Raw genomic sequence first — 144179 nt, 5'->3', positions numbered from 1 at the left:
GCCGTATGTGAGGATTGGAACAATGCAACTGTCAAATACTTTGCGTTTCAGGGCCAAAGGTAAATTACTCTTGAAGATGTACTTAAGGGCCATTAGATAATTTTATGAACACTTAAATTTTGTTCGTACTATTATCAATATTTCTAAGCGTTAGGAACTTGGATTTAACATTAGTATGCATTGATATATATTTCACATATACCTACAGAGTATAAGCAAAATTGCAACAACTATAAATTAAAGAACGATTATGTAAAGGGCAAAAATTTTGGTATTGACAAAAGCATTTTTGAACTAAAATATAGTTTTCAAATCGAATATTAGGTTCACGAACAATACGCCTTTAAAGTGTACGAAGCGAAAATACTTCTAAGGGTACCTGTTAATCATTTCCGAAGAATAATTCTGTATACATAAACGTGCCAGGTCATCGTGTTACAGGACTATTAATTATAATGTTTCATTATTATACCATGTATATGAAATATACTAAGGTATACTAAGTTTAGTCACAAGTTGGTAACGCTTAAAAATATTGATATCTACTATGAACAAAATTTTTGTATAGGTGTTCATAAAATCACCTAATTAGTCCATTTCCGGTTGTCAGTCGTTTGTCTGTTCGTCTGTCATCACGATTACTCAAAAACGAAAAGAGATATCAAGCTGAACTTTTTATATCGTGCTTGGGACGTAAAAAGTGAGGTCGAGTTCGTAAATGAGCAACATAGGTCAATTGGGTCTTGGGTCCATAGGAACCATTTTGTAAACCGTTAGAGATAGAACAAAAGTTTAAATTAAGAAACATTTTTTCGTAAACATCACTGTTTACCCGTGAGAGCGCAAAGTATACGCAAATTGTATAGTATGTATTATATGGGAATGTCAGTTATATATGTGTGACATGTATGTATGTGTAATGTGATAGAGTCCTCAACACTGTCAATGCATGGTATTTGAACAATTACCTCAGTCAATTGTTTGTTTTCACTTGTTTTTCGTTTAAAAAAATTAAATTAGCTTTTTTTTACATGAATGGCAAATAAAAAAAACTACCGCACGTGAAAGTCATATTAATTATTCATAGGTGAAAGTCCATAAATAAAAGCGATTAACACAATGAATAACAATGTATCTTAATAGTCAATATATTTTCGAATAAAAAAACTGTTGCTAAACCTTATAGTGAATTGAAAACTAATTGAAGTTATTAATATGATAATTAAATACTTTATTTTACGATTACTAATTGATTTATTATGTTTATCAATACATTATGTCTTATTATATTTATTATTTCTTGTGTTTAATTGTTTTCTACAAAGGTCCAAGTAATATAAAAATTACATGATGTATAATTAATAAAAAAATTTTCCTTTTTACGGGCCTTCAATCTTTTAATGGTTGAATTAAACACATATCTGCAGCTTATATAATGAAATGACAAACGTATTTATCGTAAAAACTAGCATATCTCGAGAGTCGAATAAAAAAGAAAATATACAGAATTATAACGTCAAACACCCGTTAGTGTATAGCTTCTAAGTTGTTGGGAGAAAACGGTTTTTATATCCTATATATATGAAAGATATATCAAGGCAAAATAATTCTACTCCCAAGTTTGTAACGCTGAGAAATATTGGCGATACGAACGAAATTATGGTATAGTTGTTCATAAAATTTATATAATTAGTGTGTCACCACGATAACTCAAAAACGAAAAGAGATACCAAGCTGAAATTTTTACAGCGTGTTCAAGACGTAAAAAGTGAGTTTGAGTTCGTTAATAATCCAAAACAATCAATACAGTCAATAGGGTCGAAGGTCCTGCAAGAGATAGAACATGAGTTTAAATATGCAAAATGTTCCCTATAAAGAGATAAACAACTTTTTGGAAACATTTCTTCGTAAACATCTTCGTTTTGCCGTGTGGCCGCAAATTGGTCTAGAATATAGTTTTGCATTTTCTCCAAAACTGTACAAGGTAGAAGGTTGATTTGTAGGTAAAGCTTCAAATGATTAGTCTTTCGATTATAATTTCATACCAAACCAGTCAGATAATATATAAGGGCGGTAATAATATGTTTTTTTCTTTTTTAATTATCTTATTTATAAAACAACACAATCCCTGGTTTATGACACTGTCTACAAAGGGTATTTCAACAATTAATTTAGTCAATTGCTTATTTTCACTTGTTTTTTTTTCTTTTAATTATGATTTTCTCTTTATCAATTTTTCTCAGGCTCCACGAGATAGCTACCTTGACCATATGATATTTTAATTTAAATCCAAAATTTTCAGCGAGTTGTTAAACTTTTTAAGATCAGTCAATAAATTTCTTTATTGATTGTGATATATTAGGCTAGTGCACTAAGGCACTTTTCATGGCTTTGCCAGGTGCATTTTTATACCATGTATATATGAAATATATCAAGGTATACTAAGTTTTGTGTCAAGTTTGTAGCGCTTAAAAATAATGATGCTACGCACAAAATTTTGGTATAGGTGTTCATAAAATCACCTAATTAGTCCATTTCCGGTTGCTTTTCTGTCCGTAAACACGATAACTAAAAATCGAAAGACATATCATGTTGAAATTTTTATAGCGTGCTCAGGACGTAATAAATGAGGTTGAGATCGTAAATGAGCAACATTTACAATTGGATTTTGGATCCATATTTCCCATCTAGTAAACCGTTAGAGAAAGAGCAAAAATATAAATGTACCTAATAAATGCTCCTTATAAAAAGATAAACAACTTTTATTTGAAACATTTGTTCGTAAACACCACTGTTTACCCGTGAAGGCGCAAGTTAAGCTAGAACATTACATAGTATGTATTATATAGGAATATTCGTTATGAGTGTGTGACACTACATTTGTGTTATACATGACTGTGGCTATCTAAGAATCTTTTTTTAATTACATAATGTAATACAAAAACAATAGTGTAATTTGTCTATACATGATATTTTTACAATTAACTAAGTCAATTGTTTGTTTTCAGTTGTTTTAAATAAAAAACATACAAATTTCATAAAGTAAATATAATGTATTTAAAAAATTTAAGATGAAATTTACTAAGGTACTAAAAAATTCTCAAATATGTACAGGTATTTCTGGTGATTTATAATGGTAAGAATATAAAAATTTGAAGAGATGGTTTTTTTTCATCGGATCGGTAGGGATCGCAAAGGTCCTTTCAAAAGATGATCTAAAAATATGTTTTACTCCTGTTGGAAATATATCGGCGCTTATAAATATGACTTTACTATTTTAATATACAAATTGTAGTTGTACAATTCTCGAAATACCTACAGTTAATTCAAATCAATTTTCGATGTAAACAAAGACTTGCATGAATTTTGGTAGAGTAGAAACATCTGTCTTGATAGGCTGGAAACAATTTTATATTCCCAAAGAGAATACTGACAGCCCTGAAAAGCAGTCGATATTTCGATGTCCTGTTATGTGTGTACTTGTTTCCACATGGAATGGCGAAAAATATAACAAGCCCTGTGCCGCTGAAATGTTCCATACGACATTTTTCTTCTAATTACATAGTATGTGACGCTCCAACATATTTAGAGATCTCTAATCGCTCCTCTCAATATTCATCTAAAATTTCACTATATACATCATTTAATATATTTCTAGTTTTATCTGACGTTGAATTGGAGTCTTCGATAGTTTCTTGGTGTATGATTGGATGTGTACCATCGCCATATTTTAATACACGATTTTTAATAATATCATTTGATACTGATTTCAAATCATATGCCCAACCAATTTTCGCAAAACAATCTATTAAAAATGTTGTTGTATTTATACGACCATGTCCCAATTCAGAAGCTTTATAATCCCATGGGAATGTGTGATGATAATTATGCCAACCCTCACCACTTGCTATTATTGATGTTATTAAGTGTTCTGTTGGTTTTTTCATCCTAAAAAAAGTAAGAAAGTGAGTTAACAATACTTTTGAATACTTCAGTATATAGGATGTTTCAGAATGCTTAAAATCAGTAAAACAATTTAAAATTGATATTTTGCATTTTTTAGATTTATAAAATGAAATGCAAAACATTTATGTCCGACGTATGCCGTCTTTCATTTATTGTGTTATACACTTATTTATATATTAAATATAATTCCAATTAAAGACGTTCCCAATAAATCACGTTTTCTTAGGACCATTTTTAAATCGTATATATGCATTCTCATGAATGCCCTTTATAAGCAAGTAAAGTTGTTAAATTTTGCGTTTTTAACATACAAATCCTATATTGAAGTTTTTTTAAAGGTATACTTTATTATGTAAAACGGTAATTTTCTTAGGGTTAATTTGGAAACATAATATTTATTAGTTAAAAAGCATGACAAATATTTTCCTATGAAGAAAATTATAAGAAGCAGCACTAGTTTTTCCATAAAATGCAGTATCTGCTTGACCGAACTTTGCTCCTTTTTTTTTGGTAAAACGTTTTCTAAAACTAAAACCTAGCTAGATCGATTTTCGCCCCTTTTTTTATGGAAATCGCTTGAGCCATTTCCGAAATTCCAAATATATATACAAGAATTGCTTGTTTAAATATATAAGATTTAAAGGGATGAAATGAATGGCATTTGTGTTACGAAAATAAAAAATTTTTCTATAAGTGATTTTCTCAAAATCTTTAAGTATCAATATTTCAAAAACTATGGTATACTTCGAAAATTTTACTATTTATTTTCGTCAAATTTTCCCCAGTTCTAACGAAATTCACCATCAAAATTTGAAACGTAAGCCTTAAATATTTGCATACACTTATTTTTTTGGGAATGTCCTTAAGATAATCGTAACTTAATAAAATAGCTTCATCAAGCCTGTACGCCGGAATTATCCAAGGTAGGGGTTCAAAGTATTGTTCACCAAGTCGATATAAGTTATGTTTTGAGACGACGCAAGGTTGAAAAGAAGCGTTCATTCGTCGCTGTCACAGACAAAACTACCAGAACGAAAAGCATTTAGTAGACATTCGGAAACGCATCTTTATTGATAATATAGAGTGTTCCGAATGAATTTTTGGCACCCCGTTCGGCAACGCGTTTTCGCCATAGGTAAATTGCCGTCTACCCAGATGCCACGGGAATCATTGTGCAAAATTGAATATTCTAGTTTAAAAAGTCGAGCAAAAGTTTTCATCAAAATTTTTCATTTGATTGAGAAAGAGGTAAGCTAAATTTGATAAAATATTGCAATGATTCAAACTGAATCAGTCTGTATATTCGAGCGTTGAGTCTGTTATGACGCGAACATTGGCTTTCTTCTATGACGTATTCATCGCAGATATCGCTCATGGTATTGAAAATTTTCCTGGATTGTCTTTCCCAACGTTTTCTCTTCTTTCCAGCAAAATATGTTTTGTAGCATTAGTTAGTTCGATAGCCTCACCAAGAACCAGGTTTTCTGTTTGAAGTACTCGACTCAAAAACAAAGTCAAAGAATGTACCGAGCTCAAAATATGCATCGATATTTGATTCGTCAGTGGAAATGAGTCTCATAAATTTACAGGACTATATTGTTCGTGCAAAATTTATGTGGATAGATTCTCAATGGGAGCCCATATGCACGGGCTTAAGCTTCACGTTAGTCTAATGTACTGAATAATTTCATGGCAAACCTGATCTCATTACAAATTTTCACTCATTAAGATCGTATATTGGAAAATATTTTAAAAAAAATTTGAAATAAATATTTTCAATGAAAGCATACGCATGCGTTGCATATTTTATCACCTCGATCTGATAATATTAAAAGTTTGAAAATGGTAGTCGAAGTTTTACAATAGAAAAAAATTTGTTCTGCTACAAATTCGTTTGTGATTTTTGGAATCTATATGTTTTGAACTTATTTTTTTGTCTGTTTGACCTTTTCTCAAAATATATTTAGTCCGATTGAATTGAAACTTGGTAAATGATTCTGCCAACTTAATCTTCATAATTAGTAAGATGTTTTTATGTCAGAATAATGCCACTGATTAACTTACTTGTCATATGGACGAGTACCCCATATATGTCCAGCACTATTAATTAGCCACGTAGCATTTAATGTTACAGCATACTTCCATAGTCCAGCTATAAGAAATCCATTCAATAAGGTTTCATTCCAAAAATACCATGGAATTAATGTTGGCAACACAATACACAGTAAAACCATTAAAATTGCATAGTACCTATTAGAAAATTTTTGTGTATTTCATACGAAGAGTTTTAAAAAGTGTTCGATTTTTACCTCTTTTGAAATTGAATTATTGGATCTTTCTTTAAATCTGATATATCGATTAATTTTCCTTCTTCAATGACATCAGGATGCTTTTCACACATCATCCAGCCCACATGTGAAAAGAAAAATCCACGATTTGCATTATGTGGATCAGCAGACGTATCACTAAATTTATGGTGGATACGATGATCACGAACCCAAACTATTACTGGAGCCTATAAAATTTATAAGTATGAGATTTTTATTTTCTTTCTGTCATTCATTGTATGAGTAATTCCCTACGAAACTCTTACTTATAATTCAAAAAATCATTAATCCTCTCGCTAAGAGACTTCTAATTACGAGGTTGAAATAAGAATAGTAAAAAATATAAAATCAGGTGGTTTAAAGTAAAGTCTCTATAATTGACTTTAGTTTCAGGTAGTACGAGCATCTATAGGCAATTTTAGACTTAGGAAATTATTTGTACCTTATTTTCAACTTTGATGGTGAATTTTGTTATAACTTCATGAATGTAAACGAAAAATTAGAATACAATTTTTCGATATCTGCCTTGGTTTTCGAAATATCGAAAACTAAATAATTAAACAAAATTTTCAATTTTCAATATTTTTAATATTACTCTAAATATGGAAAAATTTTATTATTACTTTTCGTCTTATATTGTCAATCATTTATTAAAGGTTTTACTTTTATTTAAATAGTTTCTTTTTCTCAAATTGCAACGACTAGCTTTGGAGAAATCTATGAAAACATATCATGCATCTACCGTTTTACCATAAGACCATAAATATGCCTATTTTTGATGTCATTTATTTATTTAAATAATCGGGCAAACCACCGGGGGGGGGGTGACTTTTTTCTACACCCTCATATCAACAGTTTGCAGCCGATCCCATAAAAATCGCAGATGTACTTTTAAATTCCCAGTTTTTGAGCAAGATTTGTTTTTAATACTTCAATTAAAGAGATTATCATAAGAAAATTACCGAAGAAGTTATTGAATGGGAATAGAAGAGTCGTGATTTTATTGTATTAAGCCAGAATAAATGCCTAAATGGATTTTTTTACTTATAAGTCGATATTTCGATTTTGTTTTATTGATAACTCAGTTGAAATTCTCAAAAAATTAAACAACTTACTTGAAATGCAATTGTTTGGCAAATTATCAATATAACTTGTAAGGGCCATTTAGCTTTGTATGCTCTATGTGACCATAAACGATGTGCACCACCAGTTATACCAAATGTTCCCACTTGATATAAGAATAGAGCTATAAAAGTAATCATAAATATTATTAATAATTAATTATTAAAAAATTGTGTATTTAGAAGAGAAATTATTAATAAATTTCCAGAACATTATAAAAAAAAGGAAATGTTGATCACTTACCAAAAATCGTTGTCCAAATTTTTGCTGATGTAAATATTAAATATGTGGCATAGATTGCTGCTATATGTAATGAGCTAAATAAAATAATGGGCATCCAAAGTAATTTGATTGGATGGTTAGATTTATGTGTAGATTCCTCATTTTTAGAATTTTCGATTTTATTCGTAACTTCATTGGAATAAGTTTTTTCACTTGTAATATTTGGTGTCATTATTATTGATAATTAATTGCTATTAAGAAATTTCAATTATTTATATTATTTTTTTAATTGAATTAAAAATTGATTGTACATTAGTTATTATTGCAGTTTATAGTCTGAGAAATCCATTTTATTATCCAGTATAAAATTGGATATTATTTTATTCGTTATAAATAATCAAGGCTTCAGTTTATTTATTGAACTGAAGTTTTACAAACAAAGGATATTGTAATTCAGGAATACTTGGCCTTACTATGTTTTGAGGAGGAATTTTACAGTAAAATTCTTTTGTCTCCGTTTGGATAAAAATAATTTTCGAGCATAATTTTGACTCAAAAAATATAAAAATCGGATCATTTTATAGATTGAGCGAATAATGTTATTCGAGGGTGATTGATACATAAGGGTGATTGATACGTGATCGTTTGAAAAATTTGTTATTAATTATTAAAAAATTATTAAGAAATTGGATAAGAAGTCGCCATAATTTATACATAGCCTATGCATTAACTTAAGAATATCAAAATAAATTATTTATTAAAAATATATTCAAGGTATATTTGATTATTTTCACTATTATATTAGCGGTTGTAACTTCTCGATACCAGTAGTGCCACCTCGTGCGCAGCGGCAGTGTTAGGTTACTATTCTAAAATAAATGGAAAGTTACAAAAAAAAAAAGGAAAGGCTAAATGCAAATAAGAATTACTTTGGGAAATCAAAACTGCCTAAACAATTTTCGTTTTCATCACGATCTATTGATAAGGTCAGTAAAGAGTTTTAAGATAGATAAATAAAAGCTTATTTTTTAAGTGTTATTTATTTATGAATGTTTTATAATTAAGGTATAGTTAAAAGGTAAAAAATAATTACTATTGCAGGATTATTTTTTAAATAAAAAAAAAATATTTTTATGATCAATTAATTTATATATTGTGCGGTTTTATCCATAATATTAACAATAGATAAGTATATGTTTTACAACAGTTTTAAATTTTAAATTATGATGAAAGTACAAAACTATAAAATAATAAAAAAAAAGAAAAAATATCCAGTGGCGGATTTATGATTTTGAAGGGTCTTGATCACAAGATTCGTATCATCTTTTCGATAAAAATGATTCTGAAAGTTGTAAAATCTAAGTTAATCTTAGTTTCTCAAAGAATGGATTACGTTTCGCGGTGGTAGCTTATACTTAATAGTACAGTAAATAAAGGTATTTTATCTACTTAAAAAAAAATTAATGGCTGGAATTTTTAGTGACTGTTTGGGAACACCCTCTTTCGATACAGGGATGAGTTATACAGTCAAGTTCTGTTAAATAGTTTTTTTGAATTTTGAATATCTTACGAATGGTAACCAAATCAAGATTCTAATGGTAGATCGTAGGTCATTAAGGTCAACGACAATGGCCTGTCAAAGGTCGAATGTGAGAGGTAGTTTTCGTTTATTGATAAATACTGAATAACTGACATGTTCATTTAGAATTATTGATAAGTTTGAAGTCTAATAGAATGAAAAAACATGTCTTAAAAAAAATTCAAATATAGAACTTGACTGTACGTGCGATAGCAACAAAGATAACTAATAAAAACCAACTCACCGCTGTATTGACAGGGGATTGTATCTTCCATCACCACCACGAATACGAAAACTCGGTTTTTGACAGAGGGCATGCCCCCAAACACCCCCTAAAAATTTCAAGTATTATTTTTAAGTAAAAATTATTTTCGGGTCTTTCTTTACTGTAGTATAACCCTATTAATGAATATAGAATAATTAATGTATGAAAGATTTAGGTCATATACCTACACTCACTGTCAGAAAAAGTGCCACAGTTAAAACATTCTAAGCGTACGCATCATATGCTATGTTATAATAGTAACACTTAGAATGTTTTAAAACGAGCCTTTTTTGTGACATTGAGTATACCTTTAATAAATATTTGATATGCATTAACCTTTGTACTTTTTATTTAAAGATGTTGAGCTTAAAATATCTCCAATGTACATTGAATCATTCGGTGAATCCTCGGCATAAAGTGAGTGCTATTTACTGTTCAGAAATTTTATGATTTTAGGATAATTTATCAGAATGCAGGTAGATTGAAGATGATTGTTAGTGTAGTTTTGATTTAGAATAAACTCTCATGACTGTCTTACATTATATTAATTTGATTAATGGTAAATAAGCTATTGTAGCATATTCCAGTTTTAAACATGTAAACATTATTTTGAGGAGGTAAAGTAGTAAATAAGCGAAATGATATATCTTTATTCTTGATCTAACAACATGATTTACCATTGATACATGTTAATAATATGGTAGGTATGCATTAAATACAATTTTATCTTTTTTATTTTATCATTCCGAATTAAAGCTTGTATAAACTTTCCTACAAACCAAAATAAAAAAATCGTTCTTAAACTAGTTCACCTGTTTCTGCAGTTTAAACATGGGGTTTATATTTTTCTTTTTTGTAAGTTAAAAAAGTCTTTAAACAAAATAAATTTCTGAAAAATTATTAGTGCATCTTATTATACCATGCATATACATATGTAATATGCAAGGTATACTAAGAGTAGTCCCAAGTTTGTGACGCTTAAAAATATTGATGCTACGAACAAAATTTTGGTATAGGTGTTCACAAAATCACCTAATTAGTCGATTTTCGGTTGTCCGTCCGCCCGTCTGTCAACTCAATAACTCAGGTCGTAAAAAGTGAGGTCAAGTTCGTAAATGAGCAACATAGGTCAATTGGGTCTTGGATTTGTAGGACCTATCTTGTAAACCGTAAGAGATAGAACAAAAGTTTAAATGTAAAAAATATTCCTTATAAAAAAGTAGCCAACTTTCCTTTAAAACATTTTTTCGTAAACATCACTGTTTACCCGTGAGGGCGAAATTAGGCGTAAATTGTATAGTATGTATTATATGGGAATAACAGTTATGTATGTGTGACATGTATGTATGTGTAATGCGATTGAGTAATCAACACTGTCCATGCATGGTATTTAAACAATTAACTCGTTCAATTGTTTTTTTTCACTTGTTTACCAATGTTTTTCAATTTGAGCGTTCCTTTAGTTTTTTTCGGGAGTGTAGATAATATAAATGACTTAAAATTGCTACCGTATTGGGAAAGAGGATGTTTTTATGATGCGAGATGTCGTATTTAAATACTTGCAAAAATATTAATTATACAATGTGAATATTAATTACAATCATAAAATTGCGTCATTGAAATAATATTATTTAAATTTTGTTTGTTAAGCTGTGTTTACAGTATGCGACTTGTAGTAATCAAAACAAAATGTAAATGTTATTCTGTATTTAGGATGATTTATTTTAATGGACTCTAGCATTTTTCTTCGAAGGGGTGCATTTAACAAAAAATGGTTTCGTACATAAGTTAAATTTTAATTGCTTAGGCTAAAACCAAATTCAACATCAAAATTTTGCAGTTATTCAATTTTACGAAATGATAGATATAATTTTATGATGGTGCACAACAATTCTTGTGTTTAGGCCCATTTTCGCTCAAATCATTCCACATGAATCGAATAAAACTTTTTTGCAGATAATCGCGGTAGGCATTGTAGACATATCTATAGTTTCAGCATGTATAACAATTCCTCTCAAAATATTGTATCCTCTGAAGAACTGAACCTGATGTTTAGGAATGTACCCTAGCTAATCTATAATAAATGCCGGTGATTTTATCTTTATCATCATTTATTAGGTTACACTGCATCGGATAGATGACACTATGGTGGCGATCATTTTTTCATTTTAATGACTTTATTTCTCATGCATCCTGATGGGCTAACGAATGCAAACCTCAAATTCTAACAAAGAAAAAGGTCTTGAAATCTCTTAGGAATAATTTTACTCCTGAGAGTTTTTACACTTTTAGAAAGCTTCAGACCCTATTTAAAGAGGAAAAATGAAATTTCTGGAAGATTTTTTTTTTGATGCAAGTCTTTTCAAGAATACGCTTATCAAAGAGATCTAGATTAAGGTTAAAGTGTATAGAAGGGTAATTAATCCACATCTTCTGTCTCCTGTATATAAAAACTGGCCCCTTCCCTTCCAATAAAACCTAACTCGGGATTTTGCTCCAATCCCTGTAGAAATCACGTTGACCTAGAACGACCATACATTGGATTGTCCGTTTGACACCTACGAGTTGGGGGAGTCTTGTCTGGCCGAGAGGATTCGCCCCTTATGCATTCATCTGTTTCAAAATAATATTATACTTATAATGATCGGACCAATCCTTGAATATAATAAAGATCCTATATCGAAGTTATCGAAGAACATAATTCTACCGTTCTCACGAGGTTTTGTAAGAAATCGTCTACCCTTGATAACCTTTCTATACACTTGACCGGTCCTGGTTTGTTACTTTATAGACGTGAAAGGAGCGTTGGACAATGTTGACATTAACATCCTCATCAACATATTCACGTCTTTGTCTGTGCTCCTTCCAAATTAACATCATTATTATTTACAATTTTCTAAAAGTTCGTTCACTGATTGTTAAGTACCAAAATCATTGTAAATTGTAAATCAACCTCTTTTTCAGCTCCTGCAATACGCAACTGATTTTGTCCTGTATTCGTCCTCCAAATCCCTACAAACAGCTGTAGATAATGTTTCAAACGCTCCGTCCACATAACAAAATCATTTATTGCCAATCAATTTGGAAATATCTGCTCCAAAAAAAGTTCAGCCATTGTTTTCACTAGACACTGAAACAATATTGAATCTATCCCTTCTCTCAATTCATTCGTTTCCTGCAAAACGTCTGTAAAATTCCTAGAAGTAATTTTTGATGCGACAAATTGCACTTGTGTTGCTTACAAACTTTGCACATTCTGAGTCAAGAACGTAGCAACGTCAAGGTTTTTGTTACAAAAATATTTTATTATGATTATGTTTAATAGACAAAATATTGTGAAAAATACATTGTATTTCATACGAACGTAGCTAATGAACATGGGTTTGTAGTCCATTAGAAGATAAACAACAAGGTCTTAAACATTTTTGGTCTGTATGTTTAAAACTTTGAATATTTTAAAAATTTAATTTAAATATTAAACAAACGTATTTTGAATTGAAAAAAAAGAAATGAAAAGCAAGAAATTATATGCAGAAAAGTACCCAACAATCAAACTTTATTTAAGACTACAACCATTCTAAATGTAATGAGTTACGTTAGTGTTATGTTTGCAGTTACATTTAAGCTACACAGAGGTCAATGATAGTAGCGTTACGTTGCGTGAATAGCTAAGAACAGAGGTTGAAGTATTATACCGATTGTAAGCCTACCCGCTAGCCATATAAAATATATGAATTAAGAAGAGTTTTTATGGACGCTCTAATTAGACGAACAAACTAAGCACTAAAAATGATCAAAGTTCGAAAAATTAGAGCAGTAAGTCGTATTTCAATGCGGTTTTCGGCATTCGACTTATTAGAGCGCCAGGAAATTTTGTGACCTAATTTGATTTAAAGAAATTAAAAATATACAATTAGCATGATTACAATGCATTTTATAATTGCATTTTAAATTGACCGTAAATGTTAAATTCACAATTCGGTTAATAGTGATGAAAATGATTTCAAACTTGTTACTTGTTATTTGAGGTTTTTGGGGTCTCTGAACACGAATATTGCGATAGAATCGGTTTCCGAGATACTTGAGGACCAGAGTGAATGGTATTCTCGTCGTCCCCGTGAATTAATGTTATTATTACGTCTATTTTATCATAACTTTATACATGCTTCTTAATTATGAATTTCCATATTATAAGAAAGGTGCACATTCAAACAATACATCGATTAGTATGTTTCAAAAACATAAAATTTCCTTGTTGTAAGCATAAAATTGTTTTGAAGTTTGTACAGTTTCTTTTGGCTGGCAACAACAATACAATAAACAAACAATAAAAATGGCTGGCAACGTTTACCAAATACACTAGCACGTCATTAAATTAAAAATATTTTACTCTCTACTAATTTTTCTGACAATGCAGTTTAATCAATGAAAATAAAAAGTTGATTGTGAAATTACATGTGAAATGACATTTTGAATTTAGTAGAATTTTACTTTTTTAAAGCGAGTGTGCAAAGAACCATTTTTGAGAACATTTAGGAGGGGCAGCTGCTTTTCTTGCTCCTCTGTCGACGCCTATGACTTTTTGTTTGTCAAGTGTTAATAAACAATTTATTTATTATAGATCTAAAGCTTTTAAAAAAACATATGTTAGCAATCTTTGGTACATTGTTGGTATAAAAGTTGCCTATCTTTAAATATAAAATTTTGTTTATATTATTTGTTTCAGCAAATCCCCAATACAGCCATTAGCCAAAGAGAATACAATAATATATAAACAAACAAATAATAAGTAAACAATTCAAAAAAATGTGTAATAAAAAATCTGGTTTTTCAAAACAGATAACAAATCTCAAACAAACAAAAAACAGAATAAATAAATGAATAAATTTTCAGTTATAGAAAAATAAAAGATACATTTATTTTACAATATTATCATATGTGAAGGAGAGAAAATTCGTCATCGGAACTCGTTGAGACTTCATATAGAAGAAATATCACGTAAAAAGCATAGACTAGAGGTTACCGGACGGTTAAAAATAGAGTGGGCTACGCAAAAATTTAAAAACAAAAGCAAAAGATAAGTAAGAAAGGAAGCGGGTGGCACCGCTGCATTAAATTTGAGTTTGAACTTGTTAAGGAATTTTGAGTTTAGACTTGAAATTCCAGAGAGGATTTTAAACTTATTTAGGTATAGAAAATGGGGAATCTAATAAGGATCAACGTCCATACGAGCTAAGGAGCTTAGGAATGGGCAGGCGAATATGATGTGATTTAAATAACAATAATAGTAGCCACATCGACCCCTGGTGTCGGGGAAAATATGTCTTCGATGTATATGAGCGGATAAGGAGTTGTGGCCCGTTCTAAAGTGACTGATCATAGTGATGTTTGACCTGCCATCATCCAATTTAAGGAACCATGCTTCGATTGCTGTAATCAGCTGTAGCGTGCCATAAAATCATATCGTTATATCTCTAAGATAGGGTGCTTCCGCAATTTTGCTTTACTTCCTTGCTTTACTCTCACAAGCCATGTGACAAGCTGACAAGCGCGTTATGCTTACTATTCTGTACCACTTCGCGTTATGTCTAATACCTACATAACGCATTTTGTGCGCCATAAAAGGTTGATCATATCGTACTTAGATAGGGCGCTCGCGCTCACATGTTTTTAAACATAACTGAATATTCTAGCATCATATTTATTAACCGCTTGTGTACTAGAGGCGAAAAAGTGCGCACAGCGGCTTTTGAAAGCTGCATAAGTGCATACATTCAACACAATTTCAAAGCAAAATTCTATATACACTTATTAGATAAGCAACTCATGGTTCTATTTTTTTATTTATTGTAAAGGACATTAGTAAAATTATTTAGAATTAATTTAGTAGAAATGTTTATTAAGATATTTGAATATTTGAGATCCATAAAAGACGAACAACTTTCAAATTTAAACTTGGCCTCTATCTCTAACCAATAATGAAAAAGTGTTAAAAGACCAAGTTAAGGCAGGTCAATCTCATTTTGTTAACTTGGTACATCTTCCTTTGCTTAGCAACTTTTATTTAAAGCTTTTACTTGTAAATTATTATTTTTTTACACTGAGTTACAGCTCAGTTTTAAGTAAGATAGGAAATCTTAGGTATATTTCCATTACAACTGAAAAGAAAACTGGAAATCGAATTACAACAACTTGAAAGCAAATAATACTACATGATCTGTTTTTTGTTTTATTAAATCTTTGTTTGTGATTGTTATTTTCATTTTGATTGTTAATAAATCTATAATAACGAGCCTATAAAGAAAATAAAAATGCTAAGTGGTAAAAACATAAGACTTAGACAATTAGATTTAGCACTTGATGGGTCTGCAGTCGTTGGCGTTGCTTCACCAGGAGTAGATTCAGCTGGATTATCTGTTGAAGTCGTGGGAATAATCACAGTTTTAGTGAACCAATCTTTTAATTCTTCATTATGATTTTCATGCCACTTTAAGTTATTTTCTGCAATTTTTATTGCATTATCCATCAGAAATTCACGATATTCCAAGTTGCCAATTGCGTCCTTAAACTGAAATTAGATTTTAAATATTTATATCATTCTCTGAATAAAAGAAGTTTGAATTTTAAAGGTATGTGTTATAGAGACTCTAAATACTAAATAATAAAAAATTTTGTACGTAAACTCTAAGGGATTGAAAGAATTTTTAATTTAGCGGCAAAAAGAACGCGTAAATTAATGAATACCAGATGTTGTGTCGTAATAAGAAGATAATTTAAAAAAGTATATGAGATGACTTTGTATTTTCGATGGACACGTAGTACCCTTCGAAATACCATTAAATGACAAACATCACGAAATAAATTAAAGTGATTTGGCTGTTTGAGCAAGTAAGGTGAATGTTTTTTATGCGGTAAATAATAGTTCAAATCACTTGAACACAATAAACACATTTTTGGGGTCTCTTGCACAATCGGTGATTGAGCTTCAAAAAAATTTTCATCATGAAGAAAATTTATCACAGATTCTGTTTATGCAAAAAAACTTTACGTTACGGCACTTTTCCAAAAGAAAACATAAAAAAAACTTTGATTTTTGACGCTTTTACGATATTTTTAGATCAATTTTTTACATTTACGTCATACAAATTGATTAGTTTACGATATTTTTAAAGAATTTTCTTACATTTACGTCATACAAATCGCCTTGTTGACTAGTTGACTAGTCACATGACAGCCGAACTACTTTAAGAACGTTTTAGAGTAATTAAATGCAATTTTTCCGATTTTCATGCACCGTTAGTTCTATTTAATCACTCTCACAGTCATTATTATGTAATAATAAAATAAACAAAAAATATTTAATGCTTGTACACTCACAAATATACAAATCTTATATATCATTACTCTATCAAGTTTTTTTCTGCTCTATCTTTATCTTCCTTATTCCTTTATCTAATTCCATGATTCACCCCTCATTTTCAAGCTTATTAATGTGTAGGTTTGACGAAGAATCTACTCACGGTCTCAAAATGTACCGCTTAGGAAAAAACGCGCTAGACAAATAATTTGAATGAAAAAATATCATCATAAATTTAAAAAAATTTAAATAATTGTTTGGCAAACATGTTAGTTTTTACAGAAGCTCTCCTAATAATCTAGACGTATAATTATTATTTTTAATACATGTTCTCCTAATATTAATTTAAGCACTTTTTACCTTTCTTTATCTTTTAGTTTAGTTTATCAGAAATTCAAATATTAAAATTAGGTACTAACCCTTTGAACTTGTTCCGGTTTTATCAAATGCTCAGCGAATTTTTCCATTATTGTCACTAAACTTGTATCATGGAAGGTTCTAAAAATATTAGGATTCAATTAATACCTTGTATATATAAATTCAATGTAAGAAAAAACTGATATTGATATTATTGAATATATTCTGAGATAGGCTTGGTTATTTTAGCATCAACACAAAACTTTGGAACACGTCCAACTCTGAAGTCGAGAAAACGACTTCATACTAAATTGTTTAACACGTTTATATTATGTTCGCCTCTATGTATGTATGTATGTATGTACCTCTGTGTCACAAAAAATGCATCGGATTACATATAATACGATATGTAATCCGTGCATTTTTTGTGACACTGAGATATGTTTGTATGTTTGTTTGTAACTCTCTAATATCATACACATGCATATAACATCATCAGTTATATACATTTATTATACTACCGATAACCACACTATACATATATACTTAGAATAAGCAACAAGCGTGTTTTTTACTTTTTTAAACTATATACCTATCTATTTTAAATAATGTTCTTGCAGGAAAAATTTCAAAACGGTCAAGTTGTATGAGATAATTTTTATTCAGGATCAGGTTTGTCTCCAAAACTTCTAGATCTAGGTAAATTGACAGATCAATTTCGGAGGGTAAGGGAATTTGATTGGATTGAATCCACCAGTTCTTTAAGCACTAGTTTCTGTTATGGTTTTAATAAGGCTGTTGGTTCACTACTTACTCTCGAATTTTATCAATATTTTGTTCAAGGAAGTCGAGTGCAACGCTAACACCTATTGGTAAATTTGTTACAATGCCTTCAAATCCTGCTGTAAGATCACTTTCCTCTATTTTAGGTTCTAATAACATGGACAAGTAACTGAAAATAAAAATACAATGTTAAATGAAACATGCTTGCAATCACCAATAACTTTTGTGTTTCTTTTTTAAGTAAGTTAAAAATTACATAGGCTCTAGGGATTTCCGGTGGTTTGCTATTTTTTTCACTTCTTCTTATATGAAATAAACTTTTGTGTAGATACTAGATTAGATCCTAGCTCGAAAAATAGGTTGGAACTCTCAAATATAAATTCATTAGTGTTGAAATTCAGAGAAGTTTTAAATAAAATTTACCACATATACTTGACAAATTCAAACAGTAAGTTATATGGTAATTAAGTCACAATTGACGAAGTTATTCAATTTGTTTATATTGTAGAAATATGCATTTTTTTTATTCGGTTGTTAAACAAATTAATTCTTATTTTTCAGTCTGGTTTCAATTCCATTTCATAGTTTCACTCTTCGACAAGAGAAAGTACTTTGTAAAATTGAAATCGAAGGCCTATTTTCATAAACAATTCCGCTTTGATGCCACTTATTGAGAATATCAAGGCGCATAATTTCTGAGATTGTTTACTCTATCAATTAATTATTGCTTAAGTAATTAACTGGTTTTGATTCAACAGCCACCTTTTTGTAGGTTTTTAAGAATATAAAAATTTTGCATTTAACTTTTTGCGATATAAACGATAGATCAGCCGCTGTATTAGTTTTTCGGCCGGATCCGCTGCGAATCCGTCATTTTGTTTATGCAACTTTTATTTGGATGCACTACCTCGGATATCAATATTTTACCTATACTTGACCTGATACAAGTACTTTTAATCAACTAGGATTTAACTGGCTAACTCAATATCTTATTTCTTCATTTGATTGGCCTAAAGGGCGAGACAGACTATTAGGCAAGAGTCTATATTCATCAAATTCTCGGCCTTTTATCGAATACGATTTAGAATTAAGTTAAATAACTAATCCTTATGCAATTTTTCCGATAATTTCAGTTATGTATTGACATGCATTTCGGGTTAGGCTAGAAATATATTTTTGGATCGATTCTAGCAATGGCGTGAGTAGCGTCTCCGGCTGAGACTCCCGATCCGCTTTTTGGGGTGAGGGGCTCGCCTTAACACGCGCACAAGCTAGCTCACTCATTTGTCGAAACTATTTTTGCAAATTTCTTTTTTTTTTTTTTTTTTTTAATGTTGTTGTACTTTTGAATTTCGAAATTATGTGATAACAGTAATATATACTTCTCTAATATTTTTGGATCCGATGAGCAGCCCAAACCAAATGCAACATTATTTCGTTCAATTTCATTCGAATTATCTAAATATTTCTTCTCATATAATTTTTGCCATACTGTTTCGTTTCCGTTTTTAATACCATTACAATAAATAACACCTTGTAAATCAATTGGAATATCTTCAGCTTCTTTATTTTGTGATATGTTATTAATCAAGATATTTTCTGAATGTTCAATACAATCTTTGTTGTCCACATTACATAAGTTTAGTAAGATTTTTGTTCGTCCTAAATTTATGAGATGATCATCCGTTTCTTCAAAATTTTTTATTAATTTTTTATACATTGCCTCTGATATAGTTTGTATATGAACCTGAAAATAAATAATATGTTAGATACTTCCCTGCACTGTTTTCCGTACGATAAACTGCTAATTTCCTCATTGCGTGCGACAAATTTACTTGTTTCACTCAAATTACGTTTAGCGAATGAAAAGAAAGTTTGTCCGTAATCATTAGTTACTAGCTATCTTGCCAACTAACGCAAAAATTGTGCTTGAAACTCGTATAAATTACACACTCGAGCGATAAAAGCATTCACTTAGTTCTTAGTTCTAAGTACTCGTTCTTGTATAGGTAATTGAAATTGACGAACTTGTTGCAGCAATATTTATTAATATAAAATTCAAAATATCTTTAAAATTATAAATAAAATATATCGATATTTCTAGAAATTTTAATATACGATAAAATGTTGTACCTATGAATCCAAAATGTCTTTAATCATTGAAGGCTGATTATCAATAATGTGGTTTGCAAAGTGAAAAAAATACTTATCAAAAAGTAATGCAACTAAAAAATTTTATTTTTTGGGAATTTTTCCAATTTTGCGAGGAGTTGCAATGAAAAAATTGAAATTTTTCGACTTTTCCCGTAAGTTTCAAGCAAGTTAGCGTCGATTGCATCTTTCTAGCATGTCTAGAAGTCCCTTAGAATTGGTATTTATCAGTGAGTCAGCTTCACTTGGGGCTTTATATTATGATGATAATGAAATGACCGATATATTTTTTAAGATATTTGAATTCGTGTAAATTTATTTATCTTATCTTTTACCTTATAATACGTGTCATAATCTGATTGCATTGCATTGATATGGACCCTTTGCAATGCTGAGACAGCTGCAGTCCACGGTATGAGATCGGTTTCCAATTCTAAATATTTTGTTAAACTTAACGCTACATCAAAACCCAATTCACCAGCCTCAGCTAAATGTAATGAATCGTCAATTAACTGTGCTCTTGTTGCCGGTTGAATTTTGTCATATTCTGGACTATTTAAAAACTCGGTGATTGATTGCCAATTTACCAAATCGTAGTTGACACGATAGTATCCTAAATAAATCAAATTATTCGATAATATTATTAAAAAGAGTTGAAATTTTTATTTAATTCTTAAATTGAACAAAGTGTGTGTTTTAGATTCGTATTTTTTATTTGAAAGAGTCATACCTTTTTTCATTTTAAGTATCCCTTTTTTTTTAATTTTTAGAAGGAAATAATATCTGGAATATAATAATTGGACATAACTTTTGGTAATTTAATTCTCGTCTTAATCTTAATCTTTAAATTGTGGCCAATGATTAAAAAAATACCTTACTAATTTCGAATAAATCAGAATAATCGATTAGTAGCAATTGTTATGTAAAAAAATGTATGTTATATCTAAATTGGATTCAAAAAATTCCCTACCACTATGGGCATAGACTATTATAATCAAAAGGTAATATAAAAATCTCGAACTTTCAACTTTGGTAATGGTATTTATCCTATTAATATTATAATCGTGAAAGTTTGTGAGGATGTCTGAATATTTTTTACTCTTTCACACAAAAACTACTGAACGAATTTGGAACACAGATAGAATTTTGGCCAAATAAATATTTTTACAAGTTTAGTATGTTTTACACTATAATTGTAATTCTAGGTATAATTAAGTACCTACCTGTTTGTTCTGGATTAAGTATATACCAATTCTTTGGATCAACTGCTTTATCGTCTTCATTCCTTGAACTTGTACTAATTGACATTTCCTTTTCATGCATAAAATGTGTTGGTGATAGATTTGTAAAATCTAGATTTGATTTGGTCACAATACGGATTGGAATTGACCATAATTTCTCTTTGACATCTTCTTGTAAAAATAAAAACGGTTTCTAAAAGCATTATTACTACAATTGTATGTATTTTATAAGTGATCAAATAAGTGTTATAAAAAAGTGATCAAATAAGTATTATACATCGAGCTGAAATTTTTACAGCGTACTCAGGACGTAAAAAGTGATTTCAAGTTCGTAAATGAGCATCATAGATCAATTGGGTCTTGGGTGCGTAGGACCTATCTTGTAAACGGTTAGAGATAGAACAAAAGTTTAAAAATGTTCCTTATCAGAAATTAAACAACTCTTGTTTGAAACATTTTTTCGTAAACATCACTGTTTACCCGTGAGGGCGCCAATTAGGCGGAAATTTTATAATATGTACTATGCTTGATTATCAGTTATGTATGTGTCACATGTTTGTATGTGTAATGTGATAAAGAAATCAACACTGACTATGCATGGAATTCAACAATTAACTCAGTCAATTGTTTGTTTTCACTTGTTTTTAATTGTATTTTTTAAATAGAATTTCTTAATATACAATTTTATTTCGTGTATCGTGATATTTATTTCAATAACTGTATTTTATGGTTGTTTCAGGCCGTTTTGCATTTATTTCAAATTAAAATTTTATAAATCTAATTTGATCATCTTATGTACTTGCTTATTAATCATCAAGTAGAAGAAACAATAGGTAACAACTTACTTGTTTTAATTCATATTGATTTTCAGAATATCTTCTAACAATACTGACTACAGGAAATCCAGTGTTTTTAATCCATGTACTACCAATTTTAGCTATATCAACATTTTCTGGAGATACAGTTTGTAAATATTTCCATAATTTTTCGTTATTTGTTACATCTTCGCTTCTGTAAATTTGCAAAACAACCTTTTTAAGAGATAAATATTGTTAAGATTGGAGTAATACGAAAAGCAGAAACTTTGTTTTTACACGACTGACCAACGAAAAAAAGAAGTTTAATATGTTTTGGGTTCAGGTATATGGATGTCACTGTCTTTTTGCGACCATAACTGTTAAATGACTGAACAGATTCGGAAGAATGACATCTCGTTGGAATCCTTAGACTATTGTAAATTTTTTGAAAAAAATTCATTATATTAAAAAGTGTTCCACAGAAAGATACTCCGACTGAAATTGTAATTTTTTTACCGTTTTATAGTATGCGAGTAAATGAGCGACCATTCGATTTGTATATACAGTTGTGTTATTTAAGTTTTGTTTATTTTTATTTTTATTTATATCACAAATTTTGACGATTTGACGACATTTTCACATATAGTGAGAATGGTTTAAATATTTAAACAATCCGCGAATGGGCAAAATTATGCTTGTCTAGAAATATTAGGGTTTCTGGTTTCTCGACATTTTTCATTTCTTGAGGCACGAGAATTCTCGACCTGAATTTTTCGAGTTTATCGAGTATCTCGATTTTGAAATTTATAATTAAACTTTTTTTTAGATGAGCTCAATTTAATCAAATGGTAAATTTTTAGTTACCATAAATTGCCCTTATTAATTAACAAATCAACAATAAACAATAAATTAACAAACTGTACTCGGCTGGGTTTTTTTTTTTAAAAGCAAGGAATAGAGAGAGTACTATTTAAAATTTTTAGTTCCCTATCAATTACCAAATGTACAACAGTCGTTAGTTAAATAAACAAATACTTAATTAGTAAAATTAAATAAACAAAATTACTAGCACATAGATATTTAGATAACTATAAAAGCTTGATTATCTAAACAAAATTTTGCTGCCAACTTAAACTAAAAAAGCCTTTCCTTTATATTTATAAACTGTTATGCTAATAAAATCATATTCTTTCGTTTAAACAAATGATAATTGACTTTTTTTAATTTGAGCATAGTAGGCCAACCAAAATTCTACCAGTAACCCGTAAAATAATAAACAAAGAAATCAAATTTTAATTCAAAGCTTTTCCTTATATAATTGGCTTTCAAAAATACAAGAGCATTAACATCATCATCTGAATAAGGGTTTCTTATTTTAATGACAATGTTTCTCGACAACTAGGAAATAGACTAATTCTCCGTCGATGTTGGCTCAATAGTCACTACAGCTTTGTAAATTTTTTCAAGAGTAGGCGATTCTTCAAATCACTGAAATTCTTTTTTTATTAAATTTCTAGTAATGTGAGTGGGACTGGTTTTGTCTGTATAGTTTTAGCTGTCTGAATGGTCTTTTTAGTTTAAGTTCAAATAATTCATTGTCATGTTTGAAGTCCTCTTCATAATCTTGGTTTGCGATATCGGAAACTTCGGAATTGATTTCTCGAGTTCTCGAGTCATTGAATTCTTTTTTCCGCCTCGACTAAAGATAAATTTATCGAAAATTCTCGAGCAGAAACCCTTAGAAATATCTTGACGTTAGTCGTACTATTTTCTCGCCAAGCACGGATTTTTATAATGGGTTCGAACACTGCGTCGTGTTTGTTAACCACAAAAAAATTAATTATGAAAATTTCAACTTTTCCTAGCAGCTATATTTGAATGAAATATAATTTAAATTTAATTAATTAATAAAAGAACAAAAATTTCAAATACTCACAATTCTTTCAGATATGTATGCAATCCTTTCTTAAAATTTTCTTCACCTATGATATAACTAATCATACGTAATATTGAACCACCTTTAAATAAAAATTATTGAAAATTTCAATATCTATGTTCAATGAACGAGCGAGAGCGATAGACACCCATCAATTTTTGCAAATGTCTAATTTTTTTTTAAAATCTAGGTTTCTTTTCTTGTAAAAAATACAGAACAGGAGTTTTCCGGTTTCGGAACGATCCAAGTGAACTTCTGCACGCGATTTTATCTCAACATTGTTTTCTTTGGTGAAGTTTTCTTGAATATCTCTGCTTCTATTGATCGGATTGAGACGAATAAAAAAACCGCTGTAACATCATATTTTCAACTTTCTCTGATACCTTTTCGAAAAATGAAGAAATTCAGTTGAAATTCTGAAAAAGACGAAAGCCTGATACATAACCTCAATTTTGAGAAAAACAAATTTTTCTGAAAAATTTCAACAGCTCGTACAATTCAAGCAAGTCATCGGTTTTTTTTTGCAATGTTTCGGCTCATAATCAGGTTTTGAAAAAAAAAATCGTTAGCTCTATCCGAAAGTACATAAAAAAACTGCAATTAAAAAAGAAATAAAAGTCCGATGATTTTCCTGAATTGTACGAGCTGTCGAAATTTTTCCGAAAAATTCGTTTTTCTCAAAATTGAGTATATGTACCAGGCTAATTTACCACCCTTTTTTATGATAATCTTTTTTAGAATTTCAACTAAATTCCTTCATTTTTCGAAAAGTTATCAGAGAAAGTTGAAAAAATGATGTTACAGCAGTTTTCTTGAGAATTTGAAGATATTTTATTATGTCCAGGATTCGATAGCAAGCAATGTCGATTCAGAATTCAGAAATTTTTCATAAACTATTATTTTTTTTATTGGTCTCAATCCGATCAATAGAAGCAGAGATATCCAAGAAAACGTCACTGCGGATCGTTCCGGAACCGGAAATCTCCCTACCCGTATTTTTTACAACAAAAAAAAACCTAATAAAAAAATTCGATATTTGCAAAAATTTATCGAATTCTTAATCAAAATCCGGCAGATTTATGTAACTAGGTACCATAAGAAACCGAAAAAGATTAATCATACAATTTTACCTTTTTGATATACAATTAAATCAGCGGACCAAAAGTCAGGATTGTCAACGTGAAGATCAATAGGGTGTGTCTTATCTGTTACATCATATAACATAATCTTTTGTTGGACATTAACCACAAACTGGTCCATCATTCTCCATTCTGGAAAAATCTAAAGGCATGAAGGAAGTAATGAAAAATGTATAAATGATATTGACTTAACTTATGACGTTCATACGGGAAAAATTAATTTCGCTTTATAGTAAGAAATTACTGAATCGATTTAACTTTCCTTTGAAAAAATCTCATTATATAGGGTGCCCGTGACTCGATGGACATAGTTTAAGAGATTATTTAGACAGTTTTTGGTCGAAAATGCCTTGTATACTATTGTACAAATACCAAATCCCAATAGTTAAGAATTTATGTGCATTATATGTCCCCAAAGTTAATAGTAAAAAAGAATAAACTTAATAGTAAGTTAATCTGGTAGTCCATGTAATTGTCTTATCTGTTGTTATGTTGACATTTGAATGATTATGTTCGTGTTTTTTATTTTTAAGTTTTAATCTTATGTACGTTTACTAATAACGATTATACGGATATTCACTTTATTTACGAATATTGTGGCGGAAATGAAAGGGCGTCAGTACGAGAATATCCGATGCGGTTTACTGATCGAAGAATTTCTAATAAACAAGTGTTCTTAAATGTACATCGTCATTTGGTAGAAAAAGATAATTTTTCTAAAGCTAATGCAGAACATCCCATAGCAAGAACTTTCTGACGAAGGAGCTGTTCTTAATATGATCGAAAATAGTCCCTTTAGTAGGGTTAGAAGAAAAATTTTTAATCGATAAAACATTAAACTGCTTTACTCAATAATGTCTTTGAATAGTGCCTATAACTCCTTAACTATTGGGTTTAAGACAAACGCTTTTAAGCTATGGCCACCGAGTCACGGGACACCTTGTATTTTAGTGAGTATCCCGCAAACGTAAGTGTTTTTCAAATGTATAAATTTCAAATCTTGTAAATTTTTTACCGTCAATATTTTAATTTCATGACATTCGTAACGCACGCTTTGGCATAATAAAATGATATGGTAAATAATTACCTTATTAACAATAAAATATTCCATGTATGTAGCAAAACCCTCACTTAACCAAATGAAATCCCACCATTCTGGTGTTACCAAATTTCCAAACCATTGATGTGAAATTTCGTGTGATATTACACGGGCCACATCCTGTTTTGATACAACTGTATTTTTCTCTGGATTGTATATTAATTTAGAGGTTCTAAAAATATTCGTTTTTGTCATATGTATTACTGTATAGCCATTAAATTAAGGCATTTCGGAAATGGAAACGGAGATTTAGAGGTAATGTGACGTAGGTAATTGTGAGGTAGTGTAAATACAATGACTTACGATGCCTCACTAAAAAATTTACGGCGACTTACTAATAGACGGTCACGTTGGTCTCATTGTATTACCATGCGTTGTAAAATATGTTATTGTATTTACTTCCATTAATAGATCACACTAATTTCCATTCTATATAGGCCACGTCACTGACTCAATTTGCAAAGGGACTTATTTCAACAAAATAATTTTTTTACTGTCAGAAAATTGAATGGGGCAGTTTATTAGACCTATTTAATAGGCCAGAATTTAGACTGCAGACCTAAATTCGACTAGTAGAAACGGAAATATCGACCATTTAGCGTTTGACCGTCTCAATTGTTTATTATTGGTGGTTTTCTGTCGTCGAATTCATCAAAATAAAAAAATTAAATTAATAGTTCCCGTCCTATACTTACTTGTATGCAATCAATCCCCAATTTTCCATTGCACCCGCAGCAAATTCAGGCACGGCTAAATGATCTAATTTGGGTAATTTATATTCAATATTTGTATATTTTTCCATAAAATCTAAACTTTTCTGTGCGTGATCTAAACTAAATTTTGTATACTTTTGTAAAAATTCTGGTACGTAAATTGTTTGGCGCACACCATTTTTTGGAGTTATATTGTAATTAATTAATGCAAATGCAATTAAAAATGTTGATAGTTTAACGTTAGTGGTATCAAATATTGTAATTTTTCGATCACTATAAAATAATTTGTTCTGTTATAAAATTATTAGTTACCTATTGAATTGTGGTTAGATGTTGGCACATTAAAAAAAAGCCTGAAAACTAGAAAACTTTTCCTGGTTTTCAAAAATAGATAGGCATGGCTCCCAGGGGTTTATTTCGTAGACAATGCGGATTCTAATAGCACAAGCGAAACGTAGATTGAACTAACATTAAATTTAGTATTCATAATTTTTGATAAAATCAAAAATTATGAAATGGTAGAATGTTGGAAAATCTTTCTTATCGGATGCCTAAGTCATACAAAGAACAGACCGTTAAAGATTCAGGTCTCTGCGATCAGTGGTTTAGTCCGTGCGTTGATCCGTCAGTCGGTCAATCATTCAGGACAAAGCATTTAATTTGTAGAGATCGGAACCTTTCGCTGGCAGGAAATAATCTGAGGAGGGGGAATAATCTTCCGACTGATTTATCATCGTCTAGCCTTAATCGCTAATGGTAGAAATTTGAAATTTCGGGATTATATTAATTTATACTGCAGGTGTCATTTAAGAAAGGTCTTGCCTATAATGTGCTTAATAAAGCCAAATTTGAACATTTTGTAGAGGATCTTTCAGGCTGCATTCTTCATAAAAGGGGAATGGTCTTCCATTAGTAATGTGGAGGGGGCATTTTCGGGTGAGAGGTGTTATGTTTTTATACATGAATATAATATAATTTTGGATGTTTCTACATCAGGCATAATTTTATGTGCGAACATTTAACCACAAATGTAAATTGAAAATTACCTATCTTCATCAGCTTGCCGAGTTTCAATAAATGGCATATTTGATAAAGCCACATAATTTTTGTGATGATTCATTGTCAATTTAAATGTTGCTTTAATACCAGGCTCGTCGAAGCATGGAAATGCTTTTCGAGCAGCATTTGCTGAAAACTGGGTAGCTGTAACATAACTTTTAAAAGAAAATATAACGTATTTTTTAATTAAACAATTTATCATTAATAGCGGACAATTATGCATGATTAGCAGACCCATATTTGAAAGTACGTAATTGACTGAGGTAAATGTTGAAATATCTAGTATAAACAGTGTATTTCAACATTTGAGTAACATTTCAGTAATACCTTGCATTTTTAACACCCGAACCAAAAAAAGGGGTCTAATAAGTTTGACCGCTATGTGTATGGGTATGTGTCTGTCTATCTGTGTCTTTCTGTCTGTGGTCTCGTAGCGACTGAAACTGTGAAGCGATTTTGATTTTTTTCGGGGCGTTTAATAGGGAATTTAATGGAGAGTGTTATTAGCTATGTTTAAAGTGCGAGTTTAGGGTTCCGTACACTAAAAGTTGTCGGGTTTTTTTTTTAAATTATGTAAATTATAAAAATTGACACTATTTTGATTTTCGGTATTAGGTAAAGATATTTTCTAGAAGTAGTTAATCATCGAGAACGAGATGCGAGTAAAAACAAATTTTATTTGTTTTTTTGAAATCTACACGCTTTGAAACGTTCGGGGTTTGTTACCTACTTTGCTACTTTCTACCTTTTATGGTTTTGAAGAAAATGAAAACTAAAGTTTTGTCCCAAATTACCGCTTTTATACGAGAATGCATGTTATTTACGAAAAAATGTTTCAAACAACAGTTGTTTAATTTTTCATAAGGAACATTTTTTGCATTTCAATTTTTCTTCTTTCTCTTACGGTTCGCGAGCTCAAAATTAATTTTTACGTCAAGAACATATAGGTAATAATTATGTGATATTATTTTTATATTTTTCACAGAACCCGAGGAAAACGCGACCATAGGTTTCAAATATTACCAAATTCAAGAAGGAAAAAATTGGATGGAAATGAAAAATGATCCAAATTCAAGTAGAAAATAACTTTGAACTAAATAAATAGTTCTACTAATTGGAAGTATTATTTGTTACTTTAAATAGTTTTGGTGATACTTGCAATTAAATATTTTTTGGCCAAAAAAGTCAAGATTTTATGGTAGGCTAACGATAAAGATTTAAAGTTTTTGCCTATTGAGCTCCATTCATCAAACTCTATATATCACTAAAAGTTCACGTTGTTTTCAGAAAGGGGGAAGGGAAAACCCAAATTGATTGTACTATAACGGCCTCGAAAATTAGAAATATATATAAAATTAGAAATGGAATTACAGTAGGTACGTGATCCAATTGTATGTCCTTGAAATTTTATTTCCAGCGCGGCCAAATAATTTAAATTAATTTGCTTAATTAAATTATATAATTAATTTAAAAATGAAATTATTAAATTTATTTTTACGTCATATTCTACAGTTTCGTTTTTTTTTTTTTACAGGATATCTGGACAAATTTTTTAGGCATCACTAGCCTCATCAAACAAACTTATGTATACAGCGTGTTCAATTAAATCGGCTCCACGAGAAAACTTGTTTATTATATTTATGAAAAAAGTTGTTACCGATCGAAAGTCCTGCATGTCCTAGAGCGCACTGTAAAATAATATGATATCAATTTTTGGCATCAATTAGAATCAACTGTTCTCAGTGAATATTTTCGATATTGTGAAAAATAAAGGTACTCCTAGGGAAAATTTAAATTTTCCTAAAAACCTTGTATACGGATTCTAGGTCATGCAGGACTTTTTATCGAGAATACATTTTTTAACACGCTTTTAGCATTAGCATAGTATGTAATCTATATTCCACACACTTGTCAAGGGCTTATTACAATACAATAATTTAATAAATTTGTCCGATTATCTTTATCAAAATATTCTGGATTTCCGATTGACTAAAAACCCTTGATGATGGAAGCGCAGATAACGTTCTATAATATTAATAAACAATAGTTAAAAAACTAAAAAACACGCTTTTGTAACAAGCTGAAAATAATTTCTACAAATTCAAAAAGAGGTGAGTGAGGAAAAATACATTTTATCGTAAAAAAGCGAGGGGTACTTTTTAAGATATTTGATAATGACTTTACTTTTACCAATATTTGTAAAAAAACTATTTACAATATATACACTCTAATTCCACGATATAGCGATTTTTTTCTTATACACTCTATTTTTTTAACTCATAGAAATTATTTCTATTTTTTAGATAATTACAAAAGCGCATTTTTAAAATTTTCTAAACTATTATTTATTTCATAAAACAAATATTTAAAATAGGTATATAGTTGATCACACATACAACCCCACTTGTTTAAAGTGCAACTGTTAAAACAAAAAATAAGAAAAAAAAACAAGTTGTGAGTATGGTACTGACTCAATTGGACGCACTGTATACGGTTTGCTCATTCAAGTTACAATATAGTCAATGCAGATATTCATTAATGTATGAATGCTATACATATACTGAACTGAATGGGATAAAGTGTGTCACTTTGTGCTCTTGGCGTCAAGTCACTTTTCGTAGCATACCCACGACTGCACTAAAGTTTTTCTTATGCATTTTTATATAAATTATAAGTAAATTTTCGAAGGCAATTGGCTCTAAATTGTTATAAACATCATTAAATAAGATTTTGTTATTACTAGACCTATTCTTATTTTATGGAAAATTGACATTTTTGAGTAGCCTAGATTTTATGATTATAACTTATGGTTCAATATGGAAAAATTCGTAATAGTGGTCAGGCTAACAATTTTAACATGTCATTTTAGTAGTGAGCAGTCGTATTTCATACGTAAGTTCAAAATAACCTATAATTTAGGATAACTTAAGGAAGAGGTGCTATCTGATCATCCCAAGCAGGGACGTGCTCGTTAAGAGCCATGTCCTTAAATTTACCTTAGGATCAAGAGAACATATGTATCCAATGCCGTTATTTGATCATGCCTGTAAGACTAATTAAGTCTTAAAGTATTACAGGATCGAAATATATGCTGATTTCTTATTTTTTTTTGTATTACAATTTATTTTTGGTAAAATGTACGACTTTGACTTGTTTTAGTAAAAATAATCTTTATACATAAAAATTACGTGTCACGTTGTTTGCCCGCTATGGATTCCTATACTACTGAACCGATTTTAAATTTGATTTGCACGCCGTGTGCAATTTGATCAAATTTGAAAGGTAGGATAGCTGACATCTCAATTTATAGTCGCAATATTATTTTATTGCAAATTATTATATTTTATTGCAAATTATTTGGCTATTATTTGACATTCACAATTATCTGTAAGCTTCAAACGATTCTAACAGATGGGGATATCTGTTGACTGGATTGAGTAAATATTCAATAGATGGCGCTATGTTAAAAATACAAACGTTTCAAATAAGCTAAAATTACTGTTCCTCTACAATGCGTGGCCGGGTCTGCTAGTTTATTATAAAAATCAACATTTAAAAAAATCAAATCTTAACAAATTATTATGCTAGAAAGTTGTTAATATTTATTTTTTCATGTATTGCATGATTTTAAATTTGTTTGAAAAAAAACTACTGCCTCCTTCCCTCTGGACGGTTTGCCCTGTGGATATTATGACTTCTTTTAAATTTTCTTTATTACCTACTTATTACTAAAGTGAAAGATCAATGTCGTTAGCCTGTTTACTATTTACAAATTTCGATATATTAACATATTTCAGATTTAAACATTGTTTTCACTAGCCAAAATTGTTTCTCAAGAAATCAGCTAAATTTATGTGTTTTCGAAACATTAAACTCTAATCTATGTTCTAGTAACTTGAAAATGACTTATTTTAAAGAAAAATAGTAAGCAAAAAATAAAAAAATAATTAAGTATTTCTAATAAATGATGTTTATAAAATCTTATTTAATGATGTTTAGATAAGATTTAAAAAAAAAAAAACATAATTTGTTGTTAATAAAACTTGGCTGACACTAAAAAGAAGTTGGAAATCACTATTAATCGTCCGCTATGTAATTAAAAAAAAAAATTTATTTACTCATCATCTGAATCGGTGTATCGACTGCGATAATATCCTTCCCAAAATTTACTAATAACTCCTTGATATTTAATATTAATAATATAATCATTATTTTCTTTTAATTTTGTATCTGTTAACGTTAAAGTTAAAAATTGATTGATTTGATTATAATCTTTTTTAAATTTTAATTTTGTTCCCTCTACGTTCGTTATTGATATATCATCATCATTATATTTTAATTTTCTTGCATGTAATATAATTTCATTGTTATCTTCTTTGGTATTTGTTATTACAATTTTAATATTTCCATCAAATGTAAAATTACGATTTTCATTATGTTTTTCATTTAAATATGATGTTAATTGTAAATCGTATGATTGTGGTATTATATGTTTAGGTAAACGAAAAGTTGTATTATCAAAGTCTTCGCGATGAATGTAATGTCCATAATTACAGTCAAAGATTGTTAGTAATATAATTAATTTTAATAAATAAAACGAAATCATTTCACGTGTTTTCACCTAAAAAATAATAATTATTGGTAATGTGTATAATAATTTAAAAAAAAACACACCTAACGGATTCATTACAGTGTACCACCAATCGAGTTACAACAGGGGAATTGATAAAGCATCAATATTTCCATTTAAATAATATTTCGACTTTAAAAAAACTCGTGAGCAGCAAAGCTACATCACTGAGGTTATATTTTACCTCTCATCAGATTTTTATTAATAACTAAATGCTATTTATTGATATGGGCTTTTTGCCTTGTCAAGTTTTTGAGCACATATAATATTTACATATAACGACCGGAAGTGGATCGTGAAGTCAATTTTCAGATAAAATTTCAACCTTCCAGCTTAATTTAGGGTAGTTTTGTAGGTGTGCAAAATCTTCGCAAAAATCCTTAATTTTCTAACATAATATGAGGTGAGGGGTCTGGCACTCTAGCTGGATTTTGAGTAGCTTTAAAGGCGAGCAAATCTTTTCTTTATAAAGAATTCAAATCAAACGAACCGACACTTTAATAATAATGTTAAATAATTGTTTAAATAATACTGTTCTACCTAGTGAAAAATCCCATTTATCAAATTTTATCTCATTTGAATATTATAGTGCATTGATATATGTCGGAAAATTAGGGAGTCTCGAGAAAACTTTGCATACCTACAAAACTCTATATAGTAGGTCTAATAAGAAAAAATTCAGAAGATACAGGATTTTAAGTATCAATTTTGCTTGGAATGCGATTAGTTTGGTCGAAATAGGTCGTATGGGAATTATTTAACTCATTGACCAGAAGGAGAAACAAGATTTCGAGTGATTATAACAAATTTGTTGTAACATAATATAATTTAAGTTCACTCTAAACTTTATTTAAAATTTAGGGACTTCCCACCAAAGCGGCAAATTTTTGAGTAAAATATTCCAAAGTTAAAAAGCATTTGTAAGTAACTATTGCATAAGTTATTGAAATGTTTTTTATTCATTTATCCAGTAAGCGCCTGAATTTGTTCATTTCTTAATGTGCATATTTAATATGTTTAAATAATTTTTAATGTTTATGTGTCTGAAATGGACTTGGAGTGGTTATGTTTTTCGCGCGTACCTTGTATGTGTGTATATTTGTAAACTTTTTATTTTCTCGTTTTTTCCAAACGGGTATCAAAATAAAGGAAATTAAAGGGGGAAATGTATCTAAGTTATGTTTAAATTTACATTGGTATAAAAGTTATATTATAGTATAATAAATTAGAGGGTTTTTTTTGTGCTAGGACACGAAAAAGTCTAAAATAAAATAGATAATAAAATAAAAATTCCACTGTGTTAAATAAAAACTGAAAAGTTCAGAATTTTACATAGCGACTTTAACAGTCGATTCTAAACTTGTTTCTTTCTTTTCAGATTTTATTTAACATAGTTGGGTTTTTTATTTTTTATTTTATTTGTGAATTAGTAATGAATCGAAAATCTTATTAAAGATCGAATAGTACCCTTACCTTTTCAACTAACAGAAAATTTTTCAAAGAGATATTATATTTAAAATAAAGGCATTTTGTTCTCTTGGAAGTTTCCTTTGACAGAATGAGTAAAAAATGAGCTGACATCAGAAGAAGCAAAGAGACGACGGGCACAGTTGGTTTCCAAATTCAATCCAAATTAAAATAAGATTCATTTTTAATATCTTTACGAGAGGAACAAAAGTCCCAATGGTTGCAACTTCCAATACTTCTATTTCTATCGAAATATTTACTTCTATCGAAATTCTATTTAAACGCGACGAATTTTGTTCCTCTTGTAAAAGTCATCAAAACTGAATATGATGAAAAAATAATTCTCTTTGCTTACAAAATTTATTACAAAGAATGTTTTATTATAAGTGAAAGACAAATTTTATATTAATGTACCATTAAATACAAAAGGTTTATGTAACTGATTAATGATACTATGAAGTTAAAAATATTTGTGCTGTGTGGCGCTTATTTCGGTTATGCACTATAGCGATACACATCTACCATTTAAAAAAAAATACATCTGAGGTGATCGAATATTTATTTACTTACCAGTAAGATTAAAGTTAAGTAAATAAAATTATTATAAAATATTATTTACAAAGTACAATAAATTTTAAAATATTAATGATGCATTACTTTTAAACACTTTTTATCACATTAACAAATTAAAACTAAGCGTAAAAAATATTGTAAAATATCAAAATAACAACAATTTTTATCTCATATATTTATTAATATATATTATGTGAATATGTATTACAGCAGCTAGTCGGAGTAAAGAATACCAAAAGTAGTGAGTGAGTTTATATCACTCATTCTAATAAATCGAGTAACAAAAAAAATGTTTTTTGTTGATTTTTGAAAGACTCTATCGAGAAGAAAACAAAATTTTCAAGCTGGATATTTCTTGTTAAAAGAGAAAAAAAAGAAAATTTTTTGGGCATTAAGCTCGAAGGAAGGGATAGCAAAAAATAAAAATTTTCTAAATTTTTTCGATTTTTCAAAATTTTCCAATTTTTAAAGTTTTCTGGACTTATCTATACTTTAACAAGTGTTCGACTCTGTGATATGGACGAATGAAAATTCTTATTTTTTATAATCGATATCTGGCGAACTAAAGATCGTACCTAGAACGGAATGTGGGTTTTGGCAATTCTTCATAATCAATCTTCTTAAAGTGCATTTTGGTATTTTGGTATATACAAGTTATTTTATTGATAGGAATAAGTAAAAAAAAGACTTTTTCTGCTGTTTAGAAAAATCTGCCTCAACTTGGATGTTATGAAAATTACAAATACAGGGTACAAATGTTGGGGGTTTTAATCAGTTTTTTACAAATTACAAAAAAACTATGCATCAAATAAAAAAAATTCAAATAAAAGTTTAAGCTGATTTAATTGCCATTTTTGTTTTTTTTTTTTTGTTTTTTTTTTTGTTGTTGGACTTTTTAGCTTCAAAATCGACTGAGATATGACAATTTTAAAATGGAATTTTTTCTGCTCATTCAGTCAAATGAAAAATGATCCATCTTGTAAGCCGTTAGAGATAGAACAAAAGTTATTCCTTATAAAAAAAAACAACTTTTGTCAAATCATTCTTTCGTAAACATTACTGTCTACGCGTGAGGGCGTCACTTAGGGAAAAACTTCGGTCTCCTTAAATAAAAATAAAAAAAAATTTTGGTGTTTATTTTCTCCAAAACTATAAACGATACAGAAATGCAAATTTTCAGGTAACTTTAACTTTTAACTCTGCTTTAAAATAAATTATATTTAGCAAAAATGTAAATTCAAATCAATTAATTTGTACTATTATGCCGGTTTTCCACTAAACGGACAAACAAAAACAAAACTGAAACTGCAACAAAAACAAAACTCAAACTGTAATAGCCATTGGCTAATACATCGCCAGTCTAAAAAAAGTTTTTAAAAAAGTGCAGTTTTGTTTTTTTCAACTAGAATTTTATTTTTGTTTTTGTTTGCCCGTTTAGTGAAAAAACACTAGGTTGGAATTAGGTTGGAAAACACACTTTGAAGTTCCCAAGGTTGGCCTCGGTAAAATAAATTAATAATAGGTGCTTAGAGAAGAAAATGTTTGTAAGAGAAACTTCAATTTTTTAATCACTAAAATTGATGACGCTGTTCATTGGATAAATATTAAATGTTGAAGAGAGCTTTTTCCGAGCTCGCGTCAACCGTTCGGCAATCTATTGTCCCGTGATTAGAGATTTACCCACGCGTTCTGAACTTGCGACAGATATTTCGACCGTTAAATATTTTTAACTTAAATGTTTAATGTAAATCATAACCTTTACATAATTTTATATAAACTTATTTGCGAATTTCCGAAGAAAATGGAGCTATTGCTTTTGTACTGATGATGGAATTTTGAAAAAATTTCTTCAAATCTTCATCGATCCTTCTTAATAGATGTCAAAGATGGCCATCGCTCTCTAGCGGTCGCAATTTAATTCCGATTTGAATAAAATTTGGTTTCAAGAAAGGTTTTGGTATTTGAAAGGCAAAGTTTGTTAATGAGAAAAATCAACAGATAAACAAGAGGTGAGGAAGGGGTTGGGGTGCGCAAAGTACAAAATTATAAATTTTTTCAAAAGAAAAAATATTTTTGTATTTTTTGACTTAAGGAAAAAGTACTCTTGTGATTTATTCTCTAGACGCTTAGTTTTCCAAATAAAAAATCTTGGGAAACTAAAAATGCAATCTCCTTCCCTCTGAGGGAATTCGCTTTGTTAACTCAGCTCCTGCACTATACGAATTTTTTATGAATGCACTATCTAATTAAAAACAGCTTCATTACCATAATTGGTAATCAAGTTTTCACCATATTTGTATTCAAGTTTTTTAATTTACTAATACTAATATTATATTAAACTAACGAAAGGGCTTGAAAAAAATATACTTAAAACAACTGTAGATAGGTTGGAAAATTGGAAATGCTCATAATTCGATGAAGATAGACAAAGTTAAAATTATATATAATTTTCAACCACATATATTTATTATTTATGTTTTAAATCAAGCGTGAGCAAAATGCTCATAACACGAATACTGACCGATTAAAAACAGCATTTATATTCTCGAATTAAAAGCATATAGATAATGAGAAATAAATACGTTTGGCTCAAAATAGAATTGTACTGTAAATGTTAAAACCTCCCTTTACGGTTTCATCATACTCAGTCACCATTACTTCCGATTTTACGTTATCTGGATAGTTATTAGTTTATTTTCTATATCGATAATACCTTTAAAAAAATAATAAATAGATAACAAACACAATAGTATCAAGAAATAATTTCGGTACTACATAACTGATCATTTTTATAACTTGTCCAGAGGCGGATTGAGTAATTTTGCGCTCACAGGCAGTTAAAAAAATTGAAGCCCTCAGTAAAAAAAGTACATCAATCATGACTTTTTTTAGTTCTAAATTAATTTTATGTTCGTTTACAAAAACTTCTAAGCGCGCGTCCCTCTGAAACCTCGCGCATTCTTACCTTTATGGATAATCTGCCTCTGAACTTGCGGTAAAAATAGGTTTTAAAGGTAGGTATTTAAAAATAGGTTTTAAGGTCGTAAAAGGTAAGTTAATTTTTCCATAAACAACTCAAATGTTTTTGCAAACTTTACCATAAATGTTTCACTATAAATTTAAAACTCCTGGTACATATTTTATAATATAGAAAAATAAAGGTAGCGTTAAAGTTTGTATTTGTATTGCTTTTTGGTACTTTTCAGCCCTATTCCCGCTCTTTTATGAAGATATTTTATGTTTTCAAAAACATGAAAAGACAGAAATCCTATAAAGTGCTTCATAATAAGAAACATAAAATGGGGGTTGCTTGGAGATTCCACAAGTTTATTTTATATGAGTAATTACATTTTTTTAGGAACGTATGAGTACGAGCATACAGTGTGATCATTTCAAAAGAATCTACTCTTAATAACTCTTGAATTGATTAGATTATTGTTTTGAGTGAAAACACGTCGATTTAGATATCGAGGGGGAAGTTCAAAACGGTGTCTAGAAAATTTTAAGTTTCACTTCTTCGCCTCCACTTTGAAATTTCTAATTGCACCCCCTACCTTGTAATACATCATTTGAAAAGGCATATAATTCCCTCTTCACCATGATAAAAAAAATGAAATCGATCCAAAAGTTCTCAAGATAGACAACACAGAAGATGAAAGGTATCCACTTTTAATAACTCTTGACATGCTGTGATTATTGATTTGAATGAAAACACGTCGATTTAGGATTTGACGGGATAGTTCAAAAATGAACCCTACAAAATAATCAGGTTTCATTTCTTCACACCTACCCACCCCAACAATAATCACATCAGGTCATTAGTTATTAAGGTCATAAGTAAATCATAAGTCGTAAGTAGATACTTTTGAAATGATCACACTGTATAATCTAAATCCGGTACTGATATTGAATAGCTGTATAAATGGGCAAATAACGTTATCTCTTGCTAATAAATTGTTGGCATTCATTTCATTTATAAAAAATTTAATTTTTTTTAATCAGCTTCATATTTTGACCTTTTAACACTGTAATATGTATAAAAAGGACCTCGTGGTTCAGCTCCATCTCTAAAGTAGTATTTCTCGCATCAGTTAATGTTCTTTATTGTTAGATGCTTTTTTTGAAGTGGGATTTTTTTCTTTTCATGTTTTTGAAATCATGAAATTTCTATATGAAAGGACTGAAAGGACGGCTGGAGATACCACCAAAATACACATTTGTAACTTCACTAAATTCACATATAAATATTTCACCATCCAATTCCTTTTATAGTAAGTGTGCAGGTGTGCATATCCTTAAAAACCACGAACCAAAATTACTTCTGGCATAAAAGAAGGAAGAAGGGATTGGGAAGTTGTTACTCCTAAAAGGCATTCATTCTTTACACAATAACGCCACATACCTACCGATTTTCAACCACCAAGCTCAATTTGAAGTGATTCTACATGAGTGACCATAAAAGTATCAAAAAAAAAAAAAAACGCTATTTTACCTAGAGAATGTTTTACAAAATGTTGTAATGAGCGCTGCACCAGCTTGTATAACATCGATTCATCTTCCCGCATTACAAAAAAACAGGGGTGAGTATAATGAACTCAAAACACAATTTAAGTGTTCGCCTGTAACTTTTTGCCTGTAAATCAATTATGAAACAAATCGATTTTTTAATTTAAAAATGAATATACGAACGCTTTTCATCTATTTACGCAATGCATTTGCAATTCAACTATAAAAACGATCGCTTAGATATTGAACGAGAGACGCCTCAATATCGATCGGACACAAGCTATTGAACTGAGTCTCGCCCACTAGTGCACGTGCAATGCTATCTTTACCAACTCCAAAATATTCCAAACTATTTAGTTACAAATCGAAAATTTTTTGTTGACTACCAATTTTAAGCTATAAGGCCTACCTAAGGTTGCTAACTTTGAGTATCTTTTTCAATTCAACTACCTCGCAAGGAGAATTTACCAACTTAAAAATTAAAAATTCTAGAAAAAATTTAAAAATCTATAAAAAATTAAAAATTTTAATAAAATTCTGTGAAAATGCTTATTACTATGCCTCATAATATTATGTTTCTTTGTTTTTTATCAACGTTTTTATTGCTCTTTCATTAATTAAACAATTACCGAAAAACTGTTCTAAATTTTTCAATCAAAATATTAGGTGAAGGATCTAGTTTTGGTTCAGGGTGACCGAACCCGACAAAAAGACACCACGGTGGATTGCGCAGAAAAAAAGGAAGATCAGATCTACAAGCTTTTAAGCAAGATTTGCTGAAAACTATCAACTTAATTTATATCTACCACCTAGACAGATTTTCGGCTGGCAACACTGGACTAGAACCATCTCTACTAAAGGCTTCTCTTAATCGAATTTCCAATTTTTAACATTTTTTAAAAGATTTTTGCAATAAAACTGATGTGTTAGAAAGAAATGTATATCATTTTTGGATTCAGTATCATAAAAAGATAATTTACTAAAAATTACCCCAATAGCCAGAGCAAAAAAATTAGGTTCATAATGCAATTGACTGTAGAAATTTTTATCGTGTTGGAATAGGTTTATGGGTATTACAAAATGGTACGACAAAAATAGTAGGGATCATTTTTATACCATGTATATATGAAATATACATAGTAAATTAAGTTTAGTCCCAAGTTTGTAATGCTTAAAAATATTGATGCTACGAAAACAATTTTGGTATAGGTGTTCAAAGAATCATCTAATTAGTTCATTTTTGGTTTGCCGTCCGTCCGTCTGTGAACACGATAACTCAAAAACGATAAAATATATCAAGCTGAAATTTTACAGCGCACTCAGGACGTAAAAAGTGAGGTCGAGTTCGTAAATGAGCAACATAGGTCAATTGGGTCCTGTGTCCGTAGGATTTATCTTGTTAGCCGTTAGAGATAGAACAAAAGTTTAAATATAAAAAATGTTCCTTCTCAAAAAATAAACAACTTGAGTTCGAAATATTTTTTTGTAAACATCACTGTTTACTCACGAGAGCACACATTAGATGCAAATTTTATAGTGTATAAAATTTTTTAATAAGGGATTATCAGTTATGTATGTGACATGCATATGTGTATTAATGTGATAGAGTAATCAATCTCTAACTCTGTCTATACATGGTATTTCAACAACTAACTCAGTCAATTGTTTGTTTTCACTTCTCGAATAGAGAATTACATTTGTTATCTTAATATATATATTTCTTGTGTGTGTCTGTATGTGACTGAACTCCTCCTAGACGGCTGGACCGATTTCGATGAAATTTTTTGTGTGAGTTCAAGGGGATTGGAGAATGGTTTAGATTTACCATTCGGTCCACTACAACTGTTTTTGAGGGCTCCGTACCAAAAAAATGAAATTTCATTAAATGGTGGGAGCGCATATAAATCATATCACATTATGTATACTATGTGTACTATGTATTTTTAATAGTATTCAGGTATTGTCAATAGGCATTTATTAGAGCCATATGCGAGCGCAGCGAGCTCTACTATCAAAGGTCAGGCCACTCCAATAAATAGGAGTTAAATTGGGGTTTAGCGGGATGGGTTTAGCGGACAGGCTAAACGTAGTATAGGTATTCATGAATTGGAGTTACGTTTTTACGGGACAACGTCCGTCGGGGCCGCTAGTAATTTTATATAAAATTATAATGCATATATTCATTGCTAATTATCTAGTTAACGAATCACGGTACATTAAAATTTGTGATAAACAAATTTGTAGATCATGAAATTTCCAATAAGGTTCATTCAAAACTTAAAGTTATGAAATAATGCGCCACTTTTTAAATAAAAATTAATATTTTAGCCCCTTTTTTTTCAATAAATTAATTTGCATCAATATTGAATTCGGTCATCCCCTTCTCTACCTTCTCCTTCTCATTAATATAATTATGATTTGTTATTATTGTTATTGTTATTATTAACATTATTGCCACATATAACTTAGGAGGTGGAAGTTTTATCCAGCTATAGGTCTTAAACTATAAATGTTACGGAAAAAAGTTTTGAGAGAAATTTATTGGAAATTTTATGTTCCACAAATTTGGTTATAACCATTTTTAATGTACCATGAACCGTTAACTATAAATTTAGCAATAACCATATTAAGAAAAGTTTGGAGCGCTATAATTAAAAAACTATGCATTATACAGAAGAAAGTTTGAAATAAAAGTTATTTTTGACGAAACTGATTCTCACAATTTTTATCGTACGATTCCCGGTTTACGAAGAATTTCATAAATTTGTGTTTTTCAAGATGGCGACTGAAGCTTACGCTACCCCGTCCTGCCAATTTGGGTTTACAGTCAGGGAATACTCCTGAACATATCCCAACCAAAAAAAAAAAAATAATTTCTCCTGTAAATTGCAGAAAAAAATTACCGGGATTTTGGTCTAAAATATAATAATAATATGCAGATAATAAAAGAAATTTTTTTTCAATCATTGTGACCATGTTATTACACAAACACCAAGTAAATTGTAATTTAAGAAAAGCGGTCTAGATGCGAACCGAAAGGTCCACACGACTAACTTCCCAGTGGAAAGGATAAAAAAATATCATATGCTTTAATATTAATAATTATTTTTGTAAAAAATTTTTTTTTCCTTTTTTTTCCGTGGACCTCCCAGCGGGCGCTTCGTTCCCTACATCCCCCAGGGGCTTCGGCCCTTGCAAACCCAGCGTGGGCTTCGCTCCCTGCACCCCCCATGACGTTAGCTCTATATAAATGATAATAGTGACAATTATACAATTTTTCATTCGGTACAAAAAAAGGCTTGACCGATTTTTCTCAAAATCTAATCAGGTCTAAGTTACATAATTATGCGTTAAATGAAACTGCTTCCATGTCAATATCATCATTTGTTCTCGAGATATGCGAGACGAAAATTGCATCCGAACATACATACATACATACATATGCACAGACGGACATCCTTTTAAAAACCATACTATTCGATTCTAAAGGCCTTGAAACGTGGACATATGTCTACATTTTTTGGGAAGTTAAAAATTTAGAAAATAAGGAGTGAAATATTGGAAGAGTGGAAATCATAAGCTCTGATCGAGCATATTCATTAGCCTTAAATTACGATTTACATTGGAAAATAAATTTTAGTAACTTATTCAAATACAATTATTTTATTTATTAAATAATAAAATTACGTTACATTCTTTAACTATTTACATCATTCTTTACATTAATAGCAAACATTTTAATTTGACAAAATTATTATTTACATTAACAAATATCTTAATTTCTTCATTTGAATTTATAATTAAATGAATTTGTAATGGATAAATAATTACATAAGTAGATATTATGGACTAATTATTGCTTGTTAAATAAATATGTTACAATTAAACCGAAACCTAACAACGTTAAATTCATTAAAACGGTTTCACAGCCATCACCTTGATATTTGTTAGTTTCGAACCATTCATTAATTTCATCTAAATATTGGTTATTCCAATCAATGCGTTGTTGAACTTTATCGGTAGCACGTTTAATTTCTCTTCGTATTCTCGAATTTTCTTCTACTTTATCTTTGTCAAGATTCTTATCAAAGTTATTCAACTGAAAATAAGATAAATTAACATTAAAACAGGTATAATTATAAGCGTTAATGTTCGTTTATTCTTCAATTTAATACAGGTCCTAGGTGAAATTAGCCTATTACATATCGGAGCTTAATTCATACCGACTCGTGGTTATATTGATTGATGAAACCGGTGGTTGTCAATTCATAAACTTAATGATGAATCAGTAATCTAGATAAAAATTGCAGTTGAATATGGCATTTAAATGTAAAAAATAAAGACATCAAAAACTCAAATAAGTTTGTTATTCGAGGTATTTTGACATTTTTATTTAGCTGTTGGAATACCATACTGATATTGGACCCAAAAAAATTCCCTGAATTTACTAAGGCTGATAATTTGAGAATTGGTTATAGTGTTGTTCTGTGATCAGTTGAATGATAGAACAGGAGTCAAATATATGGTATCGAAACGGTTAAGTTTTACGTGGTACTAAAATGAATTTACTAAAGCTGAAAATGTAATACACATTGTATATAACAATTTTCAGCTTTAATAAATTCATTTAAATACCACGGAAATCATAAATGAATCTTATTTATTTATTGTTAATAAATTAGGGCTGACTGACCAGCCCTGTTCTATCACCTAACTGACTGACAATCATAACTGTTATTTATATGCAATATGCAATCTGTATTACAATTTTCAGCTTTACTAAATTCATTTAAATATCACGTAAAACTTAACCGTTTCGAAAGCATATATCCAGAACCCTATTCGATCGTTCGCTTGACTGACCGCAGTATGTGTGTGTACACAACTACATACTACTTTAGTAAATTCAATTGTTTTTTGCCCTGGCTCCTCCATTATATTTTTCGAAACGTTTTTATAATTTAATAAAACTAAAATCATTTTAATGATTCGATCAATTATTGAGACTAATAGTAACATTACAAAGTTGCTGATCAATGGAATAGAGAGACTCGGATCGCATAGGACTTTGTTGAGTATCTAATAAACATTGAAATTGTAACTTACCGATTTCAAATGATCGTCAGAAGAACATTTATTTCCAAGGGCTTGTACTATTGATATGGCTTTGTCTTCACCGACAACTCTGTGAAAGAAAATTAGAAAAGTAATGATAATGCTGGAGAAAGATTAATTCACATCAATATTCTTAATTCGTAATTATGGCTTTATAAACAATTATCCCATAATATTCTCCAAAAATCCAAAAATGGATATCCATCAAATTTTTTTAATGCTAAAAAGGTATTCCTTGAGATCTAAAATCAAATATGTGTAATGCACACATACTCGAGAATGGGTTCTAGGTACTTATTTTAGGTGTCTCTTTGTATCATAGATAGTTTTGTCTAAAGGGGTTAATAGTATGGGTATTCGGGATGAATTCCAAAACGTCCTTATTTGTAGATTCATGAATCAGAAACTTTGCATATCGTTTAATGTTTTTACCTTATCTGTTGGGTTGAAAAATTGTTTCAAACAAAAGTTGTCGAATAAAAAATGTTTCTCTTAAAAAATGTTTAATTTAGAGCAGAGCGTCTTTAACATTCAGTTAGAGATAGAAATAACTATTTTTCGAAACTTTTTCTTGAAAACGGAACAAATTTTAAAAAATTTTTATAAACACATATTTGGATAGATGTTTATTTTACTAAAAAAAATTTTTTGGCATACTCTGATTATCATATTATTAGCCTTCTAAATATTTTTAAAAACCAACTTCACTTTTTTGGCCGTGCAGTAAGAATTCTTCAAATGAAGTGACACAAAAATTTAGTCAACATCCTTAATCCGCATACTAAATAGAAGAATACTAAATAGGGAATATTAGTTTATACACAATTTTTTCATCATATACAGGGTGTCCCGTGACTCGATGGTTATAGCTTAAGAGTGTATTCTTTGAACAATTTTAAATCGAAAGTGCCTTACAGAGTTTTGTCCAAAACCTAATAGTTAAGGAATTATGGGTACTATCGAACTACACATAAAAAAGACATCGTTGAGTAAAGTAGTTAAATGTTTCATTAGTTAAAAATTTTCATACATATCCGTTTTTATTCAACTTTTTAGCAACAAAACTGGTTGAGATATGCCACTTTTTACGACAAGTACTTTTTTTAATATCAATATACTATTATTGTAGGTTATTAGTACTTGTCGTAATAAGTGGCATATTTCAGCGAATTTTAATGTAAGATTCATTTGAATTAAAAACGAAAATGTGTAGAATTATATCAGATATAGCAAGTGCATAGAAATTTTTAATAAATAATTACTCTACTCAACAATGTCTTTATTTCATTGGTTAAATTTAATTTTGTCCAAAGCTCCTTAACAATTGGGTTTTGGTCAGAAATATATAAGGCACTTTGGACTTATAATTTTCTAAAGAATACGCTCTTAAGCTATGACCATCGAGTCACCGGTCATCCTGTATGTAACAATATAATTTGAATTTTTTAATAAATGGGAAGGAATTACGTGATAAATGATCAAACTGATCTCGATAATGTGTATAGCTAGTTAATTTGTAAAATAAAATACGCATAAGGGTTTAAGAAAATGGAAAATTAATGTTGCTTACTCTTTAATATGTGTATAATGTTTTGGATAAATATCTAATACTTTTTCCAATCCTTTTTGACTACCATCAATCAAGCCAAGGAATATCTCGGTAATGTGATTTTTGAGTGGAAACTCTTCTTCCATGAGTTCATCCAATAAGCTAAAAAAATTTAATAATAGATTAAAAAATTAGTAGCGCAAGAACTGCGAAAGCGAATATCCTCTTCATTAAATTTAAGAATAAAATTTAAACAAGTTTTCACATCTTGACTACGTTTGTCCCAAATATCTTTGCGTCAAAAGGTTGTGTGCTAATTTTAATTAAATTTCTATAAATTTCTTAATGTTTTAGAATGTAGGTAGAAATGCTTTAGTATGATATATTCAACTGAATAAAGCTATTTAAATGAAGCTTTTAAAAACAAGTTTACATCGACAAAAAAAATTTTCATTACTTGTCGTTTGCATAAATTTGTCAATACACACATATGGGACATCACTAGACAAGCTAAAACTGGGCAAGCGTTAAAGGTTTTAAAAATCAGAAAGGATAAGTGTGTCTGTATGCTTAAATGGTTACTTACGTATCTAATAATTTTTCATCATTCATACAACCCAATCCTAAAGCTAAATTTTTCTTTTCAGCTTCACCTTTATCAACATCATCCTTATAGAGTTTCTCGATATCTTTGTATCGTTTTGTCAATAATTTGTAAAACTCTTCATCAGCTTGTCTTGTACCACCACAATATATTGCTGCTTGATCATCTGGGACAATTTTTTTTCCGCTATCAATATGAGTTTTCAATGCTTCACTGGTTGCATTTCGACAATCGTCCAAATCGATATCACATGCACGTTTCAACAATAATAATCTGTTTAATTTTTCTATATGAGTTGTCTTCTCAGTGGCAGCTTCTTTTATTTTTGGATATACAGACTTCAATAATGTTTTTTGATAAGCCTACAATTTGAAAATTATTTACATACAATTTATTTAAATCGTTTACGTTTAAAATTTATGGATTGAAATTAATATATAGTGTCTTCTTGAAGGGGAAACAATTTTTATCAATCTGGATTTTCCTAGTTAAATTTTTTGTATTAAATATCTTAAACTAGCTATCTATACATTTATTGGGAAATTTCTAATTTAAAGTGTTCGGCTAATGTTTTCTAGTTATGCATTAGAGTGAGGTTTTAATGGAACTGTGTGTACCTTTGAAATTAACATCTAGTGATTTTTTATATTTTAAACGTATCCTTCTTGTAAAGTTCTCTTTTCTAGCAAATTTATCACTTTCATATGTGTGTCGTATTTAAGACTTCGTCATATATTCGTTATTTAGTGCAATACTGATTTAAAGTTTGGTACAGTCATACAGGGTGATGGGTCACATTTCTAAAGATACTTAATCGAAATTTGCATTTCAAACTAAGCCTACTACAAATTGACAAATAGGACCCATTCTTAATATTTTGCTAAGCGTTAGGGATATCGAATAAAATTAATAAAATAGGTCGTTAAGATTATTTTTCATAACATTCCATAGCACTCTAGTTATAAAACTAAACAAGCCGTGGATAGGGTCTGGTGCAACCCTTGAGGTCCACACGAATAACTTCCCAACATAATAAATAGTTTAAGAAAATAAAAACTCGACCGAATCGAAAGGACTTGCTCGACCGAATATTTTGAAATTCTTTTCGGATCATATTGTCGTTAATACGCTACGCTCGACACGATATCAATAAGGAAAAAAAGACTCGCCTAACTCGAAACGATTCGACCCCATATTATGGAATTCTTATCGAATCATATTTTCGTTAATTCTCTTCAACCGACTCTTCAACGAAGTCGATATCATTTTTTGTTCGCGCTATATCGATCAGGAAAAAATTTAAAAATAAATGATCCGACTCGACGGAATGTTATGAAATTCTTTACGGGTCATATTTCTGTTAAACACCTTCGATCAACACTTCAACGAAGTAGATATCTTTTTTTGTTTTCACGATATCGACGAAAAATAAACGTGCGTACGTACGTACGTTCACCCAAAAACACACACACACACACACACATACACATACACATATCTCGTCTCAAAATCGGTGTTAAAGCCTTTTAGTAACTATGAAACGTAAAGATATGTTGAAAATTTCGATTTCGTACCCATGACAATAACTGCCTGTACTGGGAAGTTAGAATAAACTTGTATCAATTTTGAGGATGAGCCAAATAAATGAAAAAATAAAAATACGATTTTTGTCTTTGTAAATCGGTATATGGGTATAAAAAAATGTTTTTTTTCCAATAATTTTTTTCAATATCTCTAACGCTAAGCAAAATATCAAGAATCTGACCTATTTGTCAATATGTAGTCTGTATGCCTTCTTCTTAAATGCGAAAAAAATGAAATCAACACTTTTAGGAGAGTAATATACTGGGAAACTTATGATGCAGATAACCTTACCTTATAGTCCTTTTCTGAATTCGATCCGGAATATTGTACATCTAAAGTCTTAAGATTATTCACAGCCGCATACCATGGTACATAATCATCTACACTTTGTAATAATTCAGCCAATTTTAAAGTATAATTGTATGGTAATAATCCAATACGAGAAAATGTAAAAGTGTCATCAATAAGTTGAGATAAGGTCACAGGTTTCAAATTTTTCACATTTTCTGTTTTGTTAGTGTATTCGATAATTTTTTCCCAATTTTCCTTATCATAATTAACGCGATAGTAACCTTTAAAAATAAATGAAAAAGTAATATTATATATACATGAAAAAATATATTTTGCGATTATTTTACCTGTTTGTAGATTATTTACTAATATAAAGTCTTCTTCTTTCTCAACTTCAATATGCCGTGATTTAGATGTTAAGAAATGTTTTGGTTGCGTATTTACTTCTTTTAAATCTTTTAATTCGCTTTGTAATAAGTAATTAATTGGAATTAAAAACACTGTGTTAGTGTCATGAGTTGAATCAGTGAAAAATCGTTTCTGTTCCAATTGAACAGTTTTTCCATTCTTTGTAACAGTTACAATTGGGTAACCAGCTTGTAAAGACCATGAGTTACCAATATCATGAACACTTAATCGTCCCAAATTTGATGCAGCTTCTGGGTTTTCAAGTAAATATTTTTCGTGTTCTGTTTGTAAAGCATCCCATAATTTTTCTGGTGTTACTGTAGATAATTTACTATAAAATAGATTTTGTCATTCAGCATAAACGTATGAACTAATTTAATGTTATCGTTAATTACTTACCTTGTTTGTAAATAAGTATTCAAACCTTTTTGGAAAACTGTTTTTGACAAAATGTGCTCCAACATAAACAGAACTGATCCAGCTAAAATGAAAAGTTTTTGTTAGATTTTTTTTTGAACCAGCATTAATATATTTATTCAATGAATACAATTTGTTGAGTCTGACCTTTAGCATAAATAACGGTATCGAACAAATTATTAACATCTTCTGGAGCTTCAGCAAAGGATGTCATAGGTCGTGTTGTATTTAAACTATCAGAAATGAATGCATTTTGACGTTCATGGATCGCAAAATGTTCGAGTAATCGCCAACCAGAATTTTCTTTATTTTCATCAGTTAATTTCAGAATAGTCTAAATAAATATATATAAAAACAAGTCAGTATTCTGAATATGAATTTTATTGCAAATCTAACAGGCAATATAATTTTACCCCTGTTTAATCGAAAAAAATGTCATAACTTTGGCTATTTTTTTAAAAATCGCACTACATATTTTATACAATTTTTGGATTATCCATAATTTGTCTTTCCAAATTAAAAAATTTGTATAGGATAAGGCAAAAGTTTCGAAACCTTACCTCTTCTGCAGCTACATATTCAACGTAAGTGGCAAAACCTTCATTTAGCCAAATATATTTCCACCATGTCGGTGTAACCAAGTCGCCAAACCATTGGTGAGCAAATTCATGAGCAATTGTTAAGTAAATTTTTTGTTTATTCCAAGATGTTGCTGTTTCTTTATCCCATAATAATTGCAACTCTCTAAAATAAAAAATAAAAACCTAATTTAAATAGACTATGACGATTAAAACTAATTTAAAATATTGGAGAAAATTTATAAATGTTGCTTTTTAAAGTCTTTTTGAATAGTTGCGGTGCAGAGTCCACCATTAAAATACATTTGAATTTTTACTTCGATAAGATAAAAAATAAAATAAAAATTTTAATAAGAATTATATTTTTAAAACTAGATATTTCGAAAGGCTTTTCTTTATACCTAACTTTATTTTTTAAATCATAATAGGAGCGAGAAGAAACAAGTGGTGTTTAAAACTTTTTTTTTTATATAAATTATATAGATTTGACACAATATCAAAATTAAAAAAAAAAAAAAAACATAAAAACTAAGTTTTAATCCAACTACTTTTCTTTGATTTAAAAAAAAATGTTTTTCGCCACCACGAGTTGGCCTGCAAAATTTTAGCTCAATTGAATCAGAGTAACATGATTTTAAATTGATCCAAAGTGGCAAGCAGACAGGCAGACACGTAGGCACTACGAGTTAACAAAAATGGGTGTAAAAATTGACTTTTTTAATTTATATTTGAAAAACATTACTATCTGTATGAACACATAAATTGAGATAAACGTATTCGACAATTCTATATGATTGTGTAAAATTCAAACAAGTTTTCGATAACTAAATAAGTTTACCTATATGTAACTAAGCCCCAATTTTCCATAGCACCAGCTGCAAAATCTGGTATACCAACTTGATCTAATTTATCCATGTAATCTGCATAACTTAAATCACCATTTAAAAATTTGTTAATTTCCCTTAGTACCAATTGGCCGAATTGTAAACTTCGTTGACCAAGTTTAATAAATTTGTTTTGTGAGTAGATATTCATTTCAGGGTCCTTAGCATCTTTTTTTTTTAATTTGTCCGATTCAAAATCAGATACGACAAATGCTACCAAGTATGTTGACATTGCAGATTTCGTCGTTTTAAAAGTTGTTACTTTCCAATCTTTATCATCTTTATCACTAAAAAAAAATTTACAAGTAAGTTTTGGAATAAAATTGACAGGGAAAAAACTTACTCAACTGAAGATGCTATTGGACTGTTTGAAATAACTGTATTGTAAGCTTTAGGAGCCTTAATAACCACATCAAAAGTTGCTTTTATACCCAATTCATCATAGCAGGGGAATGCTCTCCGAGCTCCCGATGATTCAAATTGAGTTGTACCAATTACACTAAAAATATTAATAAATTTTATTTGGAAATACTGTCAATTCACAAATTTTTTGAATTTAATTTTCTCTTCTCTAAATCTCTAAGTTAAAAATCAAGGGAAAATAACTCATATTTAGCAAAATTATAAATTTCAATCAATGAAATTGTTACATTTAGCTCGAAAACACACATTGAACACCCAAGGTTGGTCTCTCTAAAATACCTATGTTATACTCTCATACCTATGTTATTTTAGAGAGGCCAAACTAAGGTCTCCAAAGTGTGTTTTGGAGCTTAGTGGTACAATTTCATTGATTGAAATTTATAATTTTGCTAAATTGAGTTATTTTCCCTTGGTTTTTAACTTAGAGATTCTTTTAAGTCTCGTGTTTTTAACTTAGAGATTCTTTTAAGTCTCGTGTTCTCAGTTGATAAAGTGCAGTAAATTTTATTTTCTACAACTTTATTAATTATATGATTTCAATTTTATTAACAACAAGTGAAATTTAAAAAATTAAAAAGGTTCCCGACAAATGCGGTTTTTTTACTGCAGTTTTATCCAAACTGAACCGATTTGAAACATAGCTAAGAACACTCTCCATTAAATTACCTTATAAGCAAAAATATCAAAATCGTTAAACATACACACACACACACATACAAATAGTGTTTTAACTAATAACACCCTTCTTTTTGTGCGGGGGTTAAAAATCTAGGGATTTTTTTAAATTAAATACGATAGTTAACAAAAATATATTTCGTCTATGGTATCTTCATCGTAATGGTCATTACGTGATCCCCAAAATAATTAATTTTTAATAAAAATAATACTTACATTTCTACTCCTTCGTCATTTGTATAAGTACTTTTATAGAATCCTTTAAGATCAGGATGATTTAAGAAACCCGTATATGTTATCGTTAAAAGATATTCTGAGCCTTTTTTCAACTTAGTTTTTGATGAAATAATAAGTTTTTCAACCTCTTCATCTACTTTGTGCGTCACTTCCATTTCTTTTGCATCTGTTTCACGTTTTTTATCTTCTATTTTTATGGTGCTAATAGTTAAATTTCTAGCATTCAATTCAATGGTATCTGTTTCGTATTGTGCTACTAGAGAAATTTCAACAGTGCCATCAAAAGTTAAATATTTGTCAGCATCTGCTTTGGGCGCATCTTTTATTAAGTATGGTTTTAGAGTGATTTTATAATTGGTAGGACGTGTACTTTTTGATAATTCATAATTTAATGCCACAGCACCATCTTTGGTTAATTCATTTGTAACGATAGTTTTTACAGCATCATTCGTTTCAATTTGTGATCTTGGCTGCGGTGGAATTCGTATCGCTATACTAATTGTAATTAGACCTAATAAAACGATGGCTTTATTTAGCCAATCGTATGTATTTTTATTCATTCTGAAAAAAATAAATCATAATTTCTTAATAATTTTTCTACAAATGAGAAATACAAAGTCAAAATCCTGCAATTTTGGAATAAGTAGTGGAGGGTAACATGTTTCAATAACGTTCATTAAAAAATTTTCGATGAAAAGCAGAGAACCCAATAGACCGTGGGAAATAGTTCTTGTTTAAAAGATTAATACATACTCGAAACTTTGTTAGTGGCTGCGTTTTCAAATGAGCACCATAACGTTATATTTAAGTTAATTGAGAAAACTCGGCATGGAATTTGTTGGACACCATGACCACTTGATAACATTAATAATTATTAAACAATAAAATATTTTATCCGGCAATAATATTGCACCGAATCTTGATTCGTACCTCGAATATATTTAAGTACTTTTGTGTTTGAGTACATACATAGTTAACAAGTGGTCATAGTGTTCGAAAATTTCCCTTCCGCGTTTATTCAGATCGATATCTTCAATATGACGTCATTATGCTCATTTGAAAACGCAGGATTTTCGAAAAAAGTAGTTGACAGAAAGTTTGATAGACTTGCAAAAAATAATCTACTCACAATTAAGTTTCAAGTATGTATTAATTATTTAACAAAACATCTTTTCTGTCTCACGGTCTATATGTTTTTTGATAGAAATGTGCGTGTCTTATTGTGATCATAATTGATACCAAATGCTACTTTTTCATGCAGGAGTGCCATTTTTTCGTATCTTGGTAGTTTGTTAGTATCTTGGCAGTTTAGCCGTATCATCATAATTAATTCAAAATTTCTTGGGTAAAGCAACCATTTGTTTTTGGCCTATCTTTTTGGATATATCTTTGACCTTGCGGAGTCCTTGTTTATCAAGTGCTAAAAATGGATTTTTTCTGAGAAGTTCCATTTTAAAAAACAATCTTTTGGCAAGCTTGGAAAATAAAATTAAATGCCCCCGCCTCTTCCGGATATAAGAAGATCCAGATTTTACAGATTTTTGAAATTCTAATCTTTTTCCGATAAAATTAGCTGGAAACAAATTAATAACGTAATGAAACTATATAGATGTTATAAATATTTCCACAAGCGGTGCTAAGAACAGTTAATGCTACACGCAATCAAAACTTACGTTTCAAATATTACAGGATAAAGAGTATTAAATTATTCAAAAGATATTTTAAAATTTTAAAGGTAAAATCTACGGAAAAAAAATTTATAAAAATAATGATTATGTATTTTTTTTTTTATCAATTTAATTGTCCTAAATTATTATCGATAATTAAAACATTTTACTTGAAAGATAGTAATATATTATTTTTTCAATTAATTTATGAAGTGTTTTTCATACAAATAATTCATATGAAAAATTTGTATGTATTGGGATTAATCATATTATCAATATTTAACTTTTTTTGTATTGATTAATTTTAAAAAAAATCTATTGTTTTCAATTATTAAAACTAAGTAATTTTATCTACAGAATTTATTGATTACAATTTTTATGTACTAACGTTCAAAATTGATATGATTTAAAACTCAAATTATTCTTATGTATTGAGCAACTTTTTAAATTAAGTACTTACCTAATATGATAAGTATTATTGATTAGAGACTAAAGGTCAATCAGTCCTTGTAACTGACGGTACGATATTTATGTTTATAAGTACTCAAACGTATAAGATAATTAAAAATTATACGAAATACTACTCAATTATAGGCTAAAAACTCTTGAGCAGGAGAGCTGCAGCAGTATGGTCATATTTCCTCCTCATAAGATCTTATTATTAAATGCTATTAGTGAAATGGGATTTCTTTCTATTCGTGTTTTCGAAAGCATAAAGTATTTACAAAAAAGGATTACTACTAAAAAACACTTGGCGGAAATAATCCTCTCACTTAGTTTGGAGAGGCTGTGGGGTTGCGTAAGTTTTTAAAAACTACAAAAAAATATGATATTACGTCATATAAAAGGAGGCCGAGCTTGAAATTGGACACCCTAAAAAGACTTTTTTAAGATTATCTCAACTCGTATTTAATCTTTGAACCGTCTAGTCCTCAAACTTATTTCGTCTATCACCCACTTTGAGAATCAATTATTTTTCAGCGTCCCCGAAGCATGTGAAATCAATCTTATGTTATATCAGCGTTATCGCCTACTAGAAAAGAGTCCAAAGTGACTGGAACTCCTTTCAAAGTCCCTTAGCTTTTATATTGGTTTTCAACTATCTATTGCAACCAACAGGTGTGTCAAGCCTTAAAAAGCCTTAAAAAAGCGGAAAAAATGTTCGCCCCAGAAATTCTCTAACCCCCGAAATAAAATCGAGTTGACTATTAAACAACTATATATATGATAATTTTTTGCGATCGCACTTAAAACTCATTTCTGGTATTTTGAAAACTTACGTTTCTTATACTTATTTTGTAAATAAATAAATTCAGAGACAGTGATTTCATAAATAAAAAAGTCTACTCAATATAACATTTCTATGAAAGAAAATAAGCACTAGTCGAGAAAGCTAGAAAGATTTTTCACATTCCCATAACTTCGAAAACTTAAATTATAAATTGAGATTTTAAGAAATAGTTCGAAAAAATTTTATATATTTTTAATTTTACCTAAAATTATTTTATCGTCATGCTCATACAATCTAAATACAGATTTTCTGATTTTCAAACGCAGATTGCGAAAAATCTTTTCATCACACATCATATGTTTTTGGTTCCTTTCGTAAAGATTTACGAATTAAGTTTATTAAAATAGTTATTTTTATCCAAAACTACTAAGCAGATGAACCGATTTTGATCGAGATTGTTCTTAGCTATGTTTCAAGTAGGGTTCCGATAAAAACTAGAATATAGAGGTGATAATCTTAACAGTTGAGCAGATTTTCTTGATATATATCTAAGAACACTCCCGATCAAATTACCGCTAAAACAAACAAAAAACCAAAATCGGTTCATCCGTTTAAGAACTACGATGCCATAGATGAATAAATCAGGCCTGATTTTGTGTCGTACTTTCATTAAAATTTTTAATCTATGTGTTATTTAACTATCCTTGATTGAAAATTAAGAATTGTTTTCAATTGCTTCGATGACAGTAATATTGTGTTTACTTCAAGCTAAGAACTTGAAAGCATTGCCTTAAACAAGGTTTCATAAAGACTTATGAATGACTTATGATCCAAGCCAAGAAGTTAAGATCATTGCTTAAAACCAGGTTTCTGGTATTGCAAAAATGAATCGCCATATTATGTACAAAAATGCTTCATATTCAAATAAAAATAAATGAAATTGTAATTATATTATCACCGAAGTTTTTCATTTATGTTGTTTTAGGTATTCCGTCGTCCTTGTAATATTTTTATAAGAATTTCACATATTAACTTATTTAAAAAAAAAAAAATAGAATAAATTTAATTGGCCACTTACTTGTATTCAATAAATTATAAACTAAATCGTATCATCGAATTGAGAACTTTCTAGTAACTAATGAATTTTGGAAATTAATTAGATATTGTGTTTCCCCCACAATATATAGATTAAAAAAAATTATATCAATTTTATCAGGATCAATTTTTTTTTATCAAATGTAAAACTTAAGTAGCATACGTACATTGTGTACACACAGGATGTACCAGTAAAAATTCTTTTAGAAAGTTATTTTTGGATTTTGTACTTGGCTATAACTGTGCAGCCAGACCTCCATCGTCTAAGAAAAACTGACATTTGTACATGCAAAAACTTTTTGAGCTCTTTTATGATAATCAAAAACTTAAGTGGCCCTGTACAAAGAAAACTTAATAGAGATGTAAAAAGAATTTACCTTTTTTTCCGTAAATATCAATATCTAGCGAAATCACCTCCGAATATCAATTTCCTCCGAAAGAAATAGAGCTTATTGCTTTTGTAATGATAGAATTTTGAAAAAATTTCTTCAAATGTCTATCGATCCTACCTACTTGACGTCAAAAATGACCATCGTTAAAATTTATATATATAAATATTAGCGTGAACCCAATTTTCTCCTATCAAAGTCTCCTATAAAAATATGTTAGTTTATTACGTTTTAAGAGTCTTTTCAGTAGGACAGCTCAAACAAATTTTTTAAGAGGTAGTTAACAAAATTTTTGAAAATTATTATTTTTTCTCGTTGCGACATTATTTTCTAAAGTAAAAATAATTAAAACCCTTAGAATTTTTATTTCCAAGTAGAGTACCTACTTTAGACCTTTTTGAGTGACATCTGAATTTGAATAACAATAGATTTTTAATTTTTTATCTTGATGTTGGCTTACAAAAAATAAGAAATAAGACTAGAGATACGTAAAAACAATTTAAAATAGGTAAAATTTAAAAATATTAACAATATCGACAAAAAATTTAGCATCCCACGCTTTTTTACGATAAAATGATTTTTTTCTTAAATTTAACGAATTTTTTTTTTTTACCTTTTAGTTTAGCTAGATACAAAAGCGTGTTTTTTAGTATTTTAAAACTATTATTTATTTTGAATTAAGTATTGAGATTATGGTTTCCACTTCAAAGTTCCGGGAAATCGCAAGATGTATGTTGAATTGTCGGGAGATAGTTAAATTAATATTACAATATCTTAGAATCATAATACTGGAAGATGTTTTGCATATCCAGCTTATCCATAAACTTTAAATAAATATACTACAAATATTTTTAAATAAAAGCTAGTCGAATTTACCCGAAGAATAATCGAATTTACCCGGATTTGAGACAAATAATAAAAAAATCTCTTTATTTATTAAACTGCGGAGGATTTTTGTAGGGAGAAACTACATGGATTCCAAAGTGTCCCGATAAAATCCGGAAAGATGAAAACCCTAATTGAAATAGTTTATTCAAGAAATATTTACTTGTTATAAGATCATCAACCGTCATGTTAACGAGTTAACTTCAATCTAGTAATTTGTTTTTATTGTGCAAGCTTTTATTAATTTAAGTTTTATATTGCTGAAAGCTGACACGGGGGCAAAAAATGTGTATTTGTTAATGATACATAAGTTTGACTTTTTTAAAGTTGGTTTTAGTTTGAGTTTTATCTTACACTTTGTACATTTTGAAAATTTTTAAAATATTTATCATATAAGGTTTTTTACATGGAATTTTAATTATTTTTAATTAACTACAAACGTACTTAAGGTTTGCATATTACTCTAGAAATATGCAAACTTTTTTAAGTATACATTGTCGACACATCTATATCTAGGTATGTGAGGTCTGTAGTAACATTATCTTTAGTAACGATTAGAAATTTCAACCATAGAAAAAGGATATGAAAAGTAATCTCTGTTAACGGCTCGATTATCTGATAAAGCGTGCGATTTATAGAAAAAACTTTCCACTTCACTTCTCAACCATAAAGTTATAATATTCAGTATTTATTTTTTCCGAGAAGAATTTTATCTAGTGACTGCAAAAAGAAACAATAGATACAAATAGTTATTTTCGTTGTAAGTAAAAAAAATGGTGAAAGTTTAGTATGATAATATTTTTTTAGACAGTTTTCTCTAAAAACTATCAAACAAACATAAAAGTATGCCGATTATTTAGGTTTTTTCATAGGAGCAATCTTTTAGAAAGTTATTTTTGTATCAGTGTATGAAACAACAAAAAACCTCGCACGATCAGATAGGAAAATAGCTTTTTGAGAAAAATTTTCAAACCGCCCCCAAAATAAACTTCGGATCTATACACTGTTTTGCAGTTAGAATTTTATCCTTATTTTATCCTGTTTTTACTGATATGAAGCACTACATTGTAGCTCTTTACACTGTTTTGTAGTAAGAATGTTATTCTTATTTTATTCTACTTTTATTAATATTACGCACTACATTGTTTTGTAGTCAGATTTTTATCTTTTCTGAACCTATTTTTATGAAGTTGACGCACTACATTGCCATCCAGATCCTTTACACTGCTTTGAAGTAAGAATTTTATCCCTTATTTATTTACTTGATTATGTATTTATTTATTTAATTTTTTTTTTAATTTTTGACGATCTTAATATTTGGAGATTTTGTTTTAATGATAATCTTTCTTTTAGTTCTTCTTTTGAGTAATTTTAAATAATGTTTAAATATGTTTGATTTGTGTTGGTTAAACTCATTAATAGAGTCCGTCATGGACTGCTGTAGTTTTTTTTATCTATATGGGGTTTCATAATTTTATTGACCTATTCCAATAATTGTACCACACATCAAAATGGTTATTTTGTATTTTTATATTTATGTACAATTTAGAAGAAATAAATTATTAATATTATTATTATTATTATATTTATAGTATATGACTACCATATTTATAATGATACAACGTGCAACACAACAACTATGAAGCCAATACAATTTAGTACAACTACACAGAAACAAACATTATTAGGTAGTCCTATTTTACAAATATAATATATGTGTAGCTTTGATCTCCCGTAGCAAAAACGAAAACTGCTCGTTAAAATACTTTATGGCCGTAAGAACTTTTGATCAGGACGATAAAAAAAAATTTGAGGCAGTTAAAAGATCACAGAAAGCCATTTTTTTAGTCACGTAGTTATCTTAACTATAAAATATGCGCTGCTCTGAAAAAACCGAAGAACATTTAGGGGGCGGTTTGAAAAAGTTTCACAGGAAGTCATTTTTTTAGTTATATACTATAACTTTATTATATGCGCATAGCTTTGATCACCAGCAGCTCCAAAACTATTCCTTAAAAAAAGTTGTGGCCGTGAGAGCTTTTCGGGCTCTCTTAGCGCTTAGCGGGAGCTTTAATTGGTATTTTTATTGATCTGAAATGAATAAGACATGATCGTGTTTTCAAACTTTACCTTCTCGAAATTTTATTTAACGTTATGATGAAACCACAAAAAACAATTAATCTGATCTTCAAATTCCAAACATTTTTCTGCTTGGTATCTCATCTTTCCATTGTTAAAATTAAAAAATTTCTGGCACACCATTTTAAAAGGTTTTTGCATGTCCACAAAACAGAAAATATCGTAAGTGACAATTATTTTTTACCCATTTATTCCTGTGCATTTCAGTTTACGATTAACTTGTTTATAAGGATTTTCCTTAGTATAGATATACCATGTATAACATATTGAGATTTCTTCACGTCATGTAAATCCACGGTTTTGAAATAATGAGATTTATAGAATTTACAAAGAATTTTCATAAATGGCTTGACGTAAGCATTTAAAAAAATCATATTTTTTTGTCATCATTCTTATTATAAGTTCTGATGATTGGGATCAATATTATTGTATAAAAAATATCTATTCTTAAATTTTGTAATTACGTTCTGATAATTAAAATTTTTGTTTTAATATAGCAAGGACACTTTGGTAAAGTACATTTTTTTTACGTTTTTATTATGTTTATTTTGATTAGATAACTGAAATTTTTTACGCATGTAAATTCGTAAAAACGACATAAAATTTGTTACATTCGTCACTTTGTAACGATGTGAGACGCTTGCAGATGAAAAAAGCTAGAAAATATTTATTTAGTGATATATTATGGGGTAATTAAGGTACCTACCCAAAGCTTATAACTAACAATCGAATGGATGTTTTTAATGAAAATTTTGATCAGAGAAATGTACAGTTTTTGAGTCATTCCCATAATTGTTGAATTCCAGGGATTCAAGCGTTTAAGAAATTATAAAACTATACTTATCCTTACTCGTAAAAATAAAAATTTATAAAAATTATGGTTCAGGATTATGTCAGTTACAAATTGAACATACTTATGAACTTTTTAACCGACTTCAAACAAAAAAGGAGGAGGTTCTCAGTTCGACTGTATTTTTATTTTTATGTTTGTAACCACAGAACTTTTGAAAGCTGGTGCTTCTCGTGGGGTTCATTTCAATTTGGTCCAGTTTTGACAATGGCATCCATGATAAAACCATATTAATCTTCAATTATAAAGTATGTGCGCGACAAATAGACGAATAACTCTCAATATTTCTTCAACCGATTTTTTTAGTGACATATAAGTTAGTGTAGGTACTTCAGATTCATTAAAAATAAAATAATATAAAACTTTTTATAAAAAAAAACGACTTCAAAAGAAAACCTATTCCAAAATAATATGCACTAAAATATAATGTAGTTACAATTAATGTTATTTTTGGAGTCGGTGTCAGCCAAGTTAATGTTGTTTATATTAATTTGTTTTGGAATAAAATTTTTATACGTGTTACGTAAACTATAACATAAATGTTAATGTGATAGTTGATCTTAGCTATAGGTACTCAATTTTCCATCGAATTTGAAAAAATTTTTTGCTCATGGTAAATTTTCTTCTCTTCCAGAAATTTTAATATAAAAAGTGCAAAAGTAAAAGTACACTGGCCTTTTCATATCAAAATAAAGTAAAAATACTTTCAAACAATTGCCTAACGATTGGAACAAGTATAGCTAAATATTGGTATTTATAAAAGAATGGGATTGAATTTAAAATGTGAATTCATTGATACAAAATCAGTGGAGTTACATAAAAAAAAACATAACTTCTATGAAAGAGATTGATTTTAGTTTAAAGTCATACATTTTATTGATGGATATTAAAATTGTACTTAGTTGGAATATATAATCTAAATAAAGTGAATCGATGAATTCAAAGAAAATTTCTTTACGTTTGCTTTAATTAGATAATTTGGTTATTATGATCGGATATCTAGCATCCGATAGTTCGTATGCAAGTATCGATAGCGCAGTTGGTAAAGCCGTAGACTTAGGACACTGAAATCAATAATAATCCATATGTCGTTGGTTTAAATCCGACTCGAAGAAATCTTTTTTTTTTTTTTTTTTTTTTTAAATAAACTTATTAGCAGCTATAAACCTAGAACCAATGAAAAAAAGATTTAAAACTATGTTGCATTTAAAAAAACAATAATATTTGAAATTTGTTAGACAATATTACTTGCACAGTAAATCTCGTACGGTAGTTGTATCACATTCGCATCATTCGCCAAATATGATCTCACGATGACGTTCAGACAACCTCATATCGGTTGGTATTAAGAATTTTTTTTCAGTGTACGAAAGTAATGTGAGTGAGCATTTATTTATTGATAATTTTAAAAATGTATTGTTTTTATTAGATTTACCGACAGATTAATTACTTTTAAGAGGCTTTCACATGAATTTCATAAACAATATCAATATTTTTATCGAAATAAATATTTAATTTAAACATAATGAATGAATTGAGAATTCGTGTTTCGTGAGTCGTGAAATCATGAAGATTAATTAATACCTCTTTAATTAATATAACGGATGCATTAATCCTTTGAAATTTTTTGAAAAATGAATTCAGCCTGAAAAAAATGAAGGTAACGGGAACACCTGAAAGTTTTTCTCTATTTTTCGTAGAAAGACGAATAAATCGCTTGAAGAAACATATGATACAGGGAATTTTTTTTAAAAGTACCCATCATTTCAAAACGGAATGAAAAAAAAACATGTATCGGTTCATTTTACGGAAAATGAAGATATAGTCCTTGATTTTTTATGCGGGAACGACTTCATGGTCAAATTTAGGTCAACTTTTCGAAAGATATGCTTTTTTCGAACACATTTGGTATATCAATCAAATTCATTTTTGGAAGACGCTTTCTGAAGCGTTATTTTTTTATAAACTTTAAGATATCATCAGCTCAATAATGTACTTTTTGGAAGACACTTTCTGTAGCTTTATTATACCATGTTTATATGAAATATATCAAGGTATGTTATTTCAAATAGTAAGTAGTTGTCCCAAAGTAACGCTTGATGTTACGAATAAAATTTTGGTATAAATTAGTGCTTCTTCGGTTTTCTGTCTGTCTGGCCGTCTGTGTCCACGATAACTCTAAAACGATAAGTATGTCAAGCTGAAATTTTTATATCGTACTAACGAAGCATGAATTGGGGTCGAGTTAAATTTAAAATAATATTCCTTAGAAAAATAGAAAAATAAGCAACTTTTGTTTAAAGCACTTTTTCATAAATATCAGAGTTTTTGCTTATAGCATATATACTTTATCCGCTGAGGAAGTGCAGAGAAGGCAGGTAATCTTCTTACTTTGTGTGTAAGAGTGGCTAACTTCCTTTTCTTACAAGTAGGAAAAAAACAAACGATTGCGTAATCAACACTGTCTATACATGAATGGCGTTTCAGCAAAGAATTCAGTCAATTGTTTGATTTCACTTGATAAACTTAAAAATAACATCCACAATAACATCCAGAAGGACTCATGTTAACAAATATAATAATTTTTTTTTTTTTTAGTAAAAACTAACTTTTTAGAAAACGTTTTTGTTCGCAATTCTAAATAAGAGTAGGTATCCTCTTAATAGAAAAACTTTGTGTGAAAAGTGAATCTTATTCATATTAAGGACAAGAAGTAGCCAGGAATTTTATTAAATATATTCTTTATTTAATAAAAATACATTAATATGATTAAACTAATACTTATTAAAATACAATTACTTAATGCTATTGAGCAAATATTTGGAATATATTTATTACTTATTAACCAATCATTAATTTCTCTTGCATACTTAATGTTCCAGTTAATTCGTTGTTGAATTTTCCATTCAATTGATTTCAGACTTTCGCTATATTTTAAATCGTCTTTTATTAAATTATTTAATTTTTTAAACTGAAAATACAATTTTTATTGATTAAAATGATATGAAATTAGACACACAGATTAATTAATGAGTCATGTTCAGATAAATATTTCATTTTATTATGATAATACAATGAGTCATATCCAGAAACAAAGGTTATAAGAGAACTTGCATGTTTTTTAATATTATTTTTTTTTCGAAAGTTTACTAAAAATTACAAATTAAAAAAAAATTTTTTTAAATTGATTTTTCAAGTATTTAAAAAAAATTGAAAATGGTTTTTCTAAACTATAAATTCAAACGCAGTGAATGCACGGAGAAATGATAAATTACATACAGAATGATAAATAATGGTTTGTCTAATTAAAAGTAAATTTCTGTAGGTACAACCCGCAAATGTAAAGTTAGTGTGATTCCGATTGGCTCACAGTCTCCACGGGTGTAAATACGTCACTACTGTTTTTGTTTATCCAAAAATGTAATTTATAAAAAAACGGAATTATGATTTGAAAAAAAATTACTTAAAGTTGTTGTCTTGCTATGGGCATATCGACAGAAAATTCTAAATTTGTGTATACTTATTAGGAATATAAAAAAAAACACGGGTTGCACTCCGGGAGTGCCGGCAGAAGTGAAAACTTGAATATTAACGTTGTGCATTTTTGATATTTTGGAATTGGAATAATTTTGCACGAATTGCTTTAATTATCAGTATAAAAGTACTATCATTTATGTGGTAGAATACAATATTTATTTATTGCGCTATCGTACACAAACATGACAATTTCATGAACGTACATTTTTTACCCATTACAAAAAAAGTGTACAACGCCGCTAAAGAAGTTTTCACTTAAAAAAAAAAAACAAAAACAAAAAAAATTATATTTTTAATAAAAAGGCAACCGCACACAGTGTTCCCAAGCGGTCACCCATCCAAGTACTGACTGTACCCAATGTTGCTTAACTTCAGTGATCGAACGAGAGCCGGTGTACTGAATGTGACATAGTCTTACGCTTTTTCGATCAGGTCACGTGTCCTGACGCGAATTTAACATTTTTTACCCATTACAAAAAAAGTGTACAACGCCGCTAAAGAAGTTTTCACTTCAATAATACATTAACCAAAAAAATTAGATTCGAAAAAGTCGATTGACCGTCTCTAACTCGAGTTAAATACAATTAAAGTTCGGATAATTAACATGGAGAGAATAAGAAGCTTGCGTTTTGTTGTGTTTTTAACAAGTTTTTTAATTCTAGAAAAAAACTAGATTTAAGATATTTTCAAAAAACTAACTGAATATTCATAAATTTGTGTATGTGAGTTTAAAAAAAAAAACCAAAACTATTGACCGCTTCATTCTTGTGATATAGTCACTCAAAGTTATTTAAATTTTTTGTATAACAGAAACAATAATATTTATAGTTAGAGAGATGTACATATGATTTACTGATGGTCATGGTAACCGTCTGCTGAGCCTTAAATATGATAGTAAGTAATGTTCCAAGTTTCCCTGTAAGGTTCCTCAAGTTTCTATGTGTCATATTCCCTCCCCAGGGGGAGATTTGAAAAACTGTCACTAAGTGATGGTTCTGGAAATTGTCTGCTTGTTTGATAATTCATTAGATTTGATTCTGAACAGTCATCCTGCAAAGTTTGAGCTCAAAAAGTCGTCCCGAATTATGCCAAAAAACCGAAAATGTAGTTACACTGTAAAAAATTTGAAGTGATGGTTCTGGAAACTGGGTAAAACTTGTTTGGTTGTGTTGAGGATGTCAAAAGGATCAGGAAAATATGCCTGGCAGAAAAGCAAGTGGTCCGGGATTTTGGCAGCACTTTGAAAAATACGAATTATTCCCTGGGGTGGAATATGACACATAGAAATTCGAGGAACCTTACAGGGCGACTTGGAACATTACCTACTGTCATATTTAAGGCTCAGCAGACGGTTACCATGACCATCAGTAAATCATATGTACATCTCTCTAACTATTAGAGTATAAGATGTGTAAGAGAGATGTCTATTATATACAGAATTACAGTTGTTTATTATCATGATATTATCATACAGAATACGAGATAAATGGACAGTTGATTTAAAGGATGTTAGAATTAATACTTATTTGAGTGAGCTAAGCATATCTATACATACATACTACTGCTGTATGATATAGTACACTATTTTTACAATATTGTACAAAGACAACCACCTTAAATATACTTTAAATGAATTATTCTTTCATTTATTTAAGAATTTGTGGCAACAAAAATTATGCAAGTTCTCTGTTAAAGTATATCATTACGGATACGTTCAAAGAGATACCAATAATAAAGATACATAAGTAAGTGTTCAAATAGTCGTAAGCTTCAACTGCTACCATGCTTAATGGTTTTTGAGCTATGTACGTACACACGCAGGTTTAGACGACACATCTATAGGCACTAATCAAGATCGATTCAGGGTTGCTCAAAATGGATGTTAATGTTGAAAATCAAAGATCAATTGAATATCCAGAACTGGCATTGTCTAAGCCTTGTGACAATTATACTAATATTGAACAAAAGCGGCATTGGCATAGCGATTTAGTTCGTAGACCGTCCAAGAAAAATTCAAATTTAAATAAATATAAATTAAAGTTTTCATTCTTACTCGGCAGAAGCGAGTAAAAATGATAATATTGCATCGATCAAAAGTATCATTTGGGGAAATATTAAAAATACAGCTAAAATTGAAAAATAAATATATTTAATATTATTTAAAATCAACAAGATATTTTAGTTTTTTTTAGAACAAAAAAAGTGTTTCAGCTATATGAGAGCCAATGAGAGTCAAAATCTCGATTTTTTTTTGTTATTCCTTAGACACTGAAGGTATATTGATACAATCGCTAACCGACTATCCACCATAGGAAAAATTTCTTGATACGCCTATGATATGCGGTTGTATTTATAAATAGAACGGAAGTGGCTTTTGTGGAATTGAATCTTAGCTGCGTGAGCACTTGCCCTAATTGAATTCTATAAACTTTAATTTTTATCCACGTGTCTTTGATAAGCGGGCCCTATGGTCTGAGTGTGTCCCACCCCAGGACAGCCACTCTAACCTAATCAAACCTTCTTTAATAAGCGTCTTCGTTTATAATTAATTCATAAACAAAATCCGTGATGGATTTTTATTTAATCAGTCAGAAAAAAAGTGTTACATACCAATTTTAAATGATGAGATGAAGCACATTTTTCTCCAAATGCATTCAAGATAGCTAAAATATTTTTCTCTCCGATATTCCTAAAAAAATATGGGAACATAGCAATAATTATTTTTAATACTATTTCTTTACTTAACTGAATACACAGCGTGTCTACTTAAGTTGGCTCCATAAGGAAAACTTGTTTATTAAACTTAGGAATAAAAGTAAATTAACATTCATTTATTCACTTTTGACATCGAATGTTAATGATTGTTTAGAAATGTAGACCATGTTGAACAGATAAAAAGGGAACGGTTCAAAAACGAAAACGGTTCACTCCCGAGATGTGTAGGAGTGAATTTAATGAATGGAACACAAAAGTTGATGGAATGGAACACAAAGATGGATACATTGAGGCAAGAACGAACTGAAGACAATTGGTTATTAATGACTTGTTAACGATGGGAATGTTTTGACCACTTCAATTTTAAATTTAATTTTACAAATTCTATTTATAAAACACATTATCAGCCAATTTTAATCAATCAGTCATTGTAGTTGTTTATTAGCTGATTTGACACATTTAATGTGTGATAGTTAACAATTAATGTTGTTGACATAAGTAACAAAGGATTGTCAGTTCCTTTTGTTTCAACGTAACCACCTTCGCGTTCCATAAATTTAATTGTTATTTTACAAAATTATTTAAATACACTCCTACATATCTCGGGCGTGATTTCTTGAACCGTTTCCTTTTTATACCATGTATATATGAAATATACATAGTATATTAAGTTTAGTCCAAAGTTTTAACGCTTAAAAATAATGATGCTAGGAAAAAAATTTTGTCATAGGTGTTCATAGAATCAAGATAGAACGAAAAAAGATATCGAGCTGAAATTTACAGCGTACTCAGGACGTAAAAAGTGAGGTCAAGTTCGTAAATGAATATCATTGGTCAATTGGGTCTTGGGTCCGTAAGACCCATCTTGTAAACCGTTAGAGATAGAACAAAAGTTTAAATGTAAAAAATGTTCCTTATCAAAAATTAAACAACTTTTGTTTGAAACATTTTTTCGTAAACATCACTGTTTACCCGTGAGGGCGCCCATTAGGCGGAAATTTTATAATATGTACTACTATACTTGATTATTAGGGTGTCAATATACAACTATTTACAGACTTACAGCTGGGTATCTCGAATTCCGAGGTGAACTTACTATAATGACTGGTCTATATGTATGTGTCACATGTTTGTATGTGTAAAGTGATAAAGAAATCAACACTGACTATACATGGTATTTCAACAATTAACTCAGTCAATTGTTTGTTTTCACTTGTTTGTCTGATCTAAATGGTCTACATTTCTAAACGGCCATTCCTATGGAACTTTTACAATTGATAGATAGGTACCCTGTAGGTATTCACTTTTGACAATCGATGTCAAAAGTGAATACCTGAATTTTAATATTTTCAAAAAAAAAGAGATGTTTATAGATAATAATTCATTTTCGTAAACCTTTTAATAAAAAAGTTTTCCATATGTAGCCAACTTAAGTAAACACGCTGTATATTAAGAAAGGAAGAGGAGTTACAATGATAATATCCATAGAGGTCTAGTTCAAGGCTTGGGTAAGGGCACACCAAACCAGGCTTGACAAATCAATGGTGATCCAATTTCAATTTCGATCATCAATTTGATCTTGTCGATTTTTGACATTTATTTAGCTATCAACATACCTTTCAATAACTTTGAATTGGCTGATGAATATTTCCAAGACCACATTTAATCCATTCAGTCCACTATCAATGATTCCTAGGTAGACTTCTAAGATATGGTTCTTTATTTTAGTAGTTTTATTAAATGTTTCGGTTATCAACCTGAAAAAAGTATTCAATCATATTTAAAGCACAGCGGCGAGTTGGCTAAATCGTACGTACTACCATGGAAGTCTAACCACATTTCAGATTTATCGCTTCATAATCTATTTTTTATACTAATACTAAACAATGCTATAGTAGCATTATTAAGAACAATGTTCTAGTGACATCTTCAGCTGAGCTTTGGTTGTTTAGAGCATACACCTACTATTTCTACTGAGGAAATGAGGGAAAGGATAGTGTTATTACTTTGTGTGTAGAGTGGATATCTTTCTTTAACTACATGACGTAAAAAACAAACCATTGCCTAATCAACACTGTCATGGTATTTTAATTCAATTAACTCAGCCAATTTTGGTTTTCATGCAATATTAAATTCATAAATTTGCGATAAAAAAAATCAATTGAGGTGTTTGTCTTAAAAAAAATATTTACTTTGATAAAAAATAGACTATGGTGGAAAAACGAATATTTTATAAATATTTCTTTATATATTTCTTTCATTATATAAAACAGAGCGGAATAGGTACACTTGTAGGAAAAGAACACACCTTTTTGTACTTAACGCAATTTGTTGCAGGCTCCCAGAGTCCATTTTATAGATAAAGAATGATCCCGTTTTAACAATAAAGATAAACAAGTAAAGACGTGAATTTTGAAATAACATTTTTACAGCTGAAACTGCATAAAAAAGCCTCTGAGAAAATTAAATACTTAAGAAAAATAATTGGACTTTTATGTATAATAAAAATAATTGGGCTTTTAAGAAAAATTTTTGGGCTTTTATTGTATTGTTTTTGAAGTCCATTTTTTAAAGATGTACGAGTACCAGGGCAATTTTGGATAAAAGGCTTTGGATAACAGATTTTTTTAAATATGAAATTAGACCTCCGACAAATTTTTCGAACATGGAACTCTAAACTCGTATTTGAAGCATATCTAAGAATACTCTGCATTAAATTGTCTTTTTTTCCTTAAAGCCTTTTCAGCAACTGAGCCGATTTGGAAGTACATCGCCAATTTTTAGTTTTTTCGGGTATGGAATCCTAAATTCGCACTTGAAACATAGCTAAGAACACTCTCCCTTAAAATAACTTTCAAACAAAACCTAAAAATCAAAGTCGGTTCATCCGCTTAGCGATCAAACTTATAACACCCCTTTTTTTTAGTTCGGGGTTTAAAAATCAATCTCTTCCACAGAAGTAATGATTTTGTTTATTTAACTTCAGTAATTTTGTATCAATTAATTCATATTTTAAATGCAATCTCATTCTATTGTAAATACAAAAATTTTACTGCAGGTTCTTGTTCCAATCGTTAGGCAATTGTTTGAAAGAGCCTAAGTGGCCGAGCGGTCTAAGGCATTAGTCTAAGACCGTTTGCCTACTTAGAATTAGGTTGCGGGTTCGAATCCAGGCAGCGGCAGTGTGGACAATTATGATTCATGGGGGCGGTAGAATTGATCACGTTGTCGTCGCTTGGATAAGAACGTAGTAACCGACTCCACCCACATCAAAATGTAATTGTAAATATGTTTGTAATTAAATAAATAAAGATTAACAAATAATGATGTGGGTGGCCTCTGTTATAGGCGTCTATGTCAGAGAAACGGAGGTTAAACCCCATTATTATTATTATTATTATTGTTTCAAAGTGCATTTTAACTTTATTTCAATATGAAATTGCCAACTACAGGATAATATTTTAATTTTTTTTTCAGTGTATAATCAAGCAACTGGCACCTTCAAAAAGGTGCATTTTTTCCGTGTGTATATTAATTAATAAGTTAAAAAATTTGTTACTTTTGTAATAATAATTTATCATTCATACAACCCATTCCAAGGATTAAATTTTTCTTTTCAGTTTCCTCCTCAATGTCTTCGTATCGTGATAATAGTGCAGTATAAGTTTTTTCATCAGTTTCTCTTGCACCTCCACAATATATTGTTAGTTGGTCATCTGGTATAATTGATTTCTTTGTAACAATGTGTTCTTGTAATAAATTTTTTGTTATGTTTCGACAATCTCTTATATTAACATCGCATGAATGTTTGAATAACAGCGCACGTTTCAATTTGTTCGCATGAGTAGTTTCATCATTCATGGTATATGATATTATTCTTTCAAAGACATTTTTTAGCAGCGTTCTTTGAAATTCCTAATAACATATTTCAAAATGCTTAAATTATGTTTATTTGGCTTTTCACTAAAATATATTATGTTACAGTCAAAACACTGCAAAATTAGAAGAAAATGTAACGCCGGTACAGTGCAGTCGACTAAAACGACATCTATTGGACATGATGGTACCGATAGATTCAAAAATGAAACGGCAAAAAAGTATGCTAATATAACAAAAGAAATGACTGACATATATTTATCAATGTGCGAGATGCGTCAAATTTTGGACAAATTGTACCGCAATCGTTTGGTAAGTTGGTTTTGCAATACGTGTTAGTATTGACAGATAGAGAACAAGGAATGTACAAACCATATAATTATATTCAGTCCGAGTTCCACATAAAAGTACATTCAAACTTTTAAGATGTTTGATAGCAGCATACCATGGCACATAATCATCTACGTGTTGTAATAATTCGGCTAATTTTAAAGTATAATTGTATGGTAATAATCCAATACGAGAAAATGTAAAAGTGTCATCAATAAGTTGAGATAAGGTCACAGGTTTCAAATTTTTCACATTTTCTGTTTTGTTAGTGTATTCGATAATTTTTTCCCAATTTTCCTTATCATAATTAACGCGATAGTAACCTTTAAAAATATATATGCAAAAGCAATATTATAAATACATGAAAAAATATATTTTGCGATTATTTTACCTGTTTGTAGATTATTTACTAGTATAAAGTCATCTTCTTGTTCAACTTCAATATGTCGCGATTTAGATGTTAAGAAATGTTTTGGTTGCGTACTTACTTCTTTTAAATCTTTTAATTCGCTTCCTAATAAGTAATTAATTGGAATTAAGTAAACTGTGTCCGATTCATTTCTTGAATCGGTTAAGAATCGTTTCTGCTCCAATTTAACAATCTTCTTGACCTTTGTAACAGTCACCATTGGGTAACCAGGTTGTAAGGACCATGAATTACCAATATCATGAACACTCAATCGTCCTAGCTTCGATGCAGCTTCTGGGTTTTCTAGAGAATATTGTTCATGTGCTTCTTGCAACGCATCCCATAATTTATTTGGTGTTCCTGAAGATAGTTGACTGTAAAATTGAATTTATTATTAGGGAGACCGGGTTTAAAAGTAACGGCGGGTCGAAAGTAACAAATGCTCTGTAGGTTTATCTAATAGTCAAAAAACCGCTTCACTGCCGTCAAGTGATAGCCGTTGGTACTCTTCTTACTTTCAATCCGTCGAAGGGCGCACCCCGCGCTGTCAGGTTTTGCTAGAGGACAATACGGATTTTACAAATTAAAAGGAAGATTTAAGAAGTTCTTTTTTTGATATTTACGTCGTATTATTATCCTTATATTAACCTGAATGTTTGCATATTATTTCTTGATTAGATTGATTGTCCAGTGTTTTAATCGTTTTGCCTACCACCATCCGTTTTAAGGTTATCTTTATTGTTTTACCAAAAATGTGGTAGGATACAAAAGTAACATAGTTTTGTGGGTATACAAGTAACATGTTACTTACACAAGTGGCAAGTTCGCAAATACACAAGTAAAAGACTGATATTGAATACTCTGATTAGAATATATGATTATCATATAATAATAGTCATTACTTAAACTAAGAAAATTTTTTTCGAGGAGTTAATAATATTGATTTGTTTTCATAAAATATATAATTTTTGAATGCAAATGTTTATTTTTCTTGTTGGTATAAACTTTCTAATAAGTCATTTGTGAATTTATTATATCATAGCATATTTGTTTCAAACCCCTTTATCCTGTTATTATACCATGTATATATGAAATATACATAGTATATTAAGTTAAGTCCAAAGTTTGTAACACTTAAAAATATTGATGCTACGAAAAAATTTTGGTATAGGTGTTCTTAGAATCATCTAATTAGTCCATTTCCGGTTGTCCGTCCGTCCGTCCGTCCGTCTGTGGACACGATAACTAAAAAACGATAAAAGATATCAAGCTGAAATTTTTACAGCGTACTCAGTACGTAAAAAGTGAGGTCGAGTTCGTAAATGAGCAACATTGGTCAATTGGGTCTTGACCTATGGGTCCAAAGGACCCATCTTGTAAACCGTTAGAGATAGAACAAAAGTTTAAATGTAAAAAATGTTCCTTATCAAAATATAAACAACTTTTGTTTGAAACATTTTTTTGTAAACATCAAACACCCGTGAGGGCGCAAATTAGGCGTAAATTGTATAGTATGTATTATATAAATTGTATATGTTTGTGCAATGTGATAGAGTATTATCAACACTATTTATGCATGGTATTTCAACAATTAACTCAGTCCATTGTTTGTTTTCGCTTGTTTTCGTGTTACTTTCGATCCGCTAACGTGGTCGAAAGTCACAACTTGGAATTTTTTTTAAGTCTTTGTGATTCATACAAAATATACAACTTTTATACCCGGTCTCCCCTAGTAGTACAATGATAATATTAATATTTACTTTGTTTTTAAATACAAATTTAAACCACGTTGTAAAACTACCCTTGATAGAATATGTTCCATCATCCAAAGAACGGATGCTCCTGCAAGCAATAAAATGTTTTTATTAATGAATTTGCAAAGTAAAAATAGATATATTTATTTCATTTTACCTTTTTGGTAAATTATCATATCGAACAAACTAACAAATTCTTTTGGTGTTTCAACAAAATGAGTCATTGGATGACTGGATGTTAAGCTATCAAAATTAAATACAACTTGACGCACATGAATTGCAAAATGTTCATTTAATCGCCAATCATTTTCGTAGAAAGGTTCATCTAACTTTTTTATTGCCTAAAAAGTGAACAAATATATATTTTTAATTCGAATAGATTCGTATATTGATTTGAGTTAAAACAAATTTTTGCCACTAAAAGCGTAATAACTTTGTGTACAAGTGTGAACTTGGAGGCGGTTCGCTTAGCTACTGCTTAAACTAAAGTACAAATAGAGAAGTTGCATGTTTTTTAATTTTATTTTTTATTTTTTTAAATTACTAAGAAAAAGATTTTTCATGAAATTTTTTACAATTGGAAATGATTTTTTTAAACAATAAATTCAAACGCCAGTGACGTCAACACATCGTTTTAACAATGCCATTACAGGGAGAAATGTTAAAATAAAATGCATAATGATATGTCTAATTAAATGTAACTTTCCATGAAAACAAACTGAAAAATGTAAAGATATTGTGATTTCGATTGGCTCATAGCCTCCACGGGAGTAAATACGACACTACCGTTTTTTTCAAATTCAAAAATATAACTCTTTTTTATTAATAATTAATAACAAAATGGATCAGAGAAAAAAAATGTTACAATTTAAAAAACTAAAGAGGTTTTATGGGCTCGCCACATAGCCAAGATGACAGACGAACGCTGGACTGTATGGACACCAAATGGCAACAAGCGAGGGAGAAGTAATTCAAATAAAAGATGTAGGGATGAAATTGGACAGTTTGCGGGACATCAGTGGAGGAAATTTGAAGCCGACAGATCCCAATGGAAATCTTTAGGGGAGGCCTTTGCCCTGTAGTTGGGATATTTTACGCTCTTATTATTCATTTTATTATTATTATAACAAAATGAATATTCTTTCATTTATGTATGAATTTGTGGTTAAAAAAAATTAATGCAAATTCTCTATTGGTTGTCTATGTCAATATTTTAGAAGATAGCACGTTATTTTTCCGAAAAGTAGAACATTTAATCGAGTACTTTTTAAATGGATTATTAAATCATGTAATTAGCTTCATATAATTATATCCAAAAGATCTCAAACTGATCGGTTAGTTAACTGATATTTTTTTTTTGTAAGAATTTTTTTAACGGATTTCTTCTAGAACTCAAAGAGTAGAAAATGTATAGAAACGTCGTTATTGAACTGATATCTGTAGAACAGAAATAAAGAATTAATTATCAAAAGTGACGAGCACAGAGTGAAATCTCTGTGTTTCTCTATTTGCAAAGAGAACAAAGAATCGCAAATTGAAATTATCTTGGTCTATTTATACGATAGGCGTACAGAGCCCATCGATTAATGTCCAAGAAAAAAAACTTACTTCGTCCGCTACTACATATTGAAGGTACGTAGCAAAACTTTCACTCAACCAAGCATATTTCCACCATGAAGGTGACACTAAATTTCCAAACCACTGATGTGAAAATTCATGAGTTATTGTTAAATAGACAGATTCTTTCTCCAAAGTCGTTGATGTTTTCTCATCCCATAATAATTTTTGCTCTCTGTACAAATATTTCATAAGAAAAATGTTCACTACATGTAACTACCTACAGGCTATTTTCTTTAAAAAAAATTATTTGGTGATAAGTTGCTCGGATTTTCTTGAAATTGTATCTAATGCTTGAGACTTACTGTTCTATATTAAGGCTGTAGTCTTCATAAAAATGTTTTGGGCTACATGCACGATAAAAAATGACACTTTTATAGTCAAATAATTTGTTACTTTTAGCTCTAATGCACCGCGCAAAGATTTTTCTTAATAAATATTGTATACCAAGTCCTGCATTATAACAGACATCTCCCTTCAACCACAAATACTCTAACTAAAGTCATTTCTGTTCAACAATAAAATTGATTAACTTTGAGTAACATATGGACGAACAACTCAATATCTCGCCAATCGATTTCGATGATTCTTTTTTAGTGACAAATTAGTGTACTTCATTAGTGTTAGTGTTTCACTAAAAATCTCAAAACAAAGAAACTTTTAACAAATAAAAACCGACCGTAGTTACAATTATTGTTATTTTTGGAATCGGGGTCAGCCAAGTTAATGCAGAATGCAGCAAACTGTCCTGTCATAATTGTTGCTTGCCTGACACCGACTCCAAAAATAACAATAATTGTAACTACATTACATTATCGTTATTTTTTTACTTTTTTGTGCATAATAATTTTTAATTTTTTCTAAAATTAAAACAACGTGTTAAAAGCAAAACCACACCTGTGCTCTCCATGTTAATTTTTCGAACTTTTATTAAATTTATCTCGAATCAGAGACGGTCAATCGAATTCAAATTTTTATGGCAAATGTATTATAATACCCGCAATTATAATTTTAATAATTTTTAATAAGGTAATTCTGCGAGGTACCGGAAAACCTTTCCAAAACTCTGTGGGCATCGATCTCTATGTCACGATGTACAGAGAGCGGGGCTGTTTAGCCCATCTTTAGATATTGTCGATCAATGATATGTTTCGAAGCGACGCAAAGTTGTAAAGGAGCGTTCATGTAAAGGAACCCTAAACTTAAACTTGAAACGTATCTAAGAACACTTTCCATTAAATTACCTTTTTCCTTAAAAACTTCTTCAAACTGAACCGATTTTGATGATCATCGCCAATATTTTAATTGTTCCGGGTACGGAATCCTAAACACGCACTTGAAATATAGCTAAGAACCCTATCCATTAAATTACCTTTCAAACAAAACAAAAAATAAAATATACGAGCATAATCATTTTTAATTTTTAACAAAGAGTGAACTTTCCCTAAATTATCAATTAGAGCGATCGATTTTAAAATAGATTTAATATAAATATTTTTGTTTGGGGACTTCTCTGATGAAACATATAGACTGTACAGGATTGAAATGTGTATTTTGTGTACACTTACTTCGAAATAACTAGACCCCAATTTTCCATAGCACCATACGAAAATTGTGGAATCCCAACTTGATCCAATTTATCCATATAAATAAAGTAATCTAAATCACCCAGTAGGAAAGTATTAATCTCTTGGATCACTTTTTCGCCAAAGACTAAACTTCGATTTGCGCATGAAACATATTTTGGTTGAGTATACACACTCATTGAACTTTTATTGTTCGATACTTTTTCTAAATTTGACACCACAAATGCTAACAAATATATTGGAAAAGAGACTTTTGTCTTCTCAAAACTTGTTACAGTCCAATTTCCTTCACTAAAAGAAATTTGGCCTGGATAAAACAATATTTGTACTATACGATTTAAAGAAAATCTTACGTTTTAACATCTTTAATATTTGTGTTTGAAATAATTGTTTGAAAGCTTTTATGAGCTCTTATTGAAATTTCGTAGGTGGCTCGTATTCCACTTTCATCGTAGCTTGGAATCACCCTTCTTGCTCCATCAAAAAACATTGTTGTAGCAAATTCTCTAAAATACGAGGGTTATAAATTATCAAAAGTAAAATAATATTTGTAATGTTCTCCAGGAGGTACCTAACCACCTTCTGGCCCAAGCAAATAATTCAAAATAGAGACTTTTGCCATCAGAATATCACAAATTACAAGGTATTTTGATAAAAAAAACATTTTCAATTAACCCGTTAGCACTCGCATTTTGCTCACGCTCCAGTTAAAACACAAATAACTTTTATTTTTCAAATGGTATTATATGGTTAAAACTTTTCCTCTCTTCATTAATTTTATCTATTTTCGAAATTAATCATAAATTTTTCAGATTTTTTCAACCTATCTACAGTTTTTATACCATGTATATGAAATATATCAAGGTATACTAAGTTTAGTCCCAAGTTTGCAGCGCTTAAAAATATTGACGATACGAACAAAATTTTGGTATAGATGTTCATAAAATCACCCAATTGGCCAATTTTCGGTTGTCTGCCCGTCTGTCCGCCTGAGGTTGAGTTCGTAAATGAGCTTCATAGGTCAATTGGGTCTTGGATCCGTAGGACCCATTTTGTAAACCGTTAGAGATAGAATAAAAGTTTAATTGTAAAAAATGTTTCTTATAAAAAAATGAACAACTTTTTTCGTAAACATCACTGTTTATTTGTGAGAGCGCAAATAAGGCCCAAGTTATATAGTATGTATTATATGGGAATATCAGTTATGTGTGTATGCATGCATGTTTGGTTTGTATCTTTATTTACTTATACGACGTGAAAAAACAAATGATAACGAAATTTGTGAGAATTTCTCTCATCACAAGAGTAAAGGTATAGACAAAAAAATATTATCTTTTCGGGCTTGTTCGTGTACTTTTGTTAGTTTAATATAATATTAGTTTTAGTAAATTAAAAAAATTGTGATATAAATTTGTTGAAATTAGTTAACATGAATTTAACTATTAAGATTATTACTCTGCTCTGATATTTTCACTCTCAAACATCATTCAATAATCACGTAATCAAACTCTTTTTAATTAGCTAATTCAATAAAAAATAAATTTACATAAAATTATGTAGAGGTTATGATTTACAAAGTTAAACAATATTTAATAAGCGAAATATTTGATGCATTTATAGAACGTGTGAGTTAATCTGTCATCACCGCGAGTGCTAAGCGGTTAATTAAATCAATTGTAAGTCGAGCTCCAGGGAAGGAGGTCCCTCGGTACGCCTATGTTTATTCTGCATAGAGTAAATAATTTAAAATTTTGAAACTTACATTTTGGTGCTATTAATTGTATATGATGTGATGTAAAATCCTTTAAAATCAGTGTTATTTAATGTGCCCACATATGATAATTTTAGAACATAATTAATGCCTTTTTGTAAATAATCCTCCGTTGTAATCACATATTTTTCAACATCTTTCTGTAATTCTTCTTTTTGTATTTTTATTGGTATTTCTTCATTCAGTTGTGTTAAATTTGTTTTACATTTATCAATTTTTAAATTTTTAACATTTAATTCAATCATATTTGTCGGATATTGTGCCACTAATGTGATCTCAACATTACCATCGAACGTTAAATATTTTTCGCCATGGGTTGGATCGAGGAAAGGTTGTATATGAATTACATAATGTTTAGGAATCGTACTGTCCGATAATTGATAATTAAGTGTTACATCATTTGTTGATAATTTATTGATATCATTTGCACTGGATAATGGTAAAATAATGCAGAAAATAAGTAACACAAGAAAGTTATTCCAATTCCAGTTTACACTATTCATTCTAAGGATGAGAATAAAACAATACTAGTGTTAAAAATTGTGAAATTTTAGACATTATTCAAAATACACTAAGGTGCAAGGTGTGCGATATAAATAAACGTGGGAAATCAATAAATAGAAATTATAAACATTAATATTAATAAGAATTCAAAAAGAGTCAAAGATCAATAAGACAATTTTATGAATCGAACATCAATATCAAATGTTAATTGAAGTTATTCAATCGCTATCATTAATAAAGAAATCTGTTAAATTTATAGAAATGTTATGAATTTATAGAACTGGTTTATTTTATGTTGGACCTTACAAACAAAGAAAGTAAATAATAACACATATACAGGGTGTCCAGCTAAGTTAGCTAAATATGGAAAACTTTTTTATTAAAGGGTTTAAGAAAAAAATGCATTCTTTATAAAAAGCTTTGCTTTCAAAAATATTAACATTCAGCTCTTCACTTTTGACGTCGAATATACAGTGTGTCCACAAATTAAGAATTTTCAATAGGAGTGTTAATGGTCGTTTAGAAAAGTAGAATATTCAGAACAGATAATAAGGGAAACGGTTCAAGAAATCACTCCCTAGATATGTGGGAGTGAATACATTTTTTTCGTAAACCTTATAATAAATAAAAAAGCTTTCCATATTTACCCAACTTAGCTAGTTTACCTGTATACATATGTCATACTATTTATTGCCTTTGTTTGTAAGAGCCAACATAAAATACACCAACTCTACATGTAGCATGATCACGGATGTAGAATTTGTCAGTGTAAGACACATTTTGGCCTATTGTTATACTGGAATCGCCCCACAAGACGCCACTACTAATATTTTAGATTTGGTAAAATGTAACCGAAGAAATTTGACTTATTACGTTTAAAATTAAACAAATTTTGTTCGCGCCCAGAACGGAAAAGTTTAGTTGGCTTACAGCAGTTGTTTTTTATCTAAGCAGTTTTTAAAACTGCACAAATTGTCCAGTTTTACACAGAAAATTTTAAAAGTGGGATTTTATTATTATTATTATTACATCGGATAATTTTATAATACTGGTACACAGTTTAAATAGGTTTAAATAAATTCATATATTAAGGTCATAAATAAATTTGTGAGCGCTTCGCGTCTCCACGACTGCACAATTTGTCTAGAAATATAAGATAAAAAAGTCTAGATTAGAGCGTCCCGATGCATAATTTTTGTATCAATTACAGAATCGATCCGAATAGGTGGAAGCACTGCATTATTTAGGCCGTGCAAAGTAACTGAAAATAAGCGATTTTATGAATTTATTCAAAAGCAAATAAAACCTAAAAAAAGGAAGGTACTGGCATCTAGTTTTAAACCCTTCTAACGTGCAATCTCAGAAGTGCTAGGGTTGCGTTAAATAACGCTTTGTAATAAACATTGTCGGAAATTTTTTTCCTGAAAAAAAATTGTAGAATCAAAAATTTTGATACCTTCAGCCATTTTTCCGAAAATTATGTAAAACGGCCAAATATGTATATTTGGATACTTATTAACAATATCTTGAAACTAATTGATTTTATAAAAAAAAATTTCAAACGAAAGTTGTCGGAAATTTTTTTACTTAAAAAAATGTTGAATCAAAAATTTTGATTTCTTCAGCCATTTTTCCGAAAATTGGCAAAAATGGACAAATATATATATATATATATATATATATATATATATATATATATATTGGACCCTTATTATCGCCATATTCGCAATCAGGACCCTAAAATAGCCCACTGTAACAAAATTCAGGACTTCTTACACATAATTCGAGGATAATGATTGAATAATTAACGAGAAATATATATAAAATTGATCGATTTGAAAACGGCTTAATTAGCATATAAATATATATATATATATATTTATATGCTAATTAACAATATCTTTTGATATCTCAATTTCGATATCTTTAGCCGTTTTCAAATCGATCAATTTTATATATATTTCTCGTTAATTATTCAATCATTATCCTCGAATTATGTGTAAAAAGTCCTGAATTTTGTTACAGTGGGCTATTTTAGGTTCCTGATTGCGAATATGGCGATAAAAAGGGTCCAGAGCGTACCTGAAGGTAGGTGAACCTTTTTATAGTGATTTTTTTTTTTACCTTTGAATTAATTTACGTAAAAACATTATTTTAAGCGGACGTATTATTTTATTATTCAATTTATTATAAATTTAAAAAATGCTATAAGAAAATATTAAAAGTACTTACTTATTTCGTCGTTCACAAAGAGTTTGTATTTTGGAATGTGATACTATTGTAGTTTGATTAAAAAAAAATGGTGTTTGTTTTTTTTTTTATGAAAAATTTAAAATAGTTTATGCAAATATTATAAAATTTATCAGAACTGAGATAATTACATTAAGTTTCTTATTATTACCTACAGCATTCAAACAATTACAAAATAAATAAAAATACATTGTGAATGCTAGATAACCTCTATATACAAGAGAGACTGACACCATTATCTGTTATAAAGTTCCAGTCCAAACGAAGCTTACAAACATTTCATCTATATAGATAAAATTACATTTATGAATATTTCAAAAACGATATAATGGGTATTCTATAGAGCTACTAGTAGCAACGTCACGAAAAAATTTATTTCAAGAATGCTGGATTTTGGATATTTATTTTCTTATAGAAATTTGGTAGGAATGAAGCACGTATAATACAGTTTATATAGAAGCTAGTTACTCTTGTCCATAATGTACTAAATAACAGGAGTTACTTAAATAGGTTCTGTATCGGCGGGGAAGGTGCCTTCATTTGAAAGAAAATGGTTTTAGGCTATATCTCCATAACCGAGCATTTCAGAACAAAAATGGTACCTTTATTGCAGAAAATTAAATTACCTACCTTTTTTGTGAAACAATTTTTTTTGTATCACTCACCGCTTATGACTTATACGACTATGACGATTTACTTATTGACTATTTTACCGATATCTCTTCTAATATTTGTTTAAACAAAAAAAAGATAATAACTTAAATTTTAAATCTACAAATTTCCTAAAATTTTTACTTTAATGTCCATTTAGTAATACGAGTTATAATTGTGGTAAAAATTCCTTTCTGGCGTTAAAAAACATTTATACAGATCCCGACCGGGATCTGTGTAAATGATCCCGACCAATTGCTTACATTTTTTATATCACAAAAATCAAATCAGTTCAATGGAAAAATCAAAAATTAATTTTTGGTTAGAAAACACTACCTCAACATAACATGCGTATATAGAGGTGAAAAATCTTATAAATGAGAAACGAGTTCGAGACAGACCTTGAATTAAATTTAAAAAAGAAAACGAAGCACATATTTAAAAAAAAATTTCTTTTGAATTATCAAATCAAAGGTAATAACAAAAATAAAGTTTAAAAATAAAAAACCCACCTGCGGAAAAAAAACGAAAAGAAAAAGACAAGTCCAGTAGTTTACATAGCGACTTCATAAGTCGGAATTCATTAAAATCTAGACCGACTTAAATCTTTAAATACTGGGCCTCAACCGGTAGAGAAAACTACCTGACTTATTTTTTTTCTTTTGAGTTTCTATTTAAAGCAGTCGGGTTTATATTGATTTTAAACATTTACTTTATTAACTTCCCATGGGAACACACACAGATCATCTATTGCGATTGCAAAATATTTTAATGACACAAAAAGAATAATAGTTACACATCAAAAATAAATTTATTTGAATTCATTTAAATATTAAAATTATTTTTACTAAAATATAAACAACGTTTTAAACTACATTAAAAATGCAATAATTACTGTAGATACCAACATACTTAAACATATTGTAACACTTAATGCACCAGCTGGTGGAGGCTCTGGAGTCTCCCCTGGAGTTGATTCTGGTGGAGGCTGTGGAGTCACCCCTGGAGTTGATTCTGGTGGAGGCTCTGGAGTCACCCCTGGAGTTGATTCTGACGGATCTGAAGGATCTACATTCTCTTTAACCCAATTATGAAAATCTTCGTTATCTTTGTTCCATTTCTGATTTTCTCCTGCTAATTTCAATAAGTCTTTATATTCTTCCTGGTTTAACTGAAATAAATAATATAATTATACGTTGATTCTTTTTGGCAAAGTTTGTGTACAGTACAAGGCGTAGATGATATTTTAAAAAAATGTTTTTTTTTTTTATTGTAGCCTTTAGTTGCAATCTTTTACTAATAAACACTCTATACTATGACAATAAGGCTGTGGATGTTCTTATAAGAAGTAAACATTTGACTGCTTAAGGATGTATGAGCATGACAACAATGCTTGATTTAAAGGCTCAAAATTTTGTTATAGGCAGACTTATACTCAAAGAATATGTGGTTAAAGTATAGGTATAGGTATAATTTCAGCATAGGCATCCATACAAATTTTTAAGAAAAAAGTCATTGAAAGTCGATAAATACATTGACTCTTATGGAGGAATCTCAAAAAAAGACATATTTTGAAAGTTTTTGATAATTTTGACTTGGAAACGATGAAAACAATTTTAAAGAAAAAACTTTTTAATAGAAAGTATACATATAAGCAATGGCATAGAAAAGAAAAAATCCGTGTGTCTCCATCCATATAAAGGATGTAAGAGCAGGGTAGATTCCGGGTTGAAATTTTTATAACATGTTTATGAAATTACCTTACTATGTATACTAAGTTTAGTCTCAAGTTGGTAACGCTTAAAAATATTGATGCTGTGAACAAAATTTTGGTATAGGTGTTCATAAAATCATCTAATTAGTCCATTTCCGGTTGTCTGTCTGTCTGTCTGCCGCCTGTCCGTCTGTCATCACGATTTCTCAAAAACGAAAAGAGCAATCAAACCGAAATTTTTTTTTTAGAGCGTGTTAAGGGCGTAAAAAGTCAGGTATTTTAGATATTTTGAAAATTACGCCAGATATCAAAAAATTTTATTCTTACTTTTCGTCTTATATCGTCAAGTTATAATATTATTTATCATCAAAATTGAAAATATATATTTTTTAAATTTGTGCCCCCACTTCCGTACTCATACATTCTTAAAAATCATAGTGATAAATATTTTCTTGTTTCATGAAAAAAAAAAACTAAAAAAAGAGGAAGGTTTCGGCATCTAGTTTAAGACCCTTCTAACGCAAAGTCTCGGAAAAGCTGGGGTTGCGATAATTAACGCTATATATACATAAAAAAACGATTTTTGGCCAATATCTCGGAAACCATCAATTTGATGAAGAAAAGTTTCACTCTTCATTTTTTTAGGGAAAAAAAATTCCGACAACTATTATTTGAAAAAATTTGTTTTTAGAAGCTAATTGATTTTATAACAGATTTTTGTTTGAAATTTTTTTTTATAAAGTTGATGGCTTACGAGATATTGGCCAAAAATATTTTTTTTTATGTATACATATAGCGTTAATTATCGCACCCCCAGCGAACTTGGACTGCGCGTTAGTAAGGTCGTAAACTAGATGGCAAAAGCTTCCTTTTTTTCAAGTTTTTTTTTGCCTTTGAATAAGTTCATGAAATCGCTTTTTCAGCTATTTGGAGCGGCCTATAAAGACTGTTAGATTCTTTTGTAAGTATGATTTACGATTAAAAAAAAAATGTGTTAAGTTACCTCTGTTAATTTTTGTAGTTGATCTTCTGTACCAATACGAACTGCGAGGATTTCCATAATCTTGTGAATTTCGTCTTCATCGGTAACAGCGCTGCAATAAAGAAATATGTTTTGGTTATAATTGACTACAGAAACCGTAATTTCCTAAATAAGCTTATAAAGACGAACGAAAAAGCACTTTTCCAAATTTCGAGCTGAAGCCTAATTACCGAGACTATGAACCAAATCAATTGATATATTTATCCAATGATAGAACACTTAGAAATAGAAGGATGTCTTTATCGTGACCGCGTGGAGTTTAATAAAAATTGGAAAAAGTGAGATAGATAATTAGATAATTAAATATAACGATAAAGACAACAACAATAAGACAATAATTACTGCTAACTCACTTTCAAATTTTTATTAAATCGCACCCAGTAATTTCCATGAAATATAATAATAGACATAGGTTACTGGGTTGGATCTATTAAAAATTTAAGAAAATGAAATAGTTATCATTATTGAATGCAACGTTAAAGACATGCTTCTAATTCTAAGTGCTCTGTCATTGGATAAATATATTGAACGATTTGGTTTTAATTATCTAGGAAACTAGATCTCAAATAGAAATTTGGTAAATAACTTTTCCGGTCGTCTTTATAAGCTTATTTAGGAAGTCGAGAGTTCTGCAATCAATTATAGAGCACCTTTGCATCTATAGAATCATTGTCTTCGAGCATAAGTTATTGGTAGTAAGATTATTCTTTTGACTTAATAATATTATAACACATTTTGATAGGCGTTTAATTAATTTTAAGGTCGGTTTTTATGACGACATTCAAATATGTCATTACGGGTAAAATGATCCCATTTGTAAACGTTAAAATAATCCCTATTTTGTGTGTAAATTTATAACAGATAAAGTGATCTCCCATTATGTGGCGGGCCTTGAATGTGATAATTTAAATGATTTTACCAGTGATTTTTGTTTGCATACTAATAATTGATGCAATGTAAAAAAACGGTTAATATTTTATGTGAACTGTTTGGTAAAAAATCCAATGGGATCATTTTACCCATTATTCTTACAAGGTCGGTCAAAACGATCCCTTTTGGGAAATTTTGAATAGTTCTAAAACTTTGAACAGGTCAAAAGAAATTACATGCCAATATCGTAGGTTAGGTTATATTGGCTGTCCACGCAGAACACACTTAGGCTATAGAGCCCATTGTGATACCATGTATGTATTTTACCACCTTTCCGCTGATCATTTCATTTATCAGCTCCTCAATTTCACCTCTGAGTGGCTGAGTGCACCTCTTTCATGCATATACCATGCACTACACCAGCCCATCACAACTATTAATTAAATTAATTTTGTTGCGACGGCGGGAATCGAACCCGCTACCCTAAGCATACCGCGGACGGAATTTATTACGCGTTAACCAACTGAGCTAATAGGGCGACTGCCAATATTGTAACACTTGAATAAAAAAAAAAAAAAAAAACAAGTATATTTCGACGTTGTACCTATATACGTCGAATAGTTTTGCTATAAATTACATTTTTTCTTAGGGGAATCATTATAAGCCACCTTTCTCTTATTAAATTTTGAGGCAAAGGTGGTCGTGCAGCAGATTTTCGGAATCATATTAAATTGGAGATAATGTATTTAGTAACAGTCAGTGATTTTTTTTGTCGTTATGACACACACAAATTTTTGTAGTCGAATTTATCAAGATTTCCCTTTTTTATTTTGCAGTTTTTTACTTACGCTTTAAATATTTCGTTATGTTCGTAAATGATTAATGGATTTATTTCAGCAACAAATTTTACAAATCCAAATTTATCGTCTGTCGCTTGCAAAACTCTAAAATAAAGTGATAATAATGATATATAAATTTTCAAGCTGTATAATGCCTTGAGTAAAGAATATGACAAGAAAAGTTACTTCTTTCAATAAGTCTTGGAGATTCAAACTTGTTTTAGAGATCATTCTATAAATAATATATCTGTAATGAATTAAAATTATGCAATTGAAACGGTAACAGGATCTTTCAAACTTGATGACTTAATTTTCGCATGAAATATTTTTGTAGTATCCCGTTTTAAACATGCTCCTGAGCGTAAAAGTGATGGTTTCCAGTGGATAACCCGGTAAAATATTGTTTAAACTAATTTTTTTTAAACAAATAATTAATATTGACCGAATCAATATAAATATTGGCGAATTTTAGACATTTTTATCTAAGCCCTCCAGTTTTCGATTAAAAAATTCGTAAAATTTGAAAAAACGCAATTTTCACGATTTACGTTCCTCAAAATGAAAAAATCAGATTTTGATTATGTATAAATTATTGTGGTGTAAAGCTTACTCAACAACATCCTGCAAAAATTGTTGGCCTATTATGTCCTTGATTGTTAATTGTTTAGAGACCCACCAACGACTCAACAATAAAGACTTTCGGTTCTATACATGCTAGAAACATGGGATTTTCACCAATCGACTCGAAATATAGTAACCAGGAAAGTTAGAAAAATTTATTTTTTCACAACGGAACCTCCGGAAAATCGGTGGTTTGCGTTGTGGGAAAAGGAATTTTTCGAACTTTTCCGTTAATTTGACTTTATCTCGAGTCCATCTGTGAAAACCACATCATTCTTGCATGTATAAAACAGAAAATCGTTATTGTTGAGTAATGCAATCAGGTACAAAAATTTTTGTGGAATGTTGTTGAGCAAGCTTTACACTACAAATAAAATTTTATATATATATTAAAAATTTGATTCTTTCATAGAGTTTTTGAGGGATAAAAATCGTAAAAATCGCGTTTTTTCAAGTTTTATGAATTTCTCATTCGAAAACTGGAGAGTTTAAAGAAAATTGTCTAAGAACATTTTTTGTTAATTTTGACCCCAATTATATGATAAAATTTTTTCCGAAAGGTTTCGGTCAATATTACTTTTTTGTTATAAAAATTATTTTAAACACAATCCTACCGGGTTATCCAACGGAAACCTGCACTTTTACGTTCAGTAGAATGTTTGAAATGTAATCCTGCAAAAATTTTCCATGTCAAAATTAAGAATGCTCAATGATGGATTTTGCCGGTACTATAATGTCTAAACTTAAAAGTAAAAAAATATTGTACAATGCATATTGAATCATGAATTTAAATAGTGGAGTACATGCGAACGTATCCGGCGGGAAAAAATTCGGTTTATTTGCACAGTCACGTTCAAAAACCTTCTTAATAAGAATCGAGATTTTTACAAGAGAAAACTTGGTCCCATTTTCTTTAAATGGTTTTTCCATTTAATAACTGTAAAATGACATTTTTCAACCAAAATTATTTACGGTTTCTTGAGCCATTTTTTGATTTTTTTAAAACACAAAAATGTTAACAAAACGTCTTACAACTAATCTAGTTACAACCTGGAAACGGCGAACTTTTCGAAAACATCATATGGAGTCGTTTTGCTGTAAAATGACCGAAAAACCTAAATTAAAATAGATAATAAGAAATGTTTTTTGAACGTGGCTTTGTCGAGAATCGAGCCCGAATAATGAACGTATAAGTGCTATTAAAATTGAATCATTATAAAAACGCCGGCTAAAATAGAAAATTCATTGCTGTTTGCTAATAAACAAATGAAATTACTTTTCAATATTGTCAATGTTTGATAAGCACGACAATCCAAATAAAATATCATCTGCATCATGTTTAGTCTCTTTTGCTTTTAATTGCTCCATTAAATATTCAAACTCTTTAGTAGCAGCACCACAGAAGACGTAACGTTGAAATTTCTTTAAGACCTTCGAAGTCTCATCTTTAAGTTCATTCATTATTTCTTCGGATTTTGCAATGAATTCAGAACTATAGGCACGAACGACAAGTGGTAATAATTTTTCTTGTAATAAGCCATCTGCATTTTTTTGATATTCACTTTGAAATGATACTTTTTCAAAAGCTTTCTTGGTAATTTTACCTAAATATTTCTGAAAATTTCCAATATTTATCATCAATACTTATTTAATGTGATATAAGAGTTTTTATTTTTAGTTACTAGTTATTAACTAAAACTTATCGATGTCTCTTAAAAATAATACTATTTTTTATTCAAAGAAAATTTAATACAGTGAATAAATCAACGCTTTTTTGAAAATAATTTATTGTCTAGTCAACTCGTTGGATTCGGAATGATGTCTAGAAAAATGTGCCAGCGTTTTTCATCACATAAAAATTTGCAAAAATTATCAACGATTAAAGATGAAAACAAAAATTCGCCAATATTTCATAAAATATTAATATTTAAGATTTTTAAAAAAAGATTCTTAAAGAAGAGGACTTTTTCAATAAAAAACTCCCGGGAGTCTATCTCTATTACTTATAATTTTAATTTAGCGCTGAAAATAGGTCTTTCTGCGACATTTTTAAATTGTAGTAATTTTGTCAAAATGAGTTTCTCAGATGAAATAATTTGTTTAGGGTATTAAATATTAATTTAAAAATTTGGAAAAATTATGGGAAAACTCTAAATAATTTATTATCTTTGGAAAATTTATTTTCAAGTTAATTTTTAAACATTAGACAGTTGTTTCTTCAAAAAATTTTATGGAATTTTGCAGGTGTCCCATTAAAAATTCTTGATAACAAACAGTTCTTTCTCTTCTCGGGAAATTTTTGACTGCACCCCCACCCTTCACATTGAAAGTTATCCGTTTTTACTTTAATTCATAATAATATTAATTAAGGTGTTCATAAAATCACCTAATTAGTCGATTTTCGGTTGCCCGTCCGTCTGTGAACTCAATAACTCAAAAACGAAAAAGGATATCAAGCTTAAATTTTTACAGCATACTCAGGGCATAGAAAGTGAGGTCGAGTTCGTAAATGAGTAACATAGGTAAATTGGGTCGTGGGTCCGTAGGACCCATCTTGTGTAAACCGTTAAAGATAGAACAAAAGTTTAAAGGTAAAAAATATTCCTTATAAAAAAATAACCAACTTTTGTTTGAAACATTTGTTTGTGAACGTCACTGTTTACCCGCGAGGGCGTAAATTAGGCGTAAATTGTATAATACATACTATACAATTTACGCCTAATTTACGGATAGGGAATATCAGTTATGTTAATTGATAGGGAATATGAGTTATGTATGTGTGACATGTATGTATGTGTAATGTGATAGAGTAATCGACATTGTCTATGCATGGTATTTCAACTATTAACTCAGTCAATTGTTTGTTTTCACTTGTTTTGTTATTACAACAGTACGAAGAAAAATAAGAAAAACGTTTTCTCATAAAAATCAATACTACAAGCAACAGCAAAAAAGTTGAAAGACAAAAACTGTTCTTAAAATTAATTATTCTTACTTGTTTTTTAGTCAAAAGGATACTAACTTGATATTTTTCTAAAGTTGGTGTCATGGAAATTTTATCATATAAGTTAATCAAATAAGCTGCAGTTGATTTCCAAGGGAAAAATTCATCAACATTTTCTAAAAATCGTGTTAAATCAATTGCAACCTCATATTTCAGATCACCATTTTCAGCAAATGTAAACGCATCATCCAATAATTGAGCTTGAGTTACTGTAGATACAACTGGTTCTTCTTCTGTGTTTAAGTGATCACTAATTGCTTTCCAATTAGAATCATCATAATTTACTCGATAATACCCTAAAACAGTTTTTTATTTATTTATTTAAATATAGTTTTGTTTAAGTGGAATGAATGAAATGTGCAGAATGAAGAAATTTAGTTGACGTTTGAAAGCAGTGAGAATATCCACAATAGAGTATATCTTACCTGTCTGTTCATTATTTGCAATCACAAATTTGATGTCTCCGGAGTCAACTTCTAGCGTTTTCCCTTCAAGCCAATGTGTGGGGGCTGTATTCCCGATGTCTTTGGTTTCAGTTTTGTCTGTTATAAAATTAATTGGAACTATCCAACGACTTCTAGATGTTTTCTTCGAATCAGTTAAGAACCGTTTCTAATATTTAAAAATATTAAATTAGTGGTATGGAAGTGTTCTACATGATTAGATGCTCAACTCGTTCCATAATTTTGGTCTAGCGTGTCGAGCACTATTATTCCGACATATTAAACGTTCCCGCAATTAGGGTTCAAATGTTAGAGATTTTACATGATAAGCTAGTGTAGATTCTTTGGAAATTTATCCTGCAATCTACAGTTTCTAAAAAAAGCAACAATCAAATATGACTTATCGAATTATTTCGACACGAATTTTGCAATTCAGTCAAAAAGATGTTACCACTTAAATGAGGGGAGACATGTATTTTTTTATAACAGGATATAAGAGTAATATTTTATCCAAATATATCATAGATTGTTCGCTTTCACGCAAAAACTACTGAAAACTTTGAATTATATAATATATAGATATATTTGAAAAAAAATTAAATTTATTCTTTGAAATTTCACTGCACGGTCTTAGAACAGCATTTTAAGGCATAAATTAAAGATTTCTGTAAAAATTGTGATCGAAATACAATTTATGGCCATCTTTTCTGATATACTCAAGTCGAATTACTACTATTTCACTTTTTTTTTTAACTGAAAATCGTACATATACTTTTACTTGTCTAAAACAATGTCTGTCCCTATTCCTGTGTTATGGAAGGGGGATAAGTGAAAGCAAAGAAGGTGAAGCCTATAACGCGGTGGTCTTTTCTTTTGAACCCAGTGCAACAGGTGGGTATCAAGCTAGTTATGTAATATATATTTTACTTTTATTTATGTATAGGTAATATAATAACGTTATGTTCTTAAAATTATCAGAATCCATTTAATTGGTAAGGAACCTCTAATTGAACAACCTTGAAAAATTACAATAATTCAACAGAAAAGTTCTTCTACCAAACTAGTATTTTTAGTGGTAAGGTATGCCTCAAAAATTTATTACTTTTGAACTACACTGAATATAATATCGATTTGTACTACGCTTCCCTTAATTCATTTTGTCAAATCAAGAATCTAATATTAAACGTATGTTATAAAATATCCAAACTATTGCAAACTCAACGTTATCTTTACGACTTTATTCGAAAGCGCTGCGTGCTCTAATGAACACGATAACGTCATATTTAAGCTATCGTTCTGAAAAAACGCGAAAAATTCTCTGCTGTAATTGTACGCATTTCAGAACGCAACGTTTTCAAAAAAAGTCGTAGAGAGAAGTTTGGATGACTCGTCAAAAGGAAGCCACCCACAAAGTTTCAAGTATGTATTTATCATTTTATAAAGTACCCTTTCTAGTCCACGGTCTATGATATTAGAGTACTGAAAAGAGTGACTATGAGATTACTTCAAACAATTGAAATTGTTAAATTCTTCAGTTGAAAGTTTTATGTATTCACCTGGGTAAATTTAAGTTTTTTATTATCGTTGTCTATAGCAACATGAATTACTGGGTAACCAGCTTTACTCCATGATTTTCCAATATCTGATATTTTTTTATCTGCCAAAATTTTTTTTGGGGATGTAGAGTTATCAATAGTTTCTTGTAATGCTACCCATAAATTGTCTGGTGTTACTGATTTATATTTACTGCAAAACAGATAAAGGTATTTTAAGTTTATAAAAAACAATATTTTAACGTTTAATGTGCTTACTTTAGTTCAACATAATTTTGAATTCCTTTTCTAAATAGTTCAGTTCCAATAATATTTTCCAACATTTGCAACAACTGCCCACCTATAAATTAATGATATTTAAGTATTAAATGAAGCGTATTATTCAATCAATGTTACAAATTATTAATTGAATTTATATTAGGTTTTTGGTAGTACATATTAAATTATAATAAATAATTATTATAAAAGTTTTTTTTTATTTGATCTCAAAATATTTCAAACTTGGATTCATTCTCAGGAGATTCAATTTTAGAGATTGAATCTCTTGAGAAAAAAAACAAGTCACCAGTTTACACAGCGACTTTAACAGTCAGGAATCATTAAAATTTACACCGTCCCAACTGCTAAAGTCGCTATGTAAACTGCTGGACTTTTTTCTTTTCAGTTTGTATTTAACTCTAAATCGGGTTTTTTTTTAAATAACTTTTTTTCTAAGACTGTATTAGGAATAAAAAGTGTATGTACGAACCTTTTTCATATTGAACAACATCAAAGTTATTCTCAATATCTTCTGGTTTTACTACAGATTTATCCATAGCACGACCATTTTTAGAAGAATCATTTTTAAAGAATTTGTGGTGAACTTGACCTAAATATTCATTTAATGTGCCATATTCGCCTGGTTCAGCCTAAGATTAACATACAAACTTAAATAAACGTTTTTAATTAAAAGTAAATTTATCAAAAATAATTTTGAGAACTCTAGGTATTTTAAACTATGTCATTTGGGGCGAATTTGGAATTTTATGTTCTAAATTTTTTTATGTATATCTTACAGGAAAAGTTAATTTTCCACTAAGAGTTGACTTTTCCTAAGAAAATTGTTAAAATTTGATCAACATTTACTAGTCAAAGTTAACTATAGCTGGGTAAAGTATACTCTCTCTGTCTTGAGATAGTAAAAGTGAACTTTTTACAAAGAAACGATCTGCCAGCTAATATAAAAACAAATAAGATAGGCAAAACCATTATTAATAAGTGTATTAAAAGTTTAAAACAACTATTAAAAATTACTGTACGTAAATAATTCTAGTACTTAAACATAGAAAAGTTAAACATAGAAAGGGTAAGGTTCTGCGGACACTATCTTGTGTTTGACTTCAGTCTCACGTTAATATAATTTGGAGTTAATATAATTATATGTTAGTTTTTTGAGCTTTTCTCAGATTTCCTGAGAATTAGTGATTGAACTTAAGCACAGGGTTAACTTATAAGCCAAAAAATCTGCAGACTAGAGTTAACGCGATCCAATAAAGGTATGGCCAACTCGTGAATCAGTGAATTAAAGCAATCACACGGAAAGTTTATTTATTTTTGCTCAAAAAAATTAGATAATATTCTGTTTACGTTAATTATCTACTCCAAATTATCTTAATATGAGAATCACGCTAAACACACGATAGTGTCGGTAAATCCTTACCGTAAAAAAAAAAACTAATAGAAATGTAGATTATCGTTTGCTATAAAACAAGGAATATGATATAATTATTACACTTGAACTAAATTACTTTAATCAACTTTTACTGAATCACAGCAGGCATAAAACACTGCCGAGGAAAATTGTGTTTACTTATTTTTAATACTGTTACAAATATTTTTTGAGACTTTTCCTGTAACATATAATGATTTAAAACACTACTTTATAATGATAGTAGGGTACTTTGCATGTCTGCAAACTTTGCATGGCTACATGGTGCTTGGCTAAGGACTTTTTGTACAAAATATCAGTTAAAAATTTAAGTTAAATGAAAATTTAATTTTTTGGGTAATTGCCTTTATATAAAACTTGTACACTAAGAAAATATGTTTCTGGTTGTGCAGGAAATTGGATCTTTTCACTATTCACTCTTCTTTTTCTTATTAAATTTGAGATTTTTTTAAAGTTAATTTATTAACTCAGAACTTTAAAATTTTTTAAATTTTCACATTTTGTTTGCAAGGCCTCTAGTAAACTGATAGAGAGATTGAAACAAATAATAATAATACAATATGAGCTTCGCAAATGTTTGTTCATATTTTACTAAATTTCCTGTAACTGAAGTTGGCAAAAGTTTACAATAGGCGATATTCTTGAAATTAACAAAATAATGCATATCTGTCTGCATTTTCTTTTCTAACTTACAGCGTCCATGATAATGTATTCGAAGTATGATGCAAAACCTTCCTTTAACCATAAATCTGTCCACCATGCTGGTGTTACCAAATTACCAAACCACTGATGTGATAATTCATGAGCAATAACTCTTTGACTACCAAATTTTTTTGAAAATGGGTCAATTGAATGATTATATACCACGCCATCTTCCCTAAATATATGAAAAAAATTATATAATTTTAATTTTCAAATTTGTTTTTAACCACTTTTGACAAACTGTACTGTATTTAAAATTAAAATTCAAGTTCACCATAAGATGAAATTGAGAAAAAACAAATTACTCGGTAAATCCCATAAAACGAAACCACACGGTAAAAAATGAATGGCGTTTGCTTCAATGCTGGTGTGGTATAGAGACAGATAATAGCATCTAAGTTAGCATAAGTAATATTATAGTATTGAATAGGGCTATACACCAGAAGTATTGTGATATCATCAATCAGTATCGGCTTGACGCTCATACAGTATGGCGTTCACATCCATAATGACATAGTGACATCCACAGAAAATTTCTTGTCGTGCAGTAACCTTACAGAAGCCATCTAAAAGATTCTGTACTCATTTATTCGATAAATATAGAATGCAATGCCCTTATTATGATTTGAATCTACATGAAAACAGTCAAATTCGAAAAAAATAAATTATACTAACCCATAAACAATTAAGCCCCAGTTTTCCATACCACCGGTTGCATGATTTGGAATACTCAAATGTGTAATTTTCCCTAAAGTTTCGTCATACTTAACTCCTGTAAGTTTTTCAAATTCTTGTAAGTAACTTGAAGTTTTGGGTAATAGATATTTAAGTTGTTCCTTATCAATATTTTTGCGTATTAATATTTGGGTTCTGCTATCCTTTTCATCAGCGACAATTAAATCAAAATCACTTGATGGCACTAATGCAAATGCTACTAAATATGTGGACATAACAGGAGTTTGTTTAAAAGTGGTAACTGCTCCATCATCTCTCGTCTGTGTCTCTGTTTTTGAAGCTACTTTTGAATTGAAATACGCAATGTAGTCTTTATCATGTTGGAGTGTAATATCAAATGTTGCTTTTAGCTCAGGTTCATCGAAACATGGAAAAACTTTTCGGGCATATATCGGTTCAAATTGAGTTATGGCTATTATTCTAAAACAAAGAATAAAATGTGAATATGAAGTAATTGTTAATCTTAAATTACCAAGTATACCAAATAAACAATGTTTTATTTGGAATTTGATGGCTTTATAATGATTCTTTTTTTATATTATTTAAAATCAGAAACATTTCAGATGGGGGAAATAATCTGGAGGGGGAATAGATATTGATTTTATTCTGTAAGTGTCACATAAGAACGAGTTTGTCGAAATTCGTCCCCTAAAAAGGGTGAAATAGGGGATGACAGTCTGTATGAAAATATATATAATTGAGTTCACTACTTAACCGATTTTAAAAGTTCTTTCACCTATAGAATGCTACATTATCAGCAAGTAACGTTGGCTATATTTAATTTTCAAAAAATAAAAATCCATTAAAAATTGAAACCGTCATTTTTGAGTTCGCTACTTTACCGATTTTAAACATTCTTTGACCTATGGAATGCTACATTATCACTAATAATTATGGGTTGAATTTTATTTTCAAAAAAGTTAGGATTCTGCACCAAAAGTTAAAATCAATTTTTATTGCCATTAAGTGAAAATATATTTTCTGGTTGAAAAAAATCACGCAAGAATGAATTTTTTATATAAGGTGCACAAATATTGTTTAAGCAATATAAATAACTAGCAGTTTTCCACTTTATAGCCATCAATTATTTTAACTTCCCTTTTGTTCACTATTTAATGAATTGTAACTTGGTGCGAATGCCCTAATAATTTTGAAAAGAAAATACGGCCATGCCATTTCCTGATAATGTAGCATTTTATAATTGAAAGAATTTTTAAAATCGATTACGTAGTGAACTCAAAAATGGCGGATTATATATATTTTCATACAAACTTTCATCCCCTATTTCACCCTTTTAGGGGGTGAATTTCAAAAAATCCTCTAATATGTGACACATAAAGTATAAAATAAATATATTCTCGAAATTCCAAACTTTTATCATTAGCGATTCAGGCTGGGCGTCGATATATCAGTTGCGACATTGCCTATTCACCCCACCAGATTATTTACCCCATCTGAAATGTTTCTGATTTTATATAATAAACAAAAAGAATCATTTTGAAAAAAAAATCATCAAAATCGGAGCTGTCATTGAGGACTCCTGACTTAAAACATTCATTGGTGCGACTATTACTATATAAAACATTGTAAAATGATGGCAATAAAATTTATTTCTTTATTGAGTTGAAAAATTTGTCCATTCACTTACAGTATTTAAGGCTGAATTGGAAAAACGCATGAAATGAATCCAAATGATCCTGATTCAATTCCCGGTATATGTGTATTTTTTATCAATTACCTAATTAAGACTTGCTTATAACTTCAAAGATTTTTAAACATTGAAAATTTATTAAACAAAAAAAAATTTTGTGTAATGAAATCCATGGTCAAACAAATTATTTCTCCACGAAAAAAATAAATCAATTTTGTTGGTACTTGAAAAAATAACCATAGCAGACTTAGGAAGATGTTTAATCGGGACGATCAACTGGATGTCTTTTATAAGATTTTATCGGGGATTTTAGAAATAAATTAATTTGCGTTAAAATTACTTACTTGTCTTTGTCTTCAGATTTATACTTGAGGAAATAATAGCCTTTACCCTCTTTGTCTCCTTCTTTCATAACTCCTTCAAATTTTATTATTAATGAATATTTGCTGTTTGCAATTAAATCGTTTTCTAATATAAGCTCCCAAAATTGTCCCGCTTCTTGGTACTGCGGATCATTTGTATTTAATGCTAACGGTGTAGATGGACTTTCGGACTCCAATACCAACGATGTGAATTTTAAATCTACTGCATGAAATCGAATTGTGTTAGTTGCTTCTAGAGCTTCGAATTTAATATTAACTTCTCCATTGAATTTTAATTCTTTTAAATTTGTAGTCAAGTCAATTTTATAATTGATTGGATTCACTTTGTTATTTAAACGGTATGATTGCGCTTTTTCAAGCACCGGAGATGGATTTGCTGCATTGATAAAAATTACTGCGATTAATGCAGTAATAAATAAATATTTCATAGTAACCATTTCTGAAATAGTAAAAAGTTTTTGTGAAATGTTTAATAACTTTACTTTATACTTATTATTTCAATTTTGTTCCTTTTTTGAGTTATTAACAGTTTAATGTTTGAATAAACTACAGAAAGGTTATTTTCAAAATTGAAAATTAATGCTTATATATTATTTTTTAAGCATTATATACATAAAGTTCAAGTTTCGGAAAAAAAAGTCAAGTATTAATTGAAAATTTTTCCTTCTTTGAGAAACGATTAACGTAGGATGTCATAACATTTGAAATTCCTGTAGACAAATGGAAGTTAATTGATTTTTTTCTAATTTTCGTCATTGTAAACTTAACAGAATATAAATTTTTTCATAATACATTAGAGCTGATAGTTTTGTGACTTGAAAATGTATAAGATATCAATGAGTAATCAATTTGAATGCATGAAAACTTCTTTGTTTCTCTGTTAGCTTTGGATGTTGTAAAATTTATAGAACGAAATTTATGGAAAGGATAAATTTTATGCTTGGATCTTTTTACTAGCTCATAACGTGTTGTTAATTTTCCGCGATAGAAGGCTTTTGATTGGCAGATTATGGACCCTTTAGTTTTCTTTATGGTAATTAAAAATGCCATTTATACAATTTTTTTTTAACTATTTATTTGTTTTACGAAATTTAAACCGCCTGTTTACGTTCCGTAAATGTTGAGAACTTGTTATATTCGAGGTGAAAATTTATATTAATTTTGAAGGCTTTGAAATTATACTTTTCTTGTAATTATGTATTACCTAAACTTTTCGTAATTGGTGAAAATTTTCATCTTTTTACGGTTCATAGTTTGTTTTAAGAATATTATTAATAACTGGTTCGATTATGTAGGAAAAGTACCAAAGTAATCAACAGTATAGCGTTAGTCTTGATAAACAAATCACGTGTTGGAATCTATCAAAGTTGCACTATTTAAAAAAAATACTCGATCGAATTTAATTTTGTTTACAAATTCCTATGTGTAACTGATAAGTTTGAATTGCATTAATCATGTTAAAGAGGTACTATTTTTACCTCCTTCTTGAGGTTTATTTGGTGCTTGATAACATTTAGTTAGTTGGCCAGGCAAAATTTTTAATCCAATAACAGAAAACTGAATATCTCCATAACCAACCGTCAGTGTCAGACGGTTAGGACTTTTACACTAGGATACATGTCACCTCGTAAACTGCAGTCTTTTAATCGGCAGACAAATCACTTTATTATTTACAATTGTTTTCTACAGTGGAAAATATTAAATATAATATTCATATAATTTGATTGTTTATAAAAATTTATATTGTATGCATTTATCTTATCTGAAATATATTTTTAACACTTTTCATATTTTACAAACTATAAATTAAATACACTATCATCAATATTATAAATATTCCGATGATAATAAAATCACACTTTACTATATGCTAATCAATAATCTTGGTTTTTGCTACTTTAATACTAATAAGTTTTTGCTACTAATAAAGCTAGACAAATACATATTAATATTATTTTATTATAAAGGAAACTGTTATAATAATTATTAAAAAAGAATTATATTTATAACGTTCAATCTTTCTAATATATTTACTCAATACAGGGTTTTTAAAAAGTAAAGAGTCGTAGAAAGCAGGAAAACTATTTTGAAAAACGAAAACACATTCTTCATTATTTTTTACAAATCTATCAAATGAAATGAAAATCGAACCCCAGCATTTATCCTCTTTAAAATTTTAAGTAAACTTAATAATTTTAAATAGAACCCTAATTTTATATTATCGATTCACATATTCTGTGTTAAAAATAGTTAGTTTTCCTAGAATCATTTGACGACTGTTTATACTTTTTGATTACTTTGTTTATCAATAGATCATCAATGTAATTATCGAAATTCTGAAACAAGTATGAAATGGTTTTGGGAGTAAACTTACTTACTCTTATATACCGGCTGGTTTGGTCAGTTTTAATACTTGAAAACTTGAGTAAGCTTGCCTACTCCTAATATTCTAAAGAAGAATCTATTTTATAATTAAGATATGTTTTTATTTTTATCGAATTATTGATCTTACGGCGATCAATATTTAATATTAAAACCTAACAAGGTGTTAATGTACGTCTTTTTCTAATTGAATTTTGATTGGTAAGTTAAGTAGCTCATAATCATATATCCATCCGTATATAAGTTATCGGTCCGATAACTCGAATTGCAATATAATAATTAAGATTGGAGTGTTTTAGGCAGTAAAAGAAAGTTATTTCCTCATCTAAGAAGTCAAATGTGTGGAATTTTTTTACCTTCCTACTCATGTTATTTTTATATTCCAGTAGTTTGATACCTACCCGCTTCTCTGGGCTTAAAAGTAAAGACCACCACGTCTTAAACTTCACCTCCCTTGCTCTCACTTTGCCTCCGTTTCGTCTACGTTATACGGAGAACACACCCCACAAGTTTCAGGTCTCTACGATCAACGGTTTAGCTGCTGTCCGTTGATCCGTCAGTCAGTCATTCAGGACAAAGCATACTCATAAAAAACCCCTAAAAGTACTCATAAAAAACTTCTAAAAATACTTCAAAAAGTTTCGGAAACAAAAAAAAGCCTCCTGGAAGACCGACAATATCTAATTTACAACAAATAATGCTAGCGCAATGATATGAAACGCTGTCCTCGCAGGATATTTCCACAATTAATTCAATCAATTGATTATTTTAACTGGTTTTATGATTATTTACTCAAAATTTCGTGTTAATCAATTAAATTAACTGTTTTTTTTTTTTAATGGACTAACAAGTTTTAATTGTGTCTAGTATATAGTTTACATATTACTATCATTGCATTTATATTTATTTATACAAAGAAGTAAGTACCTACATGAAAATGAAATCGTTTTAATTTTTTTCGATTTATGTTTCTCTCTATATTATTGTTTCAATATAGATACCCCTCAGACGATAAATATATTCTTCAATACTGAAATAGAGAATATTCATGAAATTTCAATTTGTTTCAAATATTTTTTTCCGTAACTTTATTTTCTGGACATTTCAATTAAGCCAATATTTAAGTAATTAATATCTTTTTAATTTAATAATAAAAGTATAAATTCAGTGAGAGAAATTCAAATTTCTAAAACATGAATTTAAATTTTAAAATGAACGTGACGTCTTAGTATGTGGCTTGTCCAATTTGTTGACATACTGTATGGTATTATTTACTTATATTTTGTATGATATTACATTGAGTTAAATTGTAGAATAATTTTTAAGGCTTTTTATTAGAAAAGTTAATAATAACGAGTGTAAATTCTGTGTTGTAAATTAATTTTTTTAAAGTGTAAATTATACATTGAACTGTCACCAAGTGATAACTCACATATTAATGCCTCATCAAGAGAGAGCGCCAAAAGGACTGTGTTTAAACATCTCAAAATGATTCTGTATTTTAAATATTTTTTTACACTTAATTACAGCATTTTTAAACAGTATTTATATTTTTTAATATGTTATAACGGTGTAAACAATGAGTTAAAAATATAAAAAAAAATACATGAATATTCCCTATTTAGCTTCAATGCCAAAATTGACCGTATGAGGCAAGCCTAAGCAACGAAGCACAGGAAAAATTCTTAGAAATATCTTTATGTATAGTTTGGAACAAAACGAAATACATTTTTTATGGACAAATTTACCGCTCTTAATGTCATAGAGTTCATTAAATAAATTTAACCAAAAAATTGCACTAAATACAAAATTAATTATATCTTAATAAAATCGGCTCAATTACTTTCTTGTGCCTTCTTATCTTTTGAAGTTAACAATAAAGCATTGCAATGTGTAACTAATTATGAAAATACAATCAGCATCAATTTCTAAATTTAAAAAGTGTTTACAAGAAAACTAATCATAGAAGATCGAAGATAGGACTATTCACCACTAAACTTTTTGAATAATAAATTAATTTGATTGATTACCTTAAAAGAACATTATTATTCACTTAAGCACTAGCACAAAATATTATTTAATAAGTGAAAGTTTTATTTTATAACCAATATTTTTCAGTAGACTTTTTTATCATGAAAATTATCTCTCTTCAATATAGTCTTTATAGTCATTAATTTAGAAATAACTCCGCCCTGTTTAATGTAAAGTGGTTCTTTAAAGTTACAGATAAATGGGGGAATTTGTAAAAATTTCTATGATAGTGCATATATTATAGTATTTGAAACTTATCAGTGCAAATATATAGGTGGCATGCCAAAAACGACGACAAGTGAAATTTACAAAAATTTAAAAACCTCCGACAATTTTTTCTAGTAGGGAAACCTAACTCACACTTGAAACATATTAAGAACACTTTCCATTAAAGTACCTTTTTTCTTAAAGTCTTTTCCAATCTGAAACGATTTTGAAGATCATCGCCAATATTTTAGTTTTTTTGGATACGGAACCCTAAACTCGCACTTGAAACAAAGCTAAGAACATTATCCATTAAATTGCCTTTTTTTTCAAAGCCTTTTCCTAACTGAGTCGATTTGGAAGATCATCGTGAATTTTTTCGGATACGGAATCCTAAATTCGCTTGAAAAAACCAGATGAAACATAGCTAAGAACACTCTCTATTAAATTACCTTTCAAACAAAACCAAAAAAATTAAAATCGGTCAATCCGTTTAGGTGCTACGAAGCCACAGACAAACAGACACCCCTTTTTATAGTTCGGGGGTTGAAATGCCTAACATGGTAAAATAATTAAAATTATTAGTTACTAGGTACTAGGGTAATAAAGCTACTGGGGCAAGTTGAACAATTGCTCAACTAGCACCGTTATGATTTTTTTTTTTTTTTTTAAATATAGATTTAATAATAAAAAGCATTATTTTTAGAGGGACGTAAGTATTAAAATTAATTAACCAACAAGTGAAAATAAACAGTTGACTGAGTTAATTGTTGAAATACATGTATAGACAGTATTACTCTATCACATTACGCATATATACATGTCATACATATATAACTGATATTCTCATATAATACATACTATACAATTTGCGCATAATTTGCGCTCTCACGGTTAAACAGTGATGTTTACGAAAAAAAGTTTCAAATAAAAGTTGTTTATTTTTTTATAAGGAATATTTTTCACATTCATCCTTTTGTTCTATCTTTATCCAATTAACTTATGCTGCCCATTTACGAACTCGACCTCACTGTTCACGTTCTAAGAACGCTGTAAAAATTTCAGCTTCATATCTCTTTTTGTTTTTGATTTATCGTGATGACAGATGGACAGACGACAGACAGACTGACAGACAGGAAATGGACTAATTAGGTGATTTTATGAACACCTATACCAAAATTTTGTTCATAGTATCAATATTTTTAAGCGTTACAAACTTTGGACTAAACTTAGTAAACCTTGGTATATTTCATGTACATGGTATAATTAAATGCACTTATCATCACAATTGACCTGCTTGTCAGACGATTATTTGTTACGTTGTTTCATTTCCAAAATTCTAAAAATATTTTTTTTTTTGTCCGTAAAAAATTAACAAAGAGCTCTTTTTTTTAGTGGTTCACGGTCATTCGATGTTGGTGTGATGAACGAAGCTAGAGTTGCCACCCGTACTTTATTATAAAGTATCGTACGATATTTCGGATAATTGTACTGTATACTTTATGAGAACAATAAAGTACGCGAAAATACTTTATTTCGCATGATTCGATTTCTCTGAGATTCATTTCAGATATAATATACAAAAATTGGTTGGTTGTAAGAATTTTTGCGTAAAACAGATCGACAGAGTTACTGGGGTCGATGACGTTATCGATTGTTACCGAATAGGTTCGATAATTGACGAATTTTCTGTGATGAATAGCAAATAGCGAGACGAAAGAAACAAAGCGTCTCTGAATCTGATAAAAAATGAATTACTTATTTTCTTTAACTTAAATATAGACTGTAAAGATGCTGTGAGGCTGTTTAGCAGTGATAATTATGTTAAAAATTGCTAAAAGTAATGAAAAATATGTTTTTAAGAGAAATGATAGAGTGCAATAAATCGTACTTTATTTTGACACAATGTACTTTTTTTTCTACCTTTAATAACCAATGTACTTTATTTGTACAAAAAAAAGTGGCAACCCTAAACGAAGCCCACTAGAACATCTCTTTCGGCCATTTGATGTATTGTCGTGCGATGCGTAGCTTTGGCAATATTTCAGTGGAACAACTTGCTCCGGCCAATCCTACATATTGTTTCGTGCCGACTTGTGTCAACAATATTTATCTGATTAATGAGAATTTTTTTTCACTTAGGTAATTGGAAAGATGAATGGAATAAAAAAAAAACAATAATAATTAAACATAAAAAATAAATTTATTTGAATTCATTTAAATATTAAAATTATTTTTACTAAAACATAAACTTCGTTATTGTTTTTAAAAATTACATTAAAAATGCAATAATTACAGTAGATACCAACATACTTAAACATACTGCAACACTTAATGCACCATCTGGTGGAGGCTCTGGAGTCTCCGGTGGAGTTGGTTCTGGATTTGGTGTTGTGGTTGGTTTTGGTGTTGGTTTAGTAGGATCTTCATCTACATTATCTTCAATCCATTCGTGAAAATCTTTGTTATCATTGTTCCATTTGTGATTTTCTTTTGCTAGTTCCAATAAATCGTCGTATTTGCCCTCCTCGTTTAACTGAAATGTATTTAAATATTATATAAAAATTCAAAATATACAGCAATAATTTTTGATTTATTTGTTGGTTTGTTTGTTGGATTACCAGTTATTAATGGATCAGCAGTCATTCGCTCTAAAATCCTTCGACTAAGGGCAATGTGCATGAAAGTGAAACCCTTGAAGTCATGAAACAGTCCTCAAATTAGCCATGTGTTGGCTTTGTAGTGAAATTCGTATTTATAATATAAGAAATTATTAAATACTACCTTGATACCCACCCGTTTCGCTGGGTTTAGAAAAAAAGATAACCCCTGTTCTCAATTATCCCGCTTCCATAACATTGGAAATAGGGATAGGGATTGTTTTATACATATAAATTTATGTACAGCTTTCTATATCTTTTTTAAAAGTAACATAGTCATAAATTCATTAAGTATATAAGAACAAATGGCCATAAATTGTTACTCGGTCACCATTTGTGAATAAATCTTTAATTTAGCTTTAAAAATGATGGTGCAGTGAAAAATCAAAGCAAATTTAATTTTTTTTTTTAAATATATATTTATAAACTGAGCTATATTATTGTAAAGTTTCACTAGATTCCGTTCAGTAGTTGCGTGAAAGCGTAACAAGCAAACTTACAAACAACCTTACTTTCACATTTATAATATAAAAGGGATAGGAATTTTTGCTTAAGAATATCAAGAATACAAAACAGGCATGGGAAAATGTGACTCAGAGAAGTCCCTCGGACTCCTAACTTAAAATACGAGTAAGACAGTGATAACCTAACCAGTGATAACCTAAAATACGAGTAAGACAGAGGGACAACATTTTTTTCTCCTACCTATCTCATTACTATTAGAGAAACTGAGAATGGTATAAAAGTCGTATACCCGTCTCGCTTCCTCCTCTATGAGCAATACGAGCTTGAATAAAGAGACACACAATAAAGTTTATAACACTCAATAAAGTTATAACAATGGTGACTTTGGCTTAAAATAACTCGCTCATGCCTAATATAAAATATTAGGTCATACTTCAAACAGCTTCAATAAATGCACTATTACCCCAGAAATGAAGCTGCTACATTTACCAAGAGAAACTGAAATTGCTTAACTCTGAGCAGAAACTGAGATGTCCAATTATGTATTTTGCTTTTATTTAAACTACTGCACATTCTCATTATTTTTATATTTAATAAAATCATAAAAAATATTAAACACAGAATGAAAATAAGTTGCATTTGTCCCCTACGCATTAATTTGCAAAAAGCTCTTTATTTCAAAATTTAGTTATAAGGAGATAATTTTCTTTTACAATGAACGAAATAATTTATCCATTGAGGTGAATTCGAAATTTAAACCAAACGTCCATTTTATCTCTTTTTTTCAATGATTGTTGACTTAAACGTACGATTGATGAATTTATCTGATGTTAAACGGAGCTATAAGTTACATGGAAATCCGTCCGGGCGAATAGCTAGCATTGCTCTTAACACAGTTTTATTTATAGTCCCTCCCTAATTAATATTTGTCCAGAAATTTTAGGATTTTAAACTTGGCCTGAATATGAAGTTTTCACAATTTATAATTCGCATTTTAATAAATTTACAATTCTCATAAAGAAAAATTATAAGAAAAATTGTGTTTAATTACCTTCTCTAACTTCTCTAATTGTTCTTCTGTACCAACACGAGCTGCAAGAATCTTCATAATCTCCACAACTTGTTTTTCATCGGTAATGGCCCTGGAATAAATTAATATTTTTTAGAGAAAGAAAAATCTGTTGGCAAATTTTTAACTTGTTTATTTTTGTTTATGAACTCAAAGTTGCTTAAAATTATCAAATTGGGTACTAGGACGAAATCAGTTTTTTGCATTATTAGTTCAAATTTCGGTTACAATCACCAAATTAGCCACGAGTAACATATCTTGCAGGAGATGAATTGCGATTAGCTAATTTGATAACTGATGATGACCACATTGAAGACGAAGTAACCATATGAAAAATTGATCCAAACATTGTGGTGAATTTGGAAATTTTATTTCAAAATCCTATAGTTCTCACTGATCATCCTTGATAAAATTGGAAAACTACGTTTCTTAATTTTTTTTCAATAAATGTATTTTCATATAATCAGATGGATATTAAAGCACAAACAGATGTAACTATTTTTACGCTTAGTTTAAACGGACATTAGAAAATTACGGCGACGCACAGTGGTAAATATGACCGATTTAGGTGGTCAAAAGTCAAGTCAAAAGTTTAGAATTGCTGAGTGCTTGGATCTTATTATTATTAAATAAATAATAAATGAGTGAATCATTCCTGCAGCCAAAACCACCAAGACCACTTGCTGAAATTTATTCTTACTTCCGACGTATGGTTCCCTTAGCCTAAAGTGTGTTTTTTCACTACAGCACACCGATGATTAGATTTGAAAATAAAAAAGTTTGTTTTTCAACTGTTAAATCATATTTGTCTCATATAATTTCTAAAAAGAAAAAGACTCTCTTTCAAGTTAAATAGATAAATACTTACTTTTTAAAGTTTTCGATATTATCGTAGACTATTAATGGACTTAATTCTGAAATGTGTTTAACAAACTTAAATTTATCTTCTTTATCTTCTATCTCTTCCAAAGCTCTAAAATAAAAATAAAACAAGTGAAAACAAACAATTGATTGATTTAATTGTTGAAATACCATATATAGACAGAGTTGATGACCCAATCGTATTTTTTTTGACGCCACTTAAGTAAAGAAAAAATATCCGAGCTTAGATAGTCACACATTCAAAACTGTTATTTCTATATAATACATACTATAAAATTTGTACCTAATTTGCGCCCTCGTGGGTAAACAGTGAGATTTACAAAACATGTTTCAAACAAAATTTTTTTTTTTATATGAAGTATTTTTTACTTTTAAACTTTTGTTCTATTTCTAACGCAAGGGGTCCTACGGATCCAAAATCCGACTGACCTAAGTCTTGAATACGCTTGAACTTTTGAGTTTTAACAGACGGACAGACGAACAGACAGACAGATGCTCTAATTAGGTGATTTTATGAAAACCTATACTAAAATCTTGTTCGTAGTATCAATATTTTTAAGCGTTACAAACTTGGGACTAAACTTAATATACCATGATATATTTCATATATGCATGGTATAAAAATCATAGATAGATTTTCAAATGCTTATGTGAATTGCAATTTTTTAATCATATACGTTAGAGGAAAAGACTTAAAGCATTTTTCCCTAGATTTCTATTATGGTGAAAGAAAGGTTAAATTAGATTGCAGCGTCAATCTGAATAGATGACACTTAGACTATTTAGCCCATTGTGATCTATTTCCCGCTGATTATTCGATTTGCTTAATTATGTCAAAATAAAGTTATTAAATCGAAGTTACAGATTTCATGAACTGAACTATCAGCCTCATCAAAAACCACTTAAATTAATTTGTGTTTAGATAAAAGAAATTCCATCAAAATATTTCGAAAATAAATTTTATTACTAACTTGTTAATATTTTCAATGTCTGATAAACATGATAAACCAAATAATATATCATCTTTATCATGTTCACTCTTTTTTGCTTTTAATTGCTCCATTAAATATTCAAACTCTGTAGTAGCAGCACCACAGAAGACGTAACGTTGGAATTTCTTTAAGACTTTCGAACTTTTCTGTTTAAGTTCATTCAGTATTTCTTCAGATTTTTCAACAAATTCAGAACTTCTGGCACGAACCATAAGTGGCAATAATTTTTCTTGTAAAATTCCATCAGTATTCTTTTCATATTTTTCGTTAAATAATACTTTATCAAAAGCTTTCTTGGCGATTTTACTTAGATATTTCTGAAAGATTTTATTGAAATTAAATAAACGAACATTTTTGTTATTCTAGAAAAATGATAATTTTGGATCTGTTAACTGATTTTTTTTGGATCAAAGTTATCATTGCATTGCTCTGAACTTGGATTGTTGTACATTTTGTTTGTGGGTCAAGTGCACACCGATGCTGCGATATGATGTTCATACATAACTTTAAATTTTAACTTTGCTACCATTCTTGATTATACTTATTTATTGGGTTTATTCACATCTTATAAGTTATCGCTTCACAGTTAGCGAAATCGCCTGGTAGGTTTTGTGTATGCTTGTTTGCGAATGGCAGTAAATCCTTTTATTTTGTGCGCTCATCACGAACTTCTAGGTAATTTTGCTGCCCGAAGTGAGGAAAAAGAGATATGGCCATTTTTATTCGCAAAATTTGAATTGACTACCATGCTATTGAGGACTTGGGTACTCCATCGGCAGACTCTAAACTAAATATTCAATAGAAATTACTACATAAGTCTGCGACTGCACAACTGCGGAAATTGATTTGTCTCATACTCAGCGAATAACCCAATAAAATAAAACATTCTAGAAGAGAGAGGTTTTTTTTACCAGAATAAATCATGAAACAAAAAACTTGTATACAGGGTGGGTCATTTTAACCAATCAAAAAATTACCGTTTTATGGAAGACATCATGTTTTGAAATCAGATTGGACCTAGTTCTTCGGATGTCTTTAATAGACAATTTAGATCCTACGCAGTAACAGATAGAATAACACTTTAAAATAGAAAGCTGATCCTCATAAAAAAATTAACATTTTTCATCCAAACCATTTTTTCGAAAATCGACTTAAAAATGAGTGATTATTGCATTTAATCGAATATAAGACGCCTGTGACTTTAACATACAACTATCGATACATTTTAAGCGTATTTTCTTTGGATTAAATGCAATAATGGTGTATTTTTAAGTCGCATTCTCTTCGAAAGCTAGCGTTTTTCGAAAAAATATTTTAAACAAAAATTCTTATTTTTTTTTATGAGGATTAACTGTCTAATTTAAAATGTTTTGAATTTCTTACCGTTTAGAATCTACATTATTTATTCAAGCAACCCAAAGAACTAGGTCTAATTTGATGTCAGATTTTTTTATATTTATTTATTTTATTTAGGGTCGCTTTTAACATCTAGGTCATTAGATGTTAAAAAAAAACGAGCTATTAGTCATTATAGATTAAACAACCTGTATAAGATGAGGGTTATTCAGTTTCAATACAAAAGCATATTCGTGTAGTCTCAGGCGTTTTTAGTTATTTTTTTAAAAGTTGCGAGTCGGTATAGATCTTTGTTTATTCAGTATTGATATTGGTAGAAAATTAGATTGACTAAAATTTGAAAATATGGATTTTTCTTTGGTATCGTCAAATGACACAATTTTTCTACACAACATTTTTATAAAGTATCTAATTAAAAGTTTAAGACTATAAAAAATGTATTTGTTTAGCTTCAAGTTTTTAAAGGTTACAAATTAATTATTTATTTGCATTAAAGGGTTTAATCAGTCCGGCGTGTCCATATCTTAATCTACCAGATTAACTAGTAAATCTAAAACGGAGGAAAATTTAAAGCGAAATGTAATCTAATAGCTAAAATGAAACTTTGTGTTTGACGACCAAAATCGGTTCATTTATTTTTTTTATATGTGTAAAGTTGTAAGAGGTAGGAAAAATGGAAAAACAATATATTAATATACTTTTTTCAAAATTTTTTTGTATTTTTTTTTTATGGCGAGGCTTATTTAAAATGAAATGTATACGTACTTGGTATTTCTCTAATGTTGATGTCATGGAAATTTTGTCGTATATGTTCATCAAGTAGACACTGGTTGGTTTCCATGGTAAAAATTCATCAACATTCTCTAAAAATCGTGTTAAATCAATTGCAACATCATATTTCAGATCACCATTTTCAGCAAATGTAAACGCATCATCCAATAATTGAGCTTGAGTTACTGTAGATACAACTGGTTCTTCTTCTGTATTTAAGTGATCACTAATTGCTTTCCAATTAGAGTCATCATAATTTACCCGATAGTATCCTAAAACAGATCTTTTTGAATTATACAGTTCTGTTTAAGTAGAGGGAATGAGGTGAGTAGTCTGAAACAATTAAACTGACATACGGTGACAGTATATCCATACCTGTCTGTTCATTATTTGCTATCACAAATTTGATGTCTTCATAATCTACTTCTAGCTTTTGCGTTTCGAGCCAATGTGTGGGAGCTGTATCAATATTTTTGGTTTTCGTTTTGTCTGTTATAAAATTAATTGGAACCATCCATTTACTTTTTGGAAATGGACTTGGTATAGCTTTCTTCGCATTGGTTGTTAAGAATCGTTCCTAATATTTAAAAAAATAATGAAAATTATAATAATTTGGATTTGTGGTAGAATTTTATAAATGACCTCCTTCGACATTTCTATTATTGCGGTTTATCATTGAGAAACAAGCATTCAAACTTGATACACTTTCATCAAATCATTTTTCTTCTTCTAAGGAGTGCATTAAAAAAATTTTTTGTATAAATTTTTGTTATTTAGAGAGGGAGAGAAAGTTGGACTATGGGTAACGCAGGTTTACGCATGGTGGTTTCTGTATTATATAATGTATAGTCAAGAGAATGTAATTGTACATTGTGAATATGTATGCCATCATTTACATCTATAAAAAACTGCACTAGAGCTGTTCATCAAGCTTACTATTGGCTTTTGTCCTAAATTTGAAAAATTGGTTTATACATTACATTAGTATCTGATTTACACCAAGAAAATTATTTAAAAAACAAACACTATTTACATTATGTATTTTGTGCATTTTCATTAACCAATTCAACTTTACTTCTAAAAAAGTGTAGAGTATAATGGCGTCTTGATTGGCATCACGACTTGTCATACAATCATTTAAGTTATATGCAGTTGTGAGAAGGAAACAGCTTTAGATTAGGTTAGGTTAGTTTAGGTTAGGAAAGGTTATATTGGCTGTCCACAAAGTACACACTTAGGGTATAGAGCTCATTGTGATTCCATGTATGTGTTTTACCACCTTTCCGCTGATAATTCCATTTATGAGCTACTCAATTTCAGAGGCTGAGTGCACCTCCTTCATGCATTTAAATGATAGAGCTCAATTACAATCTGTATTTAATCATGTCAACAACATTCGAAAATATCGTGTATGGATTTCTTTTTAGCCAATTGGGCAATGATTCCCGAAAAGTCAAGTACCTATAATCAGTGCCAAATGATTATTTCTCATAGTGGACAGGAAAATTCAGGGAAATACTAGTATGAACAAACCATATAAAATACCGACATTCAACCCAATTTGTAAGCCTGTTCTACAATAAAAATGTTAATTAACAATTCATGTTTCTTTAAATGTAATTCCTGTTAGGGATATTTTATTGACAAATACATAAAAAGTAAGAAGCCTGGTAGTCGGCGGTTTTTGCCGACTGTTCGCCGACTACGAAAGGGACAGGATAGTCAACTTTACCGACTAGTCGGAACATCTCTTGAATTAATCATATGTCTGCTTAAAAACTGAAGCATGGCAAGAAAATATTTTTGTTAATCCAAGGAAATATTATTTTGCTACCATGTTAAAAACATATTTACTTGCAACAAAATCTTGTTTTACTTTATCTTTACTAATTCTAATCGTTACTCACCTGTCTGAATTTTAATTTTTTCTTATCTGCGTCAAAAGTAACATGAACAACTGGGTAACCGGCTTTGCTTATCCAAGAATTTCCAATATCAGCTACTTTTTTACCTCCTAAAATTGGATATTCTTTATTTTTGTCAATAATTTGTTGTAATGCTTCCCATAAATCGTCTGGTGTTACTGATGCTCGTTGACTATGAAACAAACATTATTTAAGTTGTAAATAAATTAAATTTAACGTTCATTAAAAATACTCCCTTACTTCCGTTTAACATAATTTTGAACTCCCTTTTTAAAAAGTTCACTGCCAATAATATGTTCCAACATGTATAATAACTGTGCACCTATAAAATATAAATATTTTACCTTAAGTATCGTTAATGTATATTTAGTGCTTTTATTCAAATATTTAAAATTCTACGAAAGCGAAAGGCTACAAACGAAATTACGATTTTTAAACCGGAAAAAATTAGAAAAAAACATAGTTTATCAAATTCATTTGTGTGTTTTTAAAATTTAGAAGTAAAAAAACCGAAACTTTAAAAACTTTTTGACATTATGATTCATTTAAATGCGGCAATACATTAAGTTTAAGAACAAAAGAGACAAAAACGATAAAAATAAAGATTTTGAAATTTTTTATAATTAAGTTACAGTCTAGAAAATTTAAAAAAGCTTGCTTATGCTGTTTGTAATGTTCAACACTCAGTTCAACTGTCAGGTTTTTCTCTCGTTATGTATTTATTATTCAATGATAATTTATTTTTAACTCCCGATTCAAAAAAAAAGAGGTGTTATAAGTTTGACCGCTATGTGCGTCTGTCTGTCTGCAGCGAAGCGCCTAACCGGATGAACCGATTTTGATTTTTTTGTTTCGTTTGAAAGGTAATTTTTTGGAGAGTGTTCTTATCTATGTCAAGAATGAGTTTAGGGTTCCGTACCCGGAACAACTAAAAAATAGGCAATATAGGCAATGATGATCTTTAAAATCGGTTCAGTTTGGAGAAGGCTCTAGGGAAAAAGGTAGTTGTCGAGTGTTCATAAATATATTTCAAGGTTGAGTTTAGGGTTCCACCCCCGAAAACCTTGTCGGGGGTTTTTTAAATTTTGTAAGTTTCACTTGTATATATCACTCGATTGGCAATTGTTCCAGTTAGCATTTAGGAAAATTAGTTTTTCGATATTTACTTTTTCGTTATTTCCCTTGAGACTTCGTAACAGCGTTTCCCTTTTGCGATGTAAATAACGTAGATAATAACGTACATGAGTAAGTTTATAATAATTTGTTTTACAGTTTATTATAAATATATTTGCTTATAACTACCAAACTAAGACCAAAAAAAAAAAAGAAATTACAAAAAGTATACTAAAATGAGCTAAAGAAGTACTGAACATTTCTGATAAAGCTCCATCGAAATTGGATTTGCTATTTGCGAGATTAGATAAAAATATTGATTAAATAATAATTTTTATTTAGCACCTTTAGATACTTTTAAAATGAGGACACTCTCCGAAAAATTAAACACCTTATAACATCAATCATTATCCAAATTTCGAATTTGTCTTTCGTATAAATAATAGATACTTTCTTTGAAGTCGTCACTTCTTCGTCACCGCTGCATTGGAAATTGAAAAGTAAATACGAACCTTTTTCATATTGAACCACATCAAAATTTTTCTCAATATCTTCAGGTTTTTCCACTGGTGTGTTCATAGCACGATTATTTGAAGAGGAATCCTCCTTAAAGTATCTATGATGAATTTGAGCAAAATATTCTTTTAATGTACCAAATTCACCTGGTGCGACCTAGAAAATTTAAAATAATGATTTTATCTCTCAAATAAACAGTTTGGAGCGTTTTGTACCAAATTATATCAAAATTTGTATCAAATTGGGTTAGATAATAATTGATAAAGTCCGATAAACAACTTCTATCCATTTTAGGTTTTGGGCTCTTTGAGAAAACTATTTGTTAGTGTATTGTCTTAACATAATAATACATACACACTCACAACTGTGCACCTAATATCTAACATGAAAGTAGATTTCAATTTTTAACCCCCGGACCAAAAAAAAGTGGTGGTATAAGTTTGATCGCTATGTGTGTGTGCCTGCATGTCTGTCTGTAGCATTATAGCGTCTAAACGGATGAACCAATTGTGATTTTTTTTTGTTTCGTTTGAAAGGTAATTTAATGGAGAGTGTTCTTAGCTATGTTTCAAGTGAGAGTTTAATAATTCCGTATCCGGAACAACTAAAAAATATTCGATGATCTTCAAAATTCTGGTTCAGTTTAGAGAAAGCTGTAAGGAAGAGCGTGATTTAATGGAGAGTGTTCTTAAATATATTGCAATTACTTTGTAAATCTCACTTGTAGAACTACACGTTAGTAGGTGCCAGCCAATGAATCGAATTCCAGAATACCAGGCCTATCAGATCTTTGCGGATTAGAACCTAGTCTTCTAGATAGTAGGTCAAATTTTAAGCTTTTTTACCTCTCACTTAGCATGTACTTCCACTTATTTTTTAATAAGTAACCAAATTACAGTTTTGAAGCACGGTTCTCAAAATATTGATTATTAAAAGTCTTGACACAATTTAATACTTTTTAAAGTTCTTAACTTACAGCATCCATGACAACGCTTTCCATGTATGATGCAAAACCCTCCTTTAACCATAAATCTGTCCACCATTTTGGTGTTACCAAATTACCAAACCACTGATGTGATAATTCATGGGCAATTACTCTTTGACCTGCTAATGTCTTGGAAAACGGGTCATTTGCCTCATCATAAACCACGCCTGACTCACTATACAAAATTGTAAGAAAATACTTTAATATTAATTGAAGACTATAAAATAAAGAATAATTACAAACCCATAAATAATCAATCCCCAATTTTCCATAGCACCGGTTTCAGATTTTGGAATAGTTAAGTGTGTAATTTTTCCTAAATTTGTATCGTATTCAACTCCGGTAAGTTTTTCTAATTCTTGTAGATAGCTTGTTGTTTTAGGTAAAAGATATTCAACTTGATCCTTGATATCTTTGCGAATTAACACATTGGTTGACACACTGGATTTCTTATCCTTTTTGACTTCATGGTCGATGAAAGTGCCTTTTGGTAATAACGCAAAAGCCAATATATACGTGGACATGATAGGTGTTTGTGCAAATTCAGTGGTAACCATTTTGGTAGCTTTCAATGATTTTGAAGATTTTATTGATTTTGAATTGGAGTATGCATCATAGTCTTCATCATGCGTTAGTTTGATGTCAAATGTTGCCTTAAGTTCGGGTTCATCAAAGCATGGAAAAACTGTACGTGCGTAAATTGGGCTAAGAAAAGTTACTGCCATTACTCTACAAGAAAAATTTATTTTGTGTTAAACTTAATTTTTAATAGCTAAAGTGATAAAACATAATTATAATTATATTCAGCATTTTGAAAGCTCAAAAGTTATAGCAACGGGAAAACTTAAAACATAAATTTTCTGTATTTATTTAATTTCACCTTAGTGTATTTTAAGTCAAATTAAGTCTGGAAAATCACTGCACAAATATTTGTTTGTATTGTTTTTTTGACTGCAGCTGATACCAATAATAAAAATTGCAATTTTTTTAAAAAGCCATATGAATAAACGCTTCTTACTAAAAATAATTTTTTGTAAAACGTAATCTACTGAATCTAAATTCAGCATTATCAATAATTTACTTTCATGGACGTATGAATATCAGGGAATTCAAATCTAAAACGCCAAGAATTCATCATGTTCCTTTGTTTTGACGATAATCTTAGCATTTCTTGTTGAAATGCAAGATACAAAAAACGGTTTCAAAATTAAAAATTGAGGTCCATGTAGCTCCCAAACGAAGCAACTAAGCACAAAGTTAAGTTTACCTAAATTGAATTATTTTTAGCAGTATTAATCTGGCATAGCGTTGTACAAATATTTTAGAGACACACTCGCTGTATGTATAATAATTGATATTCGGATCAATTTCTACCAGAAAAATTATTTTCCAGGATATTAAAAGGAAAAAAAAAACCTCGGCAAATAGATGGAAATAAAGTCGTCCATCGAAAAGCAAAAAATAAAAGGGTGGACCTTTGAGCTTCATTCACCTCATATACTCAAAACTTTGATCTTGTAGTTTGGTTTGATTGTTTAATGTTAAAATTTAATATAAAAATTCATTTTGTTAGCTGTGACTTATGTTAAAATTACTCACTTGTTAGCTTTACCAGATTTAAACTTTAGTAAATAATAACCTTTACTGCCTTCTTTTAAAGTCCCCTTGAATTTTATTGTTAATAAATAATTGGATTTCTTTGCCAATTTTGTTTTTAAGTTTAGTTCATGAAATTGTCCAGCTTCATAAGGTTTTATATCTGTAATTTCAATGCTCTGGTTTGGATCAGTCTGCAATACCAAAGTTACATCTTCTTTTTTAAACTCCAAATCAACTGCATGAATTCGAAGGGTTTTGGTTTCTTCAAGAGTGTTTAATATAATATTTACTTCTCCTTCGGTTTTTGCTTCTTTAAAATCCGTTTTTAGATGAATTTTATAGTTTACCGGTGTAACTGGATTATTTAAACGGTAAGACTCTTCTGCTTTACCCAACAATGGGGAAGAAATTACTGCATTGATGCAAATAACTGCAGTTAATGCAGTAATTAATAAATGTTGTATGGTAGCCATTCCTAAAATGAAAAAATAAATTTTAATAAATATGTTTTTATTTATCAGATTCAGAATTTTTCAATTTTGTTTCGTAATTATTAAATGAAACATAAATTTTTATCTCAAAAACGGCATCTTTTAACCCCCTCCTCGAGAACAACTCAATTCTTAATTTAAAAGAAATAGGTTTAAACTTAGAATTGCTGGCTTTGAGAGGAGCATTAATCGATTATCTTGAAATTTTACTTTAACTTCAGCGTACATTTAAAGTCAAGTCATTCATCATCCGTTCGATCCTTGCTTGGGTAAATTGATAAATGTTAATTTCTAAAATCACTGTTTAAAATACAGCTTTTGTGCTTAAATTGTTAAATTTCATTAAAAAAGCATACAAAAAATAGACTAAATGTAACTGAGTTTAAAAAATAAATCCAATAAGATGATCATCCATTTAAGCGTAAACATTCTTCCGAACGACCAACATATTCATAACATTCTACAGAATTTGTAGTTCTTCAAATGTAGAACTTTGTAGGTGGTCGGTCATCCTGGTATAAGTTTTCTCCTTACTGATACTCTTCATTTCAGGTAGACTCAAGAAAAATAGCAAGTTTCAATGCAAATTGTAGTAAGATACGACTAATTTTTCATTAATTTTATTAATTTAGGTAAAGTTACTATTTGTAATTCATTTAAAATCCATTTATAGTCGTGTCATTTTAACAATTCAAATGGATTTTTTTTTATCTCAACCTATCGAACTAATTTTTTTTTAATGAAAACTTCGTTAGCGACGGTGGGTACTTTTGGTAGGGGAAAATGTTATGGGTTCGCGTTACTGACATGCTTATAGCAGTATATCTGTAGCTATACAGCTGACGTATTGTGTAACATTAGTGCTGCGTATATGAGTAATTTCAAGTGCATTGAAATTTATGTAAATACAAATACTATCCACAAATCATATGATTGTATATTAATTGTTATTTCAATTGAATTGTATTTATATTTTGTCATAATCTTGTACAGCCCGTAATATATTTAAATAATAAAAAACCATATAAACATGCACATAATTGTTGCTCGGAGTATCAATAGATATGAAAACCAGAATAATGTTGATAATTTTAATAATTTTAATATAATGAAATTTCAAATTTTTATACTAAAAGTTCTAAGTTTTCACTTCTATCGGCAGTCCCTATGACCGAATTTTCCCAATTTTTTTAAAATGTTCAGGCAGGTTCATAGATCAAATTATACAAAAATATAAGTTAGAAAAAATGACGAATTTTGAACAGCTTTTTCTCGCAAACTAATGAGTCTTCAGTGATGATTCTAGTCTCATATTATAGCAAATTTAGTTTACTTTAAAAGCATCTTAAAAAGGTGCTTTAAAAACTACGACTTTAGGGTTATAAACGAAAAAAAAGCAGAAATTTTCAGTGGTTTTTTCGATTTTTGCAAAGTTTCGTTCGTCGCTCGGGGTCACAAACTTGGATTATTCATTGGGTCAACATCTTAAACAAGTCTGCTAAAAATCAGAACTACCGGATTTGATGCAGAATGTATAAAGTTATTGTATTTGTATTTAATTAAATTGTTTCTAAAAATTCAAATATTTTATATTTATCTTATCTTAAATATAGGTATTTTTAAAACTTTCCACATTTTAGTTACTATATTAAAAATGTTATCATTAAAATGAAAATTTTGATAAAAAAATAGCCACACCTAATAGATTAATCAATAATATTAAAATCCCGGATACTACTACTTTAATAGTAGGAATTGGTTAAAATTTATCGTTAGAAAAGTTGCTAGGTTAAAATCAGGTCAGTTTCTAACGTTCCACCCCCTTTTATCTTTAGGATAGAAAATTTTGAAAAAATGAAATACACAAATTTAATCATTAACTGGCGAAAAAACAAAATGAGGAAGGTTGTCAATGAGACCCGTGATTTTTTTAAATTTATGTATGACTACACATAACTTTTCACACACTCGAAGTTGGAAAAAAATTCCTAGCCTAAAGATAGGAAAATAGGGGAGATTTTTACCGGGTATTCCGATTTTGATAATTCTTTTTTTTTATGGGATAGGGTAATTTATGTATGACTACACATAACTTTTTACGCACTCGAAGTTAGAAAAAAATTCCTAGCCTAAAGATAGGAAAATAGGGGAGATTTTTACAGGGTAGTCCGATTTTGATAATTCTATGGGATAGGGTATACCTCAAAGTTGGTCCCATATAAATTTGGGAAACAAATTCCTGGCCTAAAGGGGTTACAAAAAAGGGGTGACTTACTGTTCACTCACAGTTGTTTATTACAAAAACTCACTAAAAAGTATGAAACAAAAATTTTTTGCAAAAAATAGAACCGACGAAAAATGTAAAAATAAGTTTTATAAAGTTTCGACTGAAATCAATAATTTCCTTATGAACAATTACGTTTTGAAGTCGACGCGAATGAATTAATTTTTAGCTAAAGATATGGTTAGCATTGACTTCAAAACGTAATTGCTCACAAAAAAATTATTGATTTGAGTCGGTACTCTATTAAAATTATTATTATTATAGGTTATGTTAAGCGAAAAAATAGCATCCAACTATTGGTTTTCTATTGAGAATTTTTTTAAATAATAATGAGGTTTAACCTCCGTTTCTCAGACCACTTCTTACAGAGGCCACCCACATCATTATTTTTAATCTTTATTTATTTGTTTAACAACATTCGAATAAACCATTAATTTTATGATGTGGGTGGAGCCGGTTTCTTCGTTCTTATGCAAGTGACGATAATGTGATCAATTTATCGTCCCATTAACTTTTTTTTTCACACTGGCGTTGCCTGGATTCGAACCTTAAACATCCTAGCCAATAGTCAAAAATGTTGTTTTTCAATGGTTTTTTTGATTTGCGCGATGATGTTTTTCGATCGAAAGAGGATCCGTCATTTTGTTTCTGCAACTTTTATTTAGATGCACTCTCTCGGATATCCAATATTTAACTTATTTAAAAAATGTTGAACGATTTTAAGTTCAAACTCAAACAACATTCAAAATCAAATGGCTTTTAATATAATACCCAGTTCCTCTTATTTATTTTTATATCTTAATTGCCTTGTTCAAAAAAATAAGATACTGGATTCAATTATTTTATTGGCGATAAAAATGGATTGCAGTAGACCATTTAAATGTTGAGAAATATTATACCTTTTTTAACAATCTCTTTGTAATTACAACAAAAAGGCGTAATAAAAAAAAATTATTTTGAATCACTAAAAGATCTATTCTTAACGTTTTTTATTGAAAAAAAAAATTATTTGATCCACTTTCTCTGACCCTTTTGTCTCTTTCTGACCATTTCTGACAAATTGAACAAAACATTCAAAGGTCAGAATCAAATTATGAATGCATCTAGCCACTAGGAAAAAATTTCTAGGAGAGTATAATTATTTTTATGGTTTACAATCAAATTCAATAGGAGTTTAATGTAGACAGTTTTGATTATCATAAATTAATAGTTGATAATACAGAAACACTTATATTGATTAGCACCGAACTACCATTGCATTTTTTTAAAAATATTTCGTCGATTAATTTAATAAAAAATAATGAAGATAATGATATGTAGTTTCATGGCTAGATATTGATGAGAAATGAACAATTTAACTAGAAAATATTTTAAGAAAAATCACTTTTTTGGATAGGTAGATATGTAAACGAAAGGTCGTATAACAACGACTTTGATTCAGATCAGATTTGTCAGACATTTGGCTTTTTTATTTATTTATTTATTTATTATAAACGGTCTTCTAACCTTTTACAAATATAATTGGCATGCACATAAATAAAATTTTTTAAAATCTTTTAGTCTGATGTTCCAATTTTTGGACTAAAATTTAATGTCTCACGCGAGATAGGTATTCAGAGTGTCGATTTTTTCGCCGTTGTCTTAAAATAATACAAAATAGTCGAAAATTAAAACTTTGCTACATTTATTAGTACCGCATTTTACGCTAGTTTTTTTTTTTTTTTTATATTGCACTCTTTTTTTATTGAAAAACTAAATGAATTGAAATTTACGCCTAACGCCTAAGAAGGAAGAATTCAAAGTTCCGATTTACTCGAAAAACAATTTGGTTTATACTGAAGACTATTTGCATTATTTGACCAGGTACACAGACTTTAGTTTTTTGTCCATAGCCATGAAATGTTGACCACTTACGATATATTTGTAGCTGACATGGGTCTTTTTTAGAAGTTTTCGGGCAACAAGTTCAACAGTTGGTAGATCAGCAACTTACATGCCCAAAATGTGACTTAGTAGGTATCTCTTTTTTATAGTAAATCTCCGATAAGAGCAATTTATTTAAAATATATTGTGGTTATATCGGGAATTCATCAAACTGTATTTATAAATCGCAACCTACCTTGCAACTAAAAACATGTAAACGCTCTATACAAGTTCAGTTCATTTGCACAAATTCGCATACTCAAATCGATTTTTGCATGATGCATGAACTAGTAAACCCAGATTTAAAGGCAAACTTATATTTAGCACATGGATCTAGAACTGTTATAAACTTTTTTGAAAACACTTGGCAATTAGTCACTATGTAGAGATGTAGAAATAAAGAAAAAAGGCAAATAATTTATTTTTTATAGTTACAAATTTCCTAAATATTTGATATTTGAGCGATTTAACTTTTTTGGTCACTTATGTCTAAGAGCTGATAAAAAGTTGATAAGATTTTCTAGGATAAGATAAACAGTTGTTTTCATTTTACTAATAAAAACTAATTCAGATTTAGATACCAAATTTTATATTTTAGAGCATTATTGAAGTCGTACTGGACATTGGGAAAATATACATATAGAGAAGAGCCAGATCGAAAGTAACAGGTATCAAATGTAGCAACGCATGTAAACAGAAATAATCGTTATTTTTAGAAGCATTTTATTTTATTTGGCAGTATAAAATAACGAAATATGATTCACTATTTTGGTCAAATAGTAATGGAATGATGAGAATCAAAAAAAATAATCGTTGCCATATCAAACATTATTTTGCGCCAATTATAAAGATATTTATTTTAGGGTAAAGAAAATTGTTACAAAATTTGAGAATTTTTCTAGATAACTAGTTTTATCTCATTTCAAATAAATGAGATTCTGACGAAGCATCGATCAAGGTTTCGCAAGAATATTATTATTATGTCACGACATAGTAGGTTAATTTAGGTTAATTTAGGTTACTTCACACATTTTTCAACGGCGTGAAATCATTATTTGATTGGCGTGAAATTTTATAATTTTTTTAAGACTCCTCTTAAACATTCGTTGGTGGAAAAAAATATTTATAAAGAAAAGCGATTTTCCAGATAAGAATGGTTAAAGTTTCAATTGAATTTCAAGCACTACGATTATACCCTTTACTCTATCGATTTGAAATTTGGTTATTTTATAGGTACTCATGTTCTATCTGCCCTGGTTACTTTTATTTTTCGAAAATCCTGTTAATTTTCTCAATTTTATACTTAGGTACTTTTTCCAATTCCACTGTATCTGAATGTGAACAATGGAAATTGTGAAAATTACCATGATTTCCGAAAAATAAAAGTAACCAGGGCAGATAGAATATGAGTACTTATAACATATCCAAATTTCAAATCGATAGAGTAAAAGCTATAATGGCAGTGCTTGAAATTTAATTGAAACTTTTACCATTATTATCTGGAAAACCGCTTTTTTTTATATACATTTTTATATTTTTGAATGTTTAAGAGGAGTCCTAAAAAAATTATAAAGTTTCACGCCAATCAAATAATGATTTCACGCCGTTGAAAAATGTGTGAAGAACCGTCGCTAAACTCATAATTTTAATTGAATATTATTTATTATATTACTACATAATACCGGTTATCCACTTAACGGAGAAACTCAAATAATAACTTAACTTTTCACATACTTTTTGAAGGCTGGCGTGTTTTGCGACAGTTAAAACCCCATATTTGCTTTTTATTATAATTATTCAATTGACACAAAACACATCAGTCTTCAAAAAGTTTGCGAAAAGTTAAGTTATGATTTCAGTTTGAGTTTTGTTTTTGTTTGTTCGTTAAGTGAAAAACCGCCATTATAATTAATTTAAATAAAATTTATGTCCTAAATTTATATTCGGTTATTGCTATGTCGTGGCGTAATTATAATAATAATTTTAATTATAATTTCCTTTGGAAAAAAAAAAATTATAGTAATAATTTCACCTTTTTCCGTATATCTTCCTAAGAATAAGCAATAATTTTATGTCGGGGCATAATAGCATTTCTATTATAATGAAACAAAAAAAAAAAATAAATAAATAAATAAATAAAATAACATAAAAAATTTGACTTGAAAAAGGTAACAAATGAATTATTAATTAATTTAACTTGCGATTAAATAGTAAAACGGCTTGCCATAACATTAGGCTTCGTTGTTTTAGGTGTAAATAAAAACGTGTTTGTTTTTATGATCCGTTGTTACCATCGTGTTGTAGCGATTATGTTTCCGACTGGCAAAATGCACTTTCAAATAAATTAGTATATTTCGGTGCACTTTCATATAAATTAGTATATTAGTATACTAAATGGCATAACCAAATTTCATCAAATATTTTATTTTAGCTCTTAAGTAATTGAACCCGGTCTATATAAACGCATTCAGATTTACGGTTAGATATGAAACACTAGGTACTATTTGCCCTTTCAATTTTGCACTATGATCTTTAAATATATTCTATTCACTATTAATTTAAAAATATTATTGAATAATAGAAACTGATTTTATTAATTACCTTAAAAGCACATTATTCACGTAAACATTGACACAAAATAGTATTTAGTCAATGGAAGCTTTATTTTATACCAATATTTTGGAGTTGATTTTTTTTTATCAAAATAATTTTTTTTTATCAAAATGATTTTTTTTAATCTCTGTTCAATTTAGTCTTTCCAATAATGATTAATTTAAAGTACACGGTAGGAAATTTTTTTGTGGATATCACTGTGTCAATATTGGTTTGAACGCCATGCTCTATCGGTATGAACGCCATACGGTGTATTGTATTAAAGGAATAGTAACATTTGCAGTAGCAGTGCCAAACTTACGTATAGGCAGAGGAGGCAGGTGCCTATAGGCCTCCGCCAAGAGAAGACATCCAACATTTGCACAAAAGTTGAAAAAAATATTGAAAAAAACCTGTTTCTTCAGAAACGTCTCGTGCAAATGCAAATTTCTCTTAAAACTCAAATGCTGTAAAATTTATTAATTTTTTTGTATTGACTCTAAAAGTTTTAAAGAATATATTTAATTAAATTTCATTATTTTAATAGGATCCTCTATGATAAAATTACTAATTGAAAAAAATTAAGCTAATTATAAGATTGTAGAAATATTATTAAGAATTTAACATACATTTTTAACAACTAATTCTATTAGCGGACTAGCATTTTCGAAGATGAAGCGACTTAAAGATCGTCTACGTACATCTATGATTAAAGAAAATTTAAATCGTAGAACCATCTTAAACTCATCATGTGATATTTTAGATAATTTAAATATACCTAAAAGATATTATTGAGAACTTTTCCAAATTGAAAGACGGGAAAGTTCAAATTGAAAGATAAAGAAAACTACACTAGCTCGATCACTTTGGTTACTTAGAAGGGTTTGGGTTGATTCAGTTACGATTCTTAAGATACTTCACGAATAATTTCATTACAATCAAAGTTTGTGGGGACCCTGGGCACAGTAAGAAGTGGTAAGAACGCTGGCCTTACATAGGCCTCCACCACGTTTTGCCTATTGGCCCGAAGTTCATAAGTTCAGCACCGAGCAATAGATTTGGCGTACAAGTCAATGCAGTATTAGCGTCAAGCCAATACTGGTTGGCGTTATCCACAATATATATGGTGGTTAGCCCAAGTTAGTCTATAATATTACTTATGCTGACATAGTTACTATAGCATTTGTCTCTAAACCATTCCAGCATTGTAAGAAACGCCGTGCATTTCTTACCGTGTAGCTCCTCCCTGTTTAATTAAATGTACTACGAAGCTGTATTAATAAATGGGGGAATTCGTAAAACTCTCTGATAATGCATATATAAAATACATTTTTTAGCGAACTTTTTGCTAAGAGCAAGAAATATATAAATATATTTTGACAGTATGGCGAATTTATGCTTACGCAGTCTCCTAAACTTATTTTGAATAAAACAAAAAAATAAATTTTTACTCATATTTTCCACGGTCATAGGCTTATTGAACTTCTTTATTGAAGGTGAACGGGGAGGGTGGAGGTGTGTTATAAACCCTTTTTGTTGCTTCCAGTACGCTATATAAAGGATTTTGGAAATATTTGACCACTATTTTTGTTCAAATGAGTTGAATTTTGGTAAGTAGAATTTTTTACTAGACAAAACGATGTTATAAAAGATGGCAAATGGTTTAAGCAAATGGGAAAATCGCTTTTTTGTGGATTTTAAAATTTTAGTCATCTCTACTGCCTCTTAAAATTGAACTAAAGAGTTGAAAATCTGTATGTTAAGACACACTATCCCCGCTGTTGTAAAAAAATTATTGCAGTTAATTATTTAAGGTTTCAAACATGTCCAAAACTCTTGAAAATTGAGCTAGAAGGTAAAGTTTATCCGATAATTAATTTCTTGTTAATGAAATACTTTTTTGTAGTGTCGATTTTCCGGCATCTCAAAAACATGAATGTACAAAAAACCCATTTAATTTCAATAGAAAATATTAAAAAATATAATAGAAAGTAATATGAATGAGGTGGAAATTTGACCCAAGTAACGGAACAGTACTGCTCACGAGAAATTTGTTTGAAATACAAAATATGTATATCTGGGCTTCGATAACCTGAATACCCAAATTTTTTTCCCTTCTTCGGATGTATAAATCGTTCGAATTTTACTAGTCAAAGATATAAAATGTACAAATAATGATAGAAGGTTCGGAATAGTACATCGTGGTCTAACTATCGATAATATCAATGCAAGTAGTACGTTAAATGTGTGACATGATACCGCATAGCACTGTGCACTACTGTGAAACTATGGTTTGCTGGATTAGAGATCATATAGATATAGAGCCGTTCGGATTAGCTTAGGATCGGATCATCGAGATGTATTTTACTCTCGTGATATGTTTGTAACGACAAGATTATCTATGTGACAAGTTATTCCAAAAATGCAAGTTGTGTGAATTCATCTACATATCATGTTGTGAGTGCAAGATTTTAAAAATTTTGTGGATTTAGCAAAGATATAGATCAAAAGAATTTGGGTAAAACTTTATTTACAATAGCTTTGCTTATAATAAATACTTCCAAAACCTGAAATGAATTTTTTATTAAATACTTTGAAAGAAAACAAGGCAATAGACTCAAATATTATCACACGAACATAAATAATATTAAAAACTAAAAAATATTTCCAATAGTTTACAAGTTTTTATAATATTTGACAACAAGGACAACATCTCTTGCGGGAAACATAATGCGTTGATCCTACTTGATATCATATGGCATAAATTCCAGGTTGGTCTGACAGACTTTTTATATCCACGGCAGACACGATTAAGCTTTCACTACTATACTCTGCTATCGTACCTTTACTTTGGAACTTAACCGAACTATCGGTTAACGTTTCGTTACTAAAAAAAAATAAAATAAATTAAATAAAAAATACAGTCAAAATAGATTGTAACGCTATTAAAGAAATTAACAAATTTCGTTGTTATAAGCGATAGTCGTTATAAACGACATGTAAATTTGTATATGAAAGTGAAAATATGTGTATCTTTATACATGATTTCCAAAAAGATATTCCAAGCAAGTACCAGAAAGGGATTTTCCAAATAAAATCCAAAATAAAGTTAATAAGACTCAAAATAAAATTTATAAGTTTCAAAATAGTATTACGATGGAGTTTTGTTTATTTGAAAAAGTACATATACGTAAATAAAAGTGTGTTTTTACATGGGTTGGTTGTTATAGGTAATAAATTTGCTTATAATGCCAATGAATATTGGTCGCTATAACCGATATGTGGGTTTAAAAATGTCGTTAGAGCCGATATATCTGTTTATAATATATATAAACAAATAGACCGTAACTTTTCATTTCCGTTGCTATAACCGATTATTCGTTATAGCATATGTCGTTATAAAAGATTTTAGAGACTGAGTGGCCGAGCTTGATTACTTAGAATTAGGTTGCGGGTTCGAAACCAGGCAGCGGCTTCTGATCAATTATAATTAATGGGGCGGTAAATTGATCACACTGTCGTCACTTGGGTAAGAACAAAGTAATCGACTCCACTCATATCATAAAAATTTAATTGTAATCGGATGTAGTTTAAATAAATAAGGATTAAAAAAATGATGTGGGTGGTCTCCTAGATATACTTTATTTAAAAAAACAAACTGTGGATCCTTGAATAGTCATCATAAGAACACTGAATGCTAGCATACTTGCTAAAATGGTTAAATATGGCTGCTTTGTAGATACCAGGTGAGGAAGGTAACTAAGACTAGCGGTAACTTAATTTAAATTGTAATGATATTTTTATATATTTATTCCATAAAATATTATTACAAAATAATATTAAACAAATTAATGGCTAGAAAATATCAATTTCCTAACAATACAGTCTTTTTTGAATTGACATATGCTAGAAACTTGAAAAATCACTTTTATTGGTTTCCAAGCTCAATAAAAAGCTCACTCTGCTCCATAACTGGCAATCGATAGATGAACACTTTAAATTATAAAGTTCTTTGGTTAAACGGACTGAAAAATTATTTTTTCGTATCAAAATATTTATTTCGTATAATTGTCTTTGCGAAATCTAAGCAATCTTCGAAAAAAATTTTCTTATAAAAGTAGTTTATTTTTGTATAAAGAAAATTTTTTTTAAAATTAAATGACCAAACTCACAAAAAGATTAATTTTTGCTATAAATTACTGTCTAAACTATTCGGCTTACAAAATGTTTCATGTAATGTTTGTCAGTTATGAATCAGAGTGAGGTTTTAATTGAACTTGAAAATTTAGATTGAATTGGATGCCGATTCGTGAGTGGCTTCCTTTGGCTAGTCTACCAAACTTTCGCTCTACGATTTTTTTTTCTCGATTGTGTTGCGATTTTAACAGGCTCAGTACTAGGCATAATAACGGCATATTTGAGGTATCGATACGGAAAAACTCAACAAAAAATCTGTCAGACACTATAAATAAATTCGAAATAATCAAGTGGTCTAATTTGTAACTACTGAAAAGGCGGCCCACTTCCTGTTTAACAGTACAAATTTTTATCGCCAATTGGCGGGATTTATCTAATATAAATTTGAATATTTTTATTGGCCTTAAAAAATGGTAAGTACAAGTAATGCCACCTGGTAGTCGAAATTGCAACTATAGATTCGGGTCTTCTTCGGATTTTAATTAAGACGAATTATTATCGCCATTTGGCGAGTTGCAGCTCCCAGTTATCAATGGCCATATGATTACAGTATTAAATATTAAACAGTAAAACATTTTGTCCAACAAAAATACTACATCGGTGGGCTTATTACCTAGAACATGCTATACTTGAGTATTTTTGCTTTTCAACACATACATGGTTCATTTTTGCTAAATTGTTTTATAATAGTAAATTTCATTAAGGGGTCATAGTGCTCGACAAATTTCATGCTGCTTTTTATCAGGTCGATAGCTTAAATATTAAGAGAGAAAGTTTGGTAGACTAGTCAAAAAGAAGAAACTCACGAAGTTTCAAGTATATATTGATTATTTAACAAAAAAGATGATGCGGAAAATTAGTGTGCGCAGAAAATCACATTGTGTTTCCACTACCTCCAGTTTGTGTGTCGTTTGGAGACAATGAATAACTATTTCCAACGACTAAGTATAGCAAAATAATACTTACAAAACTAAAGTTTACCTTTTACTTGTTGTGCTTGATTTGCTGTGTTTGCTTGTATTGCTGTGTCTGCTGTGCTTCTTGTCAACATGTTTTTGCAAAGATTGCAGAATTGATTTGGGTTGATCATCATCACTTCTGGGAGTAGTATTCGGTGACTGTATTAAATCATTTAAAAATCCTACAGAAAATCAGTTTAGTTTTGCATTAAAGTGAAGTTGGTGAACCAGAAAAATTAACCTTGCCTATCAAATACAAAGATTCAGTCAAATCAGTTATGACGAAAATAAAATAGCTCAGTCGCCTGGTAGATTTTGTTGATTATTTTTGCGAATGGCTGAAAATACTTTTCTAAGGGATTAATTTTTCAAGGTGGGAAAAAAATAGGTATGGCCATTTTTAAGAGCAAAATTTTTGTCATTTTTAAGTTTTGGAGAAGTTTTCAGACGAAAATTGCAGTTAGAGTGTATACGCACAATTTTCCGCCAACTTAATAATAATAAAACTGTATAATAATACAGGGTTATTCACATAATAGTTTTAAGATTAGATTACGCCAAAAAAAGAATTCTTCAACCGTTGCCCTAACAGGTAAAGACAATGACAGGTAATGACGGCTCAAAATTTTAAAAAAATTAAAAGAAAAAAGGTAGCGGACTTTTTACATTTTTTTTTCGAAAATTTGACTTCAAAATACTATAAAACAAAACCAAAAAACAAATAAGGGTAAATTTTGACTAGTCAATACTTGAAAAAAATTCAAGACGAACAAAATAAGAACAGCTAGAATAAAATCGATAGACTATGCAACCAGTTATTAGGGCAAAGTGAAGTTGAGAAAAACGCATTTAAAGAAAAAGAAACCCGATGATACGAATAACTGGAAATCATTTTTTTTTTTTTTTAATTTCAGGGTAATATTCCAAAGGTTTAAGGTAACCTTCTTGTGTAAAAAATAAATCAATATCAAAAAAATTACAAGGCGGAAAGTTCCCTTAATCACAGAGTACTAATATCAATGAAATTTTTTCAACTCGAATATGTAGACTACCTGTGTTCAAATTTTTGACTTGTAATAAACTAATTTCAGATAAAATTCTATTATCTAAACTAAATACCGAATGTTTCTAAGAGAATGTGAAACATTAAATCTTTTACCTACTAGCTTTGTTATGGAAACATTAACTTTCTTATTGATCACGAGAATCTTAAACTTAACCTTGGGGCCTAATAAAACGGCAAAAAGTCAGTAAGTAATAATAGATTAAAATTTATAAAGTGACTTTATTTTCAAAAACTTCCCGTTGCGAAAAATTTGAATGCCAGTACTCTCATTACCTCATGGCACAATTTGCATTTGTTTATTAATAATATTAATAAAATTCTTATTGATTTAATTTAGGAAAATACCTTTTTTATTTGGATTTTGCTCAGTACTCATTATTCCATTGTAAACATATTGTATTTTTTAATTTTTAATCATTGTTTACTTGTGACATTTTTAAATTATGTTATTTCTGTCATATTGACATTATAATCTTTCCAATATTGCGGTATCTCATGGTTTTTTAAAATGTTAATTATAAAGGCTTGTTTAGAGCATTGTAAGGCTGGGCATACATGTAACGGTATACCGGACAGGTTTGCTTGAACAGTTTACCTGGAAAGATAAACCGGAGCGTATGTGCCAGCCACTGCAGACATACCTGTGCGGGCTCTGCAGGCGACCGGAGAAGAAGAGTACACCGGAGAGGTTTACCTGTGTGAGTGACATATACAGATAAACCGTAGCGTGTATACCAGTCACTGAAAGCATTCCTGTGAAGGAAATTAGATTCTTGCTACCTGCGAGGGCACAGGTGAATGTACTTGACCGTGTGTGTGAGTGGTCCGGAAAACCTACACAAGCATAAGATTAGCTGTGGCTAGTTGCCAAATAACAAGCCACAAGCAGAAGTAACGCCGATTTTGTATTTATTTTTCTATTTTAATTGATGTTTAGTGGAATAATCATCGTGACAAACCGAAAAAGGACCCAAGTAATTGAATAATTAATAGAAATTTATAGTTCGGAACCATATTTGTGGCTTGTAAAAAGCTTGTAAAAGCAAGGAGTACCGCGACCGGTACAAGAAAGATGCATCCTATGAAAAGCTTGTATTTAATTTGAAGGATCTTCCACAGACGAAATTTGCAAATCAGAATTGTGGTACATAGACATGTTTGAGACAAAATGAGAAATTGATTGATTTTTTTTTCTTCATTGAGATTTTTTTGTTTATGTTTTTTGTTTTTGTTTGTTTTTTTTTTCTTGTGGTAGATTACTAAAGACATTTGTACGATCGACCCCATTGCAAGAAACCTCAAAGAAGCGAATCATCGAAAATCATTTATAAAAATTTAGAATCCAAACGTTTGACCAAACGATAATTCTTGCTTGTAGTGTTAAAATTCTTGCTTATAGTAGTAGTGTATAAATGTGTGTTCAACAAACTGTCAACATTTTTGGTTAACACATTGTATTCATGAGTTTATGTACACAAACATTAATTTGTATACCTTTATTGAGTTTTAGATTATTGGTTCACTCAAATATTGCATGCTACAGAAGGAAATAAAGTTAATTCTAACAGAAATTGACTATATAAGCATATAAATGTATTTTCTTAATCTATTCTTGTTGAATAGTTCTCATAGTCGTACTCAGCTTTTGGCCAAAGGGGACAGGAGCTTTGGTATAAAGTGCGTTAAAATCAGAAATGTTTGGATGAATAATTTCATACATTCAACCGCATTTTTGCTTACTTCAATGCTAAATTTCAACTAAATCAATGGTAAATCCAGATAGAGAGAAATGGAAGATGTCCTAACCTGCCTTTCCTACGCTACGCTCATGGCAATTCTTAAGCAGTTCAATGAAGAAATCACTGGAATGCAAATGTTAAAATTACAGCCCCCAACGCCATGATGCTAAATGTTCAGGAATAGGGTAGTTTCTTGATGTCGAATTTGCCACATTACCCAAAAAATTGTAAAAGTTGACTTACGATACCATAGCAAAATTTGAAAGGTAATTAAAATTGGTCAAAAATTAAGAAGTCATAAACATTCAAAGATTTTTGTCTATCTCTTTTTGAAAGAGATTTCAAAAAAAAAAATGTATGATCTCTTGCCTGACTCATTCGAAGCTGTAAGAGAAAGCATAATTAAAAAAATCAATGAAAACATCATCGTAGATAAAACAGCTTTTTTTTGTTTAAAAATTTTTTAAATTGTAAAAGACTTTTACAATTTTTGTCAATATATATTTTTATCTCCATAGAAACAAAATAACAAAAATATTTAGAAATTTAAAAACAATGCAATTTTGAATTCTTGGAAACAAAAATAACATACATTGATAATTTTTATTAAATCGAATGTGTTTATTTGGGTGTCGTAAACCTACTGATGTTGAGAACAACAGTGGTTTAGCGACGATGTGGGTTCTTATTTAAAACGATAGGTAGAATATCTCTGGAAAACCCAATAGTTTTAAATTATTGGACTTTCTGTAGATACGTAACTTTTACGTGTCTGTAAAGTATAGTAATTAAATGGAAATCTACATTTTAACATTATACACAATAAAAACAGTTTCCCTTTGTGTATATGTGTCACGGAGCTACAAGCTACTGCTCTATTCAAAATGTCTCGAACAACAGATGTTGTATTTCAAAAGTTAAGCGTAATTGCTGTATTAATACCCACATAATCATTAAATACTATTGAACACCTGCAGGTATGCATAAAAGCGTACGTATACAAGCATTTTTTGGTTTTACTTAATTTACGAAAACGGTAAGCTTTTTGAGCAAGAAGCAAAGTAAACTTTTTTCTTCCTTTTTTCATTTACTGAAAATTGACAAAATACGCGTGAAAATTCGTGTAACTGGAAAAAAAATAGACTTTCGAAACTACCGATCCTATTAAAACCGGCTTGATCTCAAATTATTGAAAATTTAACCTTCTTTAGAAATTCTACAGTTTTTGATAAAAACCAAGTCCTTCAAGGGCAAAGTCGGCAAAAAACGACATATCATCATCACTACATAGTATAAAACAAAGTCGCTTTCTCTGTCCCTATGTCCCTATGTCCCTTTGTATGCTTAAATCTTTGAAACTACGTAACGGATTTTGATGCGGTTTTTTTTAATAGATAGAGTGATTCAAGAGGAAGGTTTATATGTATAATAACATCCATTAAATAGTGGAGAAGTACTGCTATTTTTGAGATAAATAGTTAAAAATGTAAAAAGTAAATAAGTAAAAATGTAGTGTATGAATTTAGATATTCCAAAGATAGCAGGAAATCTTCATGGTATAGGGAAAGGGGGATTGTTTTACTCCAAATTTAACACGTGCGGGCCACGGGCAGTAATGAATAAATCAAAACTACTGGATCGATTTTAATCACATAGGCTATATATTTTATACCCGTGCGAAGCCAGAGCGGGCCGCTATGTTTTTATATACAACGTTCACAGTTTTTCTGTAGTGTATTTAGTATCAGCATTGCACCCGTGCGAAGCCGGGGCGAGTCGCTAGTAAAGATATAATTCATTCCTTTTCATGTTTAATTTGATTGAATCAGAATTGATTTATACATTCGCGTTCGGTTGCAATTTCTCAAGTTTTAATAGAGATATTGAAAAAAAAAAGATTCCTAAAACTAAAACTATTTTCAATTGTCTTATATATAATTATGTGAGGTTTTCTTTCGCTAAGGGACCGGTTTTGACTTATAAACAAATAGCGGGCCGGAAAAGTGCTAAAACTTAATAATTACGACCGTACTAGTTTCGTTGCTATTGTATAAAACGTATTTTTATGTGCATAATATTAAAATATGGACTCTTTGTGCAAGATCATTTTTTTTTTATAATTTTAACCATATTTCCGGTTCTATTGGTCATATCAAGACGAATAAAAAAAGACGATATTTGTTTTTTAAAAGCTTTTATTTAACTTGCAATGTATATGTTACGGTGGATTCTTTGAACTCAATTTTGAAGTAGATATCTTCAACCGATTGAGCTGAAATTTTGCATGCACATTTAGTTTGGGTGACAATGCAAGATAAGGTTGCGCTGTCCTGATTTTCCCATCGCTTCCACCATACTTTATATAAATACACTTTTTTAGTCTTAAATTAAAAATTTTAATAAAAAATACTTTTTAAGGGACAAGCTTTTATTGTACTAAAGAGTAGGAAATAATTGTATCTATGAGTCACTCATTCGAGTATCTATGAAAGCTTGTGGCGCTTAATATCAAACATGTATCGAAAAATAATTAGGCATGTGGAATAGATGAGGCGTTCCGATTCATTTAAATTGAGCGCCTCAAGCTTTTACGAATAGTCGGCTATGAGTGACTCATAGATAAAATTATTTTCTATTTTTTAGTACAATAAAAGCTTGTCCTTTAAAAAGTATTTTTTATTAAATTTTTTTTAAGTACAATAAAATAGTACAATTGTTTACCCAAGTTTTAAATACCTCCCCCCCCACTCTGAGCGATAATCAAGTTAAAAATTCCCACGCAACGCCTACACTATATGAATTAACTTTTGAGAATTATCGAGTGTGCGGCGTCTTGTTGTCTAGTTCATTGTCATTTTGTTGTCGAGAATTTATAGAAGATGAAAATAGAAAGAGTGCTTTTTGTGTTGTTATATTAATATTCATAGACTGCTATCTTAAGTTCTTAGTTACTTGATTATTTGACAATTTGAATAATAATAATAATTATTATATTTTTTGACTTAATAAAACCACAAAATTGTAGGGAAGTTAAAATTAATCGTCCAATCTATTTAAAAAGCAAAGATTTCGCATTATCTTTTAAACGTATTCTTGCTGAAAGTTTTAGGTCTAACCAAAGACTGGGACTACATGTTTTTAAAGCTTTATTCGAACATAGTCTAAAACCATTCCTTCTAAACCTGCATTCAAATACAAAGACATTTTGAAATTGTCTCACTTTATTGTAAAAAAAAAGATTCCAGAGCTTTTCCAAAGAGACACAAAAGATCATGATACAATCATTAGTATTGAGAATAATTTGGTTGGATAATAAATATATATGTACATACCTACATTTTTGATACAGCCTGTACTTTATATTACACAAGATTGATTTACAAATTTACATGAATCAATATAAATGAAATTCAAAACACTACAATATTCCCGCCTTTTTGTTACATTGCATAATAATATGCTTGGCATATGTGTATTTTACATGTTAATTAATTTTCAAAAATAGTAATTAAAAAAAAAAAAAAAACAATTAAAATTCTAAGCGGCATTTTTTCTTTTTACAATCATTTTTAAACTTCATACGGCAGTTAGTGATGTATTTTTTGTTGTGTGCATATAGATACACTTTATGGTTGTATAATACTAGCTACTGTCACCACTTAATTTTTGGTAAAACTAACAATTGGAAAATCCATTTTGGATTTTACATAAAATACGTTCCGATGAAATATCGTGACCTATCACAAAATGTATACTGTATTCGAATATTTTGGTGACTTGTCGAAAAATAAAACAATAGCTTAGCTCACTATTTTTAACTACTTATTTAACACTAATAATTGCTTATATATAACTAGCTGTGAACTACCCGCTTCGCTGGGCACGTATCCTTTTGTTCATAATTTCGTCGATTTTATTATATTGGTACGAAACTAAACTCCAATTTTGGGTAGTAATAGATGAGAAGTATTTAGTAAATTTTATACAATTTGATAAACTCCCGATAAAAGAGTTCACTACTTTTAAACGGCTGAACGACTTTCATTTAACTTACAGTTTTTGAATGTACACGCCCTTTTATTTGATATCAGACTTGGGTTTACTTGAAAATATTCGATTGTTCATCCCTACTTTCACGCACTACCTTTACACCCCCCCCCCCACTGAAGGTTAAACATAGATAAAAACAATCCTTGATTTATATCGTGTCAAATTTTGAGCTTAATCGATTCAGAACTTTTTATGTTTTTGAAGCTCATCTCCTTTCAGCCCTTATTTCATTCCTATACAGCCCTTACGCACTGTCCTTCCTCAGAGTCTAGACTATCTCTGTTCCAAATTTCACTTAAATCGGTTCAGTAGGATAAGGATTATAATAATTTAATTGTATACTATTAGATTCACATTTCAATTTTTGGTTATTTAATTCTATATGCTTTCATAATAGTCTTTTCTGTTTTTTTTTTTTTATTATACTGGCTGACCCGGCGAACTTTGTACCCCCTAGGAGTCGATCTAACGTCACTCAATTGTTTTGCTATCCCGGAACCCCTCTGATAACACTGAAACTGTATGGTATGGTATTAAAGTTCAAATTGACTTTTAATTATTATTACGAATCTTCTGTATGGGAATATAAAAAAGTGTTGTTTTTAGACTTTTTCAGGCAATTTTTAAAATTTTTCTCTCCGTAGGAACAAGTCTCGTACTTCAAGTAATATTATAAAAAAAGAATTAACGAAATCGGTCCAGCTGCTCTCGAGATTTGCGCTTAGCAACACATTCAGCGATTCATTTTTATATTATAGATTTATAATTGAATAAGTTAATTGTTGAAAAACCACGGCCAGTGTGAAATATCAGTGTTTTCGAAAGTATTTACTAAAATTTTGTTTCGGTTTTTAGAAATTTTTGTACAAAGGTCACTTGTTGAAGCTATCTAGAAATTTTCTATCATTTATAGTTTTGAAGAAAATGGAATGGTTTTTGGAGAAAATTCTCTATGTTTTATAGTTTTGGAGAAAATGGATACTATAGTTTTGCCTTAATTTGCGTCCTGACGGAAAAACAATGATCTTTACGTTATAATGTTTCAAATAGAAGTTTTTTTAAGGAATATTTTTTACATTCTATAGCTCTTTTTTTATATTTTTATAGCTCGCTATAAAAATTTCATCTTGGGATCTCTTTTCCTTTCTGAGTTACACAGACAGATGGACAAACGGAAATGGACTAATTAGATGTTTTTATGAACAATTTTGTCATATCATCAGTACTTCTAAGCGTTACAAACTTGGGATTATAATTCATATACCTGGATATATATTTCATATATATAGGGTATAAAATATTAAGCTATCATTAAAACATTAATTTACTGAGCAGTAAACTTTGATAAAAATAATTAAAACATAAATTCTAAAAAATATATTATAAATAAACATATAATAAAAATATTATAAGTAGGTATTAAGTAATATTATTAAGGTTAGCGGGACTTTATTAAGGTTTTATACTTGACAATGTATAGATGTATATTTGGCCTAAGTTTTGCAATTCAAATATTTTGACTTAAATATTCGCTTTGTAGCTCGAACGGTCTGAGAGATTTTACCATTTGAGTTTGTTTTAAATAGTAACGATGTATGTATGCAAGAAAAAGATACACAAAGCTTCTGTTTTATTGAATTACCTCATTTGATTAGTCTTTTTAATTCCAATATTTTGATATGAGTATCATTTTTGGAGAAACGATCTGAAAAGGGTGAAAATCGTAAAATATGTTTTTCCAAAATTCAACCAGGCGTCCCGGTTGTGCGGCCTTTACGCTAGATTTTTTAAGTTTTGATCTGGCTTTTAATAGAAGTGTAGATAAATAAAATTTCTTTTATTAAAGTTAAATAAATAATTATCTTTTATTCTTAAAATAATTACAATGAAAATTTGTCATATTATCATCAACATTAATTATTTGTTCATTTAATTCACAATTATCTAATTCGTTATTGCTAATATTTGTTGTTGATGATGAAAAATTTGTACTTTCTTCAGTTTGATTCTTTTCACGTCTTTCACGAGCTCTTCGATTTTGAAACCATATTTTAATCTGTAATTAAGAAAACAAAATATATTCATTAGTCACTTAATAATGTTAATTGATTAAAAAACATATTATCATTTCAAGTGCATGATAATGAATTTATCTGTCTTGTTTGTAATATTTGCAAAGAAATTGATGTACAATATGCTATAATGCTTGAAATGAGTCACTTTGCAAATTAACAAAAATTCAATTAATAGTAACACAAAACTCAATAAGTATTGAGTATTGTTTCTTTCAGACGGTTCTATACACATTTTTCATTATTTGATAGGCGTGAGACTTTATAATTTTTTTGAGACTCCTCGTAAATATTCATTGGTGGAAAAAAATATTTATAAAGAAAAGCGGTTTTCTAGATAAGAATGGTTGAAGTAACATTTGAATTTCAAGGCCTGCGAGTATACCCTTTACTCTATCGATTGTAAATTTGTACATGTTATAGGTACTCATTTTCTACCTGCCCTTGTTAGTTTTATTTTTCGAAAATTCGATTAATTTCCCCCATTTTCATTGAGCACATCTAGGTATAGTACCTTAGTGTGAACAATGAAAATTGTGAAAATTAACAGAATTTTTGAAAAATAAAAGTAACCAAGACAGATAGAATATGAGTACCTTTAACATATACAAATTTCAAATCGATAGAGTAAAGGGTATAATCACAGTGCTTGAAATTCAAATGTTACTTTAACCATTCTTATCTGGAAAACCGCTTTTCTTTATAAACATTTTTTTAACCAACGAATGTTTAAGAGGAGTCCTAAAAAATTATAAAGTTTCACGTCAATAAAATAATGATTTCACGCCATTGAAAAATGTGTATAAAACCGTCGCAAGGTTATTATTGTAATTTAATAAACTTTGCTATTCCATGATTTAAATCTTAAATTTAAAATGATTTTTCTTTAAAATAATATTCTGAATCTTTTTCAAAACAGAAAAGCAAACAAAAAAATTGAACTGTTTCCAGATTCACTACCATATCGCTATTATTTTCTACAAATGTTTGAAATATTTCATGTTTTGCTGAACTTTCTTTTTTTTAAAGTCTGAATCGATTTTTAAATTGTGGTGGATTCAGTTCTTGGTTAGAAGTTTACGAAGAAATTGACTGAATTTTTTAATTGGAAAAATATTGCAAAAATCAACATTTTATGAAGTTGTTAAATCTTGTAAAGTTGATTGATACAGTTGAAAAATGTTAATTTTAAGAATATTTTTTTGTGTAGGATCTAATATTCATAAAGGATGAATCTACTTATAACGAGCTATTATCTGTCAAAGAGATTATTTAACACGAATTTAAAGTGTTTTGTAAAGCGGATTATGAAAAAAATATACCAAAATTTGTCATTTACAATAAATCAATAAATAACTACTGTTAAAGATTAAACAATAAAAATTTTAATTTTTTTTGATTAAACTAATAAATTATATCATCGTATATTTTCAAATTTGTAATTAATAACCCAAAACTTTGAGTTTAAAATATTTGAGTTAGTTAGCTGAACCTCGTTCTCCGAATCTGAAATTCCATTACCAATTAAATACAAAATTAATTACTTGAGCAAATAAAAAAATATGTATTATGGTTTCCTAAATAATTGGTTATATAGCTATTACAGCTATGAAGTACCATGATGCATTTATTAACAAACTGATCTTGTTCAAAAAACGGTCATAACATTATAAGCTCAAAGTTTGCAATGTTAGAAAAAAACAAAATTAAGACCAAGCAAATAACAAAAATTTTTAATTTTTTTTCTTAATGTTGAAGACGTAAAAAGTTACAAAACATAGTTATTACAGCTATGTACAATGCATGAACTGATCTCGCGGGAATTGCGGTTCTGTAAATTTTAATGAACTGAATTCGTTCAAAAAAGTGTCATAAATAGTTATAAACCCTAAGCTTTAAAATGTTAAAACGAAAAGATATGCGACGTGTAATTGATATTACATTACTTTAACATTATAAATCTGAAAAATTTCAAACTCTGTTACTGGGCTAATCCCAATCAGATACGAATTAATTTTTCACAAGAATATAAATTTGAAAAAATATTCCGTTTTGTCAATTTATTTAATAGGGTGGCAATTTATTAACATTAAATATCAAAAATCAATTTCTAAGACATTATATATATAGAATTTCCTAAGAATATTTTTTCCAATCAAACCCCCTAAGAAGAGAATGTAATAAAGCGATGAAATGTATGTTAAACTTAAGTTGTTAAGGAAAATGTAGACGAAAATTAAATTATGAAACAGTAAATTTGATTTCCAGAATTGAGTCGGTACCTAGGATAGAAATTTCAGCAGTAAGAAAATTATCCTAAAAAAGAACATATACCATTCAAAAAATACTCTACATCATTCGAAAGCATCTACAAATCATTCGAAAACTTTTATTTCAAAGTTTTTGAACTAGAATTTGGTTTTATACTGCGTAACTTGATCAAAAAGCTTGAACGAGAACGTACAATATATTCTATGTAGAAATGCTTTCGATTGAAAGTATTGGATTTTTTACAAAATAATTATTACACCCTGTGTATGCTTTCGAAATCTTTAGAAAATTACTAGATAGCTTTTCTCATCAATCCAATTCTCAATCCAAAGCGTTGAGATTCAGGTTTCATGGTTTCTAACTTTTCTTCGAATTCAAAAAACTACAAAATAGATGCTTTCGAATGAGTTACAGATGATCCCATTTTACTCAAACATATAGCTGTTTCACAAATACAGTGAAATCTCGATAATTTAAGCCTCGATAACGTAAAAAACCTCTAAAAATTAATAAATCTTTTTATTTCTTTCCGATCAGAGCATAAAACCTATATCTTACTTAAAATACATAGCCTCTATTACTTAAACGAATAATTCCAATAATTTGGGAATTGTATCTCAAGTAATGTTTTGACCTCAATAACTTCTAGTGTCCGACCGAAGGTCGATTTTTGGCCGAAGCCAAAGCCGATTAATCGGCTATCGCCACAACTTTCGGCCGAAGCCGAAGGTTTAAAAGCATGATTTTAAAACTTTAATATTAAAGTTGATCTCTAGAAGTTGATTTAGAGGTTATGATCTTGAGAAGTTGATCTAGAAGTCAATCTAAAGATGATTAAAAAAATTACCTTGAAATTTATTTCAAAATAATAACATTTAGAACAATTCGTTCAATTCCGACGTTTGCTAAGAACCTTCGGTCAAAGCTTCGGCTTCGGCCTGAATTCAGGCCGAAGCCGAATGTTTGACCGAAGGTGGTTTTTTTGGCCGAAGGTGGCCGAAGGTGGCCGAAGGTGGCCGAAACCGAAGCCGAAGCTGAAGCTTCGGTCGGACACTAATAGCTTCAAAGCAGCTTTATTTTGAATCATAATTTAATCCTTGTGTGTATATTAAGTAATAATTCATATACATGACACAATACGCATAATCAATAAACATAGAACATAAATAAGTTTTACTAAGGAATAATTAAAAATTCCTTAACTTAAACCCTTGGTAAGAAAAACCCGAGATCTCAAATTATTTAACATTTCCCTTGATTTTAAACTTATCGAGATTCTTCAATTTTTTTAAATGGGGCAAGTTTTTTATGGCAAAGTGTATTTCCATCTGATCAATCGATTTTCTTTTAGAAACAGAATAATTAGCACACATTTTTAACAAGTTAAGGGTTACCATGAAAATTTTTAACACTTACACGTATATCCGCTAATTGTAATAGTTCCGATAAATGTAACACTTGTTCACTACTTAAATATGGTGTTTCTTTAAATTGTTTTTCCAAAATACATATTTGTGTACTAGTAAATGGTATCCGTGGATGTCGTCCTAATTGCCGTTGCTTAATAACTGTCGATTGAAATGTATTTTTTCGATTTCTTTGTAATTTTGGTGGTGAAAATCTTGTACATTGTAACCATGAAAAACTCACACTTTCATGAAAATTTCTTTCGTTTTCGTTTTTTCGTAATAAATTATTAGTATCACCAGCATGATTTAATATATAGTCTATTGTAAAATTACACTTTTTCGTATCGTTTGTAACGTGTTGATTCATAATGTTGCCGTTTTTGATTGAAGCCAAAAAAAGACTAAACTAAATTTTCGAAAAATAAATGTTTATATAATATTTGTGTATTTAAATATTTATTAAATATCTTTTTTGTAGTTTGTTTATAATTTGTTTTTTTTTCCCTTTAGAAAAGAGAAGAACCCCCTCCTGTGAACAATTTACCATTAAAGTTATTTGTAATTGTTCAAAATCAAATTGGTGAAAAATTGTATGGTTAACCATCGTTTTCTAGTTACAAAACAATCCTCTTATATAAATTAAATTTTTATTAAAATTCAATATGGTTTTTGTCATATCCTAAAATGAAATAAAATATATGAAATTTTTATTTGTTAAAGTGAAATAAAAATTTATGGTAAAAAGTATATCCTATCCTTGATATATTTGAATACAGTTGCGTATTAAATAGGGCGGTTGTGTTGGGTGAGTAGCACGCTTATTTTTACTTCTTATACTTTCCCATTTTAGCTAAAAAATCTGTGAAAAATTCATTTTTCTACTATGTGTATGAAATATATCATAGTATAGTTAGGTTATATAGTTTAGTCCCAAGTTTGTAACGCTTAAAAATATTGATAAATATAAAGACAAAAATTTTTATATAGTTTTTCATAGAATCACCTAATTAGTCAATTTCCGGTTGTCTGTCCGTCTGCCTGTCCGTAAGCACGATAAATCAAAAACTAAAAGAGATATCAAGCTGAAATTTTTAAACGTAAAAAATGAGGTCGAGTTCGTAAATGAGCAACATAGGTCAATTGGGTTTTGGGTCCGTAGGAGCAATGTTGTAAACCGTTAGAGATAGAACAATAGTTTAAATGTAAAAGATGTTCCTAATAAAAAAAATAAACAACTTTTGTTTGAAACATTTTTTTGCAAACATCACTGTTTACCCACGAGGGCGCGTATTTATTAATATGGGAATATCAGTTATGTGTATGGCTATTTAAGAGTGGCTACCTTTCTTTACTTACGTGACGTCAAAAAACAAACTATTGTGTCATCAACACTTTATTTACATGGTATTTCAACAATTAATTCAGTCAATTGTTTGTTTTCACTTGTTTCATATCTGGTTTCTTAAATGATTTCTGGTCTTCCTTTGTTTTAATATTATCTATTATAAGTTATCGAGATAGTTATCGAGAAAAGTACACAAGAGTATTTTTAATAAGTCATAATCCTGCAAGTAATAATTAATTGAAAAGAGGGTCCCCAATCGCTCACTTTGGTGGTTTTGCATCCAAAGCTGCGGTGATGTAGAAGATATGATGATGGATATGCGATGATTTCGTATATCTATCGAGCCGCGGTTGTTATTTAACCTTTCTAACAGTTTGTGAGCATCATATAAGCTGTAGTTAATAAGAATATCAGTATCTACAGAAACCAGGGAAAAAGTAAATTACTCTAGATATTATAGAAAATAGAGTTATTATATATTATAAGCTAAGAATTACCTAAGGACGCAAGCGGAGATCGTATAGCATTTTCAAAAATTTAAAAACTTTGGATCAATGAATCGTATTTTTCGAAAGATAAAAAATATAATATCCTCCTTGTTTGAAATAAAACCTACCTATCCATAACGGAAAAGATCCAATTTCAAGGTCAATATTTTTGGGCAACGATCCATACCGCGTTTGCTCAAATTTTGGTCAAATAACATTTTATTAGTTTAATAAATAATAATTCGATACTATAAGTTTCTCCATAATAAATGATTTTGTTTAGAAATAATATTTAAGAGAAATTTAATATTTTCCAATTAATTTTGAAGTTTATGATATCTTTTTATTTACTAAGAGAATTCATTTCAAAGTCATAAATGGAATTATTCTTTAGTAAATTTCAACTTTTTATGAGGTAAATGTTTCGCAAGAATTATTTTTTCATTCATGAAACGATATTGATTTGTATTTTTAGAATAATAATACAATGTTAATGCTTTCTGATTAAAGAATTATTCATTGATCTGATTATAAAATAAATTGACGTAAAAATTATTCATCGAATTATATCGGATATGCACAAAATGTTTCGTATATGCGAAATAGACTAATTCTTAACATATATTATTTTTGATTGATAATTATTAATTGATATAAATTTACCTTAAAAATGATAATTAATCAATTAAATAAATATAATTTTAGTATGAAATCAGTTTTTATCAAGGTTGCCTCTTTTAGATAAGTTTGACAAAAACAACTTTAAAGTGCCCATCAGTTATTTGAATCTGACCCAAAAATTTAATGCAAACATGGCATTATTGCATTTATCTAATTGTAAGTATACTAAGCATGTAGCTCAGAAATTACAAAAATAGTTTGAAATGAAATCTGAAAAATTGTCGATCGCATTTAGAAAATACGGTGACATCATTGAGGATAAATCCAAGTAAATTGAGTGTGATTAATTATATTAGTGATAGGGTCACATGTTAGTTGTTAGTAATTAAAGGTAAGTACTTACTGATAATTAGTAAAAGTAACTCTTTTCATAGTCATCCATGTCTCTTTTACCAAAGGAAATAAAACAGGAAATTTGTATTAACAGAACAAGACAGAATCAACCACGCCATTAATATATCTCTATGGCTACTAAAGCTTTTTTTCCAACCCGAGAAGCGATGATCGATGATATATCGAAATAAATTGGATGACTTTTTTGCGTAGAATTCTATTACTTACCCACAAGGTGCTATTGCAAATCGATACATTTCCTAGCTTTTGGTGAATAGACAGGTCCCTAACTAGCAAAATAGATCGGAACTGTGATCTGGATGCCATTCACATTATTTGTTAGAATTATTCCAAAAAACATGTATAGCCTAATACAATAGTTCACATTCGCTATTACTTCGAAAAATATCGACTTTTTGGGACGTAAATTGCACCTTAACGCTGTATTATCGATTATCGATAAAAGATGCAAAACTGTAAAATGACGTTGGATTTTTTAGATATTTTAGGATTAGATGGTATATGAAATAGTACCTATTGAAAATTTTCAGTCGTTTTCCGAATCCGTTTTAAGTTTATGATAAATGACTAGGTCATATGTCTTATATATAGCAAAATTATTGTCTTATATATAGCAATTATTAATCATGAATGAAAATTATCGTAGGCTTGAATATATTTCAGAGAGTAGTTAGGAGAGTATTATTTAGGAGAGAGATGTGAATAGTATCTCTACCAAAATTCTGATCCATTT

General features: G+C 29.5%; 8 protein-coding genes across 9 annotated transcripts; all 8 read right to left on the bottom strand.

Moving 5' to 3' along the window:
- Nucleotides 1-3608: 3608 nt before the first annotated feature.
- On the bottom strand, nt 3609-12736 carry LOC123298724 (acyl-CoA Delta-9 desaturase-like). The gene is made up of 7 exons (XM_044880855.1): nt 12728-12736; nt 12432-12493; nt 7659-7768; nt 7409-7539; nt 6276-6481; nt 6031-6216; nt 3609-3948 (listed from the first exon to the last, which is right to left on the bottom strand). Exons 1-7 carry the CDS (start codon nt 12734-12736, stop codon nt 3609-3611), a joined length of 1044 nt encoding a protein of 347 aa, XP_044736790.1.
- Nucleotides 12737-15707: 2971 nt separating this feature from the next.
- On the bottom strand, nt 15708-32719 carry LOC123304927 (aminopeptidase N-like). Its single transcript, XM_044886481.1, has 13 exons — nt 32232-32719; nt 28101-28268; nt 27037-27327; nt 26330-26513; nt 25234-25384; nt 24104-24185; nt 22216-22381; nt 21353-21563; nt 20465-20742; nt 19361-19725; nt 18010-18147; nt 17258-17336; nt 15708-16049 (listed from the first exon to the last, which is right to left on the bottom strand). The coding sequence occupies exons 1-13, from the start codon at nt 32717-32719 to the stop codon at nt 15762-15764; spliced, it is 2889 nt and encodes a 962-aa protein (XP_044742416.1). The 3' UTR covers nt 15708-15761.
- Nucleotides 32720-42936: 10217 nt separating this feature from the next.
- Nucleotides 42937-56115, bottom strand: LOC123304924 (aminopeptidase N-like). Its single transcript, XM_044886477.1, has 13 exons — nt 56031-56115; nt 52034-52615; nt 51063-51218; nt 50674-51006; nt 49818-50001; nt 49405-49591; nt 49240-49321; nt 48780-49171; nt 48433-48713; nt 46540-46919; nt 45975-46115; nt 44396-44474; nt 42937-43388 (listed from the first exon to the last, which is right to left on the bottom strand). Exons 2-13 carry the CDS (start codon nt 52612-52614, stop codon nt 43143-43145), a joined length of 3042 nt encoding a protein of 1013 aa, XP_044742412.1. The 5' UTR covers nt 52615; nt 56031-56115; the 3' UTR covers nt 42937-43142.
- A 5354-nt stretch (nt 56116-61469) lies between these two features.
- On the bottom strand, nt 61470-80697 carry LOC123298623 (aminopeptidase N-like). Its single transcript, XM_044880743.1, has 14 exons — nt 80642-80697; nt 77897-78409; nt 76488-76640; nt 76117-76425; nt 74540-74723; nt 73089-73272; nt 72938-73019; nt 71160-71551; nt 70811-71091; nt 70122-70477; nt 68179-68319; nt 66458-66536; nt 63110-63281; nt 61470-61477 (listed from the first exon to the last, which is right to left on the bottom strand). Exons 2-14 carry the CDS (start codon nt 78406-78408, stop codon nt 61470-61472), a joined length of 2853 nt encoding a protein of 950 aa, XP_044736678.1. The 5' UTR covers nt 78409; nt 80642-80697.
- A 1456-nt stretch (nt 80698-82153) lies between these two features.
- LOC123304925 (glutamyl aminopeptidase-like) lies at nt 82154-101039 on the bottom strand. Of its 2 annotated transcripts, XM_044886479.1 has the most exons (14): nt 100988-101039; nt 96537-97014; nt 94482-94961; nt 93798-93981; nt 92145-92304; nt 91655-91736; nt 91400-91589; nt 89826-90012; nt 89419-89696; nt 87673-88010; nt 85785-85880; nt 84028-84118; nt 82311-82481; nt 82163-82274 (listed from the first exon to the last, which is right to left on the bottom strand). In XM_044886479.1, exons 2-14 carry the CDS (start codon nt 97010-97012, stop codon nt 82182-82184), a joined length of 2826 nt encoding a protein of 941 aa, XP_044742414.1. In that variant the 5' UTR covers nt 97013-97014; nt 100988-101039; the 3' UTR covers nt 82163-82181. The 2 variants fall into 2 exon arrangements, with proteins under 2 accessions (XP_044742413.1, XP_044742414.1); XM_044886478.1 differs by having other exon boundaries at nt 82154-82481; nt 100988-101037.
- Nucleotides 101040-103437: 2398 nt separating this feature from the next.
- Nucleotides 103438-122882, bottom strand: LOC123304926 (aminopeptidase N-like). The gene is made up of 13 exons (XM_044886480.1): nt 122825-122882; nt 115526-116000; nt 114170-114655; nt 113918-114101; nt 112938-113097; nt 111553-111634; nt 111295-111484; nt 109763-109964; nt 109382-109659; nt 107240-107577; nt 106255-106359; nt 105369-105459; nt 103438-103728 (listed from the first exon to the last, which is right to left on the bottom strand). Exons 2-13 carry the CDS (start codon nt 115996-115998, stop codon nt 103465-103467), a joined length of 2853 nt encoding a protein of 950 aa, XP_044742415.1. The 5' UTR covers nt 115999-116000; nt 122825-122882; the 3' UTR covers nt 103438-103464.
- Nucleotides 122883-125506: 2624 nt separating this feature from the next.
- LOC123290390 lies at nt 125507-129510 on the bottom strand. The gene is made up of 3 exons (XM_044870555.1): nt 129383-129510; nt 127994-128153; nt 125507-125702 (listed from the first exon to the last, which is right to left on the bottom strand). Exons 1-3 carry the CDS (start codon nt 129411-129413, stop codon nt 125567-125569), a joined length of 327 nt encoding a protein of 108 aa, XP_044726490.1. The 5' UTR covers nt 129414-129510; the 3' UTR covers nt 125507-125566.
- A 4404-nt stretch (nt 129511-133914) lies between these two features.
- Nucleotides 133915-143682, bottom strand: LOC123298550 (homeobox protein H17-like). Its single transcript, XM_044880625.1, has 4 exons — nt 143654-143682; nt 140586-140790; nt 136765-136882; nt 133915-133958 (listed from the first exon to the last, which is right to left on the bottom strand). The coding sequence occupies exons 1-4, from the start codon at nt 143680-143682 to the stop codon at nt 133915-133917; spliced, it is 396 nt and encodes a 131-aa protein (XP_044736560.1).
- Between the last annotated feature and the right edge of the window lie 497 nt (nt 143683-144179).

This window comes from Chrysoperla carnea, chromosome 1 (genome assembly GCF_905475395.1).
Source record: "Chrysoperla carnea chromosome 1, inChrCarn1.1, whole genome shotgun sequence".
In the NCBI taxonomy this organism is placed as follows: Eukaryota; Metazoa; Arthropoda; class Insecta; order Neuroptera; family Chrysopidae; genus Chrysoperla; species Chrysoperla carnea.
This window is presented reverse-complemented; position numbering and strand designations above follow the sequence as displayed.

Bases quoted from the DNA above. Each gene is read 5' to 3' on its own strand.
- LOC123298724 (XM_044880855.1), bottom strand. The intron at 6,482-7,408 runs GTAAGTTGTTTA...TAAATTTTATAG, and splicing joins GCCAAACAATTGCATTTCAA to GCTCCAGTAATAGTTTGGGT. The intron at 3,949-6,030 runs GTAAGTTAATCA...TACTTTTTTTAG, and splicing joins GGTACTCGTCCATATGACAA to GATGAAAAAACCAACAGAAC.
- LOC123304927 (XM_044886481.1), bottom strand. From the start codon at position 32,719: ATGATTTCGTTTTATTTATTAAAATTAATTATATTACTAACAATCTTT. The intron at 20,743-21,352 runs GTAGGTACTTAA...TGATTTATTTAG, and splicing joins ACTTAATCCAGAACAAACAG to GATACTATCGTGTCAACTAC. The intron at 19,726-20,464 runs GTAAAAGATAAG...ATTTATTTTCAG, and splicing joins ATTATGACACGTATTATAAG to GTTCATATACAAACTATATC.
- LOC123304924 (XM_044886477.1), bottom strand. From the start codon at position 52,614: ATGAATAAAAATACATACGATTGGCTAAATAAAGCCATCGTTTTATTA. The intron at 49,592-49,817 runs GTAAGGTTTCGA...ATATTTATTTAG, and splicing joins AATATGTAGCTGCAGAAGAG to ACTATTCTGAAATTAACTGA. The intron at 46,920-48,432 runs GTAAGGTTATCT...TTCAAATTGTAG, and splicing joins ATTCAGAAAAGGACTATAAG to GCTTATCAAAAAACATTATT.
- LOC123298623 (XM_044880743.1), bottom strand. From the start codon at position 78,408: ATGAATAGTGTAAACTGGAATTGGAATAACTTTCTTGTGTTACTTATT. The intron at 76,426-76,487 runs GTAAGATTTTCT...AATTTCTTTTAG, and splicing joins AATATTAAAGATGTTAAAAC to TGAAGGAAATTGGACTGTAA. The intron at 74,724-76,116 runs GTAAGTGTACAC...ATATTTGTACAG, and splicing joins TGGGGTCTAGTTATTTCGAA to AGAGCAAAAATTATTATGGG.
- LOC123304925 (XM_044886478.1), bottom strand. From the start codon at position 97,012: ATGGTTACTATGAAATATTTATTTATTACTGCATTAATCGCAGTAATT. The intron at 91,737-92,144 runs GTTCGTACATAC...ATTAATTTATAG, and splicing joins TGTTGTTCAATATGAAAAAG to GTGGGCAGTTGTTGCAAATG. The intron at 90,013-91,399 runs GTGAATACATAA...TTTAAATATTAG, and splicing joins AAAAACTTAAATTTACCCAG to AAACGGTTCTTAACTGATTC.
- LOC123304926 (XM_044886480.1), bottom strand. From the start codon at position 115,998: ATGGCTACCATACAACATTTATTAATTACTGCATTAACTGCAGTTATT. The intron at 109,660-109,762 runs GTATGGATATAC...GATCTGTTTTAG, and splicing joins AGCAAATAATGAACAGACAG to GATACTATCGGGTAAATTAT. The intron at 107,578-109,381 runs GTACGTATACAT...AAAATCTTTCAG, and splicing joins CAACATTAGAGAAATACCAA to AAATATCTAAGTAAAATCGC.
- LOC123290390 (XM_044870555.1), bottom strand. From the start codon at position 129,413: ATGAGTACTGAGCAAAATCCAAATAAAAAAG. The intron at 128,154-129,382 runs GTATTTTCCTAA...GATTTTCTGTAG, and splicing joins GCAAAATCCAAATAAAAAAG to GATTTTTAAATGATTTAATA. The intron at 125,703-127,993 runs GTAAACTTTAGT...ATTTTTTTTTAG, and splicing joins TCAAGCACAACAAGTAAAAG to TAACGAAACGTTAACCGATA.
- LOC123298550 (XM_044880625.1), bottom strand. From the start codon at position 143,682: ATGTATCGATTTGCAATAGCACCTTGTGG. The intron at 136,883-140,585 runs GTAAGTGTTAAA...TCTTAATTACAG, and splicing joins TACAATTAGCGGATATACGT to ATTAAAATATGGTTTCAAAA. The intron at 133,959-136,764 runs GTGAATTAAATG...ATTTGAATGCAG, and splicing joins CAATAACGAATTAGATAATT to GTTTAGAAGGAATGGTTTTA.